The sequence below is a fragment of the Hemitrygon akajei genome, chromosome 13 (genome assembly GCF_048418815.1).
Source record: "Hemitrygon akajei chromosome 13, sHemAka1.3, whole genome shotgun sequence".
Classification (NCBI taxonomy): Eukaryota; Metazoa; Chordata; class Chondrichthyes; order Myliobatiformes; family Dasyatidae; genus Hemitrygon; species Hemitrygon akajei.
The window spans coordinates 62,277,451-62,421,629 of NC_133136.1; the positions used below are offsets into that span (position 1 = coordinate 62,277,451).

At 39.8% G+C, this 144,179-nt stretch overlaps 1 protein-coding gene across 4 annotated transcripts; it reads right to left on the reverse strand.

Annotated features, from left to right (window-relative positions):
* Positions 1-7,458: 7,458 nt before the first annotated feature.
* On the reverse strand, positions 7,459-101,824 carry slc30a9 (solute carrier family 30 member 9). 4 transcript variants are annotated; one of them, XM_073064750.1, is made up of 20 exons: positions 101,731-101,824; positions 98,447-98,517; positions 94,552-94,672; positions 88,007-88,186; positions 86,644-86,691; positions 83,644-83,743; positions 78,510-78,602; positions 53,573-53,655; positions 51,766-51,824; positions 41,453-41,520; positions 39,393-39,495; positions 38,272-38,327; positions 37,862-37,997; positions 26,677-26,716; positions 25,934-26,005; positions 17,147-17,254; positions 13,453-13,618; positions 11,158-11,287; positions 8,399-8,512; positions 7,459-7,996 (listed from the first exon to the last, which is right to left on the reverse strand). In XM_073064750.1, exons 3-20 carry the CDS (start codon positions 94,646-94,648, stop codon positions 7,952-7,954), a joined length of 1,698 nt encoding a protein of 565 aa, XP_072920851.1. In that variant the 5' UTR covers positions 94,649-94,672; positions 98,447-98,517; positions 101,731-101,824; the 3' UTR covers positions 7,459-7,951. The 4 variants fall into 4 exon arrangements, with proteins under 4 accessions (XP_072920851.1, XP_072920848.1, XP_072920850.1 ...); XM_073064747.1 differs by having other exon boundaries at positions 94,552-94,675; XM_073064749.1 differs by having other exon boundaries at positions 101,610-101,770.
* Between the last annotated feature and the right edge of the window lie 42,355 nt (positions 101,825-144,179).

The following is a 144,179-nucleotide window of genomic DNA, read 5'->3' on the forward strand; positions in this document are numbered from 1 at the left end:
TGTACCTTTACCACGCAGCTGATGTGTACAGACCACGTGAGGTCCTTGGTGATGTGGATGCCAAGGAACTTGAGACCCCAGATCCATTGATGTCAATAGGGGTTAGCCAATATTATTTTTTCAGCTCACTTAGGATCTGAGCACTATATTATTTTAGATTCTTACTGGAGACAATCTACTGTTGAAAAGCTCACACAAGATCAGTGAGCAGCTGCAACTCTAATCACAGCAGTATCATAGTTAAACTTGTCAGCAAAATCCACTGAAACTAGGGTCTACCCAGTCGTTCTCACCTAGAAGCTTGTGTTTCCGAACAGGATAGAAATGGTAGGTCCCTCTCCTACTAAAGAACAACAATCAAATAGGCATGTTTTGGACATGTTACCTGCCAGCTATACGAGATTTATTAAACTCACTTCTGCTGCCATTTTGCCCCCATTTCCAATATAGTGTGCATTGTGCTCTCAAGTACTGATGTCATTGGCGATCAAATTAATCCTGATTATAACCTCATCTGTGCACATGGATGTCAACTCCTCCATAAGGTCCTGTGTGAGTATACATGCACATGCATTGTATCAGGGGTGAAAAGGTTAAGGTAGCTAAATCACTTATCACAGTATCAAAGGCACACAGAAAATACAAATCAAAAGATGCTTTACTGCTCTTTGTAACTAGAAGGCTTCAAAGGTTTAGATGTTATATCAAAGCCATACACACCCAGGTTACACCTCAACTAACAATACAATGAATAATTCTGGAAACTACCTTAATTGCTATGTATTTGGAAGGTACACTCTGTAAATTCATTTACATAATACCAGGACCCCAAGTTTAAAAATATAAGAAAACAATTTGACTTCCTGGAATTTAAGACTAAGATTATTTTAGTGAAGTTTATTAAATTCACTAGAGACCTGCTGGGTTGAATGCAGATAATCTACTTCAGCTATTTGAGGAATCCAAGATCATGGGACATAGGCATAATGTCATACAGCACAGAAAGTCCTTTGACCCACCCTGCCCATGACAACCATCAAAGCCCTATCTAGATTAATCCCATTTACCAGCACTTGGACAATAGATTTCTAAATTGGCGATTCAAGTGCATACCTAGATACTATTTAAATCTATCCCTCAAGCAGTGCATTCTCAAGTCCAGTCTCCGATGAAGACATTTTTTCCTCAAATCCCCTTTAAACCTCCTATCCTATACCATTGTCTTCTAGTTGTAGATAACTCTGCTACATGCTGGTGGCCATATGGCAACATTCTGGTTAATCTCCTTCTGCATCCTCTACCAGGGCCATCACATCCTTCCCATAGTGCGCAGATCAGATGTGTACACAATACTCCAGCCGGCACCTCATACCCCAATGTTTTATAGTCGTACCAAAACCTCCCTATATTTATATTCTCTATCCCAACTAATGAAGGCATCAATCCCATACATCTCCTTACCTGCCACCTTCAGAGATCCTTGAACTCCTACACAAGATCCCTCTCCTTACCAATTATTCCTTTGCATCCTATTTACTGTGTCCTTGCAGCTGCATTTTCATTTACCATGCTTATCTTTCAGCAGCCAAGAAACTCCATCTTATCACCCACTCGTATAAAATGCTCCTTAAAAAGCCTTATGTTTTTGACATGTTATTTCCCTTTTACTAAAAAGTTTTTTTTTGTTTGTAATTAAAGATGTTGATGAGAATAGCAATTTACAGCTGCAACTAAACCTAGACTGAGATATCTCAATGCACCATTGATGCTGCCACCTTTCAGATCAGGCAATAAAGGATGTCCTTCCAAGAGACAAGAATGATCCCAATTTCAAAGGTAGGGGAGTTTGTCCTAAACTGATACTTATCAGTCAGTCAATAATACAATGAGGAAATAGATAATCTAAGGTTGTCACTAGACTGGTGCAAAAGCATCATGCAGGAGTTGGCTAGCATATCACAATAATGACAAAAGCAGTGTAGCATGCTTCAGAATAATCTGGGCCATGAAAGGTGCTTTATAAGTGCAAATGTTTCTTTTCTCTGTCAATTCATGTTAAATACATTGGCCCACTGTAACATAATTGCTGGTTCGGATTATTGCTATTCATTGTTACCCATTCCCAATTTTAAATTTTACGTTTTCAGATATTGCTAAATACATTTTGTATTCTATTTAAATGTAGAATCACTTAATCTTTTAAGTGTAATCAATTTCACCCCCCCCCCAGGATAATAGAATCATAAAGCCCAAAATAAAGTTTGCATATTGATTCTAGTTTGACTGTGGATGAAACTTTACCTCTGTTTAAGAATTTGCCCCAAGTCAATGAAATCTAAAATTTTCTGTTCTACATTGTTACTATGTATGCACTTAAAGAACTTGTTTGGCATGCAAATTTACTAGTTAATGGACTATTGGAGTGAAATTCAGATTCTACGTTAAGACAAGGAGCAGAATAGAAGGGATTACACTTAACAGAAATTCTATTAGACAAAAGCAAAAAGTTCAATTAAAAAAAATACTCAAGTTCAGAATTAAATCTTTAATAACTTTAGATTGCATATACAATTAAATATATTATTCTCTATTCTAACAATATTAACACAGCTATTGAAGAACTCTTCATAAAAGATTCATTCTTTAGATGAGTAAATAAGTACACCAGTTAGGAAATGCCCAAGAGCTGCACCTGCTCTGCCAGTACTTGGCAAGTTTCCACCCAAATGCGACCCCAGCAGAACAGAAGCAACTCCACGAATCTCCCTGCTATTGACATTTCCAATATCTATTGAGTCATAACTTAGTTTTCAATATGGTTTAAATTTAATATTTAAAACAGTTATTTTGCTCTATATTACATTATATTCAAAACCTCCTGCCATAAAATTGATACATATGCCATAAAAAGTGTCCAAAAACAAAAACTAATATTGAAAGAGTCTGTCATATGCAAGTAGTTGCATATAGAAAAAAATGTAAATAATTAAAGTTCATGAATCCAGTAACCATTGATAATAACAATTTATTTTAAGCTTCAAACCCAAAATTGTTGGACATTGATGTGTAAAAACACCCTTTTTTCCAGATAAATAAATGTTTGAACTGATCAATAAGTTTCAGGGATTGTTTTTGTATTCTTTCGAAGTTAAATAATGTTAGCAATGCATTTACATGGTAGCTTTAGCACCTGTTCAAAAAGATTTTTAGCTTTGCGCTTACAGCAAACTTATGGTGATAAAAAACCCAGCAAGTTTTGAAGTGAATTACAATTACATTCTCCTGCTTAGGGGTGATGAACCTTTCTGAGAGCATGTGCACAAATTGACAATAATCTTCTAAAAAAAATCCTCTTGCATGCAATGGTAATTTTGAGCAGCGATTACCACTGATTAATGAATAAATGCAGTAATTATGGAATTATTTAAGGAAAAGGATAATTCAGTTGCTTATTTACATGTATTGTTTTGCTATTAATAAAATTATAACAGATAGATTGAAATAAATGAAGCATTTTAGAAAACCTGCACAAATCTTTTGAAAAGAATTTGAAAAATAATTTCCAAATAATATTGTTATTGCAACTGTTTACTATCCAAATACAATGTGTACACTAGGTCTGCAAGGATTTCAAAATGTATCACTCAACTTCTCGTGTTCTTGCACCATCCAACTGGCGCCAAACTAGCATGAGACCTCTTCTGTGAAAACATATTACTGCTCTCAGGTTGTAAAAATCATTTGATGCATCATTTGGTAAGAAAGATAATTTGGCAAAAATGATTATATGTTTATTATGGATGCAGTTTAGAGAACTGAGGTATGACACAGCATGCCAACAAAATTTTTGCGCATGCCCATGGGTTCACTACCCCAGCAGCTTATTCATGGAATCATGCACCATTTTGGATCAGCACAAGTTCAAGCAACTATAATTATAGGGAAGTGCAATACCTACTGAAATGTAGATCAGCCTTGGAATAGTCTTACACTGTCTTAAATCTGAAAACCACCGAGGGCAATTTGCACATCCGACACTTTTAATGACCCATGCAAGGCTTCAGCAAAATTACAAGAAAATACAAAATCAACCAGGTACTCTCCAATATTTTCCGTTTCTTCAATAGCAGATTTTAATTTATCATAAACTTTTACTGAACTGCTTTGAATCCTAAACTAAAAGAAACAAATCAAGGAATGTATACTGAGAACAATTTTGAAGCAAAGAACAAGTGTATATAAAAAAAAGTATAAGATAAATTATTCACTATAAATTTCCATACAAAATGTTTTTTAAGGTACAGTATATCTGTCAATGAAAATCCTGCATGTATTTCAAAGGGAGGGGTAAGAGAGGAAAGAGAGGATGCACATTGTTGTTCCAGATAGAATTATGTACTAACTGCTTTTAAAGATTGTAACACTCCAAAAAAATGGTCAACTGATTTAAGATGAGATAAATGAGTGCCACAACAAAATGTATAAGCCAACTTTCTGGATAATTTTTTGGAAAGGGCAAAAGTGGGAGTGCGCAAGTTTGGATATCAGTACAACTTATACCAGTGTGTTTGTGTAATAATATTCGGATTGTTCGACTCCAACATTTTCAAAGCGCTACTTGTTTTAAAATGAGTCAAACTTCATTCATGCATAAAGGAACCGAATTGAATCAGAAATTGTAAGTAAATAGCTCACAGGTCTATTTCAATGAATCTGTATTTTGTTTTAAGATAAATTTAAAAGCCATGAATACATTCCTCTCATCACTTTGATGCTGAATACTAACTATAGTGATCTGGTTAATTAGCCCAATGGTTATTCATGGCAGCCCCTTATTTGGTACAAACCTTAAAGAACAAAGATCAACCAAGAAAATTGCCAGGATTCCGTTGTTTATTTGGGACACTATACTATCTAATTGGGACAAGAGACTGTAGCAAAATAGTTACTAATCAGAGTCAGTCTTGTGCACTTGCATGCCTGTTAAGACACTGTACTGTGCTTAGAGTGAACAGATTTTAAAGAGCGTCAGTTGTGCTTGTATTCAAAAGTAGTAATTTTTGTCACTAATAGTGGTAAGATCACTTGGAACTGTTTTGCTCACTGTGGTTTCAAGCATTCAGGTTTAAAGATGCCAGAAACAGCTTAAAGAAAACATATGAAACAGTTTCACTACTTCAACAAGTTAGAAACTACAAAGAATTTGGAGGTATCAACAATCATTTTGAATGTTACTATGAAAAAGAAGATTTTGAAGATCCAATCATCGAAAACAACTGGCACTAGGTACCAGTACTGACTTTGTTTATTTACAGTCTATCAAAGAACATGGCAGCATTCAGAGAGCAAATTCCTCTGTCAATGACTATTAGGAACCAATACGCAGTTTTATAGTACTGCAGTGACATCTGTAATGTTCGAATTTGTTCTGTATTTCATTTAAATACACAATTTGTTACTGAGTTAAATGGCGGTTTGTATTTTTTATACCAATTTAACTATTTCGATTGAATTTCTGCTATTTGGGGCAGCCACTTAATTAGGTCAAAATGTACTGGTCCAAATGTGTCCCAATTAACCAGAATCCACTGTATTCCTTTAACATTGAACATTTAAAATGTTTATCAACAAATTATTAAGGTATGGGCATAATTTAGATTGTTTCATCCTTAATACAAATAATAACCTATATTTATTAATACTTAATTTGCACATCAGGTTATTGATAGCCCATTAAAACTAGTGTTAACATTTCCATCAAGTGGTAACAGGCTTTTACAAGACCTGGTGGATTCCTTCATTAAGTAAGCAAAAGTTATATCTTTGATAGGGTAACAGAAGGGTTGCTATGGGGATAACCTATCAGAGACATTTCTTTTGTACTATTCATTTCTACCCACTGTCTCTGCAGAATAATACTTCCTTCTTTCCCAATTCTAACAAAGTCTGACATGAAACCTTAACTATATTTCTTTTTCATAGATGCTGCCTGACCTGCTGAGCTTTCAGTATTTTCTATTTTTAAAATCACAGTATTAACAAAACAGGAAAGAAACTGTCATAAATATTTCTATTGGATGAGCAGCATAACATGTTCAAAACAATTAGTATTTATGTTGTCTGCAGATGAACTATTTTGGCCAGTTTTAACATGCAAATCATTAATGCATTCTTTTATATCATTCAGGCTTTTTCACAATAAAAGCTAACCTAATACTAAAAGAAATTAAAAATTTAGAGTTCAATTATTTTGTACATGTAAAAATTGACGATGTACAGTAACTGAAAATATTACTAAGCAGTCAGAATCCACAATACCATTATTGAAAAATTTAACATTTTGGCATAGCAATAATATCTAATTCCATTCTCATTATTTGCCTTCCAATTCAAAAAGGTACATTTTAATTTTCTATACCAAATATCCTGAAATTACAGACAACCTGCATTACTGGATTTGGTAAGGGGGTGGGGATAGGGCGGATGTTGCATTCCTAGAAATTATTTGTATTATGATTTTCTGCAACATGAAGCTGCATGCAAAGAGAAAAATAAACACAACAAGTAAAAACAAATAGTGATTTGTTAATTTCGTAAGGCTAAATTTCTGTTACCTGAATGCACTGTTCGAACAAAATTTCAATAGTTTTAATTACAGGCATTTTGAACTACTGATTTTTCATTGAGTCCCTTATAAACGGCAGAGAGAGGAAATATTGAGATTTCCTTTACTTCCACCAAGTGTCAGAATCAAATGGATTAGGTTAATCATTGCATCATCTAGCACCCTTAAAAGAGGAACTACATATCTCAAGATTTTCTCAGCAGCTTTAGCCCTAACAGCTCAAACTCACATGCTGTCATGAAAGATATATAACTCCAGTATATTCTACTTACTGTTAAATTTCATAAATACACTTACATGGTTTATATCACTAAATTCAACTGCTAATTTTGTACCTGATTTCAGCTCATTTTCAATGTAAACAAAGTTGTAATTTTTAAGTTGAAAACTAAGTTGTCTGCTTTTCATGTCTTGATTGTCATTAATAAACAAACACTTATTTTGGTGGATCAATGTGAAAACTCCATGTACAACAAGGACAAATTCAGCTCTCAGTCTAAAGCAGTGTTGTTGAGTTTCCCAGATTACTGCTACACAATATACACTTTGGTTTGTTAAATATTTCATAAAGTAAAAGTCAATTTCTTGTTTTCTGTGCATGTAGATAATCAGATGACATACTACTCAATAAATTCACACAAAAAGAATACAAAAAATACACCCCTAATAATATGAACATGAAACTTCAAAATCTAAATACAAATAGCTTTCCTCACCTTCTAAAATGTTTCTCCAAATTTCAAAAGAAAATTAAGACAATGTGTATAAAATATACAACCCCCATACAATTTTAGTTTGAACCGATTGTACCAGTAAATTCAATGGACCAAGAATTTTAAATAAAGGGTTTATTTGAAGTTAGTTGTCATTTTGAGGGCTAGCATTATGTCAAAACTGAACAAGATGAAACAGAATAGAGTACTGTTTAAATCAGGGCGAATTTAGATTAGTAAAGCAGGAAAACTCTATTCAGGTTGGTCAATCTATCCAACCTGTGGACAGGTGGCAAAAGTTACCTATTTTAACCTCTTTCCTGCCTTCCTGTCACATGCTCGCACATTCACTTTGACAGCATTCTGATGAACAGTCAAGAGGAGATACAAAATTTTGTACAGCTAATGAACAATATTATAATTAATTCCTCAACAATTTAACACACTAGATCCCTTCACACCACTGCAACTTTGTCTGTCAATCCTACATAAATTATACCGTGAAATGTCTTAAAAACATTGAAAAGCAGCTTATAATGACCACAAAAGGGTTAATGGACTTTTTCCCCCTCCCTGTAGTTGCAATGATCTTCATTAGACGTTCCTGGCAGTTTTACAAGATCTCCAAATCCACATGACGTACATCTGGATGTTTTTGCTGTAAAGAAAATGTATTTACAATGATATATTTAGTTTTCTTTAAAGCAAAACAATTGTTATGCAATGTCAAAAATTAAGCCAACACCCACAGGTGTATTTGTGAAAAGATAGATAGATAATAAAACATTTGAAATACATGTTATTTCATATGTTTGCAGATAAAACTTATTATTTTAAAATAAGGGAATATTATGAATGTTAATTCCAGCACATTGGAATATTCAACTTGAAGTATTATTACTTTGTTAATGTAGTCATGTTACCAGATTCCTTGTCCCAGATTTGCCTGAAAAACTGAGCTGAGAAGCAAAGCTCAAAAATTCTATGACATCTCGTGGTTGTTAAGATTTTATAATGTACTTACACAAGAGAGATGGCAGAAAGGAAAAGTAGTATCTACCTTAAGTGCCTTTTCTAATCGGTCAACCTCAGCTCCCAATGTATCAATAATATTCTCTCCATGTTTCAGCATAAATGTTTCTAAGTCTTCAGGAGATTTTACCTGCTGAATTTCCTATAGAATAAAAAATGGGCAAGAGTTTCAAAGCAGTTCCAGTGGCAATAAACTTTTCTACTAAATATCTTCAGTGTTGTAAATAACAAAAATCTGCCAGAACTAAATTCCTAAGTAAGAAAATTCCACTTGTAGTATTAGACACTTCCTCCCCCAACCCCACTGGCGATAAAGAAACAAATGGCAGCACCCTAAAGAGTGCCTTTTAAGAGGTTAAACTCCCAAAGAGATTCACAACAGTAATTGTTACTGGAACTACAACTTTAAAAAAATGACATACATATTTATTGTAATCTGAAAGTTAGATTTTACACATAGAACCTCTAAGCATGTTCTGAAACTTAGTACATTTTAAAAATTGAGCTCCCCACCCCTCCCAATACACAAGACCCAAAAACAGAGAGCCACATCATGCTTACAGACGTTTCATCAGCTTTTGCCAATAATTTAAGAAATTAGGGCACGATTGTGTATTTATTGAAAGAATCTGTTAACAAGTGTTTCCTGATTTTGAATTTAGGTAATCTGTAATATCTTGCACTAAGTTTGAATGCAGTTCTGTAATACATCAACCAAACGTAATGTATAATTTTCAAGTGAAAATGGTTATTTGCTTCAGCATGATACTATTCATTTTCACTGAATTGTATAGTTACACTGTGAACCATCCAAATGGATATTAAAAACTATGCAGATTTGATTCACCCACTGTTAAATGTACAGAATCATAAAGAACAGAACAATGTTGTTGAGGAATATTCTCTATCAGTCCAGAAAAATCCCACAGTCACTCACACATTGTATTACTACAGCACACTACCTTCTTTAAAAAAAAATTGGCCCCCTGTCCTAATGACATTTTTATTTATTCAAGGTGACAGAAATTCAACTAGCAAAAACTTAAAAGGATGAAAGAATTACCGTAGATTCCGGATTATAAGCCGCTACTTTTTTCCCACATTTTGAACAGCTTTGAACTCTGCGGCCTTTAATCCAGAGCGGCTAATACATGGTTTTTTTTCATGCCGCCTCGTAAACATTTTGCCTCGTAACAGTAGACCAATAAAATTGATGAGTAGTTCACAGAGGTCCAATGAAATTGTACGATAAATCAAGCGCACTTTCACAATTAAATTATTGTAAATCAGTCATTTGTACTCACCCTCATCAACATGGAAAACACTCGAAGAAAAGCATTGTGCTGCCTTTATGGCAGTTACTTAGTTTATAATATTTTCGCTTAGTAATTCATTTGTTAGTTAAAGTTAGAAGTGTTTTAACTATATTTGTTTTCTGTACTACATCCCGGGATGCTATGACGTCACACCCGGTTTCGCCGCGTCTTGTGGGAAAAATACCGGTTTGCGATAAACGGGAAGGTGGGGGCATTACGCGAGCACATCAGACCCGAGCACATTAGACCCGATCGCGTTACGCGAGCTCATCAGACCCGAGCACATTAGCCGAGCTCATTAGACCCGATCACGTTACGCGAGCTCATCAGACCCGAGCACATTAGCCGAGCTCATTAGACCCGATTAGACCCGATCGCGTTACGCGAGCTCATCAGACCCGAGCACATTAGCCGAGCTCATTAGACCCGATTAGACCCAATCGCGTTACGCGAGCTCATCAGACCCGAGCACATTAGCCGAGCTCATTAGACCCGATCGCGTTACGCGAGCTCATCAGACCCGAGCACATTAGCCGAGCTCATTAGACCCGATCGCGTTACGCGAGCTCATTAGACCCGATTAGACCCGATCGCGTTACGCGAGCTCATTAGACCCGAGCACATCAGCCGAGCTCATTAGACCCGATCGCGTTACGCGAGCTCATTAGACCCGAGCTCATCAGACCCGAGCACATTAGCCGAGCTCATTAGACCCGATTAGACCCGATCGCGTTACGCGAGCTCATTAGACCCGAGCACATTAGCCGAGCTCATTAGACCCGATTAGACCCGATCGCGTTACGCGAGCTCATTAGACCCGATTAGACCCGATCGCGTTACGCGAGCTCATCAGACCCGAGCACATTAGCCGAGCTCATTAGACCCGAGCGAAAACGCTGCTTTTAAGTTAAAGGCGATCAATAACTTTTCTTGGTAGGCTGCAGTATATATATTTTTACCAGTCGCTAGGAGATATTGGAATGTTGTTCGTGCTGTTCAGTAAAAAAATATATGCAACGTAATTTGTGTTACCGATATGTATGTATATTTAAAAGTAGCCGTATTACAGGCACGGTTCGAAAAAAAGCATTTGCAATATATATTTGTTTGTTACCATATGGATTTAATTAAAAGTTAAAAAATCCTCACGTGTAATATCTTTCTGTGTAAATATCTCATATTACAACGTGGGACACCTGCGGCCGAAAATCCGGTGCGGCCTGTACAAGTAAAAAATTGATTTTATTTCTAAAATTAGAGCCAGCGGCTTTTAATCAGGTGCGCTCTGTAGTCCGGAATCTACGGTACATACAATTCATTTTTAACTGTGCAAAAAGAGATTAATTTACAACCATACTCATGGTACATTACATATCATGGCCTTTAATTTCTGAACTCTTACTAGATATTGCAATTTAAATAGGATAGCAGAATGACTCCTCCACAGCGCCAGTGCTTAAATTTTACATACATTTAAGATTGCATCAATGTCTTGCTTCTCCAGATAAGATCTTGTCACTATCCTTCCATCAAAATCAACTTCTGCTTTAAATCGAACTGTATTCATGCCCATGTCTGTGGCTTTTACATCGTGGACAGCCCTGAAAAATCAGAACCAGCATTAGTACATATTTACAGAATCAGAAATGCATTTTTAAGTATTAAATAAAATCAAAACAGAAATTAAGCATAATTTAACACCGCAACTGGTTATGCAAGGGTTTATATCACTGACTGCTAGGGTAGACTTGTCTTCAGAATTTCAGTTGCTCAAGTTATTCAGCTTGCTTAGGCAATATTATAAAACTCTACTGTGACACCAAGGAGCTTATTAATTCAACATTAATTCAGAAATATTTTACTATAGCCATATTTCACCTATGACTCCAACTTCCAGCTTTGTCTATTTCTTTTTCTCCTTAACATTTTCCCATCTCTTTTAAGCAGTACAGGCAGTCCCCAGGTGATGTACGAGTTCCGTTCCTGAGTCCGTTTTTAAGTCGGATTTGTACTTAAGTTGGAACAAGTACATCCGGTATTATTTAGCATCAGTTAGTCAAACGTTTGTCTTAGTATATAGTATATATTTTACCTTTCTATCCATATAAAACACTTATGAAACATATGTATTCCAATAATTAAACCACTGCATTGCTTAGTAATAATTGTAGCTTTCATCGGGGCAGGGCATTTCACATGTTCCATTATTCTCACTTTATCCTCTATCCCTTAAAATTGTTCCGATCATTGACCGACGTTTTTCCAATGACCGATGGCGTTTCACCTCAAAGCTTTATTATTTCCACTTTATTTTCAATCGTGATCGCTTCCCGTCAATGGAACAGAAACACTGCGGGTGGCAGGTCCCGACCTGCGCTGGCTCCCGAGGTCCACTGGGTCCTAAATACCACAGCACTGAATCCCCCAGGTCCTAAACTGCACTGAGACAGGTTAAATGGGACAAGTGGGGGCTGTGCTGGGTTTGGGTATTTGATCCTCCACAATATTCCGCGTGGGAATTTAAACTGGAGGCGGCAGTGTTTTTTTACGAGGTCGAGCTGCGAGCTCGACATCAACCCGGCACAGATGGTACGGGAGTCACTGGATCGACATCAACCTGGCACGGGAGCGGTCTGTCACTAAATCGAACTCGGGAACCTCCGTTCTCTAGCCCGGTGCTGATCTGACTGCGCCACAAGCCGACCGGAACCGGGGGCGGGTGCTGGGGGGGACAGGATCAGGGTGAATCTTACTAAGAAAAATTTAAGCCAAATACAAAGTTAAACACTGAACACAGTGTCAACGGCAATGACTTAAAATGGCAGACGGCGTTGTAATCCAATTTAAAATGGCGGACAGCGTTCTCCTTCCTCGGTTCATAAGCACAAGTTGTCCATAAGTCAGATGTTCATAACTCGGGGACTACCTATGAATATACAGTTTACTCCCTTAAATACATATACCCTAACACTCACCGTAATGAGGGAACACCATCATTAGTCATAGTAACTGTATTTACGTCTTAATAACAGCCACATTTTGCAAGAAATTATTTTATTCGGAAAGTTGATGTTGCTGGCTGCCCTTTCCATCTCCATCATTACTAGGGCTCTATACAGATATCTAATGAAGCTACCTTACCAATGCTTCATGTTGGATTTTCTTAAAAATGGAATAATGCCAACTGAATGTATGCTGGCTATCAGAGGAATCCCACCAATCCAATTCCATCATTTACTTCCCTGCAACCTATCTTCTCTCACATGCCCATCAAGTTCATTGATTCTCCTACAATCCTGGTGTAATTTACAACAGCTAATTAAATGCATCGCCTAACGTTGGAACAGCCAGGGGAAACCCAGGCAATCACAGGGAGAATGAGTAAACTCTACAGGGGGCTGAGTTGAACTACCACGATTGTGCATAGGTGCAAAACAAGTATCACATGCCAATGCAAATTTTCTATTCAATTCCAGGGCTGTGATTAGATCAAGGGAAAATTTATGCCAGTCTTGTGCCAATGATTCAGAAAGCTTAATATATTAAAGGTGTTATTATGTAGATATTATCAAAGCCTGTAATAGACCTTTACAGTTTTCATATCTATCATAAGGCAGGAAACACAGCAGACTATTAGGTACCCTATCAATCCTTTCTATTCAAGAAAACTCTCTTATACAGTCAACAATTTGCTAGATCCTTTTCCTGAAAGGATATTTAGCAGCACTGTAAATCTCCTGGTTGCAATTATTGTCTATTGAATTACCTTACTGAAGGGTCATTCTCTAAAAGTTCAGTAAGTCTTTGCACATTTTCTGGCTGGATAGACCTCCCAATCAGAGCCTCAGTATTTGTGTAGATCAAGAATGAAGAAATGGTACCCAGAAGTGCTCCAACACCAAGAGAGCCAATGCTGTCATAATAAGGATTACCTAAATCAAAATACAGAACATCAGTAACTGTTTGAATTGCCCAACTGAATCAGATACCAAAATACACATATTAAAAATCACACCTAAACTATGTATCTGCATGACCACAGAAGCAACATTCATACTGCAGGTGAGTATTTTGCATTTTCTGTGACTGCTGCAATGGACTCTACTTTGTAAAATGGATTTATGCCGTTTCGTACGAACACATAAGACAAGATGCATACAAATTATCCGATGAGAAGTTCTAACATGAAAGATACCAAAATAAAGGAGATGAGAAAATATGCAAAAACATACATGGAGACAGAAACCAAATAAGTTTCAGATTCATGACTTTTCATTAGAACTGGAAACAGTGCTTAAAATCTATTGCATCAGTAGCTAAGAGGTAGGCAAAAGGAGGAGAAAACAAAGAACAAAAAGAAAAAAGGTTCAAATTGAACCATTAAATGACAGAAGGAAATGACAACGCATCCTACTGAAAACTACCAAATTAACTTTAATGAAAAGTTAAAAGTAAAGTTACATTTTGTTTTAAATATTCACTGAATTTATTCTCTTGGATTTCTAACTTAGCTGAATTAAAATTGACTATCATCAGTTGCTAAGGCCCCAAAGTCTTGAGTTTTGCTCTTCTGCTCCACATTTGAAATGCTTCTTAACACCAACCTCTCAGCAAGCTTGTGCTCAAACAAGCTAGCATCTCCTTGTACAGGCAGATGAGAAATGCTACTTGTTAATGCCCTTTAGGAAGTATCCTTATGTTAATGCTACATCAACACGTTGTTTTTATTGTCTTTTCTATACAAAATGCTGAGACATTTTCTTTTCTGCAGCAGATGTGACGTATGCTAGGGTAACTAAAGAAGATAGTCTGATGAATGGAACATTAAAAAAAACACCTGCTCAAAGTTCACTCGCTCACAAAGATCCCTGAACTGAAATGTCAACTATTTCGCTTCCCACACTTAAGTGCTGACTGCTTAAGTATTTCTAGCACTTTCTGACTTTATTATTACAAATTAAATTTAAGTCCGGCTCTTCACAGTTTGGATATACAAAGCTATGTAGTGAGTTAAACACCTTCTGAAAAAACACCCAAGATGGAAGCTTCCTTCAGGGTTTTTAACAAGATCTTAGAAACTGCAGAATGTTAAGAAAAATACATATTAAATTCAATACAGAATCGCCACATGCCTGAATACGCTATCAATTATTCTCACAATCAGTGTTAACAAAGGTAACGTATACACAACAATCCATAACTACACCATGTAAACAAGAGTAAACTTGTGGCACAACAGTATCTTAACAACAGGCAATAAACTATACTTTTCAAAATATATCTACTAAATGTTAACAAAACTTAAGATTCACAGATATTGCTGTTTCAAGGGTAAATAAAAAGGGAATGGAGATGGATACCTTTCCTCCATGTGCTTCAAAACAAAAACCAAATTAAACCGCACAGGAAACGTAATAAAAAACAGCTTATGTACAATGATTTCCATACAAAATGATCTGCTCTTCTAGAGGCCAAATCAGTGGCATTCTGATAAAAAATGTGAAATATTTTTAACTGAACATATCTTGGATGATGATTGAATCACAGCTGAAGTACTGTGTCCAGTTTAGATCTCATTAAAGTTATTAACATTTTGGAGTGAGACAAATTAAAGTTATATGTTGACTGCCAATCCAAAAACTTGAAAGGAATTTTCATAACTTTAAAATTTTCCAGAAGCTGAAAAGATTATATTCTGTTTTACAAATAATCTGTGAACGATTTATTTAAATCCAGGAAAATACGAAGATGAAGCAGCTCTGATCAGAGGGCAGCAAAATTATGGAATATGCTACTTGTAAGGATGATAGAAAAGAAAATCAATAACAAGTTCAATTTCAAATTCAAGTGTAATTATCATTCAACCATTCATGAATATAGCCAAATGAAACAGTGTTCCTCTGGAGCCAAGGTGCAAAACACATTACTAACAGTGCAAAGCATAGAACATAGCACAAATAGCACATATGGTTAATTGCAGAAAAATAGTCACAAAGAAAGCCCTTGAGTGACAGATGCAAGTTGTCGTGCTCCAGCTTGTTCCTCCACCCAGCGAACACCAAGGGCAGCCCCAAAGGGAAGTGCCAACCTTTAACCTAGAACAGATTCCTGCATGCCCACAGAGGACTCTGCTCTCTTCCACACTACCTCTGGTGTCTCCTCCCATGGGTGACCCCACGGCAAGGGCCTAGTCCTCGCCACAACCAAGGCCACACAGTTCCCCCGCCGTTGGTCTTTCCGATGAATCAGTGAAGTGGACTTGCAGTATTCTATATTAGCAAACTCCACCAGGATCTTGCAATCACAATAAAAAATATTCAGAACAATCACAGCAAAAAGTCCAGGCGACAACACAACAATGGTACACATTAAGTCCTGCTCCATTGCTATTAAACAACTCGACGATGGGAGATTCCTGTGGTACTTGATGATCTTAGTATCCAGCAGTGAATTACAATTGTAAAAAAGATGTAAAGGACAAAGATGGGACTGGACCCGGAGTGGCCGCTGCATCTAAGCATGCTGCCATCTTACAGGAATAATGAACTGGACAAAAAGGAATGCAGAGATGTTAAGAATGGACAGCTCCAAAAGAAAGGCTCAACAAGAAAATGGTCTTTTCTCCTATTGCTGAGTTAATATCCTTCTGTAAAAAAAATAAACTGAGAGCATTCTACAGTTTTGGGCAAGTTGCTAGTTTTGCTAGTGACCTAATTGGTAAGTATACACTTATCTTTTGTAAATCCACTCAAGTCAAGCAGCCAATGTGCCTAAATAAAAGCTCCACGTGATATAACATATCATGAGGATGGATTTGGTGATGCCAAACTCACTAAACAGCTAAAAAAAAAATAATTCTGGCTATTGGCTTAGCCATGACCATGGACAACAAATTCTCAAAGATCAAGATTTTACAGTTTCCGAATGCCCTTGATTTTCAATTGTTTCAATGAAATTCAGATTTAAAAAAAAATTTAAATTCAAGCCATTTGGCTAGAGTTAATTAACTCAAATATGTTCACAATTATTCTTTTCCTCTTCTTATTGAAATGAATCAATCCTTTGTTCTTTCGCTGGATTGAACCTGGCATACGTTCAGTAGTCACATTCTCCGGCCTAAGTGCCAGGTCACTGCAGCAACCTCATGCTCAGCCCTGTATTACATGTGGGGTCAAAGATACAGAGCATTTAGAAAAACACCAGCAAAATACCAAGTGGCTTCAACACAGAAACCGCTGGCATTTATCAGCAAATTCCAGCCCATTTGGTCACTGAAAATGCAATAATCAACACCCAAAACATAGCTGTTTGAATGCAAATTAATACCGCTACTTCAGTAATTTCAAGGCCATTTAAAATAATCTTCTTTACATTTTTACCTTGTACACACAAATTAAACCATGTGCATTCCTAAGCAGGAAACTAAATTAATAAATCAGTGAATCAGTAACATGTCTTACCTGTAAGGGAAGTTAGCCCCATGCAGCCAGCTGCTAACAACACTCCCAGCACAGCAGCTGCATCTTCCAACAGTACAACATTGGTGGTTGGATCATGACTATGTACCACTAGGAAACAAACATATTCTACTTTAATAGAGGCACAATGACCATGTCACTGAAGAATTTATTACTTAATACATAATGAATCTTCACAACCCAACTACTACATGGTAGTCTTAAAGAGTACACTGATGAATATCTGGAGAAACATGAACAACAGCTGCCACATACGTGTACAGTAGAGACTGCATCATAAACAATACACAAGTGCATTAGGTATAATTTAGTTACAAAATATTTGCATCTGTATCAGAAGCAGAGTTCGAATGTCTTCCACAGAATTTGTAATATAGGCTGACATTTCAGAACACTTCAGGACTCCCTCAATTTATGAGATTCACAATTTCCTGGAATGTTTTTATTTACAAAATCTTGCTTTATGAAAAGGCTGATTTAAATGCTATTACACTTAAGTACAAGTTCAAGTCTAAATTCAACATACTGTCATTCAACTGTACACATGTATACCGCCAAATGAAATGATGTTCTGCTGGATCAAGGTGCACACACACACAAAATATTATGAATAAATTAACCAATGATAAAGTGCATTTATGACACAAGTGAAAAAGTAAACAATATAACACTACTGGTGGGTTATATGTGATAAGACCTGGGTGATGGCAGGGAGTTTGGTAATTTCACGGCCTGGGCGAAGAAGCTGTTTCCCCATCCTAACAGTCTTTGCCTTAATGCTATGGTACCTCTGCCTGATGGGTGGGGGGTCAAAGAAATTGCTGAACAGATGGGAAGGATCATTGACAATGCTAAGAGCTCTGCATATGCAGTGTGCTAAATAAACATCTGTTGGGTTGGAAGGAAGATCCCAATGATCCTCTCAGGAGTCTGCACAATCCTTTGTAGGGATTTGCAATCAGATGCCTTGCAACTCCTGTACCAAACAGTGAAGCAGCTAATCAGGACAATCTCCATAGTGCATCTGTATAAATTGGTTAGAATGGAGTGGGATGCCTCACTCGCCTCAATCCCCTCAGGAAGTAGAGACATTGCTGTGCTTTCTTGACCACAGAGGTGGTGTTGAGTGACCAGGTGAGATCGCCCGTTATGTGCTTTCCCAGAAATTTAGTGCTCCTAACTCTCTCAACAGAGGAGCCATTTATATGCAATGAGGAATGGTCAGCCTGCACTTTCCAAAGTCCACAATCATCTCTTTGGTGTTGACAATGCTGAGACTCAAGTTGTTTCGCTCGCATCATTCTACCAGCCACTCTACCTCCTCTCTATACGCCATCTCAACATCACTGGCCATGAGGCCAACTACTGCTGTGGCATGAGCAAACTTGATTCAGTGGGAACTGCATTTAGCAGTACAGTCACATGTCAGCAGCATGCAGCCCTGAGGGGCGCCCATGCTCAGTGTGATTGAGCAAGAGATGTTGCTGCCAACACAGACCAACTGTGGCTTTTCTGTCAAGGATTCCAAGATCCAGTTAAAGAGATGTTGAGAACCAACAAGGACAGCTTACCCACGGACTTCTGTGGATGATCGAATTAAATGCCAAGCTAATGTCAATAAACAGCTTCCTGGCATATGAAACACCATTTTCCAGGTGGGACAGGACGGAATAGAATGCAGAGGCTATGGCATCATCAGTGGACCGATCTGAACAATAAGCAAACTGGAAAGGGGCCAATGCAGTAGTAAGAGGGGATTTAATGTGATCCATAACTAGCTGCTCAAAGCATTTCACTATTGCTGAAGTCAATGCCATAGGTCATTAGTCATTGTGGCAGGTTACTGTTGCCATCTTGGGCACTGGGATGCTGGAGGCCACCTTGAAGCCTGTGAGGACAGTGGGCTGTTAAAAGATATCTATTAGAACCTTTTAATTAGGCTACACAGTCCCTCAGCACCTGACCACGTATGTTATCAGGGATATTATTAATTTTGAAATAATGCATTTCTGAAGTTGCTATTAACTACAGCAAAAGCATAAAAATACAAATATTAAAACTGTATACACAAAGAAACAATGACATTATAGCAATAATTCATAAATTGAACATGTGTAATTTAAAGAACTAACAGTGCTTTAAGTTGTCAGAGGTGTCTTTTTTGGATGTAGAAGTTAAACTGAGACTCCGCTTGGGTAGAATTAGAGGATTCTGTAATAATATATTTCAAATTTATACAGAAGTTTCCCTGAATATCTGCACTTTCAAATACATTACCAAATCATGGGAAATATTGCCAAATGTCCATTGCAAAATTTATATACATATAACATGCAGTGGAATTCAAGTGAATTTATTGAAACTGGTTCTTTCTTCTCTCAGCACCCAGGCTAAGCAGCAATATAGTGCACAGTAATCAATCATTCATAAGCTCAAATATTTATGAAAAGAGAAAGCACTCAATATTATACAAATATTTTGCATCAGCTGAACAATGGGTTTTGGCCATTAATAACAGAATTAAAATAGATAATATGACTTCAATAAGCTTGCATCAAAATAACAAAGGCACCATTGTGCTTTGCTTCCTCCCTCTGTAATTACTCAATTATTTATTTTAAATTATAATTGAAACATGACAAGCATACTGCATATATAATTATTTGATCCAGATTAGTAAAAAATAACTGGACCCGGTAGTATTCTATATCAGAGGATAATGAGATTCACCTTCAAAGATTACAAGTAACAACCCCATAAAATTTAAATACAGAATATGATTAACCACATTAATAAATCAGTTGTGCTCAAGCAATTGTTGTAAAATCTGACTAGTGGCACTCCTTTTCCAAGCAATTATCTATCTTGTAAAACTATTCAGACACTATTATTATAGAGAACAGTACAGCATGCGATCCCTCCCTTCAACCCACATTTCTGCACTGAACACAATACAGTTTAAACTAATCCTGTCTGCCTGAATGTAGTTCATATCCATCACATCTCTGCTTGTATATGTGCCTGTCTTGAACTCTTATTCATTACCGAGGCCTATCTAATCCTGACACAATATTTGTAACCTCTTAAAAGAACTATCAAGGTTATATCATCACAAAATTACTGACAAGATAAACTATTCAAATCATTTTAGTACAGTGTAGAGAAAAACCTCGACTTCCTACTTCATCATGGCTTTCAAATTTTTAATAATTTCACTGCTTTACATAGAGGCCATTTTATAATCTGTTAACTACTTCACTCTCTGACCCAGAAAATCCTTTTCGTATCACATAAAGTTATATAACTAATAGGCAAATACTTTAGGTGTGTTGCTCAAGGTTTCCAGATTCTGCAAAATCTCTTGTGCACTGATAGGCCACTTCCTTTAGTATCTGAGCATCACAAACACTCAAATGCCCTCCAGAACATCCTGCATTCTCGCCTAACATTGGATACAGGCAACTAATTACCAGTCAACACTGCAAAATATTCATTCTGCACATCTGGGTGTCTGCACTGAAATTAGCAGAGCTCATCAAAACAACAACCTAACACTTAAACATCACAGCCACAACAAGTAGTGGAGCTATTGCACAGGACCGAAAGAAACTGCAGAGGGTCATAAATTTAGTCGGCTCCATCTTGGGTACTAATCTACAAAATACCTAGGACATCTTCAAGGATCAGTATCTCAGAAAGGCATTATTCATTATTAAGGACCCTCATCATCCAGGGCATACCCTTTTCTCACTGTTACCATCACGTAGGAGGTACAGAAGCCTGAAGGCACACACTTAGCGAATCAGGAACAGCTTCTTCTCCCCTGCCATCCAATTCCTAAATGGACATTGAACTCTTGAACACCACCTCACTTTTTAAATATATATTATTTCTGCTTTTACATTATTATCAATCTATTCAATATAAATATACTGTAATTGATTTACTTACTTACTTATCTTTTTCCCTGCTATATTATGTATTGTATTGAACCGCTGCTGCTAAGTTAACAAATTTCATGACACATGCCAGTGATAATAAACCTGATTCTGAAACATTCTCTCCACATTTACTTTATCAAGGCCTTTCATCATTTGAAATATTTCAATGAGGTAACCCCTCATTCTTCTGAATTCTAGTGAATATAGGCCCAAAGCTATCAAACACTCTTATATGACAACCCATTCATTCCTGGAATCACTTTCATGAACCTCCTTTGAACCCTCTCCAGTTTTAGCACATCCTTTCGAAGATAAGGGGCCCAAACCTATTCACAATACTCTGAGGCCTCCCCAGTGCTTTATAAAGTTTCAACATTACATCCTTGCTTTTATATTCTAGTCCTCTTGAAATAAATGCTAACATTGCATTTGCCTTCCTCACCACAGACTCAACCCATTAATTAACCTTTAGGGAATCCTGCACAAGGACTCACAATCCCTTTGCACCGCAGCTTTTTGTATTTTCCCTCCATTTAGAAAATAGTCAACCCTTTCATTTCTCCTACCAAAGTGCATGCCCATACACTTCCTGACACTATTCCACTTGCCATTTCTTTGCCTGCTCTCCTAATCTGTCTAAGTCCTTCTGTAGCCTTTCTACTTCCCCAAAACTACCTCCCTCTCACCTATCTTCATATCATTTGCAAACTTTGCAACAAAACTATCAATTCCATCACCCAAATCATTGACATATGACGTAAAAAGAATCATTCCCAACACAGACCCCAATTAGCCACTGACTTATCTATGCTAGAATCTTTCCTGTAATACCATGGGTTTGTAGCTTGTTAAGTAGCCTCACATGTGGCACCTTGTCAAAGACCTCCTGAAAATCCAAGTACCTAACATCAGCTGACTCTCCTTTGTCTATCCTACTTGTTAATTCTTCCAAGAATTCTAACAGATTTGTCAAGCACAATTTTCCCTTGAGGAAACCATGCTGACTATGGCCTATTTTATCATGTGCCTCCAAGTACCTCGAGTCCTCATCCTTCATAATCAACTGCAACATCTTCCCAACTGCTGGGATCAGACTAATTGGCCGATAGTTTCCTTTCTTCTGTCTCTCTCCCTTCTTGAAGGGTGGAGTAACATTTATCCCTAGCCTAATCACAAGACAATTCACAATGACCAATTAACGTACCAAGCAGCAAGTCTTTGGACCGTGGGAGGAAACCTGAAAATCTGAAGGAAACCCCACAGGGAAGTGCATTCAAAAATCTTACAGATGGCACTGGAATTGAACTGTAAACTCCAATACTTTGAGCTATAATTTTGTTGTGCTAACGTGGTGCCTTAAAAACAACTTCCTGACTTTTGAATTCATTGCCTTGACTAATTAAGGCAAGCATGCCATATGCCTTCTGAACCTGTGCATCCACTTTCAGAGGGCTTGGACTTCAATATCCTTCTGCTCATCAACACTGGTCAAGGCCTTGCCCAAAACAGTGTACTATATTTTAACATCTGACCTACCAAGGTGCAAGACCACACATTTGGCTGGGTTAAACTCCATCAGCCAATATCCCAGTCAGCTATTTCTCTGCCCATATCAGCAATGGATCTATATACCACTGCATTCTCTGTCAGTCTTCTACGCCACCGATCTTCCTATCATCTGCAGACTCACTAACCCACCCATCTACATTTTCATTCAAGTCATTTGCATACATCACAAACAGCAGAGATCCCACTACAAAACCCTGCAGAACACCACTAATCACAGACCTCCAGCTTGAGTGAGTCCCTTCGATCACTACACTGTCCTCTAGGGGCAAGCCTGTTCTGAATCCAAATAGCCAATTCACCAAGGATCCCATGCATTTTAACCTTCTGGAAGATCCTCCCATGAGGGACCTTGTCAAACACACTTTACTAAAATCTATGTGGACAACATACACAGCTCTAAGCTTCAGCAATCACCCTCGTCACCTTGTTAAAAAAAAAACTCCATCAAGTTAATAAGACATAATTTGTCCCTCACAAAGCCATGCTGGCTCTCCCCAATTACAGCATGGCTTTCCAAATGCTCATAAATCCTATCCTTAAGAATTATCTCTAGTAACTTCCCTACCACTGACGTGAGACTCACTGGTCTATAGTTTCCAGGATTATCCCTGGTTCCCTTCTTGACTGGTGAGTAGCTAATATTGTTGCATTATTCCAGAAGGAAACCAGGGATAATCCTGTTTAATTCTAGCTTCTGAAACTTAACATACTTTTCCTTTTTCCTTCTTGACTAAATTCATCACCTCTGTCGAGGTCCAAGGTTCTCTTGGATCTCTTGACATCCTTCTTACTGTAACATACCTGTCCTGTACAGTTTGTCTTTAAAACACCCTCCACACGTTAATGTGTTCTTGCCTAAAAACAACTGTTCCCAATTTGTTCTCCCTTATTCCTGCCTAATGCTCTCGTAATTTGCCCTGCTTCAATGTAATACTCTCCTGCAAAATCCATACTTATCCTGATTTACAGCTATCTTAAAATGCTGTTTGCTGTTCCTTAACTGCTCATCTACTGAAAGGTCAGTCTCCTGGCCAGGCTCATAACCCAACACCAGGTCCGGTACACCCCTCCTCTTGTTGGACTATCGACATTTTGATTTTTAAAAAAACACCCTGGATGCACCTAATAAATTCTGCCTCACCCAAACCTCTTGCACTCAGAAGGTCCCAGTTTACATTAGGGAAATTGAAGTTCCCCATGATAAAAACCTAACGGCTTTTATACCTTTCCTTAATCTGCCTGTATATCTGTTCCTCAATGTCCCAGTGGCTATTGGGGGGGGAGTGGGGGCATCTGTAATACAATCCCACCAGTGTTTGAGATCTACCCATATAGACTCAGTTGATGAGTGCTCCATTATGTCCCCTGAGTACAGCTGTGATATTGTCCCTGATTAGTCGTGCAACTCCCCCACCTCTTTTACCTTTCACACCATTTTTTCTAAAATATTGAAATTCTAGGACATTAAACAGCCATTCCCATCCCTCGCTCTGTGATAACTACAACATCATAGTTCCATGTACTGATTCATGCTCGAAGTTCATCACCTTCACCCATAATGTTCCTTGCATTAAAAGGCACACACTTTAAACCGTATGTCCCATCATATTTATTGCTTTGCCTCTGCCCGTTTTTACTGGCTCTGTTACCTACCTTCCTCTCCATCCATCCAGGTTCTGGCCTACTACCATCCCCCTGCTGAACCAGTTTAAACCCTAGCGAACTCATAGATGACAACAAATGTATGCAACCTACACAGCCAATTATTTTAAAACTTGCAGACCAGGTATAGAGAAATTGCTTATCGAGCATTTTGCCTCAAACGCTATAAATTTTCAGTTGCTCTTTTCTTTTTAAACATCTCTGCTATTTTTGTATTTCCCAATAATAACAGCTGCCTCAGCTAAGGGACCTTTTTTATTTTTACTGTTCTTTTCTTCAAAACATAGAACATCTCAAACATTTTCATAAATGTTTGCTGCTACTGTGCAGCCAAATACAATTTCCTTCTACTTGATCAATTATTTACTAATTTCTAAAATTCTTCTAATTCTCAGGCAGCTTTACAATTTTATAATCAAGAAACTCTTATATAGGCACATGAAAGTGCAGAAAATAGAAGGACAGTGTTATCATGCAGCACATTTGATTACAGATTTAATTAGTTTAGCACAACATTGCAAACCAAAAGACCTATTCTTATATGCTGCTGTTCTAATCCTTATCTTCAAATCTGGTATCTCATGTTTTTTTTAGTCAGCCACAAATCGATGCAGCTTTTTTCCCCTTAATGAAATGTATACTTTTCCCTTGTATACATTTCATTACGAAAAAGACTTCTTGTTGAGAATTTGAAATAAGTCTTTCAAACTTTTTATGAATGTCTGATATTTTATTCCATCAATGTTTATTCTGAATACTGGTGCTCCATAAGGTAGCATTCTCAGTCCAATACTCTACTCCCTGTGCACTCATGACTGCAAGGCCAGATTCTGCTCTAACTCAGTCTACAAATATGCAGATGATACCACCATTGTATGCCTCATCTCAAATAATGATTAGTTAGAGTACAAGGAGATAGAAAGCTTAATAACACGGTGTCATGACAACAATCTTTTCCTCAGTGTCAGTTAAACAGAAGAGCTGGTCATTGATTTCAAGAAGGGGGCCCATGCACATGTTACTGTCTACATCAACAGTTTGAGGTTGAGAGCATCAAGTAGTGAATATCACCAGTGTCTGGTCTAACCACATAGATGCCTTAGCCAGGACAGTTCAATGCCTCTACTTCCTCAGGAGGTTAAAGAATTTAGCATATCCTCATCAATCCTATCAATTTTTATTGATGCATCATATCTGGATGCATAACAGCTTGGTATGACAACTACTCTGTGCTGCCAAATTAATTTGTCTCAACATTTGGTACCTAGCAATGAACTGATGGGCAGTGTATCCAACATGAAAACCTGCACGTGCTGGAAATCCAAGCAACACACACACACACAGAATACTGGACAACCTCAGCAGGCCAGGCAGCATCTATAGAAAAGAATAAACAGTTGATGTTTCAGTCCAATACTCTTCATCAAAACTGATGAAGGGTCTTGGCCCGAAACATCAACAGCTTTTCCCCTACATCCATGATGAATGCTAATGCAGGGTTGTGCTGTCTTTGTCTGCTTATGCACATATTCTCAACTGGTAGGACAACTGCATTTAAATAAAGTGTACTGGAATGTTAAATATAGAACTGACATACCATATTGATAAAATGTTATTCCTTTAGCTCGAGCACTCTTTCGGAGTTCATTTATTGCTACCAAAAGTGTTGCTATATTAAAAAAAATAAAGTAATTTGTCACAAGCAAAATAATATTACTTTAGAAACATACAAGCTTATGGCAACAATACTAGCTCCCAACAGCTAAATTATAAAGATTAGCCAAATATCAAATAAGTTTTAAAGAAACAGACCACTTAATATGGAATGAAATGTGAACTATATTGAATAATTGCTATAAAGCAAATCAGGGCAACAGTATGATTGTAAGCATTGTCGAATAAGAATTAAACCAGGTATTTAAAGGCCATAGGCTACAGCAAAACATGTATGACAAGAAATGAAATTCTGAGCAATTTTTTTAATTCTTAAATAGCTTTACTTTTTAAACAGCAATTAAAATTTTTACTTCAGCAGAGAAGTGATGTAAATTATTACAAAAAGTTTAGTTCTACCAAATTATAAGTTAGAAACCAGATGCGTTACTGATCACATTATAGAATGTGATTAAATAATAAACAGAAGGATAGTCAAGCAGAATTAGAATAAAACACAAGAAATAAATGAAAACAAAAATAGTATGCAGGCCAAATCATTTAGTGAAAAAGGTGGATGAAAACTAAAACAGAAGATCAAATAAGATTTATCTTATTAATTTTATTATGAAATTAGTTGGGGTACACAATATAGTAACTTTTTAAATTTTCATATGAATATCATACCTCCTTCCGACACTAATGAGCCAGCCAGAATAAAATAGGCCTGAATATAAATGGAACATTAAAGAAAATGTTTATTACTGCATTTAAGCATAACTAAAAATTCAAAAACACTATTGTATTAATTAACATTCTATATGCAAAATCACATTTTAACAAAACTCAACAGCCAGAAAATAATCCATACAAATAATACTACAGCTTGGTGAACATGTTTCAGCAAGAATATAGAAAGGATAGTTAAATTATTTCAACTTTGATCTACACGGAAGCTCTATTAGAAAGTTCCATTTTTGTCAGGTTGTATTTACTTCAAAGAGACCCAAAATATATATAGGGTTTTAGTATTGATGTATTAGTATTTTTAAAAAATGGTAATACAGTAAGATGATCATTATTATAAATGCCCATTTCCTAAGAAAATCACTAAGGGTACTTGAAATTTGTTATTTTGGGGAAGAACACAGAAAATAGCACATCTGTTTCCAGGCACCCTAATACCTCACACTTTGCTAATCAAAGATCAGGGATAACGCTCAAAATAACAATGCGTTCTTTCCTATACCATGAAAAGAAAAACTGCTTTGGTGATATTGGAGTATAAAAGTTGAAATTGTTCGCTGTGTAACCAAAACTATGTAGTCAGCTTTGAAACTTGCTATTTGCTATGCATGGACCCAATTTAGTAGGAGAATGAAATCTTAAGAATGTAGAAGACAATGGTGTGTTAATGAGAGGTAGCTAAGAGATGTAGATTAGAACATGATTAAGTCAATGGGTAGAAACAATAGAGGCGGATGTACGTGTAATACGCAACTATAGACCGATTGCATATGCTAATGCAACTAAACCAGGAGATTGCTATAAGAAATGCTATGTCCAAGGATCAGTGGGCAATCAGCGACTAGCTCAATGACTGTCTCAGCTTTGATTTGCAAATTAAAGTTTAACCCTTCTTGAAGAATCTTCTGCATCTCCTGGTCGTTTGTGGGGCAGGAAAAACCACGACAAAATTGGCGACCGCGGCAGGACCGGAAAGAGACCCGCAGAAAGGAAACGGCAGATTGGGGACGCTTTCCAGTCCTCTAGGGACCCCCACAAGGCTAACAGAATTAAGGGTGCACCCAAACAAAAGGTAAGCACTTATTGCGACAATTTGGACTAAGAATTCTGTTGGTCTTGGGGAGGTCTTGGAGTCTCAGAAGTGAGGAACCACTGCCGAAGGGTCTCTCCGGTCCAAAGAATCTGGCAGAATTGGGGGTTAACAGGAGGCTCAAAGGATTGATCAAGAACACTGCAGTGAGGGTAAGTACAAATAAGTTAATAAGAAGTTAAGAAAAATTCCACGAGGTGTTGGTATGAAACGAAGGGCTGAACGGGCAGGGAAAAGAAAATAGAGAAAATCCTCGTGGATACCGCCTTAACAGATAAGGGTCTGAATAGACAAGGTGCAAAGAGCAAGTTCTGTGGGTACCGCTATGAATAGAGGTCTGTACGGGCAGAACAGAATAGGAAACAAGGACAGTCCAATATATAGTTTAAAGCGCTAGTAGATAGACGATAGACTAGGCATAGAATTAGAGTAAATAATATTATCCAGTAAACGAACCGTGAATCTCTGAAATACCTTAAAAAGAGAGAATAACATGACAGGTAGAGGAACAGCAGTAGAGATTCTGAGCAAAAAATTCCCGATAAATAAATATGAGATCACAAAAACTTCAGAAAAATGGGAAAAAAGAACCAAAAACCTGGTCACAAAGTGGCCAAGAGAAGGAACCTTTGATGTAAGTTTGTGCGAAGAAATGGAGGGACTAATTAAAAATTACAAACCAAAAGATAAATCTAAGAAAAGAGGGCAAAAAAGAGAACGAGAAATGGAAGTGCTAAAACTCTTCAGAACGGAGGGAGAAAGGCTGAGGAGGACAGGTAGAATATTGATTACAAGCGAGGAAGACACTAAGGTGCTGGAGAAACAGCCTGTTAGAGAGAGAGGAAGGTACGGTGAGAAGCTGGCTTCAGCTCCGTACCCGGATGCGAAAGAAACAGAAAAGCCCCCTCCCTATAACGAGGAAGGAACCCCTAAGCAGTGCCCCCTGCTGACGGGAACAGTAAACATGCAGGGAGAAGTGCAAGTTTGGGATAATGAGGAGGAAAAAAAACAATACGAGAAGGAAAAAGTGGCGATATGGAAGGAGATACAGGCAGAAAGGATAAAGGTGGAACAGGCACAGAGAGAAATGGAAGAAGGGATTGAACGGATGAAATACTTGAGAGAGGAAAAGGAGTATGAGGAGTATCGGTTATACTATAGAAATAAACAGACTAGAAAAGAAAGTGGCTCATCAGGGCAGGAAGAGATGAGGCATTCAAGAAAAAGTGGAATAAAGATAGGAGATGAGAGTCTTGGAGAAACACAAGAGAGAAGGGAATCAAGCATGAGTAAGGATCATGAGGAGTCCCTGCCACAGGTGTACAGACACGGACAGGAAGAAAGAGAAGGTGACTCATTGGAGGAGCAAGAGTTAAGTGGAGAGAGAGAGAGGATGCGAGAATTTGTGGGGAAGAGGTAGGAGGCAGAAGCCTAGAAGAGCAGAAGGAGGCGGTCGGGGAGTGACTCGCAGAAGTAGAGAGAGAGCCAGATAAGTTACTGAGAGGGGATTGCCAGAGGAGATGCGAAAAATACTCCAGGGGCCAACCAAGTATTGAATCAAGACAGAAAGGAAGGACTCCAAAGGGAGACCGAGGGAAGAAGAGGACCACGAAAAAATTTGTGTGGGAGGCAGTAAAGACATACCCTGAGACAGATGGGGAGTCAGGTGAGGAGGAGAGCCAGGGCAGGTGGGAAGGAGGAAGAATGATGCCGTTGTTAGTTAAAGGATCAGGACAAGTGCAGTATATCCCTTGGGGATCCCAGGACCTAGAAGGGCTGAAAAACACTCTGCCCAATCTACATGAAGGAGCAGGGAAATGGATTAGAGCCTTTGAAGAAGAAACGGCGGGACGATTATTGGCTATGGGAGATTTGAAGGCACTATTGATAAGGTTGATGGTAACCTCCAAAATTAACGAACTAATGGAAATGGCTGGCATAGTAAACTCGAACGACCCAAGAACTGATGGAGACGGGTTTGACAGAGTGAGGCAGAGGGTATGGCAGGCCCTCAGAAAGCTTTATCCACTCAAAGTGGACCCCAAAACCTTAAAAGGGGATCCACTGGGAGACACTGAAAACCCAGCAGCCTACGTAGAAAACCAGTTGAAAAGGTGGAGACTGGAGACTGAGCAAGAGTGGAGAATAGCTTATTTATGATCTCACTGTTCCGACATAGCATTTTGGATGCAATGCCTCCACAAGTAAAATCCAAACTGGAGGCAGTGGTTGGGCTGACGTCAATGACCCCACAAGAATTTAGAGACCACGTAGTCCATGCGGTTGAGAAGTACCGGAAAGACAAATGAAGGTTGGCTGAGCAGCAGGAAGAGGTGCAAAGAAAGTTAATACAAATGCAGCTCGAAGAACTCAAAAAGAAGGAAAAAGAGAAAAACAAAAAGATGCTGCCAGCAACCACCGGTCCGAGTACAGCCATCGAACTGGACAAAGCACTGCTATATGGAGGGACCGATTATACTGTAAGACAAGGGCTGGAAAACCCCATGCCAATAATCGTCTTTGGAGGAGCATTCCCACAAATGCCCTATCAGGAACAGATAAATTCAAACAGCCCAGACAGGACTCAAAGTCCCAAGGAGGGGGACAGAGGAGCTATGGGCAGAGGGGACCAGTGAGGAAATAGGGGGAAAGAGAGGTAGAGAGGCTGTGCTGGGGATGTAATCAGCCAGGTCACATGAGAAGAGATTGTCTGTTTACACCATGGCCTGTCACACACCAGCAGGAACCGATAAGAAGGGAACTAAAGTTTAGCCAAGGACCAGCCCCCACAGGCCCAAGCGGACCTGTGAACCCCTATGCAAGGTATTAGGGGTGCCCCGAGAACTCGAGTGGGAAGGGACATTACCCAATGATAACAAGGGAGGCAGACGAGGAACCCATTGTTCAGGTTATGTTAGAAGGGCAACTGACACCAATGATGATAGATACTGGAGCCACGTACACTTGTGTACAGCCACAGTATGCCCTTCACCTTCCCATGTCAGGAAAGTTTATTAAGACGGTAGGGTTCTCGGGGAAAACACAGTTGACACAGTGCATGGCTCCAGTGCGGCTGAGAATGGGAAATAAAGGAATTGTTTTGCCGGTGCTAGTATTTAAAGGAACTCCGATTAATTTGTTAGGCAGAGATGCCTTATTGAAACTGGAATTAAAATTAGAATGCACCAGAAACGGGCTGAGTGTGGAAAGAGCAGGGGCTCAATTGATAGTGCGAGAAGACAAGAAGGTTAATGTCTTTTGGATAGGAGACATTGCAGATCAGATTCAGGAAACCTGGGAAAAATGGAAAAAGGGCGTGCAGGCTATATTACCCAGGGCTGTAAACCCAAATCTGAGCTACATTGTACAGTGATTTTTGACGAGACTCAGAACAGGGAGTTAGAGGAGAGATGGCACCTGGAGGCATGTACCCAACAGCACCTGGAAGGGGAGACTTTGATAATTGGAAAGCAAGAGGCAGCTTTACAAGTTAAGTGGAACACCTTTTTAGAAAAATGGTACAGGATACCGGAGGCTGCGCCCCACGTAACGTTGTTGGTAAACAAGGAATATCAGTCTAAAGACTTAGGACCCTTTGTTAAGAGTGCTGAAACCGTAACAGTGTGGAGGAAAATCACACCAGAGGTGTGGATATCAGAAGACAACAATTGCATTAAAATAATGATAAGTGTAGATATGGTAGGGACAGTGAGAGAGGTCGAAATAACTCCCCAACCACACCTGCCCTTGCTGGGAAAGGAAAGAGGCCAGCAGAAAGATAAAAGGTTAGATGAGTTGCCGTCTATTCTGTGGTCACAGCATGACACGGACGTAGGGAAAATAAAAACAGCTAGTCCGGTGGAAATAAGGCTGAAAAAAGGAGCAATTCCACCCAGGAGACCACAATACCCACTAAGTCCAGAAGCAGAAGAGGGAATAGCGTCGACAGTGCAGGGGTTGCTTGAAATAGGAGTGCTTAAAAGAACAAACAGTCCATGCAATACCCCGTTGTTGCCGGTCTTAAAAGCAGATAAATCTAAGTGGAGATTGGTGCATGATTTGCGAGCGGTAAACGATGTGGTAGAGGACTGGCCAGCGGTAGTCCCCAACCCACACACGCTTTTGACTAATGTTCCACCAGAAGCAAGTTACTTTTCAGTGATTGATTTGTGTTCGGCTTTCTTCAGCATTCCTCTAGCCGATCAGTGTCAGTATTTGTTTGCATTTACTTACAGAGGTGCTCAGTATACCTATACCAGAATGCCACAAGGATTTAAACATTCACCACACATTTTTAATCAGGTATTGAAGGCAGACCTAGAGAGCATGCCGTTGGAAAGTACATTGTTACAGTATGTGGATGACCTGTTGATTTGCTCCCACAGTAAGGAACAGTGTGAGCAGGACACTATAACTCTGTTAGAGAAATTAGCGCGCGGAGGACATAAAGTATCCAAAAAGAAACTGCAATTCTGCACGCAGCAAGTGGAGTACTTAGGCAGGGTAATATCCAAGGGAGTGAAGGCGATAGCACTAGATCAGATTGAGGCAATAACTAAGGCCCCAAAACCCCAGACTGTAGGGCAGATGATGACGTTTTTGGGAATGGCAGGGTACAGCTCAGATTGGATAGGAGAATATGCTGAGACTGTGGCACCTTTGAGAAAGATAATGAAAGAAGCAGGACATACAGATTTGAAGAACGGCTTACAGTGGAATGGAGAGGCGGAGATAGCTTTCAATACTATTAAGCAGGAATTGCAGTCAGCACCAGCATTAGCTTTGCCTGACTACGAGAAGGTTTTTTTATTTGTATGTATCCAACCGACAGGAGGGTTATGTCACAGCGGTTCTAACACAAGAGACAGGCACAGGAAAAGCAAAGCAGCCGATAGCATACTACAGTACGAGACTAGATGAGGTGGCTCAGGGGTATCAGGGATTGGCGGCGCTGTACTATGCACATGAAAAGGCATCATCTGTAACCCTGGGCTATCCTGTGACTCTGTACACACACCACAAAGTAGCAGAATTGCTGGAAAGAGGGAAATTTGTGCTGACACCAGCCAGGATAGCAACATATCAGATGCTATTGACATTTCCTGACATAACTATACAGAGATGCACTACCAGTAATATAGCCGATTTTGTCTCTTTAGACTATGAAGGAGAACCCCATGATTGTGTATGGAAGATGATGGCTTTTGCCAAATAGAGAGCAGATTTATGGTCAGAACCACTAGAGGATATAGATAAAAAGGTTCTGTTCGTAGATGGCTCTTGTTATAGGGATTATGATGGAAATCATGCAGGATTCTCAGTGGTGCAGCAGGATCAGTCGAGCTATAAGATTATTAGAATGGAGTCCTGCCCCCAACCGTGTTCTGCCCAACTAGCAGAAATCAAAGCCCTGACAGCTGCGTGTGAAATGATGGAAGGTGAGAAAGTAGACATCTATACTGATTCGGCATATGCTCATGGAGTATGCTATTTGTTCGGGGCAGTGTGGAAGCAGAGAGGTTTTAAAAAAAGTAGTGGAGATCCCATACAACATTGTCAGCAAATTCTAGACTTAATAAAAGCCATAATGAAACCTAAAGCATTGGCTATAGTAAAATGCCAGGCACATAAAAAGGGAAATGATGTAATAACAAAGGGCAATCAAGCTGCGGACGAGGCAGCCAGAAAAGCGTCTGGATGTACATCAGCTGTCATTGCCCCCCCAGGTAAGCCTAACTCCAGAACCTGACGTAGAGAACCTAATTGAAATACAAGGTAAGGCAACTTTGGCAGAACAGACAATGTGGAGAAAAAGGGGGGCCAAGCAGAACCCGGAAGGCTTGTGGAGCACGGAAGACGGTTTGTTGGTAGCGCCCACCCCTCTACTGACGATTCTGATTTCAGAAGCGCATGGGATGGACCATTGTGCAAGGGGGGAAGTGATAAGGAAAATAAAGAAGGATGGTTTTTGGTCACCTTATTTACAGGCTTCAGTGGACTTTGTTTTGTCACAGTGCGAGGTATGCGCACAAAATAATGTTCGGAAGGGAATTACAACCCCAATAGGTCACATTCCTGTACCTGAAGGACCATTTAAACATCTAGTGATCGATTACGTAGACATGATAAAGACAGTGAGAGAGAAAAGATACATGCTGGTAGTAATTGATCGATTTAGCAGATGGGTGGAGGCGGTACCTTCAAGAGATCAAGGGGCAAAGACAGTGGTAAAATTTCTGACAAATGAAGTGATCCCAAGGTTTGGAATACCTACAGAAGTTAGCTCAGACAATGGTTCAGCTTTTATCCAGAAAGTGGTCAAACTGGTACTACAGGCGCTGAGGATAAAGCAAAGGTTTGGATGTGTATACCACCCTCAGTCGCAGGGCATGGTAGAGAGAATTAATGGAACCCTGAAAGCCAAACTAAACAAAATTTGTGCAAACACTAAACTTAATTGGGTCGATGCTTTACCGTTAGCATTGATGAGTTACCGCATGCAAACTAATCGAATAACATGCCTGACACCGCATGAGATGCTCACTGGAAGGCCCATGCCAGTGCCCCAGTGGAGAGGACCATATAAGGGACCTAGCTTGGAACAATTGGAAATAGAATTGAAACAATACATGCAGCAGCTAACCATGATACATAGGTCCATTTATGCCCAGGAAAAACAGAAAGAGACGGAGACCATACAAGGGGAAGGACCGATCAAACCAGGAGACCAGGTTTACCTGCGAGTTTTTCGGAGAAAGTGGAACGAGCCAAGAAGGGAGGGATCCTTTACGGTGACTAAGGCATCACCCACCGCAGTTCAGGTAGAAAGACGCTCCACCTGGTACCACCTGAACCATTGCACGAGGGCAGTCCTGCAAGGGCAATCAGGTGAAGTGTCTGAGGTAAGTGATGCGGAAGAGCAATTAGCAGGAGACAGACGAGGGAACAAGAAGCTGACACTGCACCGCAGGAGTTTGATCAATTAGCAAGGGAAATTTTTGATTCTGAGGACGGGCCTCAAGACCCTCAGAATGTGGTGGTGGATAATAGGGCTTCTCCAGATAATGGGGATGAGCTGGGAACGACCAGTTGCCCCCCCGGGGACAAAGCACCCACATACTCTAGTGTAGACTTGGGAACCATTAGTGGGGCAGATATGGAATGGGACTGGTAACCTGCAGAAAAGAAGTAAGAGGAGCACAACACTTACCTCCTCGCCATGGTTAAAGACACGTACTAATCAGTGGTATCAAAGGGCAACTTACACGGCAGGAATGATGAAGAGATAAAATTGTTATCTGTGCTCAAGGGAAAGCCCCACTCAGCGTGTAGTTCCCATGCCTTATAACTCCTCCACCTGCACGCGGTGGCGAAGAGAGCACAGGGAGCGATGCGAACTACAGTGTCCAGGTCCGGTTAGGGCTTGTTTCATGAGGGTTTGCGTTAAAACAGATTCCTGTTATCAAAACTGTATGAACAATGCACCCATGTGCCCATATTGGTGTATGTTATATCAGGCGTCCTCGCAATTTGACCAAAACAAGCTTGCCTATCACTGTAATTATAGCAGACCCTGGGCTATAAATAAAAGAAGCCAGACACCTACACTGCAACAGCTTATAATGCAGGACCATCTGAATTATGAATGTTTCATGTGGGTGGGCACTCACCCGGTTGGCCACTTCCGAGGCAACTGCACTCAGACATGGGATGTAACCCCAGGTAAAAGACACTTGACGGGTTCCCCTCCTCCTGAGGGTGCAATGGACTCTCAGACTATCCCATTAGCAGACACTTGGTGGCTGTGTGGACAGGAAGGAGGTCTGAGATCTACGCTCCCCCTCAGGTGGGCAGGAACATGTATGCGTGTCATGCAGCTTCAGGAAGTTATAATGTCCCCTGAAGTACAGTCCAAAGCTAACTTCCCTGAGCAGCGGACTCTGCTACGACAGAACAGAAAATATGACCCAGACCCGACAATCCAGATTGACAGTATAGGGCAGCCGAGAGGTATACCTAACGAATTCAAGGCACGAAATGAGATTGCTGCAGGCTGGGAAGCTATCATACCTGTGATAGGGGTAAGCAAAAATGTTGAATGGATAAACTATATATACTACAATCAACAGAGGTTCATCAACTACACCGATGATGCACTGGAGGCCTTAGGGCAACAGCTAGATGCAACTAGCAGGATGGCGTGGCAAAACAGACAGGTACTGGATTGGCTTTTGGCAGAAAAAGGGGGTGTGTGTGTAATGTTTGGAGAACAATGCTGCACTTTCATACCGAACAATACTAGCCCAGAAGGGTCTTTCACCAGAGCAATGAATAAATTAAAGGATCTGCGGACGGAGGTCAAAGAGAATGCAGGATTTGAACATCAGTTCTTTGATTGGTTGGAAAGTAGACTCGGAGGATGGGGAGCATGGCTGACTAAAATGGCAATAACTGTCAATATTATATTGTTGAGCTGTGCGCTTGTGCTGTGCTGTTTTCTTCCTTGTCTCAAATCTCTTGTAGTGCGTGCTGCAACCAAACAATTTCCAATGCTCGTGGCAATTACTGAAGCAAGCTTAGTGGAAAAAGAAACACCGAAAATGTATTGTTACAGCCTACAACACCTGCAGGATGAACAAGAGCAAAATGACAGTGTGGGAGTAGATTGTAAGGGCTTCTGAGTCTTTTTCCCTCTCAGGTACAGAGGGACAGGTTTTTGGCTCAGCGGCCCAGGGTAACAGGGAGTGCATACTTTGAGGTCTTGGCGCAGAAAATTATAGTTTAACCCGAGATTTGGGAATAAGTGCTTGAGTTTATTGGGGCTTCTGTGCGCAGACTCTTAGTCTTCTTTCTCTGTGTGAGACCCTCTGGGTCTCAAAGGGGGGATATATTGGAGTATAAAAGTTGAAATTGTTTGCTGTGTAACCAAAACTATGTAGTCAGCTTTGAAACTTGCTATTTGCTATGCATGGACCCAATTTAGTAGGAGAATGAAATCTTAAGAATGTAGAAGACAATGGTGTGTTAATGAGAGGTAGCTAAGAGATGTAGATTAGAACATGATTAAGTCATGAAATCTTAAGAATGTAGAAGACAATGGTGTGTTAATAAGAGGAAGCTAAGAGATGTAAATTATGTAGTCTGAGTTTGCTATTTGCTATGCATGTACCCAATTTAGTAGGAGAATGAAATCTTAAGAATGTAGAAGACAATGGTGTGTTAATGAGAGGTAGCTAAGAGATGTAAATTAGAACATGATTAAGTCAATGGGTAGAAACAATAGTGGCGGATGTACGTGTAATAAGCAACTACAGACCGATTGCATATGCTAATACAACTAAACCAGGAGATTGCTATAAAAAATGCTATGTCCAAGGATCGGTGGGCAATCAGCGACTAGCTCAATGACTGTCTCAGCTTTGATTTGCAAATTAAAGTTTAACCCTTCTTGAAGAATCTTCTGCGTCTCCTGGTCGTATGTGGGGCACGAAAAACCACGACAGTGACAAATAATCTTGTGCTAATAAAAATTCAACCCTTTCATATTAAGCAGAACAATACTTGGATCCTGAAGACCTATTGTCTGGAAATGGCGTTAAGGCTGGAGGGGGCAGCTAAAATCATATGCTAGTTACCAGTTTGTGATTTAAACAATAGTTACTAATTACTTCTTTCATAGGAGCAAAAGCAGACTGCAGTTTCAAATTAAAGCTGAAATGCTAGCAAGGACTATGCCGAGTGGGAAAATATTTCAAGGGCAATGTAACATACCAACTAAAATTGTAGTTAACAAAATATACTCAGGATCATACTGCATTTCAGACAATATGTTTAGATTATGTAAAATAAAGGGTTTGGTGTACAATTTGTTATGCTTAGATTGAGCACCTGCAATAGGGAAAGCATTGTATTTTCTTGCAGAACCTTTTTTGTTTGTTTACAAAGTTCAAAGCAAATTTATTATCAAAGTATATGTATGTCACCATATCCAACCCTGAGATTCACTTCTAAAGCATTTGTTAATGCAGAACTTACCCACATTAAGGATTCTATATGATGGGGATGTAAAAGTCCACTAACTCCATGGTACACGGAAAGTCCTGCACCCATCATAAAAATTCCTACGCCACTAATGAGAGATGCAATGGAGCGCATATTTGTAAATCCATACCTTGATTTAAACAAAATCAGAATACAAAGACAATTAAACACACTACATCAGTTTGGATGATGGAAAGATTATGTTTTACTTTGCATGCAGCATTAAAATTAATCATTGGTCATCACAATCATTTTAAATGGTAAAAACTAACAAACTTTTGAATCTGCAACAGCAAAATAGCTGTTATAACTAATGGCTCCTTCTCCACCATTTTCCTGATGTGAGAGACAGATGCCAGACAGAGACACATTTCTGATTATAAAGAAAATTAAGTTTTTCTTACGGATGGCCAGCATCTGGAGTCCTAGAAGACTGAACGACACCCACTGCTAGTAATGCCTATGAAAAAATTATCTTTGTATCAATTTTATGGCAAAATTGTGAGAATTCGTCATTAATAGAACATTGCAAATACATCAGTTCTAGTTAGCCAAAAAGGTTAAATTCTGATGTCAGTGTCAAATGGCCAACAAACGCCATTCATTGCAGTGCTGTAATGATGATTTCGGTTTTCAATTATTTGTACTATTCACTGGCTGGACGTTTAAGTTGAGCAAAACTGTTTCAGTGCACCAAAAGCTTTTGATCCACACCTTGAAGCAGGTGGATGATGCTAATGCACATGACAATAGCATATCCATGACCAAATGTCATTTTATCAAATGAAATTCAAGGATTAAGCATAAAATAACTAAAGTAATTGGAATTAATCAAGTGGTGCTTAAAAACAAAAATGGGGAAAAATGATTGGATTGAGGGAAATGACAAGACAAAGGAAATGTAAGAACTTTCTTTTGACTTCAATATTATAACAACTTCTTACACAGAAATTAGACTGAACACAATAAATGCTCTTTTTGGGTTGATTTGTTGAAATTAGTAAGCAATTAACACACAAATCAAGTGAAGTTAACAAGATACATTAAAAAAAAACAGAAGAGCACCAGCTTTTGAAGATTCACTACTTTCCCAACCATTATCTTAACTTGCTGAACATTCTAGGCTACGTAGCATGTGTCATAAATTGGTCGTTAGTTCAGCAAAGACTAGCTATTATGATTAACTGCACCAATTATTAACCCAATTTTATTTTTAAAAAATTTGTTTTTAATTATTGTAAAATTAACTGCTGTATACAACTTTGATCTATAGCCATAAAGTAGCAGTAATTTATATTTGGAAAGGTTTTAACATCCTGAGGCTTTCCAATTTCCAACTGATAATAACTGAACAAACACTTTGTATGTCCTAATTTAAATCACATTTGGAGGTCAGCATGACATAGAATAAACTATTCAATACTGTGGCGGGGTAACTTCGAGAGAAAGTCCAAAATTCCAAAAGCATGTGTGGTAATTGAAGACATTCAGTTATTCCCACAGAATAAATTGAGACCTTCCCTACCTGGTTACAGGTGTCAGCCAGTGAGTGTATAGCTTCTGAGAACATTGATGCAGACCCTGTATAAACCCAGGCAAGTAGTTTGAAGATAAAATTCAGTCCATTTCTAGAGATGGAGTTAACAAAATTAACATATTGACAGCACAGAAATTGTTGAATTCAGGACCAACAATAAAACAATTTTTAACATTGCTTTAAGTTCAACTAAAATAACATGAAACCAACACTTAATTACAAAATCTCCCATATACAGTGGCATGCAAAAGTTTGGGCAACCCTGGTCAAAATCTCTGTTACTGTGAATAGTTAAGTGAGTAGAAGACGAAATATCTCCAAAAGTCATAAAGTTAATGATGAAACATTCTTTTCAACATTTTAGGCAACATTGGTGTATTAGTTTTGTTTTGTACAATTTTAGAATTTATTTAAAAAAAAAGGAAAGGAGCACCATGCAAGCGTTTGGGCACCCCAAGAGACTTGAGCTCTCAGATAACTTTTACCAAGGTCTCAGACCTTAATTAGCTTGTTAGGGCTATGGCTTGTTCACAGTCATCGTTAGGAAAGGCTAGGTTATGCAAATTTCAAAGCTTTATAAATACCCTGACTCCTCAAACTTTGTCCCAACAATCAGCAGCCATGGGCCCCTCTGAGCAGCTGCCTAGCACTCTGAAAATGACAATAATTGATGCCCACATAGCAGAAGGCTATAAGAAGATAGCAAAATGTTTCCTCAGTTCGTAATGTAATTAAGAAATGGCAGTTAACAGGAACAGTGGAGGCCAAGTTGAGGCCTTGAAGGCCAAGAAAACTTTCCGAGAGAACTGCTCGTAGGATTGCTAGAAAGGCAACTCAAAACCCCTGTTTGACTGCAAAAGACCTTCAGGAAGATTTAGCAGACTCTGGAGTGGTGGTGCACTGTTCTACTGTGCAGCAACACCTGCACAAATATGACCTTCATGGAAGAGTCATCAGAAGAAAACCTTTCCTGAGTCCTCACCACAAAATTCAGTGTCAGAAGTTTGCAAAGAAACATCTATACAAGCCTGATGCATTTTGGAAACAAGTCCTGTGGATTGATGAAGTTAAAACAGAACTTTGTGGCCACAATGAGGAAAAAAGGGTGCAGAATTTCATGAAAAGAACACCTCTCTGACTGTTAAGCACGGGGTGGATCGATCATACTTTAGGCCTGTGTTGCAGCCAGTGGCACTGAAAACATTTCACTGGTAAAGGGAAGAATTAATTCAATTAAATACCAGCAAACTCTGGAAGCAAACATCACACCGTCTGTAAAAAAGCTGAAGATGAAAAGAGGATGGCTTCTACAACAGGATAATGATCCTAAACACACCTCAAAATCCACAATGGACTACCTCAAGAGGCGCAAGCTGAAGGTTTTGCCATGGCCCTCACAGTCCCCCAACCTAAACATCATCGAAAATCTGTGGATAGACCTCAAAAGAGCAGTGTATGCAAGACGGCCCAAAAATCTCATAGAACTAGAAGTCTTTTGCAAGGAAGAATGGGCGAAAGTCCCCCAAACAAGAATTGAAAGACTCTTAGCTGGTTAAAAAAAAGCGTTTACAAACTGTGATACTTGCCAAAGGGGGTGTTACTAAGTACTAACCATGCAGGGTGCCCAAACTTCTGCTTCGGGCCTTTTTCCTTTTTTGTTATTTTGAAACTGTAAAAGATAGAAATAAAAAAGTAACCTTGCTTAAAATATTAAACAAATGTGTCATCTTTAACTTTATACCTTTTGGAAATCAGGTCATCTTTTACTCGCTTAGCTATTCATAGTAACAGAAATTTTGACCAGGGGTGCCCAAAGTTTTGCATGCCACTGTAGCTTAATCACAACCATACATTAGATTGCCAAATTGAGTGTGTTGATACCCTGTAGAACAAACTATGTAAATAAATAGTCATGCATGAAATTTTGCAAAATAACATTTTAACCATTAATATGTTTACCATTATCTTGTTCTTAATTTGTTTTTTCTAAATCCAATTCCATTACTAAAACAAAAAGAAGAAACAATAGATACAAAACAATAACTTACATACAGATAGCAACCAATACAACCTTTCCTGGTCCTTGTAAAAATGGTGTTGATTTAGTTGACCTAGGCTGAAAAGAGAAAAAAAATCAAAATCTGTAACACTAAACACGAGGAAATCTGCAGATGCTGGAAATTCAAACAACACACACAAAATGCTGGTGGAACACAGCAGGCCAGGCAGCATCTATAAGGAGAAGGGTCTCAGCCCGAAACGTCGACTGTGCAGGGATCTGTTCTGGAACACCTCCTCTTTGTGATTTTTATAAGTGACCCGGATGAAGAAGTAGAAGAGTGAGCAAGTTTGCTGATGACACAAAAGTTGGGGGTGTTGTGGATCATCTGGAGGGTTGTCAGAGGTTACAGCAGAACATTGATAGGTATGTTCTATGTTCTAAAAACTCACTCCATTGATTGATTGATGATGGAATTGACTTATGAGGAGAGGCCAAGCAGACCCAGGTCCACAGTCTTTAAGAATTGAGGAGATCGAGCATGTTTCTTTGAAAAATACAACTTAAGTTTCTCAAGGCAGATGCTTTTCTTATTGAAGTCCGGAATACGAGGGTGACAGCCTCAGAAAAATGAGAACTGTTTTAGATACAGGCAGAAGCTGTTTAGATATAGAGAAGAAGCTAATAGGATAGGAAACCAAAAGGATGAATTTTATAGAGATTTCTAAAAGGCCACCAATGAGAATAATCAAGAGGGTGGAAAAACACATCTTGGAACAGAAAGTTTAGATATACAGAAGAGCCAATTCATGCAAGAATTTAAAAACAGCTAAGAATTACTATTTGTACGCAAGCTTACATAGGTAGACACACACACACACACAGATAAAAGATGAAGAGGGTTTTCTTGCATATTTGGGCATAGCAGAATTTTTGAGAAATGCTAATGCACATTGTGGAAGAAGAGAGACTGACTAGGCAAACACCGGAATAGTTAAAATTGGTAAAACAAATCTCTTATAGCAACTGAGACTGAGATATAGGGATACAAGAACCCAAAGTCAACAAATGGGAGTAGATGAAAATATAGAGTGGATGATCAGCTTAGGATCAAATAGGACATAGCGCTTGGTCAGAATCAACTGATGGCCAGAGAGCAAATCAAAACAGTTAATCAGGAACAGGCCTTGAAAAAGGCCGGGAAAAAAAAAGGCCCTGTTCTTGTCGTGGTTGCTCATGCCCCACAAACGACCAGGAGACACAGAAGATTCTTCAAGAAGGGTTAAACTTTAATTTGCAAATCAAAGCTGAGACAGTCATTGAGCTAGTCGCTGATTGCCCACCGATCCTTGTACATAGCATTTTTTATAGCAATCTCCTGGTTTAGTTGCATTAGCATATCCAGTTGGTCTACAGTTGCGTATCACAAGTACATCAGCCACTATTGTTTCTACCCATTGACTTAATCATGTTCTAATCTGCATCTCTTAGCTACCTCTCATTAACACACCATTGTCTTCTACATTCTTAAGATTTCATTCCCCAACTAAATTGGATACATGCATAGCAAATAGCAAACACAAAGCTGACTACATAGTTTTGGTTACACAGCAAACAATGCAACTTTTATACTCCAATATATCCCCTCTTTATAGGGTCTCACACAGAGAAAGAAGACTAAGAGTCCGCGCACAAAAGCCCCAATAAACTCAAGCACTTATTCCCAAATTTCGGGTTAAACTATAATTTTCTGCGCCAAGACCTCAAAGTATTCTCTCCCTGTTACCCTGGGCCGCTGAGACAAAAACCTGTCCATTTGTACCTGAGACAGGGGGAAAAAACTCAGAAGCCCTTACAATCTACTCCCACACTGTCATTTTGCTCTTGTTCATCCTGCAGGTGTTGTAGGCTGTAACGATACATTTTCGGTGTTTCTTTCTCCACTAAGCTTTCTTCACTAATTGCCACGAGCATTGGAAATTGTTTGGTTGCAGCACGCACTACAAGAGACTTGAGACAAGGAAGAAAACAGCACAGCACAAGCGCACAGCTCAACAATACAATACTGACAGTTATGGCCATTTTAGTCAGCCATGCTCCTCATCCTCCGAGTCTATTTTCTAACCAGTCAAATAACTGATGTCCGAACCCTGCATTCTGTTTAACTTCCTTTCTTAGACTTTTCAACTTATACGTTGCCTTACTAAACGATCCTTCAGGACTAGTGTTATTTGGTATAAAGGTACAGCACTTCTCTCCAAACATCACACAAACTCCTCCTTTTTCTGCCAAAGTTGCCTTACCTTGTATTTCAATTAGGTCCTCTACCACAGATTCTGGAGCTAGGCTTACCTGGGGGGCAATGACAGCTGATGTACATCCAGACGCTTTTCTGGCTGCCTCGTCCGCAGCTTGATTCCCCTTTGTTATTACATCATTTCCCTTTTTATGTGCCTGGCATTTTACTATAGCCAATGCTTTAGGTTTCATTATGGCTTTTATTAAGTCTAGAATTTGCTAACAATGTTGTATGGGATCTCCATTACCTTTTTTAAAACCTCTCTGCTTCCACACTGCCCCGAACAAATGGCATACTCCATGAACATATGCCGAATCAGTATAGATGTCTACTTTCTCACCTTCCATCGTTTCACACGCAGCTGTCAGGGCTTTGATTTCCGCTAGTTGGGCAGAACACAGTTGGGGACAGGACTCCATCCTAATAATCTTTTAGCTCGACTGATCCTGCTGCACTACTGAGAACCCTGCATGATTTCCATCATAATCTCTATAACAAGAGCCATCTACGAACAGAACCTTTTTATCTGCATCCTCTAGTGATTCTGACCGTAAATCTGCTCTCTATTTGGCAAATGCCATCGTCTTCCCGACACAATCATGGGGTTCTCCTTCATACCCAAAGGGACAAAATCAGCTATATTACTGGTAGTGCATCTCTGTATAGTTATGTCTGGAAATGTCAATAGCATCTGATACGCTGCTATCCTGGCTGGCGTTATTGGAGAATAAAAGTTGCATTGTTTGCTGTGTAACCAAAACTATGTAGTCAGCTTTGAGTTTGCTATTTGCTATGCATGTATCCAATTTAGTAGGAGAATGAAATCTTAAGAATGTAGAAGATAATGGGGTGTTAATGAGAGGCAGCTAAGAGATGTAGATTAGAACATGATTAAGTCAATGGGTAGAAACAATAGTGGCGGATGTACTTGTGATACGCAACTGTAGATGACTGGATATGCTAATGCAACTAAACCAGGAGATTGCTATAAAAAATGCTATGTACAAGGATCGGTGGGCAATCAGCAAATAGCTCAATGACTGTCTCAGCTTTGATTTGCAAATTAAAGTTTAATACTTCTTGAAGAACCTTCTGCGTCTCCTGGTCGTTTGTGGGGCACGAGAAACCACGACAAAATTGGCGACCACGGCAGGACCGGAAAGAGACCCGCGGAAAGGAAACAGCAGATTGGGGACACTGCCCAGTCCTCTAGGGACCCCCACAAGGCTAACAGAATTAAGGGTGCACCCAAACAAAAGGTAAGCGCTTTTTGCAACCATTTGGACTAAGAATTCTGTTGGCTTTGGGGAGGTCTTGGAGTCTCAGAAGTGTGGAACCACTGCCGAAGGGTCTCTCCGGTCCAAAGAATCTGGCAGAATTGGGAGTTAACAGGAGGCTCAGAGGATTGATCAAGAACACTGCAGTGAGGGTAAGTACAAATAAGCTAATAAGAAGTTAAGTGAAGAAAAATTCCACCTGGTGTTGGTAAATCCCTGTGGATACCGCTTCGTATGAAACGAAGGTCTGAATGGGCAGGGAAAGGAAAAATAGAGAAAATCCCTGTGGATACCGCTTCGTATGAAACGAAGGTCTGAACTGGCAGGGAAAGGAAAATAGAGAAAATCCTCGTGGATACCGTCTTAAGAGATAAGGGTCTGAATAGACGAGGTGCAAAGAAAAAGTTCTGTGGATACCGCTCTGAATAGAGGTCTGTACGGGCAGAACAGAATAGGAAACAAGGACAGTCCAATATATAGTTTAAAGCGCTGGTAGATAGACGATAGACTAGGCATAGAATTAGAGTAAATAATATTATCCAGTAAACGAACTGTGAATCTCTGAAATACCTTAAAAAGAGAGAATAACATGACAGGTAAAGGAATGGCAGTAGAGATTACAAGCAAAAAAATCCCGGTAAATAAATATGTGATCACAAAAACTTCAGAAAAATGGGAAAAGAGAACCAAAAACCTGGTCACAAAATGGCCAAGAGAAGGAACGTTTGATGTAAGCTTGTGCGAAGAAATAGAGGCACTAATTAAAAATTACAAACCAAAAAATAAATCTAAGAGGGCAAAAAAGAGAACGAGAAATGGAAATGCTAAAACTCTTCAGAACGGAGGGAGAAAGGCTGAGGACAGGTAGAATATTGATTACAAGTGAGGAAGACACTAAGGTGCTGGAAAAACAGCCTGTTAGAGAGAGAGGAAGGTTCAGTGAGAAGCTGGCTTCAGCTCCGTACCCGGACGTGAAAGAAACAGAAAGGCCCCTTCCCTATAATGAGGAAGGAACCCCTAAGCAGTGCCCCTGCTGACGGGTACAGTAAAAATGCAGGGAGAAGTACAAGTTTGGGATAATGAGGAGGAAAAAAGACAATACGAGAAGGAAAAAGCGGCGATATGGTAGGAGATACAGGCAGAAAGGATAAAGGTGGAACAGGCAAAGAGAGAAAAGAGAGAAAACAGGCAGGCCCTCAGGAAGCTTTATCCACCCAAAGCCTTAAAGGGAGATCCACTGGGAGGCACTGAAAACCCAGCAGCCTACGTAGAAAACCAGTTGAAAAGGTGGAGACTGGAGACTGAGCAAGAGGTGGAAAATAGCTTATTTATCACCACACTGTTCCGACATAGCATTTTGGATGCAATGCCTCCGCAAGTAAAATCCAAACTGGAGGAAGTGGTTGGGCTGACGTCAATGACCCCACAAGAATTTAGAGACCACGTAGTCCATGCGGTTGAGAAATACCGGAAAGACAAACGAAGGTTGGCTGAGCAGCAGGAAGAGGTGCAAAGAAAGTTAATACAAATGCAGCTCGAAGAACTCAAAAAGAAGGAAAAAGAGAAAAGCAAAAAGATGCAGCCAGCAACCACCGGTCCGAGTACAGCCATCGAACTGGATGAAGCACTGCTATATGAAGGAACCGATCATACTGTAAGACAAGGGCCGGAAAACCCCATGCCAATAATCAACGTCTTTGGAGGAGCATTCCCACAAATGCCCTATCAGGAACAGACTAAATTCAAACAGCCTAGACAGGACTGGAAGTCCCAAGGAGTGGGACAGAGGAGCTATGGGCAAAGGGAACCAGTGAGGAAACAGGGGGAAAGAGAGGTAGAGAGACTGTGCTGGGGATGTAATCAGCCAGGTCACATGAGAAGAGATTGTCCGTTTACACCATGGCCTGTCAGACACCAGCAGGAACTGATAAGAAGGGAACTAAAGTTTAGCCAAGGACCAGCCCCCACAGGCCCAAGCGGACCTGTGAACCCCTATGCGAGATATTAGGGGTGCCTCGAGAACTCGAGTGGGAAGGGACATTACCCAATGATAACAAGGGAGGCAGACAAGGAACCCATTGTTCAGGTTATGTTAGAAGGGCAACTGACACCAATGATGATAGATACTGGAGCCACGCACACTTGTGTACAGCCACAGTATGCCCTTCACCTTCCCATGTCAGGAAAGTTTATTCAGACGGTAGGGTTCTCGGGGAAAACACAGTTGACACAGTGCATGGCTCCAGTGCAGTTGAGAATGGGAAATAAAGGAATTGTTTTGCCTGTGCTAGTATCTAAAGGAACTCCGATTAATTTGTTAGGCAGAGCTGCCTTATTGAAACTGAAATTAAAATTAGAATGCACCAGAAATGGGCTGAGTGTGGAAAGAGCAGGGGCTCAATTGATAGTGCAAGAAGACAAGAAGGCTAATGTCTTTTGGATAGGAGACATTGCAGATCAGATTCAGGAAACCTGGGAAAAATGGAAAAAGGGCGTACAGGCTATGTTACCCAGGGCTGCAATGCCCAAATCTGAGCTACATTGTACAGTGATTTTTGACGAGACTCAGAACAGGGAGTTAGAGGAGAGATGGCACCTGGAGGCATGTACCCAACAGCACCTGGAAGGGGAGGCTGTGATAATTGGAAAGCAAGAGGCAGCTTTACAAGTTAAGTGGAACACCTTTTTAGAAAAATGGTACAGGATACCGGAGGCTGCGCCCCACGTAACGTTGTTGGTAAACAAGGGATATCAGTCTAAAGACTTAGGACCCTTTGTTAAGAGTGCTGAAACCGTAACAGTGTGGAGGAAAATCACACCAGAAGTGTGGATATCAGAAGACAACAATTGCATTAAAATAATGATAAGTGTAGATATGGTAGGGACAGTGAGAGAGGTCGAAATAACTCCCCAACCACACCTGCCCTTGCTGGGAAAGGAAAGAGGCCAGCAGAAAGATAAAAGGTTAGATGAGTTGCCGTCTATTCTGTGGTCACAGCATGACACGGACGTAGGGAAAATAAAAACAGCTAGTCCGGTGGAAATAAGGCTGAAAAAAGGAGCAATTCCACCCAGGAGACCACAATACCCACTGACCAGAAGCAGAAGAGGAAATAGCATCGACAGTGCAGGGGTTGCTTGAAACAGGAGTGCTTAAAAGAACAAACAGTCCATGCAATACCCCGTTGCTGCCGGTCTTAAAAGCAGATAAATCTAAGTGGAGATTGGTGCATGATTTGCGAGCGGTAAATGATGTGGTAGAGGACTGGCCAGCGGTAGTCCCCAACTCACACACGCTTTTGACTACTGTTCCACCAGAAGCAAGTTACTTTTCAGTGATTGATTTGTGTTTGGCTTCCTTCAGCATTCCTCTAGCCGACCAGTGTCAGTATTTGTTTGCATTTACTTACAGAGGTGCTCAGTATACCTATACCAGACTGCCGCAAGGGTTTAAACATTCACCACATGTTTTTAATCAGGTGTTGAAGGCAAACCTAGAGGGCATACCATTGGAAAGTATATTGTTACAGTATGTGGATGACCTGTTGATTTGCTCCCACAGTAAGGAACAGCGTGAGCAGGACACTATAACTCTGTTAGAGAAGCTGGCGCACGGAGGACATAAAGTATCCAAAAAGAAACTGCAATTTTGCACGCAGCAAGTGGAATACTTAGGCAGGGTAATATCCAAGAGAGTGAAGGCGATAGCACCAGATCAGATTGAGGCAATAACTAAGGCCCCAAAACCCCAGACTGTAGGGCAGATGATGACGTTTTTGGGAATGGCAGGGTACAGCTCAGATTGGATAGGAGAATATGCTGAGATTGTGGCACCTTTGAGAAAGATTATCTTTCATTATGAAAGAAGCAGGACATACCAATTTGAAGAAGGCTTACAGTGGAATGGAGAGGCGGAGATAGCTTTCAATACTATTAAGCAGGAATTGCAGTCAGCACCAGCATTAGCTTTGCCTGACTATGAGAAGGTTTTTTAATTGTATCTATCCAACCGACAGGAGGGTTATGTCACAGCGGTTCTAACGCAAGAGACAGGCACAGGAAAAGCAAAGCAGCCGATAGCATACTACAGTACGAGACTAGATGAGGTGGCTCAGGGGTATCCACCCTGTTATCAGGGATTGGCGGCGCTATACTATGCACATGAAAAGGCATCATCTGTAACCCTGGGCTATCCTGTGACTCTGTACACACACCACAATGTAGCAGAATTGCTGGAAAAAGGGAAATTTGTGCTGACGCCAGCCAGGATAGCAGCGTATCAGATGCCAATTTTGTCGTGGTTTCTCGTTCCCCACAAACGACCAGGAGACACAGAAGATTCTTCAAGAAGTATTAATCTTTAATTTGCAAATCAAAGCTGAGACAGTCATTGAGCTAGTCGCTGATTGCCCACCGATCCTTGTACATAGCATTTTTTATAACAATCTCCTGGTTTAGTTGCATTAGCATATCCAATCGGTCTACAGTTGCGTATCACAAGTACATCAGCCACTACTGTTTCTACCCATTGACTTAATCATGTTCTAATCTACATCTCTTAGCTACCTCTCATTAACACACCATTATCTTCTACATTCTTAAGATTTCATTCTCCTACTAAATTGGGATACATGCATAGCAAATAGCAAACACAAAGCTGACTACATAGTTTTGGTTACACAGCAAACAATGCAACTTTTATACTCCAATATTCTCCACAATGTTTAATGAGAGGAAGCATGTCAAGGTTAGAGGTGGATGAACATTTGCAATAGTTAGGACCGAACTCAGATGGCTTGGGCAATTGGTGTTAAAAAAATCCAATACATTTCAGTGTGATCCAAACAATTATAATAGCAAAAAGATGGATAAACTTTGGAAGATCTAACTAGATCTAGGAACAAATTTAAGTTTGCTGATGACACCAGTCATTGGCTGAATAAAAGGTGGTGACAAATCAGCACAAAGGAGGGAGTTTGAAAATCTGGCTGAGTGATGTCACAACCTCTCACTCAATGTCAGCAAGACCAAGGAGCTGATCACTGACCTCCAGGATGAAACCCGAGATCCATGAGCCAGTTTTCATCAGGTGGAGGGGGTTGAAGGTACAATACCTTGTATTCCATTTGGGTAGCCTCCAACCTGATGGCATGAACATCGATTTCTCAAACTTCCAGTAATGCCTTCCCCCCTCCCCACCATTTCCCATCCCCTTGTCCTTCTCTCATGTTATCTCATTACCCACCCATTGCCTCCCACTGGTTCTCCTACCCCCCCACCCCCCACCATTTTTCTTCCTTCCGTGGCCTTCTGTCTTTTTTACCAATCAACTTCCTAGCTCTTTGCTTCATCCCACCCCCTCCAAGTTTCACCTATTGCCTGGTGTTTCTCTCTCCCCTCCCTCCCACCTTTTAAATCTACTCCTCAGCTTTTTTTCTACAGTCCTGCCGAAGGGTTTTGGCCCAAAACAGCGACTGTACTTTTTTCCATAAATGCTGCCTGGCCTGCTGCGTTCCTCCAGCATTGTGTGTGTTGCTTGGATTTCCAGCTTCTACAGATTTTTTTCTTGTTTGTGACAGAAAAGCAGCATCCATCATCAAGGTCCCTCATCACCCAAGCTATGCTCTTCTTAACGTTGCCACCAAGAAGGTGGTACAAGAGCCTCAGGACCCACACCATCAGGCTCAGGAACAGTTAGTACTCTCAACCATCAGGCTCTTGAACCAGAGGGAGTAACTACACTCACCCCATCGACTGAACTCTTTCCTGAACCAATGGAGTTACTTTTAAGGACTGTTCATCTCTTGTTCTTGATATTTACTGTTTTTTTCTCCTCTCTCTTTTGTATCTGCACAGCTTGCTGCCTTCTGTACATCGATTGTCTGTCTGTCCTGTTGGGTGCAGTCTTTCATTGATTCTATTGTGTTTTTCGGATTTACTGCTTATGCCCACAGAAATACAAATCTCAGGGTTGTATGAGGTGACATACAAGTACTTTGATAATAAATTTACTTTGTACTTTGTAAATTACTAAAACAGCTGTTTAATATAAATGTTCATTATCTGCATCCCTTGGACCATGGATGAGATCCTCTTCAGAGAACATAACATGAAAGAAAGAGATTAAGGAAGCCATAAGGGAGAAAAGGCACCAAAGGCAAAGACAGAGGTGAGAACCTGACTGAACAGATTGCCAACTGCAGAAGTATTATGCTGACTTGAGGAACAAAGCTAGATCTATTTAAATTCATAAATGCCTCCAAAATTTTTGTAGAGAACTTTAAGGGGAGCAGAACCGGAAGTAAAATGTACTTTGACAGGTTCTATTTAAATAGCTTGTGTATATTGGACCAAAAAATTGGTGCAAGGACAAATGATTGCTCAAATTTTACTTTTTATCTTATGACTATGCTTGCTCAAACATTATACTGGTCTACCTTTTCATATCTCTGCCATTCATGAATTCATCTGCATGGAGAAACAGCTGTCACAACTCAAGGTATAATTTATACAATAACCGGTATATATTTTTATATACCTTAAATAATTCTGTGCAAAAACTGCAAAGTATTTTAAATAAAGTAAATACTATTAACAATTTTACATAAACTAACCAATTTACATATGGATTTTGACAGACAGCAATGAACCTCAAATTGGCTAAAATACCATAAGTAAGTGCAAGTGTTTGTGCTTAAGTCATTTATTTTTTTAAACTGCTACACTAACTGGATGAGAAGCTGGATGAACTTTAAAAATGCACGTTATTCAATCATATGGTCTCACCATAGTGGTACCCAAAAAGTCCTTGTATTCCTTCATTAACTTCTGGTTCCTGAAAAGATCTACAAAAGTAAAAACATTTGTCAAATTAATTTCAGCTTGTAATAGAAAATATAAAAATAGAAAATATATTTAATGAATTAACCTCAAATGGTCTCCTGTGCAACTGAATAGGATTTGTAATGTAGAGCCAGGGAGAGATTACACTAATAAGATTAATAATTATGATTAAATAGGATGCAATACTTAACCAAATCACATCTCTGGGAAGGGTTCCACAGAGGACAGGAACTGAAGGTAAGGAAGAATGTTTGAGTCACCATGATAATCAATCAACAGACCAGCAATCAATAGCTGGAAACACTAGAGAATGCAGTTACTGAAATCTGGAACAAAACAAAACTGCTAGAGGAACTCAGCATGTCAGGCAGCATCTATAGAGAGAAATTAATAGTCGATGACTCATTTCACACTGATTTCCCCACAAATTGTTGCATTATTGACACCTCACTGATTCTTCAAACCACCAACTACACTAGAGAAAATTAAATTGACAAACAGCACAATCTTTGTGATATGAACTGAAACAGGAGTATCTGCAAAACTGGAGTATTGTAAGCAGTTATGGGTCCCTTATCAAAGAAAAGGATGTGCTGGCATTGGAGTGGGTCCAGCGTTCATAAGAATGATCCCAGAAATAAAGAGGTTAACATATGAGCGTTTGATGGCTCTGGATCTGTATTTGCTAGAATTTGGAAGTACAAGGTAGGATCTCATTGAAACGTATCGAATATGGAAAGATCTGGATAGTGGATGTGGACAGCATGTTTCTTATAGTTACAGTGGAGGAAACCTAGACAGACAGCACAACCTCAATAGCAGGTCCATTTAAAACAGAGAAAAGGAGGAATTTCTTTAGCCTAAGGGTGGAGAGTATCTGTGGAATTACTTGCCACAGACTTCATTGGGTATATTTAAAACAGAGGTTAATAGGTTTTTATTTAGTAAGGAAATCAAAGGTTATGGAAAGAAGACAGGAGAATGAAGTTGAGTGGGATTTAGAAAAAAAAATCAGCCATGATGAAATGGCGGAGCAGACTTAATGAGTTAAAAGAGCTAATTCTGCTCATATGTCTTAGTGTCTTAAGATCACTAGAAGAAAGTATAAATTCAACAGTAACAGCTGCACTACTTGCATCACCACTGTATTGTCCTCGATCAGAGGTGAACACCTGCGCCTGCAGCCTGCACAAAGCAGCTAGTTGGAGAATTGTTGTAAAATATTGCAATTGAAGAACCAGAACTACTGATGTGCTGGAAACTCTATTTTTCTGTACTTGAGAAGCTCTTCGGGGTAACTGAGACTGCCCATGAACCAGCATGAATAAAATTTTGTGTAAACTCTACAACCCATGAAGACTAACACAAAACATATTTGATTTGAAGATCAAATCTTCTTAGAAGTACAAACATAGTTATTTGCCAATTAAATTGATGTTTTTCCACTTCATGTACAGCATTGAAACAAATAAATTACGGAGATGTACAAGACTCAGGACTGTGCAAATACACTTTACATTTCAGGAGGCAGCCTTTGGCACCGTTGTGAGCTAAATCACCACCCTTCAACATTTAGACTTGCACAATGGGGAAAAAAAACAGGTACTGATTACAATTTGAGAAAGGGCAATGGGAATGAGTGGACAATCTGTCTTTGGGATAATAAATACACATTTTCAGGGTTTTGCCCCCTCAATTCTCCAAAAGTTAATGATATGGAATATATCTGAAATATTTCACACACACTTACTTTCTTTGTATGCAATTTCTTCTTCCTTACGTTGCTTCTTTGCCCTTGCAAGAGCTTCTAGACTTCCATGCACCTCAAGTGCCCTTAAAGAGATATTGAGCAATTATCAGAGATGCTATTACATCTATAATTAATAAATGTCATGTTATTTATGAAGAGGCATGCCATTCATAAATGTATTAATAAAATACTTAAATCAACCAGAATTCTTTTGCCAGTACATGTTTAATTATTTATCAGTGTTGACATGTTTTTTTCAAACAACATTCTCACTATAAGTAATTGTATGTTTATCACTGTTCATCATTATGTGCTGTATTGTATGACGGGGGTGACAACGGTCTGATCACCATAATTGTTCTTGGCAAATTTTTCTGCAGAAGTGACTTGCCATTGCCATCTTCTGGGCAGTGTCTTTACAAAATAGGTGACCCCAGCCACTGGCAGACAGTGATTACAAAATCAGGACTTGTGATATGCACCAACAGCTTATACCACAATCCACCACCTGCTACCACGATCTCAAAGGCTGTACAAGATGCTCCTTCCCTCCACTAGCCTGCAGGTCACCCTTGGGCAAGGAGTAGCACCTGGTTAGTCCCTGGGGGATTAAGCAGGTGCTACACCTTGCCCAAGGGGGATCTGCAAGCTAGCAGAAGGGAGCTTATACTGCCTTTGGTATAGATGCATCTCTATCCTGCCACCCAAGTGAGAATGTTAGTCAGATTTGGAAAACTTTTCTTCCATTTATTTACAAGCTTAGACAGCAGTCCTCTGAATAATGCAAATGTAAATGTTGCTGTTGGCAAAAATTAAAGAATGAATCATCTGTTGATATGAATAGAGAGGTATGCAACTCTGAAGAGAATGGTAAAAACCATACTTTTGGTCAGAAAACAGTGCGCTCCCAGAAACTATACAAATACATTTTCAGCAATATAAATGCTTTCAGGCAGAAGACAAATTACTAACTTTAATTAAAAGTTACTCATTGCTTTCCCATAATCATTTTTGTCAAATTATGAAAATGCACAAGTTAAATAAGTTGACGTACTGCAGCTTTATGTTCAATAAAAATGTGCATTTATATGTGTCTGTAGTTACAACATTCCGAGTTTCATAGCCAAAGTACTCAGACAGCAAAGTCAATACAGTAGTATAAAATATGTCAGTCCATTTGTACAAATTTACTTCTACTAACAATATAATAATGAAATAATCTGTCCTAATTGTGTAATTAATATTTCAATAACATTTGAGCAATATTGTAAATATATTGTCTGATTAAAGCATTTGCTGTTTCAACAATTTATTACAAGTTATATGCAAAAGTGAATGGCATATGTCAATATGCCACCATGTCAAATTTGCATGCCTCTCTAAAGAAGAACTAAGTAGACATGTTATCCCATTCTCCCAAGTTTTTCTATCAATCAGTTTATGGAGTTACAAAACAATACAGAGGCGACAAGGTAATTTTAAAATGAACCCAAAACAACTACCTAGCTGCTAAAGCACAGCAGGACATTCAAGTTACAAAAAAGGCAGAAAGCATATGGAATTCATGGGTTCATAAACAATGAGTTAGTTAGTTCCTTATGTGCTGTGCTGTACGACATGGACGATCATGGTCTTTCCATGATCATGATTGTTCTTGGCAAATTTTCTACAGAAGTGGTTTGCCATGGCCGCCTTCTAGGCAGGTATATTCCTGGTCATTATCAATACAGGGGAGTGAAGTAGGTGCTACAACTTGCCCCTCCTTTGGTTGAGACGCATCTCCACCCCGCCACCCGTAAAACAGCAAGTATAATGGTAATAATCAAATTTTAAAAAAGCAAAACTGGCTGGCTACACTGGAAAGACAGACGTGCTTGAATGAACAACAGATAACTGGGTGATGTATACAGAACAAATTAAGCAGTATTTTAAAGCAAATTGAATAGACGATGAGAAACGAGTTCCAGTTTCACTGACTGCTATTGGTGGAAGAGCTTACAGTTTGCTTAGAAATTTGACTGCTTCAACCAAACCAGCTGAAATGAACTTTGCTGATATCGTGAACATAATGCAGGAAGATTTAGAACAAAACCCATTGTTGATTGAAGAACACTTCAGATTTCATAAGCAAAATCAAAAGGCTGGGGAGTCCCTTTCAGCTTACTGAGCATCGCTAATTCAGAAACGGGCTTAATGATGCACCGTGAGATCATTTAGTTTGTGCAATGTAAGAAAGCATTCAAAAAGGGCTCCCAACTGAAGCACAACTCACTTTTAAAAGTAGATTAAAATTGCTGTATCAATGGAAACAGCAGGTGGAGGTGCAATTGAGTAGCAGTCAGGAATGAAAGACAGCGTGAATAAAATTGCAATGTCTAGACTAGTGGTCGCCAACCTGTCGATCCCGATCGACTGGTTGATCTTTGAGACTTTCCCAGTAGATCCCGAAAAAAAAGAAAAATAAATACACAAATACTGTTGCGAGATTGTTTCCTGGTTGCGGGGTTTTAGTTCCGTTCTTTCTGCCCAGTGCGCATGCACATAGCTCTCCCGCACTACACAGTGTACTTCAGTGGTCCCCAACCACCGGGCTGCAAGGAAAAAATATGAGCCAGTTGCACTTTTCCTCATTCCCTGTCACGGCCACTGTTGAACTTGAACCCACGCGAGGTCATCGATCGCCTAAGCGCAGTGATACCCTCACACCAGTGTTCGCCTCAGAGAACCGCCGATGCTACTGGCCTGGTGCGCGGCCGGCGGGAAGTGCCGATGCTACCGGCCCAGAGCACGGACAGATGGGTGCCACCTCTAAAACTGTTTAGCACACCAAGGTTTCATAAGTAGCAGAGCAGATACCTCGCTGCGATATACTGAAAGTGATCCCTCCAGCCAAACTTTTGTCGGCCGATAGATCCTACAAGGGGGGGCGGGCGCGGGCCTGTCGCACTCCTCGCTTGGTCGGTCATTCCCTCCGGACTGCGAACGCCGAGGCCCAGGCACGAGGACCTTCGGCCCTGACCTTGTCCTCTCACCCCACCCACGACCAGCCGCAGTTGGCCAGGGCATCTGGTGGTGGGCAGGCAGAGGCTGGAGTTCGGGCCGGGAGGCTGTCTAATGAGGCAATGAAGTCCTCAAAACTGCTTTGGTACCCTGAGTCCAAGCACCCTACTTAAAGATGAACCCGTGAGTTTTTCAGCGGAAAAAACTTGAGTAGCACAGGACAGCAGCTAAGTGCCAAGAGCCGCGAAAACTAAACTGCAGAATAGATTGGACATAAGGAACCTGCTTCAAGTATCGCTGTATTCCTGTCGTGTTTAACACCACCCCCCACCCCCATCAGCCGGTCCGTAAGAATATTGTCAATATTAAACCGGTCCGCAGTGCAAAAAAATGGTGGGTACCCCTGGTGTTTATGCATTATTTCTACTTCCAGGTTGTGGGGTTTTACTTCCGGTCTTCTTTGCCCCAGTGCACATGTGTGTAACTAATCGATCTGGGGTCGATCTCGCCTTTCACTAAGGCCGAGGTAGGGGATCTTGGGCTTAAAAACGTTGGTGACCACTAGTCTAGACCAACCTTTCTCGACCTTTTTGTCCTGGAGGAACCCTTGAAATAATTTTCAGGCCTCAAGGAACCGCTGAGTAAAAATTATTATATCTACTGCTCACAGTACGTTAGTGTGATCAGTAAGTTTATGGATATAATAATGCTAAAATAACCGTCAACACTCTTGAGTGGAGAGAGAAATCTTAGCCAACCTTTCTTGAAAAAAGCAGGTAGTTAAGTTTAACGCCTTTCTTGATATTAATCCCTTAAATTTTAAAAGCTCATAAGGCAAACATAATAAATCTGTTATTTAACTGGCTTAAACCAAAATGGGAGTTTAATTTTTCTAAAGGTAGGCTCAGTAGATTTAATTTAAATAAAGGATGTAAATCAATTTTAATTAATGTTAATTAATTTAAGATTTAATTGATTTTCACAACATGAAAATTTTTTGACGATGTTGAATAGTAAAGTTACTAAAAAACCATAAACCAAAGCAACACCATTACCAACACAGTTCCTCCAAGACAAACCTTTTGTTTCCAGATATGTTGACAACACGTTAAATATATCTTGGGCTTTGCTTGTTTCCGGCAACATAAAATGTTTTCTTGAATTTCACCATCATTTACAAATGCTACATGACATTTATTGGTGAAATCTGGTGACTCATCAACCTGGATAGAGAAGATGCTGTTTTTCAGTTTATCACACAAAACCTCTTCACGATCATGTGACTGTCATCAATACTTTGACTTATCATACTGCTTGACACTGAAACCGTTTCAATTTCTCGTACTGCATCTTGTCCTGACATCTTACCCACTATAATTTTACATGCTGGCATTAGATTCTCACCAATTGTGTTACTTTCCCTTTTCTGGGAAATTAAGTTCCGCTACTAAATAACTTGCTTCCTGAACCCTTTTACTGACAATGACTTTATTAACAAAAGCTTTACTCTGTTTTGAAATTCTAACAGCTGTTTAACATAATAAGCACTTTTACATGTCGTGTGGCTGTGATTTGTAATTAAATGTCTTTTCAATTTCATTACAGCCATTGCTGCATTTATAAGTTGCTCGCCACAGACGAGGCACAATGGAATAGAACAACTTGTCTCACCAGTCCATGTGAAACCCATTGATAAGTAGCTTTCATTGTAAGGACAGACTTATGTGTCTGTTGTTGCACTCGTGCAGTGAAATGACTCAGAAGACTGTACCATCAGACATGTCCGTAAAACACGGGTTAATAAAATATAGAAAAGAAAGGCATAACAAATAATTAAATGAGAAAACCACAAAAAAATAAAAACTTTACAATACAATTCACTTGTAACCCACACAATCCGGCTTTTGCAACATTTACAACAGCAAAGTAGCAGACCAGCAGCTGCGCCATGGTGCGTAAAAATTCTTTCTTTACAATGAAATTTCCCTCTAATTTTCTACTATACGAGCAGAGTTCTATTGTTCTCACAAGTCAGTCGACGACACAAGGAGAAGTTGGGAAGGCAATTTGGAAGGGAGTGGCTGGGTCACAGCCCAAGTTGGGTGAGTCCATTCATTGCTCAGAAAACGCACCACATGCTCATCAGCCTACCATCCTCCCCTCCATGCAATACAGCGCTCATTAACTATCAACAGCCTCCCCCTATCTTGCATCAAAAACTGAGAATGGACTCAACCAAATAAACATGGTCCTACTGCGCACTGCCATACTGGGCTGAGAGACCTCTAATGAGATTGCTAATGGGGCTCGATCACTGCACACTACTCACTGCAAGTGCTAGCATTGCACGGTTCAAAAAGCTGATTTTTGATTTAAATCATGGTCTCTCACAGAACCCTAGATGTCCAGTTGAGAAACCCTAGGCTAGAAGGAGGCCAACATGGCCAAATTGTGGTACCATAATAGCAGGGGCTCTTGTACACCAGACCAATGCAGGTTTAAAGGAGAAACTTGCAGAAAATACAACAAAGTAGGACACATAGAAAGTGCATGTTGGGCAGACATAAATAAATGGACTGCACAGAGAAGAGATAAATATAAAAGGTCAAGTTGCCGTTTAAAAAAGAGCACTAATCTGCACACTGTTGATGAAAAATCTGATAGCGATGGAAGTTACAGGATTGGAGAGCCTTCAGATTTACAATGTGGAAACTAACCAGAGACAAGCAATATGGCTTACAACAGAAACGTATGACAAATTAATAAAAACTGAGTTGGACACTGGCTTGGCCATTTCAATCATTCCACAAAATAAGTTTGAATGCAGTTTCAAAGATACTGAAGCCTGCAAATATGCAACTAAGAACTTATACTGGAGAAAAGATAACTCCTATGGGAAAGACATTCGTAACAGTGAAATACAACAATCAACAAATGATATTGGCTGATGGAGGGCCAGCATTATGGGGCCATGAGTGACTGAAACAACTACAACTTGACTGGAGATCCATCCAGCACTTGCATGCCACATCCACTGCAACAATCAACTGAAAGTGAATTAAGAAAGGTACTGGATGATGACACAATGTTCAAGGACAGCAGTGGAAAACTCAAAAACACATCAAGGGTAAAATAGTGTTAAATGAAAATACCACACCCAAGTTTTACAAAGCCCATCTGATTCCTTATATCATCTGTGATAAAGTAGCCAGTAGTGCATGGAGGCTGAAGGAATTCTTTCCAAAATGGTGCCAGTAACCAAGAAAAGTGGGTCTTTTGGGATCTGTGGTGATTTAAAGGTTACCCATTACCCAGTACTGAAAATAGATTAATATTCTCTATCCTGGACAGAGGATCTATTTGCAAACCTTTCTGGAGAGAATCATTGAATTGAATTGAATTGACTTTATTACTTATATCCTTCATATACATGGAGTAAAAATCTTTACATTACGTCTCTGTCTAAATGTGCAATTTATAGTAATTTATAGTAAATAGTATGTACAACAAGACAGACAATATAACATAAAAATACAGTTATGACAGCATGAATTAAGCAGTCTGATGGCCTGATGGAAGAAGCTGTCCTGGAGCCTGTTGGTCCTGACTTTTATGCTAAGTACCTGGTAGCAGCTGGAATCGATTGTGGTTGGGGTGACTCGGGTCCCCAATGATCATTCGGGCCCTTTTATCACACCTGTCTTTGTAAATGTCCTGAATAGTGGGAAGTTAACATCTACAGATGCATGGGCTGTCCGCACCACTCTCTGCAGAGTCCTGCGATTGAGGGAAGTACAGTTCCCATACCAGGCCGTGATGCAGCCAGTCGGGATGCTCTCAATTATGCCCCTGTAGAAAGTTCTTAGGATTTGGGGGCCCATACCAAATTTCTTCGACCATCTGATGTGAAAGAGGCGCTGTTGTGCCTTTTTCACCACACAGCCAGTATGTACAGACCAAATGAGATTTTTGGTGATGTTTATGCCTAAGAACTTAAAGCTGTTCACCCTCTCAACACCAGATCCATCGATGTCGATAGGGGTTAACCTGTCTCCATTCCTCTTAGTCCACAACCAGCTCTGCTGTTTTTGCGACAATGAGGAAGAGGTTGTTTTCTTGACACCACTGCATCAGGCTGATGACCTCTTCCCTGTAGGCTGCCTCATTATTATTTGAGATTAGGCCAATCAGTGTACAGTCGACCCTCCTTATTGGCGAGTTACGCATGCACGAATTCAACCAACTGCAAATCGAGAAAACCCGGAAGTGCTCTTCCAGCACTTGTTGTTCGAGCATGTACAGACTTTTTTCTTGTCATTATTCCCTAAACAATGCATTATAACAACAATTTTACATAGCATTTACATTGTATTAGGTATTATAAGCAATCTAGAGATGATTTAAAGTATACGGGACGACGTGCATGGGTTATCGGGATCGAAAAAAGTTGGAAGTTCTCTTACTAAGTAAGTCGGAACAGGTACATCCCGTATTATTTAGCGTCAGTTAGACAAACGTTTGTCTTAGCATATAAAATATTTTACCTTCCTATGCATATAACACACTTAGGATCAAAAACCTAAAACTCCAAAACCCAATAATTAAACCACTGCGTTGCTTAGTAATAACTGTAGCTTTCATTGGGGCAGGGCCTTTCTCACTTTATCCTTTAAAATTGTTCCGATCGTTGATCGACGTAGCCTAACGCTTTTCCAATAACCGCTGGTGTTTCACCTCTTTCCGATCACTTTATTATTTCCACTTTACTTTCAATCGTAATCATGATTATTTTCGTGAACAGAAACACTGTGGATTCAGAGGTCCTAATGTCCACCGCACTGAGAAGTTAAATAAGGTCTAGGGTTCCACTGGGTCCTAAGGTCCACTGCGTTGAGACAGGTTGAATAAGGGACTTGAGCATTCGCGTTTTTTGGTATCCGCAAGGGACCTCGAACCAATCCCTTATGGATAAGAAGGGTCGACTGTAGTGCTGTCAGCAAATTTAATTAGTAGATGTGGGCGGCGACATTGTCATGGGTATACAGAGAGTAAAGGAGGGTGCTTAGTACACAGCCTTGAGGGGCACCTGTGTTGAGCACCAGAGGGGCGGTGGTGAGGGAGCTCACTTTTACCACCTGCCAGCGACCTGACAGGAAGTCCAGGATCCAGCTACACAAGGCAAGATAAAAGCCGAGGTCTCTAAGCTTCTTGACGAGCCTGGAGGGAATTATGGTGTTGAATGCTGAACTGTAGTCCAAGAACAACATTCTCACATAAGCATCCTTCTTCTCCAGATGTGTAAGGATGGTGTGTAGAGCTGTGACTAATGCATCATCTGTTGATCAGTTGTGTTGGTAGGCAAATTGTAGAAGGGCCTCAGCAAAGTGGACAGCTGAGGCCCATCTGCAGATGGAGATAGAAAAAGAGTCCAGTGTTTCTCATCATAAATATTCACAATTATCATTGTAATAGGCTTTTTCTTGGAGTAGCGTCTGCACCTGCACTCTGGCAGAAAGCTATGAAGCAGATGCTACAAGGTTGCCCAGGCATTACCCTGATGACATCTTTGTTATCAGTGAGGATGACAAGAGACATCTCCAAAATATCAAAACAGGGTTAAAAAGATTAGAAGATAATGGGCTCAGAGCATGGTGCAACAAGTGTGAATTATTTAAAACAAGCATCACTTACTGTGGTCACATCATTGACACCCAAGTATTACACAAATGTGCTAAGAAAATTCAAGCAGCGGTGGATGCCCCAAGGCCAAAGGAAATGTCACATTTGCAGTCCTTTCTGGGATTTTTCAATTACCATAACAGGTTCTATCCAAACCTGGCTACTGTGCTCCACCCATTAAACTCATTACTGCAGATCGGGGAAGAAATGGCAATAAACAAAACAGTGTGAGGTGGCTTTCCAAAAGACAATGGTGACGTCAGACACTGTACTCACACATTATGTGCTACATTGTCCAGTGAAGCTTGCCTATGACACCTTGCCTTTTGGTACAAGGGCAGTCGCGTCATGTTATGAATGATAGAAGTGAATGCCCCATAGCCTTTGCATCATATTCCCTTACCACACCAGAGAAAAATTACGCAGAGATTGACAGAGAGGCACTCAGTAAGTCAAGAAACTTCTATGAAAATCAGAGTCTCAAGATGGCGCTTATGGAGTGAAGCGGTTTTAGGCTTTGCTCCAAACCTTTTACTTTTTTTTAACCTACAAACACCCCCTAATTGATGTTTTTATACCTAAAGGGGTTTAAAGGGGTTCTAAAGGGGTTTAAACATATGAAATTTTTTTCAACTGTTTGAATCATTTTCAACTCGCTGAAATGTCTAAAGCAAAGGAATCGAAACAGACGAAAGAACCAGTAACTTTAGAAGCAATTGCGAATCTTATGGACGACAGACCTGGAAAACTGGAGAGTAAATTAACCGCAAAGCTTTCTACGTTCGATGAAATTTTAAAGACATTTGACGCAAAACGTCAAGCACTTACACTGGAGTCACAAAAACAACAAGTATTTTAGTTCTTGAAGAAGCCGCTCGCCAGAGAGATCGTATAATTGAAACTGCAACAACAGCAAACTTCAACTTCTCAACAGATGGATCGTTATAAATCTAAAATTACTGATCTTGAAAACCACTCTCGAAGACAAAATCTTCGGTTAATTGGGATTCCGGAAAAATTTGAGAATGGCAATCTCAGTTTTTTCCTCCAAATTTTTAATGGATGTCTTTGGCTCAGAAGTACTGGATTCCCCTCTAATAATCGACCGTGCACATCGCATTTCTCGTTTTCATTCAGATTCAAGTTTGAAACCACAACAAGTAATTCTCCGGATCCATTATCCTCATACCAAAGAGCGTTTGATTTGGGCTGCACGGAAAAAGGGTATGATCAGCTTTCAAGATTTTAAATTCCGTATTCTGGAAGACTACAGTCCCAAAGTTTTAAGGGCAAGAATGGCTTTTAAATCAGTTATGTCAGAAATTCATCAGAAAGGCTACAAGCAAGCGCTGTTATTTCCAGCACATTTGAGAGTTACTCTCGAAGACGGAACTTATCGGCTGTTTAAATCTCCAGCGGATGCTCAAAGATTTCTGGAAGAATAACATTTTATCAGGTTGACTAATGTAATAATTAGTTTATAAGATTTGGATCTTTTATAAAATGATTTTTTTTATGTATGGCTTACATGTATTTTTTATACATGGTAAAAGTTCATTTTTGGTTTATTCTGAGTTTGTTATTTTTTCATATTATTAATCTGTTAGTTTTGAAAGTAATTTATTAGGGTTTTCTTTTAAGTTCGTACACACTTTTTTATATTTTTAACGTTTAAATATTAAGATTTTTAAAAAATAAAATGTCGTTTCTTCTCCCCGAAAGACTTTAGTGCTTGGAACGTCACATCCGTTTTGATGTGTTTGAATAAGTTTTAAACTCTTTTTTAAAACACTAATTCAGTATTATTCATTTATGGGTTTTATCATTTTAATTTTTTTAAATCCTTTTGTTTTATATATAATACTAATTTTATATTTTAATTTTTGTTATACCAACCCTTTCTTATAATATGGGTGGTTTGTATCTTTTATTCAGCTTTTTTTTGTTTGAGTTGCCGTCTTGAGACATGGGGGTAATTTTAGTGTTAGATTGCTTGCTTGCCTCTTTTTGGCTTTTTTCCTGGGGTTTTGAGGGTGGAGGGAGGGGGATTTTTCTTCTTTCTTTTCTTTTTGCTTGCTTTATGCTTAGTTTTACTTCATGGGCTCATATGAAACTATAAAAATGGTTGCAGTGTCGTGACTTCCGGTTTCTCCTTGAACTTACTTCCCTCTTCCGGATTCATGAGTTCATCTTTTTTTTTAACCTTATGTGTTAATTGTAATAAATATTGTCAATATGGATAGGGTTATTAATTTTGTTTCTTGGAATACTAATGGTTTAAATCATCCGATCAAACGGAAAAAAATATTCAAAGTATTCCATAGAATGAATGCTAATGTTATCTTTGTACAAGAGACTCATGTAAGGAAGGTGGATAGTCAACGCTTTTTCAGGTTTTGGAAAGCCCAACAATATCACTCGAATTCTCAAGCCAAAGTAAGAGGCGTTTCCATTTTTATAGATTCTTCAACCTCCTTTATACATCATGAAACAATTTCAGACCCACAAGGTAGATTTTTGCTTATTACTGGTCTACTTTTTAATCAAAAAGTTGTTTTAGTTAATGTTTATGCTCCAAACACTGATTGTCCTGAATTTTTTAAGTGTCTATTTACATCCTTTCCCAATTTGAATCAGTACAGACTGATAATGGGTGGGGATTTTAACTGTTGTTTAAACCCTTCGATGGATAGATCCAAGTCCACCCAAGTTCTTCCGAATAAATCGGCCTCTCTTATCAACTCCTTTATGACTGATTCAGCAATTTTTGAAATTTGGCATTTTTTACACCCCAATGACAAAGAGTTTTCATACTTTCCTCATGTTTATCATAATTATTCAAGAATTGATTACTTTTTCATTGATCAGCGTTTACTTACAGATGTTATCGATTGTAAATATGACTATTACCATTTCTGATCATGCACCTTTGAAGTTATCTATTAAGATAATGGATTCATCTATAAATGCTAAATCTTGGAGGTTCAACTCTATTTTATAGCAGGACTTAGACTTTGTTAATTTTATTAAACAATAAATTGATTTGTTTTTCTCAACAAATTCTACAGCAGAGATCTCTAGTGGAATTTTATGGGACACTTTTAAAGCATTTATTCGTGGACAGATTATTTCATACTCTGCTGGAGTTAGGAAACGAACTAATTCTAAAATATTAACATTGGTTGATAAAATCAAAGCAATTGATAAGATTTATTCAGTGACCCCCAGCAAAGAACTTTATAAAGAAAGAGTGGAACTTCAAATGGAGCATAGTTTGTTATTATCCTCTTCGATTGAAAATCAGTTAATTAAATCTAGAACCCAGTTTTATGTATATGGAGATAAGTCTGGTAAATTATTGGCTAATCAATTGAAAACTGCTTCGGTTAAACGACAGATTACTAGGATTCGTAAACAAGATGGCATTCTGACGATCGACCATAAAGAGATAAATAAAGCCTTTCAAGATTTTTATAATTCCTTATATCAATCAGAATTTGCTGAGGATTCTTCTATAATAAATGAATTTTTAAGGAAATTTAATATTCCAAAATTAACAGTAGAGGATAGTGTATTCTTAGATACACCTATCACGGAAACTGAAATAAAAAAGGCTATTTTTTCAATGAGGGGTCCAGATGGTTATTCTGCAGAATTTTTAAAATCTTTTTCCTCTATACTTTCTCCTTGGCTTTGTAAAATTTTTAAAGATGCGTTAATTATAGGCAAATTGCCACAATCTTTTTATGAAGCTTCTATTTCTTTAATTCTTAAAAAAGATAAAGACCCTATTGAATGTGCATCCTATCGGCCTATATCCTTGCTGAAAACGGATTTTAAGATTTTTAGTAAAATTTTGGTTACTAGATTAGAAAATATATTACCTCGAATCATTTCTGAAGATCAGACTGGATTTATTAAAAATCGCTACTCATCATTTAACATTAGAAAATTAATTAATATTATTTATACTCCTTCACCCAAAATACCAGAATGTGTCATTTCTTTAGATGCTGAAAAAGCATTTGATAGAGTTGAATGGCCATATTTATTTAATACAATGCAGCATTTTAATTTTAGTTCAAAATTTATATCATGGATTAAATTAATATACCATAAACCCTTGGCTTCGGTTTTTACCAATAATCAAAGATCTCCTTTTTTTCAGTTATTCCGTGGTACAAGGCAAGGTTGTCCTTTAAGTCCTTTACTATTTGACATCGCTTTGGAACCTTTGGCTATAGCCATTCGTGAATCACCTAATATTTTGGGTATTACTCGTGGGGAGGGGACGTATAAGTTATCATTATATGCTGATGATTTGTTACTATACATATCTGACCCTGAGAGATCTATTCCTGCTATTTCGTCCTTGCTTGCTCAGTTTAGTAACTTTTCTGGTTATAAATTGAATTTTAATATGAGCGAATTATTTCCATTAAATATGCAAGTTCCAATTTATAAACATTTACCATTTAAAGTTGTTACAGATTATTTTACTTATTTAGGTATTAAAATTACTAAAAAACATGAAGATTTATTTAAAGCTAACTTTTTACCCTTAATTGACCAAATTAAGCAACTTGCTATCAGGTGGTCTCCACTATCTTTGTCATTGGTTGGTAGAATTAATGCTATTAAGATGATGGTATTACCCAAATTCTTATATTTATTTCAAGCATTACCAATTTTTATTCCTAAATCTTTTTTTTGATATTATTGACTCCAAAATATCTTCTTATCTGTGGCAGAATAAAAATCCTAGACTAGGCAAAAAATATTTACAGAAGCCTAAGGAGGAGGGCGGTTTGGCTTTGCCAAACTTGAGATTTTACTATTGGGCAGTTAATATACGATATTTAATATTTTGGACACAAGAATTGACGACAGCTGCTTGCCCACAATGGGTAAATTTGGAATGTAAATCTGTACAAGACTTTTCATTGTTTTCAATCTTAGGATTTTCACTTCCTTTTTCTTTATCTAAATTGAATAAACAAATAACTAATCCTATAGTCAAATACACATTGCGAATTTGGTTTCAATTTCGTAAATTTTTTGGTTTGAATAAGTTTATTTTATCATGCCCTATAATATCTAACTATTTCTTTTGGCCCTCTTTTATGGATCAAGCTTTTCTTTTATGGAAAACAAAAGGTATAACATGTTTTCGTGATTTGTTTTTGGATGATAGCGTTATGTCCTTTGAACAGCTATCTAATAAATATAATTTACCTAAAACGCATTTTTTTAGATATTTGCAAGTTAGGAATTTTTTGTATAAGTTACCAGTCTTTTCCAAAACTATGTCCATTGGACATTACGGAAAGAATTTTAGCTCTGAATTCTTGTCAAAAGGGTTTAGTAGCTGTCATTTATAATATGATCATGAAAATACAGCCAGAAGTATCAGAAAAAATTAAGAAGGAATGGGAAGAAGAACTTCATTGTCTTATATCCACTGAGCAGTGGGAGAAAATTTTACTATTAGTCAATTCGTCCTCTATTTGTGCTAAACATGCCCTAATACAATTTAAGGTTGTACATAGAGCTCATATGTCTAAGGATAAACTTGCTCGATTTTATTCTCATGTTAATCCAACCTGTGACAGATGTCATTCTGATGTTGCTTCATTGACCCACATGTTTTGGTCTTGCCCCTGCTTGCAAAATTATTGGAAAGATATTTTCAGTATTATTTCAAGAGTTCTGAATATCAATTTCCAACCGCATCCTTTTACTGCAATTTTTGGTTTACCAATGGTGGATAATAGTTGTTTATCCTCTTCATCTCGACGAATGATTGCATTTGTTACATTAATGGCTAGAAGATCTATTTTATTGAATTGGAAAGAAATTAATCCTCCAACTACATTTCAGTGGTTTTCTCAAACTATCTCTTGTTTGAGCTTAGAAAAAATTAGAAGTGTTGTTTTTGATCCTTCAGTTAAATTTGAAGAAACTCGGAGACCATTTATTCAACATTTTCATATGAGTTAAATTGTCTTTTCCTAAACCTTACTTTTATTATCCTTAATTATTTGGATGGAGGTTCGGAGTTATTGGCACAACTGTATGTATTTAACATTATGCAACGGCCCATGTTGGTTAGTGGTTTTTCCCCCTCTTTTTTTGGATTTTTTTTTCTTTTTGTTTCTTTTGTTCATAAATACTAGAGTTTGGGAGGCTATATATATTGATCATTATATATTTGAATGTCTACTTAAACTATCAATTATGTACTCTCAAACACTTTGTATTCATGTTTCATTTATGTTTGTTTAAAAATTAAAAAGATTTAAAAAGAAACTTCTATGAAAATGAATAAATAGTCGGCATTTCAGGCTAAGATGCCTTTTCAGGACTGGAAAGAAAAGGGGAAAACGCCAGAAGAAAAAAGTGAGAGGAGGGAAAGGAAGATAGCTTGAAGATGATAGGTGAAGCCAGGTGAGTAGTAAAGATAACAGTCTGGGGATGAAGGAATCAGATAAGAGAGGGGAGCAGACCATAGGAGAAAGGGAAGGAGGGAACACAGGTGAGGTAAAGAGGCAAGAGGCCAGAGTGGATAATAGAAGAGGTGGGTGTGGGGGGGATATTTTGTTTCTCCGAAAGAGAAATCGATATTCATGCCATCAGGTTGGAGGCTACCCAGACAGAATACAAGGTGTTGCTCCTCTACCCCATAGGTCACCTAATCTTGGCACAATAGGAGGCTATGGACCAACATGTCAGAACTGAAATTATTGGAGTATAAAAGTTGCATTGTTTGCTGTGTAACCAAAACTATGTAGTCAGCTTTGAGCTTGCTATTTGCTATGCATGTATCCCATTTAGTAGGAGAATGAAATCTTAAGAATGTAGAAGATAATGGTGTGTTAATGAGAGGCTAGCTAAGAGATGTAGATTATGTAGTCAGCTTTGAGTTTGCTATTTGCTATACATATATCCAATTTAGTAGGAGAATGAAATCTTAAGAATGTAGAAGATAATGGGGTGTTAATGAGAGGCTAGCTAAGAGATGTAGATTATAATGGTGTGTTAATGAGAGGTAGCTAAGAGATGTAGATTGGAACATGATTAAGTCGATGGATAGAAACAATAGTGGCAGATGTACTTGTGATACGCAACTGTAGACCGATTGGATATGCAAATGCAACTAAACCAGGAGATTGCTATAAAAAATGCTATGTACAAGGATCGGTGGGCAATCAGCAACTAGCTCAATGACTGCCTTAGCTCTGATTTGCAAATTAAAGTTTAATACTTCTTGAAGAATCTTCTGCATCTCCTGGTTGTTTGTGGGGCACGAGAAACCACGACAAAATTGGCGACCACGGCAGGACCGGAAAGAGACCCGCGGAAAGGAAACAGCAGATTGGGGACACTGCCCAGTCCTCTAGGGATCCCCACAAGGCTATCAGAATTAAGGGTGCACCCAAACAAAAGGTAAGCGCTTTTTGCAACCATTTGGACTAAGAATTCTGTTGGTTTTGGGGAGGTCTTGGAGTCTCAGAAGTGTGGAACCACAGCCGAAGGGTCTCTCCGGTCCAAAGAATCTGGCAGAATTGGGGGTTAACAGGAGGCTCAGAGGATTTGATCAAGAACACTGCAGTGAGGGTAAGTACAAATAAGCTAATAAGAAGTTAAGTGAAGAAAAATTCCACGTGGTGCTGGTAAGTCCCTGTGGACACCGCTTCGTATAAAACGAAGGTCTGAACAGGCAGGGAAAGGGAAAATAGAGAAAATCCTCGTGGATACCGCCTTAAGAGATAAGGGTCTGAATAGACGAGGTGCATAGAGAAAATCCCTGTGGATACCGCTTCATATGAAATGATGGTCTGAACGGGCAGGGAAAGGAAAATAGAGAAAATCCTCGTGGATACCGCCTTAAGAGATAAGGGTCTGAATAGACGAGGTGCAAAGAGAAAGTTCTATGGATACCACTCTAAGTAGAGGTCTGTACGGGCAGAACAGAATAGGAAACAAGGACAGTCCAATATATAGTTTAAAGCGCTGGTAGATAGACGATAGACTAGGCATAGAATTAGAGTAAATAATATTATCCTGTAAACCAACTGTGAATCTCTGAAATACCTTAAAAAGAGAGAACATGACAGGTAAAGGAACAGCAGTAGAGATTACAAGCAAAAAAAATCCCGGTAAATAAATATGAGATCACAAAAACTTCAGAAAAATGGGAAAAGAGAACCAAAAACCTGGTCACAAAATGGCCAAGAGAAGGAATGTTTGTTGTAAGCTTGAGCAAAGAAATGGAGGCACTAATTAAAAATTACAAACCAAAAGATAAATCTAAGAAGAGGGTAAAAAAGAGAACGAGAAATGGAAGTGCTAAAACTCTTCACAACGGTGGGAGAAAGGCTGAGGAGGACAGGTAGAATATTGATTACAAACGAGGAAGACACTAAGGTGCTGGAAAAACAGCCTGTTAGAGAGAGAGGGAGGTACAGTGAGAAGCTGTCTTCAGCTCCGTACCCGGAAGCGAAAGAAACAGAAAAGCCCCCTCCCTATAATGAGGAAGGAACCCCTAAGCAGTGCCCCCTGCTGACGAGAACAGTAAACATGCAGGGAGAAGTGCAAGTTTGGGATAATGAGGAGGAAAAAAGACAATACGAGAAGGAAAAATGGAAGGAGATACAGGCAGAAAGGATAAAGGTGGAACAGGCAAAGAGAGAAATGAAAGAAGAGACTGAACGGATGAAATACTTGAGAGAGGAAAAAGAGTATGAGGAGTATCGGTTATACCATAGAAATAAACAGACTAGAAAAGAAAGTGGCTCATCAGGGCAGGAAGAGATGAGGCATTCAAGAGGAAGTGGAAAAAAGATAGGAGATGAGAGTCTTGGAGAAACACAAGAGAGAAGGGAATCAAGCACGAGTAAGGATTATGAGGAGTCCCTGCCACAGGTGTACAGACACAGACAGGAAGAAAGAGAAGGTGACTCATTGGAGGAGCAAGAGTTAAGTGGACAGAGAGAGGATGCGAGAATTTGTGGGGAAGAGGTAGGAGGCAGAAGCCTAGAAGAGCAGAAGGAGGCAGTCAGGGAGTGACTCGCAGAAGTAGAGAGAGAGCCAGATAAGTTACTGAGAGGGGATAGCCAGAGGAGATGCAAAAAATACTCCAGGGGCCAACCAAGTATTGAATCAAGACAGAAAGGAAGGACTCCACAGGGAGACCGAGGGAAGAAGAGGACCCTGGAGACATTTGTGTGGGAGGCAGTAAAGACATACACTGAGACAGATGGGGAGTCAGGTGAGGAGGAGAGCCAGGGCAGGTGGGAAGGAGGAGGAAGAATGATGCCGTTGTTAGTTAAAGGATCAGGACAAGTGCAGTACATCCCTTGGGGATCCCAGGACCTAGAAGGGCTGAAAAACACTCGGCCCAATCTACATGAAGGAGCAGGGAAATGGATTAGAGCCTTTGAAGAAGAAACGGCGGGACGATTATTGGCTATGGGAGATTTGAAGGCGCTATTGATAAGGTTGATGGGAACCTCCAAATTTAACGAATGGCTGGCATAGTAAACTCGAACGACCCGAGAACTGATGGAGACGGGTTTGACAGAGTGAGGCAGAGGGTATGGCAGGCCCTCAGGAAGCTTTACCCACCCAAAGTGGATCCCAAAGCCTTAAAAGGGGATCCACTGGGAGACACTGAAAACCCAGCAGCCTATGTAGAAAACCAGTTGAAAAGGTGGAGACTGGAGACTAAGCAAGAGGTGGAAAATAGCTTATTTATCACCACACTGTTCCGACATAGCATTCTGGATGCAATGCCTCCGCAAGTAAAATCCAAACTAGAGGAAGTGGTTGGGCTGACGTCAATGACCCCACAAAAATTTAGAGACCACGTAGTCCATGCGGTTGAGAAATACCGGAAAGACAAACGAAGGTTGGCTGAGCAGCAGGAAGAGGTGCAAAGAAAGTTAATACAAATACAGCTCGAAGAACTCAAAAAGAAGGAAAAAGAGAAAAGCAAAAAGATGCAGCCAGCAACCACCGGTCCGAGTACAGCCATCGAACTGGATGAAGCACTGCTATATGGAGGAACCGATCATACTGTAAGACAAGGGCCGGAAAACCCCATGCCAATAATCAACGTCTTTGGAGGAGCATTCCCACAAATGCCCTATCAGGAACAGACTAAATTCAAACAGCCCAGTCAGGACTGGACGTCCCAAGGAGGGGGACAGAGGAGCTATAGGCAGAGGGGACCAGTGAGGAAACAGGGGGAAAGAGAGGTAGAGAGACTGTGCTGGGGATGTAATCAGCCAGGTCACATGAGAAGAGATTGTCCGTTTACACCATGGCCTGTCAGACACCAGCAGGAACCGATAAGAAGGGAACTAAAGTTTAGCCAAGGACTATTGGAGTATAAAAGTTGAAATTGTTTGCTGTGTAACCAAAACTATGTAGTCAGCTTTGAAACTTGCTATTTGCTATGCATGGACCCAATTTAGTAGGAGAATGAAATCTTAAGAATGTAGAAGACAATGGTGTGTTAATGAGAGCTAAAGATGTAGATTAGAACATGGTTAAGTCACGAAATCTTAAGAATGTAGAAGACAATGGTGTGTTAATAAGAGGAAGCTAAGAGATGTAGATTATGTAGTCTGAGTTTGCTATTTGCTATGCATGTACCCAATTTAGTAGGAGAATGAAATCTTAAGAATGTAGAAGACAATGGTGTGTTAATGAGAGCTAAAGAGATGTAGATTAGAACATGATTAAGTCTTGAAATCTTAAGAATGTAGAAGACAATGGTGTGTTAATAAGAGGAAGCTAAGAGATGTAGATTATGTAGTCTGAGTTTGCTATTTGCTATGCATGTACCCAATTTAGTAGGAGAATGAAATCTTAAGAATGTAGAAGACAATGGTGTGTTAATAAGAAGAGATGTAGATTATGTAGTCTGAGTTTGCTATGAATGAAATCTTAAGAATGCTGAAGACAATGGCGTGTTAATGAGAGGTAGCTAAGAGATGTAAATTGGAACATGATTAAGTCAATGGGTAGAAACAATAGTGGCGGATGTACTTGTGATACGCAACTGTAGACCGATTGGATATGCTAATGCAACTAAACCAGGAGATTGCTATAAAAAATGCTATGTACAGGGATCGGTGGGCAGTCAGCGACTAGCTCAATGACTGTCTCAGCTTTGATTTGCAAATTAAAGTTTAACCCTTCTTGAGGAATCTTCTGCGTCTCCTGGTTGTTTGTGGGGCACTAGAAACCACGACAAAATCAGAATTAAAATGTTTGGCCACTTTTCACAGATGGAGCTGAGGTGCTCAATGAAGCGGTCCCCAATTTACGATGGGTCTCATCAATGTAGAGGAGGCTGCATCAGGAGCACCAGACACAATAGACATGATTCACAGGCGAAACATTGACTCACCTGTTTGGGGTCCAGAATGGAGGTGAGTAGGCAGGTATAGAACTTTGGCCACGTGGAGGGATAAGTGCCAGAAGGGAGATGAGTGGGGAGGGACAAATGGACAAGGGAATCACGGAGTGAGTGATCCCTACGAAATGCAGAGGGGGTGTGGTGTGGGAAGGTAAAGGTAAGGATAAGTTTAGTGGTAGGATCCCTTTGGAGATGGTGGCAGAAGTTGTGGAGGAAGATGTGTTGGATGCAGAGGCTCATGGGGTGCTAGGCCCATGAGGAACAGAAGGAACTCTATCACTAGTAAGGCAGTGGAAAGATGGGGCGAGCAGATGTTCAGGAAATGGAGGACATGTGGACAAGGACAACATTAATGGTGGAGGAAGGGAAGCCTTTTTTGAAGAAAGGGGACACTTCTGATGTCTTGGAAAGGAAAGCTGCAACCTGGACCAGATGCAGTGGAGACAAAGGAGCTGAGGAAAGGGAACAGCATTTTACAAGAGACAGGGTGGGAAGAGGTATAATCAAAGATTCAAAGTACATCATCGAGTATGTAAGCAGTGTACAACACAGAGATTCGTCTTCCCCACAGATAGCTACAAAGAAAACCATAGAACTCAAAGAAAAACATCAAACACCCCCACGCAAGAAAAAAAAACAAATCACACAAATGGCAACAACAACAAAAAAATCAAATGAGTCCAGGCATCTTCAGTTCAGTGTTTGTTACCTGTAGGCTGCCCCGATTCAAAGTCACTCAACGTACCAACAAAAAAAAACAGCAACCAGATGCAGAAAGACATCATAACGTGACATACAGAGTGCAAATCACAAGCCACATCAGTGAGACCTTGCCCAACACTCTGGACTCCAGCAGCATCAAGATGCAGGGACCTTCCTCCAGGAACAGTGAGCAAGAGGGGGAGGAAGAGAGACAGAGAGAGAGGGAGAGAAGAAAGATCATCACACGCTGACCACTTCCTCCGGCAGCAGCGAGCAAGAAGTTGGTATACAGCACTGAACACCAGCTCATCTTCTGCACTTGCCTCGATGATTTCAATCAGCCAGAAATGGGGTCAATCGTGGGGTCACGCCCCACCTTAGCTTCTTAGCATCAAGCCACACACTTCGCTCGAAGCCTCATGGAACACGCTCGGAAACAGCAACGGATCAGATCACTCAATTGGCCCAAAACCACACCACAAAAATGTTGACCACAGGCTCCAACAGAAACAGAAACTCATTTGAAAGAAAAAAAAGTAAAATTAAGTAGTTTTATGAACCATCTGGAAGACGTCTCCCTTGGTCCTGTTGTCCACTGGCACCATCTTCTTCCAGAGGTATAATCAAGAACATCTTGTATTCCTTTTGGGCAGCCTCCATCCTGATAGCACAAATATAGATTTCTCTAACTTCCAGTAATTGACCCCCCGACCTCCTCACCATTCCTGTTTCCCTCTTTCGCCTTACCTGCCCATCACCTCCCTCTGGTACTCTTTCCCCTTCCCTTTCTTCCATGGTCTTCTCTCCTCTATCAGATTCTTCTTCTCCAGACCTGTACCTCTTTCTCCTATCAACTTTCCAGCTCTTTACTTCATCCCACCCCCTCTCCCGGTTTCATCTATCACCTACCATCTTCCTCCCCTACTCCAACCTTCTTGTTCTAATTTCTCATCTTTTTTCCCAGTCCTGATGGAATCTTGGTCCAGAACATCAATTGTTCACTCTTCTTCATAGATGCTGCCAGGCCTACTGAGTTCATCCAGCATTTTGTGTGTGTAAATGTGGAAATCGGTAGGTTTATAAAAGATGTCAGTCGACAATTTGTTTCCAGAGATGGAGACAAAGAGATCAAGAAAGATGAGGTAGGTGTCAGAGATGGCCCAAGTGAATTTAAAGGTAGGGTAGAAGTGAGAGGCAAAGTTGATGAAATTGGTGACCCCAGCACGTCCAATGCAGTTGTCAATGCCGCGGAGGAAGAGTTGGGAAGCATTATCAGAGAAGGCTGGTACATGAGCTGTCTACATAGCCAAAGAGGAGCTAGGCATAGCTGGGGACCATGCAGGTGCCCTTGGCTACCTGTCATGTCTGGAGAAAGCAGGAGGAGCCAAATGGAAAAAACTGTTGAGGTGAGGATCAGTTCTGCCAGACGGAGGAGGGTAATAATGGAGGGGAACCAGTTGATTCTTTTACAGAAAAAGAAACAGAGCTTTAAGGCCTCCTTGATGGTGAATAGAAGTATATAGCGACTGGACATTAAAGCAGTCAGGGCCAGGAAACTGAAAGCTACTGAGATTGAGAGCATGAGAAGTGCCGTGGACATAGGTCGGAAAGGAATGAACCAAACAGAATAGAATGCAGTCGAGGCATGTTCAGTGGAGTAAGAGCAAGCAGAGACAATATGCCTACCCGAATAGTCTGGTTTGTGGGGGAGTCTGGGGTAGGGGAGGGGGGAAGGGAAGGGGAACCTAGGGGTCCAGCGGTTGCAAGGAGGGCCTCAGTCTGGAAGTGTTAGCGATGGAGGTCCAGGCTGGAGACGGAGCTACAGGCAATCTAAAGGCGCCTGGGGTCAAGGGAACTGGCGCTGACAGCAGTAGAATCCAGCATCAGGATCTTCTTGGAGTCAGTGGAACAGGGGTTGGCAACAATCGTATCACTGATCCAGAGGCATCCAGGACCGTCGGAAGCAGGGTTGGAGTCAGCAAGGTCCGTGGTCTGGGCTTGTCTAATTGAATGAAGTTCCAGGGCTGTCAGAACCAGAGTTGGAGGTGGCAGGATCCGCAGTCTTACAATCCTTCCTGGATGCAAGGAAGGCAAGGAAGGCAAAGAAGGCGTGGATCCGGCAGATGATGCAATGTCGGAGAGGTTCATGACAGGCAGAGGAGAGAGGGGCCCAGAGCGGTGGCACAGACTGACACAGGGCCATCTAATATCCCCGCATAGCTGAGGGGGTGGCACATAGAATTTGGAGGGAGAAGCTACATGAGAAGCAGTCAATCAGACATCAGTACCTGGGATCCATGTTGGATCTAAACCGCGAGTACTGAAAATGGATCTAGAAGCCAAGTGGAACAAGATGGCATCAAAGACAAGTTTGCAAGTCTGCATGAGTCATGGTCAAACAGTCAGAGGGCAGCAGAGATCACCGGGGGGGGGGGGGGAACCAACGCACATGAAATGCTGGAGGAACTCAGCAGGTCAGGCAGCATCTACAGACATAAATAAATTGTTGATGTTTCAAGCCAAGACACTTCTTCAGGACTGGAAAGAAAGGGGGAAGACTTTAGGCCTATTGCAAGTGTGTGTGATGACTTGAGAGCAATGAGTTACATTGAAGTTTACAGCTAAGCTATAGCTAAGCGGGGGGAGTGTATTTCAGTAATACTTGAGTAATATTGTTAATCTATTGTTTAAGCATTCTTTGCTTTTTACTTCCAGTCATCCATACTCCTCTGCCTTCTCCCCACACCCTTTGATGCCCTAGCTAATCAGGAACCTATCCATCTCTGCCTTAAATACACCCAATAACTTGGCCTCCACAGCCGCTCGTGGCAACAAATTCCACAGATTTACCACCCTTGACTAAAGTAATTTCTCCACATCTCTGTTCTAAATGGACATCCTTCAATCCTGAAGTCGTGCCCTCTTGTCCTTGACTCCCCTACCATGGGAAATAACTTTGACATATCTAATCTGTTCGGGCCTTTTAATTTTTTACATTATGAATTACAGGTTATGTGTAAAAGTATGTGACTGACATCCGTCATTATGCAACCATGTCATATTTGCGCACCTCACTAAAGTAAAACTAAGTAGGCACATTATCCCAGGCTCCAATGTTTTTCTTTCAATTAGTTTCTGGAATTACAAAACACAACACTAGTGATACTAGTTTAGGCATAAACATCAGCAAGACACTAATGGAAATGCAGTTGGATAACTTAAGAGTACATTCGGCAAGATGAAGATTCAAAGTTTTAAGTAATAAAACTTTGAATGCCAGGTCAAAAAACGTAGATACAAAAATATTCAAAGTACAGAAATACAGGCAGACAAGGTGGAATTCAGTGTTTCAAGACCAAGGAATGAAATACACAAACAGGAAATAATATTAACAAATAAGCTGAAAGCCCAGCACTCTTCTGAAAAAGCTAAATAACTTCCTAACTCCCACCATTCTTTGGATGAACAAGAATCAACTTCTCTAAATCTTTATATGTATACTCTTGAATTACACCTCCGTTAAGGGAAATAAATCTGTTCCACTGCTCCCACGTTTTTTTTTCGTAAGATGTACCTGACTCAGAGGCAAATTCAGAATGCTTGGGTAATTATAAATACAAACAAAATTTCAGTGAAACATAAAACTCAACAATTACACAAAAGCTGTTGGCTATAATTTCAAAACAATAATCTAATGAAAAGCACACCAAGTTATTTTATATTAAAGAATACACTGAACAATGTACAGTACTTGACAAAGAAAGCCAGATTTCATCAATAATTTTGTTTATTTCCAATTTGAAATGGCATTGTATACTAATATAGAAAAGATGAATGGGAAACCATATATTACAGGAAGTGAATGTTAGAAAGTGCTCAGGCAAAAAACATCTCACAGACAAACTGCAAAAGTTAACAGAATGGCAGGGAGTACTGGTGTATTGATAGTTGGAACAATTGATCTGGAAGCTGCATGCCGATTCATCATTCTACTTGTTTCCCAATCTCAGCTCCATTACTTTCTATGTTTTTACCTTAGCATCAGAAATTACAAAAGTAAATGTTAACAGATATCCATTTATGATTCATTTATCCATTAGAGCAGGATTAAATTTGATCAATACTCACTTGGCTTCTACGTCAGATCTCAAGTGTACAGTAAAAGCCTCTGAATCATCATGGGGACTTCGCCGTCTTATTTTCCTCAACTTCTCCAAGTCACTGTAGACAAAAGTAGGTGAGCAGTTATTAAAGAGGAACTGCCATGGACAGCATTACAATACAATATGTTCAGTATGCTGGAACTACACTGTCGCTCCTCGGCACAGTGAGCCTGCAAAGCTAAAGCTTAAAAATACATTGACTGATTAAAATCTTAGAACAGTCTTTATGTAAGCTATATATAAATGCTAACTTTGATTAAATAAAAGAATCTTACAGAATTTTCTATTACCAGTCTTTCTATATTAGCACCATACAGTTGGTTTCAACAATGCCATTCAATGCAATCATATCCTCAGTTCTCATCAACCAGCTCCAAAACCTGGGCTTCCGTAACTCCCTCTGCAACTGGATCCTTGTTTTCCTCACCAGACCACCACAGTCAGAGCGGATTGGAAATAACACCTCCTCCTTGCTAACAATCAACACTGGCACACCTCAAGGATGCGTCCTTAGCCCATTTCTCCAGGGTTAGGGTTAGGGTGCAAGTATGCAGGCAGTGGGCAAAATAGCCCTCTAGTGTTTTTGGATCTCGTAATGGAGATGCTGTTCACTTTACCCTGCCACTTTGTTTTGGCCCACATTGTCATCATCTCGGTCCCCGACTTGCCTTTATTGGGATCTTCCTCCTCGTTAACCTCCATTCTGGAGTTTAAGTTAAAGTGGCGGGGTTATTGTTTATGGACAGTGCTTTGGACTTAGATTTGGGGTTTTCTTGTAGGGACTAGGTGCTGTGATTTGGGGGTTGTGCAGTAGCTAATTGTGGGGCGGGACAGGCCTGGGGGAAGGTTTGGGTAATGGGGGTTGAGGACTCCAGGCCAAGGGAGCTGGGGTAGGGTGGCCAATGGTATTGTGGGTGGGAGCGGGTGTGGGGGTCCCACTGCAGTAGGGGGGGAAGAAGAACCAGACTAGGAGTGTAACTGCTGGTAATATTGGGTGGACCTGGCTCCTTGATGGCTTGGGTTTATGGGGGTGTGTAGCAGGGTTGAAGATGCTAGGTTTAGGGATAGGGTAAGGGCCATTATGTAAGCCCCTTTTGTGTGGTGTAGTTGGGGTGCGCAGTCCATTGGAAGTTAGGGTTAGGGTAAAGGGTAGGAGTGGGGATGTTTGTGTTGATGTGTGGTGAAATTGGCTTCCTGGTGGAAAGAGGGTTCAGGTTTATGGGGGAGTGTAGGTGGGTTACGGGTGTTAGGATTAGGGGTATGACTGGGAGGTGGGGCTGTCCTTTCTGGGGACTGGCTTGTGTTATTTGAGGTGCTACCTGATTTAATTGGGGTGTGTGTTCCGTAGGAAGTTAGGGTTAGGGTGAAGGCTGGGATTTGGGAATGTTTGTGGGGTGGTGTTGTACTGGTGATGTGAGGTGAACCTGGCTCCCTGGTGGGGAGAGGCGTAGGGTTTATGGGGGTGTAAAGGGTTGGAGGTGTTGGGCCGTGGTGTCACAGGATCTACCAGTGGTGGGGGGTTTTGGGCTGGACTACCCAAACCTATGGTGTAGTAGTTCTGTTTTGGGGCCTAGCTGTTAGGCAAAAAGTCCCTTTCCTAGTTAATGGCTCCCTGTCTTAATTCCGTTTCTGGGTGGGTGATTGAAAGTAATCCTCCTCTTCCTTTCTACTCTGATTTTCTCAATTTTAAAAAAATAAAAAAATGAATAAGTAAATTATTTTTTTGTGCTGGCTGTCTAGTGGGTGTATCGTATTCAGTTGGCCCAGCTTTTTAGGCCTCGTTTAGGTCGTACGGGGAATAAGTGTGTAATGTTTCAATCCATCTCCTTTCTGCTCTTTTTCTTTGGGTGTTTGACCAGTTTATGTTAGTTTCCAGGCCCAATATTTTTAAGGAGTGCGTTCCATACTCCTGGAAGTGACTGCTAACTGGTCTGTTTAGGTCTCCTCTTCTGATGTTACTGAGGTGTCCCATGAGTCTGGTTCTTAAGTTGTTGCCCGTCTCCCCTATGTATATAATATGGCATTGTGTGCACAGGATTGCATATACTACATTCTTTTGTTCACAAGTTATCCTCTGCTCTATCTCGGCCCACTTTCCTGTGGCTCTGTTGTGTACGCTTTTTGAAATTCTTAGGTATGTGCATGCTCTGCAGTTCCCCACCTCGCAGTTTGGTGCTGCTCGTACCCTAGTGCTGACTAGTATGTCTTTCAGATTTCTACCCCTTTTGAAGGCTGAGACAATGGTGTATTGTCCAAGTGTCCCCACTTCTGCTTTTAGTTCTTCAAATGTGTTCTGACTGCCCTGTGGATATTCACTGCCATCCCACTGTATCCTGTTATCAAGAGTAGTTTCCATGTTGTGTTGTTCCGTGGTTGGGGATTTGTGATACTTTTCAGAAAGTCAGATTTGATGTGTCTAAGTCTCCTTCTGCTGTAGCCCCTGTGTCTAAGTGCAGAGAAGAGGATGGTCGTGGCCTGGTGGAAGTCCTCCGCCCTGGTGCAAATGCGGTGAAACTGGGTCAGCTGTCCTTTTACAATGCCTCTGAAGGTGTGTTTGGGATGGTGGCTCCCTGTGTGTAGGAGGGTGTGTGTGTCCGTGGTTTTAAAGAATACCTTGGTAGCTAGTTTTTGGTTGCCGTTTTCTGGTGCTAGCTTAAATACTGTAGTGTCCAGGAAGTCAATCTTCTCTCTATCTGTTGTGGCTTTAACCTTTATGGATGGATGATGAGTGTTTAGGATTTGAATAAACTCCTCTAATTCCCCCTCTGAGTGTATCCACACCCCCCAGATGTCATCCAGGTATCTGTAGACACACATGGGTTTTTTGGGGCACTTTGGATAGACTGTTTCCTCCCACTTTGCCATGTATATATTGGCATAGGCTGGAGCAAACTTCTTTCCCATTGCTGTGCCCTTGACTTGTAGGTAGAATTCACCATCGAATTCAAAGCCATTTTTAGTCAGGCTGAGGTGAAGGAGTTCTAGCAAGTCCTCGTCTGGTCTCCCTTGCTGAGGGTTTTTCTGTAGGATATCCCTCACTGCCTCCATACCCCTGTCCGTTTCGATATTGGTGTACAGACTTTCAATGTCCATGGTGAAGAGTATGGCCTCAGAGGGTACTGACATGGAATTGACTATTCGGACAAAGTGATATGTGTCCTTGATGTAGCTGGAGTGTTTCTGTGATAGTGGATTAAGGCAGGCATCAATGAACTCCGCTATCCTGTATGACTCACTGCCGCAGTCTGACACGATGGGCCTGCCGGGTGGTATTTCCCCCGGAACAGTCCATGCGTCTGGGTTCTTGTGTATTTTGGGGAGGATATAAAACTTTCTAGCTCGTGGCTGTACCCGTCAGGTACTCTATTTGCTTCCCTATGAGGTATCCAGTCTTTTCCAGTTCATGCAAAATGTTCCTGATTTCTGTGTGTGTTTCCCAGTATATGGGTTCCTTTAGTTTAGCGTAGTGTTCCGTGTTGTTTAGTTGTCTGTGTGTCTCAAATAGGTATTGCTGTTTGTCCATGATAACTATGCTGCTCCCTTTATCTGCTGGTTTGATAACAATGTCCATGTTTTCCCTCAGTTCTTTCAGGGCTGCTCTCTCTTTCCTAGTTAGATTGGGCTTATCCTGTACTTCTCTCTCCCTCTCCCTTATTTCATCTAGTGTGCTCTCAAATTCTAAAATAGCTTCAGATCTATACCTTCGCTTGGGCATCCAGTCTGAGGGAGGGGTGATAGGGTAAGGGTTAGGGTTAGGTTGAGATTATGCGGGCAGTGGGCGAATCAGCCCTCTTGTGCTTTTTGATCTCGTCACTTAAGATTCAGTTTCACGCGACCCTGCCACTTTGATCTGGCCCACGCCTTCATTAACCAGGTCTAACACTTGCCTTTGTTGAATCTTGCCCCTCTTGACATAGGACATCGGGTTTGTGGGGGTTTAGCAAGGGTTAATCGGGGTGTGCCTAGGGTTTGTGGGGCTGAAGCCAGTGTTAATCGGGAAGTGCCTAGGGATTGTGGGGCTGAAGCCATTGTTAATCGGTAAGTGCCTAGGGTTTATGGGGGTGTGTGCCCCTTTTGGACTAGGGTTAGGGTTAGGGTTAGATTGTGTGGCTAGACTCAGTAACATGACATCTCTCAATTTACTGATAACACAACAATTATTGGCAGAATTTTAGATAGTGAAGACATGGTGTACAATAGTGAGACAGATCAGCTGGTTGAGTGGTGTTGCAGCAACAACAACCTTGCAGTGAGATCTTCAGGAAAAGGAACTTGAACAAACACACACCAGTCCTCATTGAAGGATCAGCAGTGGAAAGGGTGAAATACTTCAAGTTCCTGGGTGTCAACATCTCTGGACATCGATCCTGGGTCCAAAATATTGATTGTCATTACAAAGAAGGTACAACAGTGGGTATACTTCATTAGTTGTTTGAGGAGGCTTGGTATGTCACCAAAGACGTGCAAATTTCTACAGATTTAGCATGGAGAGCATTCCAACTGGTTGCATCACTGCCTAATATGGAAGGACCACTGCACAGATTTGGAAAAAGATGCAGAGAGTTATACACTCAGCAAGCTCCATTATAAGCACTAGCCGCCCCAGCACTGAGGACACTTTCAAAAGGCGATGCCTCAAGAAGGCAGCATCTATCATTAAGGACCCCCATCACCCAGGACGTGCCCTTTTTTCATCACTACCATCAATGGTGGTACAGGAATCTTACACTCAACATTTCAGGAACAGCTTCTTCCACTCCGCTATCAGATTTCTGAATGGACAATGAACCCATGACCACTACCTCACTATTTTCTTTTCCTATTTTTGGCACTACATTGCAGAATAAAATCAGATTTCACGACATTTGCCAGTGATGTTAAACCAGATTCTGAGTGTAGCATCCTAAATTAGTCATGTTATCTGTATACTTTCTTAATCTGATATCTGGGTTTGGCAGGATTCAGACCAAATTTTTGATTTGCATACTATAGGTTCTCTTTGCCACAAAAGAGGGTAGTTATCCAGCAGAAATATAGCAATTCGTGTTATTTTGTATTCTGCATTAATTTTAAACACTCTTAATAATACTACTGAATACCTGGGTTTTAGACAGAACTCATTCATTGCCCGCATAGCTGTGATGAAATTATTTTGAGTATATTTGGACCCATAATCTCGTTTCTTCAGAATAGCTTTAACTGGAAAAATGTAGAGAATTAACATTTAAATAATGAATTAATCATTTTTACACATTTTCTCTACTGAAACAGAACTAAAATTTATATTTTAGCCCAAGATCTTAAGGCACAAACTAACGGAGATGGGAGTAGACTCTCACATGGTGGATTGGATAGTGGACTACTTGACAGATAGACCTCAGTATGTGCGGTTGGGAGACTGTAGGTCTGACACGGTGGTCAGCAGCACAGGAGTGCCGCAGGGGACCGTGCTCTCTCCGGTCCTGTTCACCCTGTACACATCAGACTTCCAATATAACTCGGAGTCCTGCCATGTGCAGAAGTTCGCTGATGACACGGCCATAGTGGGGTGTGTCAGGAATGGACAGGAGGAAGAGTATAGGAAACTGATACAGGACTTTGTGATATGGTGCAACTCAAACTACCTGCGTCTCAATATCACCAAGACCAAGGAGATGCTGGTGGACTTTAGGAGATCTAGGCCTCATATGGAGCCAGTGATCATTAATGGAGAATGTGTGGAGCAGGTTAAGACCTACAAGTATCTGGGAGTACAGTTAGATGAGAAGCTAGACTGGACTGCCAACACAGATGCCTTGTGCAGGAAGGCACAGAGTCGACTGTACTTCCTTAGAAGGTTGGCGTCATTCAATGTTTGTAGTGAGATGCTGAAGATGTTCTATAGGTCAGTTGTGGAGAGCGCCCTCTTCTTTGTGGTGGCGTGTTGGGGAGGCAGCATTAAGAAGAGGGACGCCTCACGTCTTAATAAGCTGGTAAGGAAGGCGGGCTCTGTCATGGGCAAAGTACTGGAGAGTATAACATCGGTAGCAGAGCGAAGGGCGCTGAGTAGGCTACGGTCAATTATGGAAAACCCTGAACATCCTCTACATAGCACCATCCAGAGACAGAGAAGCAGTTTCAGCGACAGGTTGCTATCGATGCAATGCTCCTCAGACAGGATGAAGAGATCAATACTCCCCAATGCCATTCGGCTTTACAATTCAACCGCCAGGAGTAAGATATGTTAAAGTGCCGGGGTTAGGACTCAATGTATTTAAGTAAACTACTTAAGAACTTTTTAAAAACTATTATTAATGCTTTTTGAGAGTGTGATTTTAGATGCATATCATATTTTTACTGAGTTAAGTATTGTATGTAATTAGTTTTGCTACAATAAGTGTATGGGACATTGGAAAAAATGTTGAATTTCCCCATGGGGATGAATAAAGTATCTATCTATCTATCTATCTATTTTACACATTTCAATATAGAGACACTCAATGTCAATCAATATCAACAATATGTCTGGAAGTCTGAACTTCAGACAGAGTACACTACTTAACTAATACTTGGGCTCTTCAGTACCTCATAATTATTAGACCATTGGTTCCTAAGTGTTTCTGGCAGTTTTATACAGTACACCTTCTTTTAAGACAGTCAAAGCAGTTAAATTCTTCTGTCAATGCCTTATCCTGCATTTTGAGTTCCGTCATCTGTCTGTAAGGACCCTCATTGACCTGATGGTCCTTTCATTTACCAGAGACCAGGAAAGCTCAATTTAACATTCTTTAAAAATACCAATAGGAGATGAATATCTAGGCAAACAACATTTTGGACATGTAAATAATCTTAATTTATTTGTTCTTATTCCCTTTAAATTTTGAAGTATTTCCAATGTTGATTCCACTGCTAGTTTGAAATTAAAATTTATCACACTCCATCTACAAAGCAACCACATTCTATCATTCAAAAGGACCTGCTTATAAATTAATTCAAATATATTTTACAAAAATAAAAGACAATTAAAAGAAATCTGTCCAAAAACCTTTAGAAGCCTACTTTCATTAAAATATAAAACTACCATTCATCCAGATAACAAAGTAAGGCTTTAAGCTACTTCAGAAGGAGTATTATATTTTAAAAAATCAATGCCCATTAAGATATTAAAGTTAGAAATTATACTGAATCAGATAAGATGATAGAAAATATATATATTAGGTTTGGAGTGCAAAAAGTGTAAATGCATGAAGTGCAATGCAAGTAGAAATAGCACACTATGACATGGTGTCAATGGTAAGAAGATCTCATTCAAAAAGAAGATTGAATACATAGTTATTACTGTTTTAAAGAAAATTATCATAAGGCTAGAAGAAAGAACATCCTCCGGAGGATCATTGGTTGTGGGAGTTTGGGAGGTGGATGGGGTTCAACCCATTTGGTTGGAATTGAAAAATAATAGAGCAATAAATACACTATCTCATATATTTTACACACTACTGAATAAGGGCAAGAGTTAGCTATATGAAGAATTTACCAAGAAATACATGAACTAAGGAATATCATTGCAAAAATCAACATTAAATAGAGCAGATGAGCAAATTTTCAAAATGTGTTCATGAAAATAATTTTTTTTGGTATGTTTCCTGAAATAGAAACTGAAAATACTCTAATGGTTTTTGACCCAAAACATACACTATATCTCTTTCCAGACATGCTACCTGATCTACTGAGTGCTTCCAGCAGTTTTGCTCAAAGAAGGCAACATCAATGTATATAGCCTAGATGAATAGAGTTTTCAAAGTGGCCATCATTTCAAAAGCTTTAGCTTAGGTTCATCATGAGAAAAGGCACAAAGCAATCCAAAGTGAAACTACATAAGTGAGTAAGGGAAAATTTCACAAAATGAAAGACGTGATCCGGGTAAACTAGACTCAGAAAATTGGCCACTAAAACAAACATGAAACTCTGCACATTCTCAGCAAATTAATCAGCATCTGTAGATAGAGAACAACAGAGCTAATGTTTGGGTTTATAAGAACAATACAACCACCATAGGTATAAACCATGATAGTTGGCAAACTCCAACTGCTACTTAATTAACATAGAATAAAATTGCTTACCTTTCACTTGAATTTGCTCCAAAGTAGGTTGACTTAGAGAACTTGACCCTTGAGCAAGTAAGATAATTTTGCATTAAACAGAAATTAGAAAGTTGTACCTTAATTTTTTAATATAGGTAAAACCATGATATAGAAGGGAGTGATTAAATATTGCAACATTTGTTAAACCTTATAGTTAGGACTGACTGAAAACTTAAAAGGGATTAGTAGCAACAAAGAAAATAGATTTGAGAAAGGGTGGGCTGGACAGAGAATACATGAAAATTCTGCTTCAAAAGTTAGTTGGAAAGAAACAGACCTGTACACCTGATAAAACACATGCAAAATTCTGTTTTGTTAATTTAAAAGCTTGTTTTAAAGTTCATATCTTAATTTAACTTAATTTCAAGTATGCCTGTATTCGATTGACAATATAGATCTTGATAGTCTACAGTCAGTCCATAATAAGGGAAAATTTACATCACAGATATTCCTAGAATGTTGTGGCAGCTTTATTTGACATGTTGTAAATGTTATTGCTTTGCCATTGGCTAAAACCCTAACCCATTGAATTTTAAACTGAAGATTTTCAAAACTCAAGGAGAAATGGCTTGCAAACCATATTATTACAAGAATTTTAAATTTAAAAAATGGGTCAGATTGTGGCATCAAAGGGATAGTGAATGATGCAGTGACTTTGTAAAAAAAAAACTGCCTGCAAGGAATTAGCAGGCTGTGTGGGTGCAAACTTTCCCTGCTCTCAACATATCAAGCAACATGTATCGAAGACACCTGACAACCAGAAATAGCATAATAGTCAAACAAACTCTGCTGAATTAAGAATTTTAAAATACAGCAAATTACTAGTTTTATTCCCTTTATGGGAAAATACAACAATATTAAAATTAAGTGTGAATCTATATTTTTAAAAATTATAATATTTGGAGGTGGTACATTTATTAAATTAGTCAATCATGGTGAATGTGGTTAGTCAGCAGTATTACTACTAAGTACTCAAATTAAACACTGTTCCACATTCAGCAAGGCTTAAGAATGTTCTATTATTCTTACAGCCTAAATAGTTAACAAAGGATCCTGGGCTAATATATCAGACTAAACAAATTCATAGATCAGGGATGCAGGCTGAAGCTTACACAGGAACAAGCATCCTCTAAATGAGGGTGACGATGACAGTTTACCCCCTCACCTAGACAGAAACAATGCAGATCAGGCTCCCAGTTCCAAACAGCTTCCAATGTCATAAAAAGCTAAGTTCAAATTGGTCAGGAAATAGCATGCAATGGTCAAATATTAGTTGCTGTACAATACTAAGCTTGCCTTCTGGTTTGTAACAAAACTTGCAATATAAAGTAAGTAATATTACCAGCTCTTTTGGGATCTTGCTGAGAATTGGATTCTGTTGAGGTAGTGCTGTGACTATGCTCACTAATGCCATCCTTTTTGCCACTAGATGAACATAAACGCAGCTGGGCAACAGCGCTGATAGGAAGATTTAATCCTACATTATTGAAGAGATACCGATGGGCCACATTGCTCCTATATACTGAAAGTAAAACAAAATGAAAAATGCAACAGAATTAATTTTCTGACAAACTGCATTCTTAAAGATCACAGAGGAAAAAGTTACCTTAAGGATAGCAACCATAAATCATTTCCATTAAACCAAGCCATTTTAACAGTTTTAAGTCAAAATCCATAAAACAAGTTTTATTTCAATTCTATTGTTCTTAACAAATAGAATGACAGAAAGTAAAAGCAAACAATAAAGTGGAATTTTCTAGATTATTGTGTATATTAACCAGGACATATTGACAGATTTATGGAAAACCTATTAATTGACTAGCAGTGTCAATCAGCTTGCCATCGTGCTCTGATTCAACTTCTGATTTCAGCCTGTAATTCTCAGTTAAAAATATTACCCACATCATTCTCCCACAAACTCAATTTTTGGGCCTGAGATCTAAATGCAGCAGCTTTACTTCTCAATTATGCCTCCCATTTACTTGGGTGCAACATGACACAGTGGAGATGAATAAGACGTTGTTTATTGATTTAACTTCTCTCTCAATTGCTGCCCTCAATATCTCTACATTCTCCCAATAAAGTTCAACTTCAGCTCCAAAAATATTACCTTAATTTCCTCCTATCCATTCCAGTTTCTCTGATCTGAAGACTAACATTAGACCTCAACTAGTCTTCATCTTCGAAGATGCAGGGATTCATTACAGAACCATGAACATCTGGAAGGAGGGAAGGCATGTTCATGTTTCAGCCATTGATCTTTGTCAGAATGCACCTTTTGGAGTGTTGCTTGACCGCTTTCTCATATGTCAATAACAACAAACCTTCAGAAGTACTTCTTATATCAAATTCTTCCATAAGCAGGGAAAATACCAGGTGAAAAATTCATTTCTTGTTTTATTGATTTCCTCAGTATGATGGTTTTGTGTATCATTAACCTATTCTCAACTCTTTCAAAATTTATCTTTTTGTCCTAGCTTATTAATTGTGATGGTGTTCAGCATTCATAGTGCTTCATTTATAATATTTAATCCATTTGTTCTGTGCAATCCCTTTAAAAAACTCAGTCACCTTCCAGTTCCAAGAATTTAAAGAATGTATTTTTTCTCAACTTAAGTTTTTTTAAAATTATGTATTGCACTGTACTGCTGCCACAAATAAACCGCACAACATATCCCAGTGATATTAAACCTGATTCTGAATCTGCAACAAAATTATAACACCTCCCATATTTGACTAAAAGACAGACAGTGAGCAAAATTGGAACAGAAACTCTGGACGAATAGGAACCAGAAATTAAATATACAAATAGCATATGTTTAATCCATCCATAAATGCAAAGTAAGAGATGGCTGATCGTATACTTGAACCACTGATACAATTCATGAATTGTAACCAAAGGCCCAGTGCCACTTCAATTTCCTGATTCCTTTACCAATTTATATACTTGAATGACAGAACTGTTAAGAATACATTTGGTATATAACTCAAATCACATATAGGAGTAGTTTCAATCCCCAAAAGGTACTGGAGGATTGGAGGACAGCTGATGTTGTTCTACTGTTTAAGAAAGGCTCTAAAAATAAACCAGGAAATTATAAGCCAGTCAGCCAGACATCATAAGTGGGTAAGTTATTGGAAGGCATTCTAAAGGATTGCATATGAGAGCATTTGGATAGACAGGGACGGATTAGGATAGTCAGCATGGCTTTGTGTGTGGTAGGTGGTGTCCAACCAAACTTAAGAGTTTTTCCAAGGATGTCACCTGGAAAGTTACCGAAGGCCGTGGATGTTGGCGAAGTATTTAACAAGGTCCTGCATGGTCAGGAAAGTTCAGTAACTTGGCATTCAAGGCAAGGTAGTAAATTAGTTTAGACACTAACTGGAAGAAGCCAGAGAGTGGATGCCTCTCTGACTGGAGGCCTGTGACTAGTGGAGTGCCACAGGGATCAGGGCTGGATCCGTGTGCACACAAAATTGTGTGCAAGGCCAATTCTATCATGCATGATCTGGGTGCCATTCACAATTAACTGCTGGAGTTTTGGACTTTGATACATAACCTCCATGAAGTGCTATTTCTGGATATCCTTTCATGTGTTTAAAAAATATTCCAGATCAACATCTCCACGCTCCAATAATGCTTAAAATACCAGCTATGTTACCCATTTGATTACTGTAAGGAAAGTCTAAACCTACAACCTCTCTTTGCACTTGATTTCCTTACCAGGAGACCACAGTCAGTATGGATTGGTAATACCTCCTCACTGAATCAACCTTCAAGGATATGTGCTTAACCAACAGTTCGGCACTCTCTACATTTATGGCTGCTGGTGACTAGTTGTGTTCCACAGCAGTCTGTGTTGGCACCACTTCTTTTTATGTTATACGTCAATGACTTGGATGACAGAATTGATAGCATTTCTGCAAATTTGCAGATGACACGAAGTTAGGTAGAGGGGGCAGGTAGTTTTGAGGAAGTAGAGACTACAGAGGGACAGTTTAGGAGAATGGGCAAAGAAGTGGCAGATGGAATACAGCGTCGGGAAGTGCATGGTCATGCACTTTGGCAGAAGAAATAAAAGGGTAAACTATTTTCTAATTGATTGAGGAAAAAAAAACCTGAAGTGCAAAGGTTCTTGGTCATCCTTATAAAGGACTCCCTAAAGGTTAACTTGCAGATTGAGTCAGTGGTGAGGGAGGCAAATGCAATGTTAGCTTTCATTTCAAGAGGACTGGAATATAAAAGCAAGGATGCAATGTTGAGGCTTTGTATAGCACTGGTGAGGCCTCAACTGGAGTATTGTGAGAAGTTTTGGGCACCTTAACTAAGCAAGGATGTGCTACATTGGAAATGGTTCAAAGGAGTTTCACGAAAAAGATTCCAGGATTGAAAGGTTTGTTATATGAAGAGCATTTGATGACTCTGGGCCTGTACTCACTGGAATTCACATAAATGAGGGGTGACCTCATTGACAACTATCAAATGGTGAAAGGCCTTGATAGAGTGGATGTGGAGAGGATACTTCCTATGGCAGGAGAGTCTAAGGCCAGAGAACATAGTCTCAGAGTAGAGGGGTGTCCTTTTAGAATGGAGATGAGGAGTAATTTCTTTAACTAGAGTGGTGAATTTGTGGAATTTGTTGGCACCGGCAGCTGGAGAGGCCAAGTCACTGAGTATATAAAAGGCAGAGGTCGACTGATTCTTGATTAGTCAGGGCCTGAAGTGATAATGGGAAGAAGGTGGGAGATTGATGCTGAGAGGGAAAATGGATCAGCCATGATGAAACGGTGGAGAAGACTCGAATGGCCAAATGGCCTTACTCTGCTCCTATATCTTATGGAGTTATAGACTGCATGGCAAAGTACTACTTATATGCCATCTATAAATTTGCTGATGGCACTATTGTTGTTAGTAAAATCATAGATGTCAATGAGGCACAGTATAGAAGGGAGATAGATTAACTGGTTGAATTGCATTGCAACAACCTTGCATCGAATGCCAACAAGGCCAAGGAATTGATGGTGGACTTCAGGAAGGGAAAGTTGGAGAATATAAACAAATCCTCACTGAGCTGTCATCAGTGGAAATGTTGAGCACCTTCAAATTCCTTGATGTCAACAACTTGGAAGATTTATCTTGGGCCTAACACGTTAACAAAAGCTGCAGAAAAAAAGCATGAAGGAGGTGTGGGATGGGATGAAGATCATCACCGGATGCGGTGCAAAGCGGGGGGCAAACATAAGTGGAGATGTGGAGAAAGCGAACCAGCTGAACAACTTCTTCAACAGGTTCGACAGCTCAATCTCATCCTCACCGCAGAACTCCACACCAGGCTTACTTCCCTCACAGGAAAATAGCCACTCACAGGAGACCTTGCCCATGCCCAGGATTACGGCTGCACAGGTGGAAGGTCAACTGAGGAAGATCTGTACCAGCAAGGCGGCTGGACCGGATGGAGTCTCCCCACGATTACTGAGGGCCTGTGCGACTGAGCTGGGAGAACCACTACAGCGCATCTTCAACATGAGCCTGGAGCAGAGAAGAGTACCCAGACAGTGGAAAACATCCTGTATTGTCCCAGTACCGAAGAAACCACAACCAAAGGAGTTGAATGACTTCAGACCTGTTGCCTTGACGTCGCATGTGATGAAGACCATGGAGCGGCTGATAATACAGAATCTGAGGCCACAAACCAGGCACGCCCAGGATCCTCTTCAGTTTGCGTATAAGGAGAAGGTGGGAGTGGAGGATGCTATCACGTATTTGCTGCACAAATCACTCTCTCACCTAGATGGGGCCAGTTGTGCTGTGAGGATTACATTCCTTGACTTCTCTAGTGCCTTTAACACCATCCAGCCCAAGATCTTAAGGCACAAACTAACGGAGATGGGAGTAGACTCTCACATGGTGGATTGGATAGTGGACTACTTGACAGATAGACCTCAGTATGTGCGGTTGGGAGACTGTAGGTCTGACACGGTGGTCAGCAGCACAGGAGCGCCGCAGGGAACCGTACTCTCTCCAGTCCTGTTCACCCTGTACACATCAGACTTCCAATATAACTCGGAGTCCTGCCATGTGCAGAAGTTCGCTGATGACACGGCCATAGTGGGGTGTGTCAGGAATGGACAGGAGGAGGAGTATAGGAAACTGATACAGGACTTTGTGATATGGTGCAACTCAAACTACCTGCGTCTCAATATCACCAAGACCAAGGAGATGGTGGTGGACTTTAGGAGATCTAGGCCTCATATGGAGCCAGTGATCATTAATGGAGAATGTGTGGAGCAGGTTAAGACCTACAAGTATCTGGGAGTACAGTTAGACGAGAAGCTAGACTGGACTGCCAACACAGATGCCTTGTGCAGGAAGGCACAGAGTCGACTGTACTTCCTTAGAAGGTTGGCGTCATTCAATGTCTGTAGTGAGATGCTGAAGATGTTCTATAGGTCAGTGGTGGAGAGCGCCCTCTTCTTTGTGGTGGCGTGTTGGGGAGGAAGCATTAAGAAGAGGGACGCCTCACGTCTTAATAAGCTGGTAAGGAAGGCGGGCTCTGTCGTGGGCAAAGTACTGGAGAGTTTAACATCGGTAGCTGAGCGAAGGGCGCTGAGTAGGCTACGGTCAATTATGGAAAACTCTGAACATCCTCTACATAGCACCATCCAGAGACAGAGAAGTAGTTTCAGCGACAGGTTACTGTCGATGCAATGCTCCTCAGACAGGATGAAGAGGTCAATACTCCCCAATGCCATTAGGCTTTACAATTCAACCGCCAGGACTTAAGAACTTTTTAAAAGCTATTATTAATGCTTTTTGAGATAGTGATTTAGATGCATACCATATTTTTTACTGAGTTAAGTATTGTATGTTATTAGTTTTGCTACAACAAGTGTATGGGACATTGGAAAAAAAGTTGAATTTCCCCATGGGGATGAATAAAGTATCTATCTATCTATCTATCTTAATACAATCACAAAGGCAGCATGCTAGTGGCTCTACTTCATTAGGAGTTTATGGTGATTGGTATGTCAACAAAGACTCTTACAAGTTCCTACAGATATGCTGTAGAGAGCTTTCTGACTCATTGCATCATAGCCTGATATAGAAACATAGAAAACCTACAGCACAATACAGGCCCTTCGGCCCATAATGCTGTGCTGAACATGTACTTACTTAAAAATTACCTAAGGTTACCCATAGCCTCCATTGTTCCAAGCTCCATGTACCTATTCAGGAGTCTCTTAAAAGACCCTATCGTATCTGCCTCCACCACCGTTGCCAGCAGCCCATTCCACGCACTCACCATTCTCTGAGTAAAAAACTTACCCCTGATATGGAAACTTCATGCACAGCACCACAAGAGGTTGCAGAGGGCTGTAGACTCACCAACTCCATTATAGACACAACCCGACCCACTATGGTCTCGCTATCCAGGACATGTCCTCGTCTCATAACTGCCATTGGGGAGGGAAGATGAGCCTAAAATTCCACACTCAATGATTCAGAAAGATTTTGCTCTCTTGCATCAGATTCCTGGTGTGCATAAAATCATGAACGCTACTTTATTATTCCTTTTTTTTTTGCACCATTTCTTTTGATAATTTATAATTATTTCAGGTCTTTGCTCAGAATTGCTATAGCAGCAAAAAAGCCAACCACATCATCCAACTGTAAGGAGAACAATAACTTCTCCAGGTACTTTCAGGGCAGGATTTGAATAACATGGCATAAATTGTCATTACAGAGAGATAACAAAATGATTATAAATAACATCAGGCAACAAAACAAAACCTATCATCACAAGAAAAAAGACAAAAACAGCCAGTGAGATTAAGATTGATACAGAAATCTGATGTGGTCAAATTCTATTAGTACATCTTACTCACCATAATGAGCCACACCAGCTCTGATAGCATAATGTCGGAGATAAAACCTGCACATCGTGTGCCACGGCTTTTGCACGAGACCAACAAACATATTCATATAGGTTTCAGGAGACAATTTTTTCTGCTAAGAAAATAACATCAGTTTAGAAACAAGAATCTACGGTTTGAACATAAATAGGTTAAATAGCTGCCTGGAATTTGAAAGCTTCCTTCCTCCCTTCATTGGTTTCTCCACACTACCTCTTCAACAACTCGCAGCCTAGACTGCAATCTTCTTCCTGATTCTGCTTTACTATGCAGTTGCTTCACTCCAAATACCCCAAGACAGTTTTTGTCCGTCTGAACACTGCTATAGGGCATTACCTAAAATCTTCTGCTTTGTTACATCTATCCTGCCACATACATATCTAACATATTTACAGTGCCCATAGAAAGTATTCCCCCTCCCCGTAAGTTTTCATGATTTATTGTTTTGCAATTAAGATTGATACAGAATCTTAGAAGTAAGATCAGTGGATTTAATTTGGCTTTTTTGACACTGATCAACAGAAAAAAAAATCTTATGTCAAAGTGAAAACAGATCTCTTCAAAGAGATCTAAATTAATAACAAATATAAAACCATAATAATTGATTGTACATGGATTCACCCCCTTTAACATGATACACCAAATCATCACTGGAACAGCCAAATAGTTTTAGAAGTCACATAATTAAATGGAGATCACTAGTGTACAGTCAATGTGTTTCAATTGATTGTCGTAAATATACACCTGTACCTAGAAGGTCCAACTGCTGGTGAGTTTAGTATCCTGGCAAAAATCTACACAATGAAGCCAAAATAACACTCCAAGCAACTTCTCAAAAAGATTATTGAAAAGCACAAGGCAGGAGATGAATACAAGAAAATTTCCAAGTCACTGAATATCCATTGGACGAAATAGGAAGAATATGGCACAGCCATAAATCTGCTGAGAGCAAGCGATCTTCATAATTAAGTTACTGTGCAAGGAGGGGACTAGTGAGGGAGGCCACCAAGAGACCTATGACAACTCTGGAGAAGCTACAAGCTTCAGTGGTTGAGATGGGAGAGACTATGCGCAAAACAACTGTTCCCTAGGTGCTTGACCAGTTGCAGCTTTATGGGAAGAATAGCAAAGAGAAAACAACTGTTGGGAAAAAAAAATGAAATCTCAACTAGAGCTTGCCAGAAGGCACGTGGAAACTCTGAAGTCAGCTGGAAGGCTCTACGGTCTTTTTGAGCTTTTTGGCCACCAGACTGAACACACCATCCCTACCATGAATCCTGATGGTGGTTCCATCATGCTGTGGGGATGCTTCATTGCAGCAGGCCCTGGAAGGCCTGTGAAGGTAGAGGATAAAAAGAATACACAAAATACAGGGAAATCCTGGATGAATGCCTGATGCAGTCTACAATAGAACTACAACTTGGGAGAAGATTTGTTTTCCAGCAAGAAAATGACCTCCAAGCATAACGCCAAAGCTTCAGGGGAATGGCTTAAAACCATTAATGCCCTGGAGTGGCCAGGTCAGAGTTCAAACCTCAATACAATTAAGAATTTGGGGCTTGGCTTGAAAAGAGCTATTCACTCATTATCCCCATGCAATCTGGCAGTGCTTGAACTGTTCTGTAAAGAAGAATAGGGGAAAATTGCAGTGTCCAAATGTGTAAAGCTGATACCTATCCACATAGACTCAAGGCTGTAACTGATGCCAAAGGTGCAACTACTAAATACTGACTTGAAGTGTGAGTAATCATGTAATCAATTATTTTGTGTTTAATAACGGTAATAAATTTAGACCAATTCATAGAAATTTCTTTTCACTTTGACACAAGAGTCTTTTCTGTTGATCAGTATCAAAAAGTATTAAATCCACCGTGATTCAATGTTGTAAAACAATAAAACATGAAAACTTTCAAGGTGGTAATACTTTTATAGGCACTACAACCATATTCTTGGATTCTTCCCCAAGTCTTAGTTAACCAGCCTCTCTCCACCTATCTCTGTCTACATTTGTAAAGAACCTTAGCACATTTTAATACTATAAATGCAAAGAATTGTTCCTTACATTGACAACCTATAAAAGCTATTAGTTTACAAATGCAAACAAATTAAAATCTAAAACTACTTTACCACTATATCTGGAATAAATCAAATGACAGCCAAATCTGATGATAAATCACTAATCAGTAAAGTTATCTATTATTTTCTTTCCATAGACACTACTTAAAGTACTACATATTTTCAGTTTCATTTCAATTTTTTTTAGCATATGCAGTGTTTTGCTATCTCAGTTCCTTCTTAATCATTCTCCCTTAGCTGACACAACCACTACACCCAATCTCTCATGGTCATCACCCTATTAGGGGCATTCATTCTCTTCTTCCCTGTCCATCCCTTTTCTGCAACATAAAATATATTTGATTTTTTTTTTGAATCAGAAGAAAGGCTTGCCAGCCTGAAATGTCAACTTTTTGTTCTACTAACAATTTCCATCATTCTCTTTGAATTTATGGCACAATACTCCCAGTACTATAAGTAATAAACAGCACAAGCTCAGCATACATATATGCATACCATAATTCTGGCATTATTTTGCAAAATATATGGAAAACATTTTATAGTAAGGCAGAGTTAACCTATAGTAACCTATAGTAAAGCTAATCTATTATTGTACAGTCGAATATTACAAAAGGCTGAAATGCATCTGACAAGTTTATCAAAACTTTAAGTACTTGGAGGAATATGAAACATTTCAGTCCAATCCATGGAGGTATAGAACATCAAGAAAACATGAAAATAATGTACATCTCAAGGTTTGGATGATAAATAGTAAAATAAACTTTTCTGAAAGACAATTATTTAAAGTTTCAGATGACAAAGCTAACTACATTGAGCCTTTTTAACAGAAATCATGAGGAAGTCATTTAATGGTTTATTAGCAGCAAAGCCACAAGATTCAAATAAACCACTGTCTTTCACAAGCTATTAAACCACATGATATAAAATCTATGAAATAGCTCGCATGGTTTACAATAACAGATCCTGAAACTTGGGAAGAGCATTTTAGAACCGACATCCTACTGCTATCTGTACTTCAGATATGTCCAAGTTCACTTTAAAACTTCAATTTTTGACTTTATGTAATACCAGCCATGGGATAACAATTGTATTTCATGCTGATGCTCAACATCTCTCAAGGAACCAGTACATTTTCAAACTCTTCAAAATTCTTCAGAAACAAGCCAAATCTAATAATTCAAATCTAACCTGTAAAACTTCACAGCAGATGTCCTTTGAAAACTAATCAAAACATCTTATAACCAGGTAAAGGGACCTTAACTGAACAGACATCTCCTTTGAAATGAAAGTTACAAGGAGTTATTGAGGACAAACTGAGAAAAAAGAACTATCTCACTCACCAACCCGAAATTATTATTTCAAACTAATATGGAATGGACCAATAAAGGGCAGTGTATATAGTTCAGTATTATTCAGCATAAAAAAATGTAATATTGTTCACAGCCATGTTGAAATAAAATTAGGCACAAATTTCACTACCTATGGATCCCTCCAGCATTCCTGATTGTGATTACAGAATGTATCACTGTATGCATTAAATGTACACTATAATTTTCAACACCATGACACCCAGAGAAACTGTATAATGTCCATTATGCACATTTTCTTTAATTCAGCTCTTTCTCTTAGAACAAAAGATAACCATTTCAATTTCTCACATTTTAGGTAAGTACTGAAAAGGAATGAAAGCGATATGAAACTTATTTGCAATGGAGATTTGCAGTAACAATATATCTCTATTTCAACTGATGAGAATTTTTTAAATCCATTTAAAATAGAAAGTATTACTAACCCAATGGAAACATTAGACATAACTTTTTTTTGAATGATGAATTGTTAGGATCACTCAACCATACTTAAAGCCTGGTAAAAAAAAAAAAGAAACAAAGTTAGAAACATGTTTATGGGGTTGACAGAACAAACAAAAATTCATACTGAAGGACACAGCAGTGAGAATTAGAGAGTTTCTTAAAACAAATATTGAAAAGATTTAAGGAGCAAACAAATAAATATGTTTGAGATTAGGGGAGGGAAGACAAATCTGTCGGTACTCTTGATCAGGATTCTAGGCAAATATTTAACATGAAGAAATTGTAGATGACAAAACTGCATTCAAGCATGAAACAATCAATAAAAATGGCTGAGAGAATAAAAGATAATAGCAATGTTAGGATGGATGAAAATGCCCTGAATAAAAGAACATGATCAGAAGTTTAACTTAAAAAGGTTCTGACCAGAGTTTGTGAAGGAGTTCATTGCAGATTGAATTGTATCCTGAACACAATTGCTTCTCCTCAGTTTAACTAGAGCTCACTGATAATTGGATTATTTTAAAAAATAGATCAGTACAACACAGAATAGGCCCTTCAACCCACAATGTTGTGCTGAATGCTTCACCTACTCAAGGCCAATCTAAACCTTCCCTCCCATATAGCCCTCCAATTTTCTTTCATCTATTTGTCAACATAGCATGCCCACAACTTAATAACCCTACTCATACGTCTTTGGGATGCAGGAGGAAACCAGACTGCCGAAGGAAACTCACAAGGTCATGAAGAGAATGTACAAACTCCTATAGACAGTGGCAGGAATTCGACCTGGGTCACTGGTGCTGCAAAATGTTATGCCCACTTCTATGTTACTGTGCCACCCTTACAACAATGTCACAACACAATTATTCAGGACAGGATACTCCACCAACTAAGGCTGTGCTAAACCTTTGAAAACTGATATACATTTACACCTCTACCATGTGATATTTTCCTAAGCTTATTCTTTTCACTTCAAGCACAATTTCATATTAAAAGGTATTATGGTATCTTATGTTGCTCTTTCAGTGAGCTTCAGATTTTCTTCCAATTACTTTAAATGTGATACATTTTTGCATCATGATGAGGTAATCTGAGGTCTTTATGGCAATTCCTGAGATAACAGTATAGGGCTAAGGGTTAGAGAAGTAATTATTCAAGATGCTCTGGATATAACCAAGGTGATAGGTTTTGAATAAACCAAGAAGTAAGATCATCTGATGCAACAGCCAATGCTGCAGTAATTACAGAGGATATGGGTAAACAATGAAGGGAGGGTTGAGAGCTTCAAGTGCCCAGAAGTGATCATCCCCAATTGCCCATCCTTGTCCAACTATATTGACACTGTCACAGCCAAGAAAACTGATGAGTGCTTCTACTTCCTCAAGGGGCTAAAGAAATCTAGCATGTCCCTTTGCACCCCAACCAATTGATGCACCATCGTAAGCATCCTATCCAGGTGGCTCACAGCTTGCTTTGGCAACTGCTGTGTCTGAAACCACAAAAAAACTTCCAGAGTCACGGATGCAGCTCAACACACCACAGACACCAGACTCCCCTCCATGGATTCTGTCTACACTTCTCCCATTATCAAAAACCCCACTCACCCTGGCCATTCTCTCTTCTCCCCCTTCTTATCAGGCAGAAGATAAAAATTCCTGAAAGCACATACCAGCCAGGTCAAGGACAGCTTCTACCTGCCATTTAAGGCTATTGAAGGGTTCTTGGTATAAGATGGACTCTTGACCTCAATCTACCTTGGTACAACATTATTGTCTATCTGCAATGTACCTCTGTTGTCATTTTACATTGTATGACTTCAATACAGTTGTCTTGAATTGATCTGCATTGAAAGCAGGCAAGACAAGTGAACCTCAGTGAAACAATGAACCAATTTACTCTCTGTTCAATGACCAGAAAGGAAAGAGGGGTTAAAAACAATACCTGCCAAAGATGAACAAGGCAACTTTTCACAGGGCAGGAAAAATGAGAGGAGAGTGAAAAATTCAGGGTCAGAAGAAATGAAAATGGACATCTGAGTGAAGAAGCCCAGAATAGCAGGCGAGGTTTGAAGAGATAAATAGATTATCTGACTAGGTGCTAGAGAAGTCCAAGAGTTCACAAAGTTCTGCCCCTTTCCAATCCTGATGGCCCGAAACTTCAGCTGTTTATTCACTCAACAGGCACTGCTTGACTTGCTGAGTGCCTCCAACATTTTGTGAGTTGCTCAAGATTTGTAGCATCTGCAGAATCTCTTGTGTTTATTCAAAGTAGGATTGACCAGCAGTTCAAATAAACCTGCTGGGTGTGGGGGAACTGAGATTTTAATCGCATGGTGAACATTAGCAGGCTACAAAATTGTTAATATTCAGTGATGATATGAAAACTTCCACACACAATTACAGTATTACCATCGATTCATTTAAGAGGGTTTAAGCATTTTAGAGATTCCTACTGAAAAAGTTTTATGGTTAGATCGTCTCTTTGGTCATTTGCTCTTCTCTATCAACGGATGACTTATTAATTCCCCAAACTTCTTGCACAACTACTGCTGGCGTAAAATGATTACTCAGTACCTACTGTACACAAAAATGCCATTGGATTAAACCGGTCTATGCCAAGTTTTTTTTGCTGCAAAAAGACTCCTCCCACTCCCAATTTATGCCCCCCCCCCATTCCTTTCTCTCCCCACTAAAGTGAATCTACACTTCTTGCCTCACGTAGTGGCGAGTTTCAGTTTTGTCTTCCACACAAAGATGCTTCTCTAGGCTTCCTTATTAAGCTTAGAATTGTAAATATCAAATGAAGCATCACATGATCCATCTCGCAAGCAGCAAGGATATCAGCAGTGTCCAGAGAGGGTTGTTTTCGAGACAGGTTTAGAATCGGATGAGGAATAGGAAAGGCGTGGGTTAAGAAACCCCTCCAGAATACACAGCGGCCGACCAAAGCAAGGGCCGCCCGCCTGGTAACGGGATCACCATCTCCTCCCGGACAGAGTCGGCCCTGGCGCCGTGGGGTCCTCCGACAGCCTACCTTCCACCTTTTATTTCAACCCATGTCTCCCACCCGGATGACTGAGCCGGCAGTCCATGACTCGTGTCTCGCCTGCAACAACTCACAGCTGCGCCGAGCTTGGCCGCTCACCTGTGGGTGTGTTTTATGCCAGTGACCAGCGCCCTGCCGCCCCACCTTCATAACCCACGCCGCCTCCTTACTCCTCATTCATTCCCAGAGACCCCATCGCCGCCTCCACACTCTCACATACTCATCCTCCTCACGATCGAGACGCTGGGCATCGCGAGATCACGGCGAAGCGGCACGTCGGCTGGCCGAATGCGGCGGGTGACGTCATCCCTCCGCTGCGATGACGTACTCCTCGGGTCGTAACGGGGGGGGGGTCACGCCCTGGTGATTGTTGCCTGGCTGTGATGACGTCATGAAGTCAAAACGTCCAGTTGCCGCCAATGTTCGCGCTTTTGTTTATTATGGATCGGGGATATTATTAATGCCGGCTCAGAGTCAACGGAGACGGGACAGAAAGTGGTCGGAACTCGTGAACATGAATAGAGGGAAATCTGCAGAATTACTTGGAGACTCTCAGATTATCGAATCACAAATGAAACTAAAACTGACACGCCTTATTGCTAATACTGGAAATGACAAGTGTTTTTAGGGTGGGGAGATGCGGAGTGAGTTGTCATCCAGCACGTTGACAGGCCCTTAAACCAACCATGTCCATGTCGACCATTGCACCTCTCTACTAAACACATTTACCTGCATTTTGTCCCAAACATTATATGTCTTGCCAATTCAACTGCTTGCCGAGATGCTTTTTAAATGTTGTGAGAGTACCTGCCGTCACCACTTACTTAGGCAGTACGTTCTGTATTTCAATTAATCTTTGAACCCCCCCCCCCCCAAAGAATCACTCAGTACACTGATGCCCTGTCTTGTTCATCATGGGGAGGGGGGGGGTCGATTTTTAATATCCCCCCCCCCACGCGTATAACTCTATTCCATAGACTTCAAAGGTCAAAAGTTAAAGGTAAATTTATTATCTAAGTATGTCACCATATACAGCGCAGTGATTAATTTTCTTGTGGGCAGAGTCAATAAATCCATAGTAGAATAATAACCATAATAGGTGCCAGCCGGTGGTGTAGTGATGTCAGCACTGGACTTTGGGGCGGATGGTGCTGAGTCGCCATGAGTCATCGCCGACTTGACGGCATGCAACAACAACCATAATGGAATGAAAGACTGCGGTCATGCGGTCATAATGAAAGACCACACCAACCAGCATGTAAAAAACAATAAACTGCACAAACAAAAAGAAAGAAATAATAATAAATTCAGATTCAGATTCAGTTTATTGTCATTTAGAATCCACAATGCAATGCAGTTAAAAAATGAGACAACGTTCCTCCAGAATGATATCACAAAAGCATATGACAAAACAGACTACACTAGAAAATCCACATAACATTTGGCAATCCCCAATCCAGAGTCCGGAGAGGCTGCTGCGTATTAATATCACGCTACCATCTTAACGCGTTCCCCAGAAAGGAGTTCCAAATCGACCAGACAAACAAGACCAAAAACTAAAGCTACAAGACCTGCACAAAACCGCATAGTTACAACATATAGTTACAACAGTGCAAACAATAGCATAATTGATAAAAAAAACCAGACCATGGGCACAGTAAAAATAGTCCAAAGATGTTAAAGGACTATAAGTTCAAAAGAAATCACCACACAGTTTCCACAAGACCCCAGGGTCCCGACAGACTCACCATCCCATGCTGGCAGCAGAAGGGAATACCCCCGCTATGGACTTTCACGGCGCCGCCCGACTCAGCCTCGTAGACACAGCACACAATGAAAGCGACCTGACCGCAGCGGACTCCGAGTCAGTCGAACCTCCGAGCCGACAACCATCCCCTCCGGCACAGCTTCGCTGAGCATATTAAGACGCCCCCGCCAACGGCCATCGGCAACGCGACCCCGAGGACTGGGGGCCTGTTCTTCTCAGCAGTCCCAGAGCTCACAGCAGTAGCAGCAACGAAGAAGGTCTTCCTGGAGATTTCCCGATGTTCCTCCGTGCTCCCACATCCGTTTTCAACTGATTATGATTGTGCACAGCACCCCGCTTCACAAATAACAGATAATCAGCTCTGGAGTGGCCGCTGCAAGCTGCATCGCGCCGCCATCTTGGAAATAAAAATACATAAATAATACATAAAATACATGAATAAGCAAAATAAATAGAGAACATGATATAAAAAGTTCTTGAAAGCAAGCCCATAGGTTGTGGGAACATTTCAATGATGGGGACAAGTTCCCCTTTATTCCCTTTGGTTCAAGGTGTGAGTCCTAAGGCTCCTGTACCTTCTTCCTGATGGCAACAGTGAGAAAAAAAACATGTCCTGGGTAGTTGGGGTCCCTGATGATGAATACTGTTTTCCTGCAAAAATGCTCAATGGTGGGGAGGGTTTTACCCGTGATGGACTGGGGTTCTATTCACTATTTTTTGTTGGATTTCAAGAGCATTGGTGTTACCATACCAGGCTGTGATGCAGCCAGTCAATGTACTCTCCACTATACATCGATAAAAGTTTGTCAAGATTTTAGATGTCATGCCAAATTTCTGCAAAATCCTAAGAAAGTAGAGGCACTGCCATGCTTTCTTCATAACTGCACTTACATGCTGGGCCAAGAGAGGTCCTTTGAAATAATACAACCTGGGTTATAGACTTCAATACCTAGGAGATTCAAGTGTTCATCTGCACAACTCTTAAATGCTTAGTAGGATAGAAACTGTCCTTGAGCCTGTTAGTACCGTTCAGGCTTTTGTATATTTTGCCCGGAGTAAGATGAAGAAAAGATAGAATGTCTGGGATGGGAGGAGTCTTGAATTATGTTGGCTGCTTTTCCACAGAAGCAATTTTTTTGACAAGGATGAGGGACCAAAGAGAATGTCATTGATGAGATGCAGTCTTAAGTTGTCAGGGTAACTATTATTTTCAAAACTAACAGAGACAGAAAAGAAAACAATAATGAATTGAAGCAGAAGGATCTCATATATGGAAAATAAAAAAAGTAGTTAGCAGAAGTCGTACTTACTATCTGAAGAATTGCAATATACCCAAACAGTATTAATGGTGTTGCTCCTTAAACTTATTTAGGACATAAGTTTTATTAGGAAGGATATGATAGCATTGGTAAGGGTGCAGAGGAGATTTAGAGGATATTGCTTGGGATGAAGCATTTTGGTTATGAGAAGATAGGTCTGTTTTTCTAGAGAGGATGAGGTTAAGAGAGGACATATAGCATAAGCCTTACAGCATCAGAATAGGCCCTTCGACCCACAGTCCATGCCACATTAAATATGCTAATCTTTCTCCTTTCTGATCACACATGGTCCATATTCCTTCATTTTCTGACATGACTCAGGCATAGAAAATTATGAGGGGTGTAGAAAATAATCCATTATCAGAGAAAATAAAATCAGAGGGCAAAGATCTAGAGTAAGAGATTTGGAGGGGATTTTCTTTACCTGAAATGCACTGCCAGAGAAAGTGATGGAAGCAGAATCACTAAGCATTTAAGAGGTGTCCGGATAAACACTTGAACCTCCTAGGCATTGAAAGTACAGGATGATGGAATTTATATGGCTGGATGCTCATTGGTTGATACAGACATGATGTCCTGCTTCCACTCAGTATGATTCGATAATTCTCATTAATAGATAGACTTGTAGTTTACACTTCTACCAGAAATTGTAGATTATATTTCTTGGGCAAAGTGCCATTTCATGAACATATTAATTTCTAATGTCTAGATTTTTGAAGAATGTCTTTCTATCTGCAGATAAATAATATTTGTATTTTATACTCAATCTGAAAGTAAAAGATAGATGGGTTGTCACACCTGTTTCACATGTGAGCCACAGATACACCTGCTGACTTTCATCTTTAGATTTGCTCCACTATATTTTATGATAGTCCTTTGGATAGTTAGAGCAGGTTGCATCAACACACATTATTCTTTGTTTTAAGATGTAGCTCATTAAATATAAAAAAGAGAGAGTGATATAGAATTATGTGCTATGACCAAAACTAAAAGACAATAGAACCTTATGGAAGGAACTTTAAAAATATTGAGCAACACACACAAAATGCTGGAGGAACTCAGCATCTAAGGGAAAGAGTACAGTTGATGTTTTGGGCCGAGACCCTTATCAGGTGTGTGTTGCTTGGATTTCCAGCATCTGAAGATTTTTTCTTGTTTGTGATTAAAAAATGTTGATCTAACATTGCCAACAGAGTTAACATGCACTAAAATACACACATAAGTTGGTAGATAAGAGTGCCCATGTCCAAAGTTCAAGGTATATTTATTTTCCAAGTATGTATACATTATACAACCTTAAGATTTGCCTCCTTACAGGCAGCCACGAAACAACAAACCCTGAAAAACCCATCAAAACCCAACAAACACCCAAGGTGCAGAAAGAAAAAACAAAATCATGCAAAGTAAGTAAGTAGCATTTAGAATGGAAGTGAGGCAAAATAAATACCAAACTTGTAGATATCTCTTCCCTTGGTGGTGCTATCCACTTAATTCCACTCCCCTTCTCTTTCCTTATAACTATTTTCACATTCAGTAATTACCATCTTTTTTATATTGAATCTGCTATGAATCTGCCTTTGTTGTCCTCTTAGGTAATTCACAACTTAGTGTATGTATCTTTAAGAAACTTAGTTCTTTCATCAGTTTTCTCTGTACTTATATTTACCAGCTTATACTCCCAAGACTGAAAACTATGACTGGTTTTGGAAATGAAAGTATAACCAGTCTGCCATAGATTGCCTATTTCACAAATCTAGGTATTGCTGAGTTTTTTTTCACTGTTTAATTCTTTTCCCAGCTATCTCTCTAAACATGGAATTTCTGTCTTGTACACCCAAATCTATATTAATATTACATCAAGAAAACCTGAATAAAAATTCTATGGAGCATTGCTGACGACTTGAAAGGTGACCAATTCACATAATTATCTGCTTTATGTCCCTTAGTCCATCTTCTGTCTGTACTTTACTGTCCCTTTAGTCCCATAGAATACAATTTCACTGGCAGCTGCCATGTGGCAGTCTGTCAAATGAGCTTTGAAAGGCTAGATGCACAGCATGAGCCGCACTAATTTCATCAGCCATCTGGCTGTGATGAAGCACACACACCGATGAAGTTTGCCCCAACACATTTCCATTTAGGGAAATCCTCCAACTCTCTGCCCTTTTCATGGCCACTATCCCAATCCACGGTGAAATAATTGTTGTTCTCCCATTAGCCTTGCAGCTTTCTGAAACTGACCTGCGGATTTGCTTCTCTACTCCCTACCTGGAGGCCAGTAGGTTTGTAGCAGGGTTGAAGCTGTTCCTCAATTGATATTTAATGCAACCAGAAACTGCTTATGAACTGTTAACTACTTCATATGTCTCCAGTGCTTTAATATTGCTATCCCTAACACACACAAACTCCTTCAAACAACACTATTTAGCATTTACATGGAATTTGTCTCTGTTGGTCCATCTGTCTTCACTAAATCCTTAAGTTCTAAGAACCAAAGCCATTACCTGAGGAATGTAGGAGCAAGGTGTTAGCCCCTTGAGTTTATTCTAGTATTCAGTAAGATCAGTGATCTGTAATCTAATTCATGATCACAATAAATGGCAGGGCAGGTGTGATGAGCCCAATTGCCTACTCCTGCTAAATCACTACATAACTGTCATTGTCCTTTATCCATCTCCTTTACCTACAGTTAAGAATTTTTCAATTTACAATAAAACAATGGACAACTAAGCATTAGTTATTATTTGCAAAAGAGAGATGCAGATTTTCACCACCTAATGTGTGCAGAAATGTCTTTTTTTAAACATCCCTTCCGGCTGTACCAGCACCAGATGAAGACCCACTCTGGCCAGCAGAAATATTTCTTGATCTACCTGTCAGTTCTCTTTGTTATCTTGTGGACCTCAGTTAATTCACTTAAACTTTCTATCTTTCAGTGAATTCATCTCCACAATGTGTAATCTTCTAATTTAATCCTTGAAGACCAGATATGACTCTAGTAAATCACCGCTGCACTCAGTCCAATGCCAGTATCTCCTTTCTCGCTATCCCAGAACTGTTCAGAATACTCTACCTGTTATTTATCCAGTGCAATGTAAACTTCTACCCCTCTGCATTCCTGCTGTCTTGTTAAAAAGGTCTACATTCCATTAGCCTTGGTTACTTCCTGTTTCCTTTCCTTATATTTATTTATATGTATGGGCTGAGAAGTGGCTTCAAACGTTACTGCTTTCATCTTTTCACATTCCGTTTGATCCTTTTGGGTGGAAAATGGATGGGATTACCATTCCCTACACAGAAGTGTGTTTGAAACAGTCTTGTTGTTTGGCCTAATCTTTTAATATCCTTGGCAGGTTCATGGTTTTACACTATTTACAATAAATGCTTAACAAGCTGTCAAACACCACCAGTCAGGATGCAAGTTAAAACAAGCTCAATTGCTCATTCAGGCAAACATCATTTAACCAGTGGACTGAATGTGGCTTCTGATGCAGGGTATAAATGGTTGATACCTTTAGTTCACTGCTAACCATTAATTCCAGGCCAAGGTAAAATTTTTAATCTCTTAACAAGATACTTTGTGATTGTTTGGATGAAGTTTATTGCACCCTCTGCAGGTTATACCATTCACTACATGTGATAACATGGATAAATTGCTGCATCATAGGTTACAAGCTGTCTCTGGGTAATGAACAGGTTATGTTTTATGGTAGTCCTTAAGTCGAATTTGCCTATTTGTGAGAAAATACATAAAAATCATTCAATATAGTAACCATACGTTCATAGCATTATATTGAACGGCATTGGAAGAAGACAAGACTGATGAGAGAGAACAATTACTGAAAGTGGAAATTAGTTCTGCCATTCATATGAACAGATGCTTATCTGTACACTGGACCTTTGAGTATTATGGGAACTCACTCATATGTAGAGGTTTTTGTTAGTTAGGCATACATAATCCAAGCTTGATGTAGGAGGTAACGTTTTGCCGAAGACTGGCTGACTAACAGAGTAGGCATAAATAGGTATTTTTCTGGTTGTCAAGATGTGGCATGGGGATTGGTGCTGGAGCCTCAGGCTAGGCTGAGGGCATTGAGGTTGATAAATTTGCTTGTGGGACAAAGTTAGGCAGGAAAGTGTGAGAATCAAGAAATTTCAGATGATGGAAATCTGAAACTGCTGCAAATACACAATGGGTCGGACAGTATCTGTGGAAGGTCAAACAGTTAGTGATTTGGGTATGAGACCCTTTTTCAGAACTACCAAGTTCCCACAAAGTTCCCAGACTCAGATTGCTTCTCCTTAAACAAAGGTTGCCCAACCTGCTGAGTATTTCCAACATCTTCCATGTATGTAGGTAGGAAGGTGTGTTGTGAAGAGGATATGAAGGGGAGAGAAAGGGATGTGAATAAGTTACATGAAATGGCAAATGGAAGAAAATGTGGGGAAATGTAAAAATACCCATTTTGACAAGAGAACTGAAAATAAACTTTTCAGAAATGATGTGATTGTGTATAACCATGAGTTGTAGAGGGGTTTTGTTAACCTTGTGAAAGCCTTGAAAAAGGCTAATATACAGTTATCTCAATTAATCATTGTTACGAATGTGACACAACTCTGAGGGGCCGAAGGGTACAAAGTTGCCCCCTCCTTTTTGAGAATCGCAAGATTGCTATTAATTCGGGTCTGGGACCCAGGAAATGAGAGAGAGACGTCCAGAATACATAGGTTTGGAATGTGTCCTGGCCCCAGAAAGGCAGAACCATTGATAACGGCCATTGTCTCTTGGAGACGGAATTGTGTATTGAGTACTGCACTATTCATTGAAGCCCCTCAGTGGACAACCAAAGTGGTCTGGTTGAGGGATTGCATCATCCCAACCTGATTGACATCTGAGACCCCGTGAGTAAGGATAAAAAAGGGGTCTGGGGAACAACCCCTTTAGACGCACCAGGAGAAACGCTAGAAATCCCGCGACAGCGTTTGACAGCAAAAGCCGATGGGGGCTCGTGTGCGTCCTCCCTTGCCTGGGTGGCGGGCTCATCACGGAAGAACGGCTTAGCTAAAGGAGAGGCCACAAGTGAACAGCCACGACAACGAGACTCCTGACGGATCGAAATCATAAAAGGAAAGTCGGCAAGTTTTTCTCCAAATCTCTCTCTCTCTCCAACCATTGTAACACAGCAGTCCCCAATGGCTGCAGCCTGCATGAACTGAGTGAACTTTATATTTCCATCGGACAATACGTTATCCCCTAGACAACGATAGAGATTTCTTATTGATTATTATTATACCCGCACTTTTAGATTTAGTATTGATGACGTATATTATCTGTATATTTGCATTGATATTATTTTAGTGTATTTTTATTAATAAATACTGTTAAAAATAGTATCATCAGACTTCAACGGACGTCTCCATCTTTGCTGGTAAGTGACCCAGTTACGGGGTTCGTAACATCATAAAAAGAAGCAGAGTGATATCATTTACTGCCTGGGCAAATGAAAGCAAAAGTAGAGGGATTATATTACTCAGTTAAATGAGGTACTGGTGAGACCTTATCTGGAGCTCTAATATTGGTATCTTTATTTAGCGAAGAACATGGATGCCTTGGAGGCAGTTGAGAGAATATTGCTGGACTAACACCTGGAATTGGTGGATTGCTTGAAATGATCAGGTTGGACAGCTCAGCTCTGCATCTTCTGGAATTTGGAAAAGTGAGAGGTGACTTGATTGAAACATAAGATCCTGATGGGCCTGGACAGGATAGATACAGAGAGAACAGAAATCTAGAATTTAGGGTCACTGCTTCAAAATAAAGGGTTGCCCTTTTGAGATAGAGATGGTCATGAACCTTGAACCTCTCGTTCAGAAAGGATGCTGGCAGCAAAGTCTTTGTACATTTTACAGCTGCAGGTAGATAGGTTCTTGATAAGCAAGTGGGTGAAAGTTATAGTGGGTGGTCTGGAATGTGAAGGTGATATTCAATTTGATCAGCCATGATCTTATTCAATGGGAACACAGAATTTTAAGCAAACCAACTACTCGTGACACGATGACACAAAAATCAGTAGAGAGGTGGATAGCAACAATATTTGTCTAAGAATAAAGCAGGATATAGATCGCGTGTTGGCACGTGGCCAAGTGGTTAAGGCGTTGGTCTAATGATCTGAAGGTCACTAGTTCGAGCTTCAGCTAACGCAATGTGTTGTGTCCTTGAGCAAGGTACTTAACCACACATTGCTCTGCAACGACACCAGTGCTAAGCTGTATCGGCCCTTGCCCTTCCCTTGGACAACGTTGATGGTGTGGAGAGGGGAGACTTGCAACACGGGCAACTGCCAGTCTCCCATACAACCCTGCCCAGGCCTGTGCCCTGGAAACCTTCCAAGGCGCAAATCCATGGTCTCTCGAGACTAATGATGCCTATTTAGATCATGATAAAATAGGGAAAAGTTAGCACAGTTTCCTTAAGGGGAAATCTTGCCTGACAAATCTGTTGGAATTCTTTGAAGAAAACACAGGCTAGATAGACAACAGATAGTCAATGTCTGTTATCTGATGTTGTTTACTTGGATTTTTAGAAGGCCTTTGATAAGGTGCTGCATATGAGTGGATAGCTTGTGCCTCTTCCCCAGGGCACCACTGCTCAGTACAAGAGGACATGGCTTTAAGGTAAGGAAAGGGAAGTTCAAGGGGGATTTTAGAGGAAGGTTTTTTACTCAGGGTGGTTGGTGTGTGGAATGCACTGCCTGAGTCAGTGGTGGAGGAAGATACACTAGTGAAGTTTAAGAGACTACTAGACAGGTATATGGAGGAATTTAAGGTGGGGCATTATATGGGAGGCAGGGTTTGAGGGTCGGCACAACATTGTGGGCCGAAGGGTCTGTAATGTGCTGTACTGTTCTATGTTCTATGAGGCTATCTAACAATACAAGAGCCCATGGTATTACAGAAAAGGTACCAGCATGGACAGAAAATTGGCTGACTGGCAGGAGGCAAAGTGTGGGAATAAAGGGGGCCTTTGCTGGTTGGCTGCCAGTGACTAGCGGTGTTCCACAGAGGCCAGCGTTGAGACCTCTTCTTTTCACGTTGTATGATGGAATTGATGGCTTTGTGGCCAATTCTGAAACAATATAAATATAGTTGGAGGGGCAGGTAGTGTTGAGGAAGCAGGGAGGCATGAGAAGGGCTGAGAATTGGCAGATGGAACATAGTTTAGGAAAATGTACGGTCATGCACTTTGGTAGAAGGGATAAAGGCATAGAATATTTTCTAAACAAGGAGAAAATTCAGAAATCAGAGGTGCATAGGGACTTGGGAGTCCTCATGCAGAAATCCCTAAGGGTTAACTTGCAAGTTGAGTTGGTGGTAAGGAAGGTAAACACAATGTTGGCATTCATTCGAATATAACAGCAAGGATGTAATACTGAGGCTTTATAGGGCACTGGCGAGGCCTCACTTGGAATTTTGTGAGCAGTTTTGGGTCCCTTATTTAAGAAATTATGTGCTGGAATTGGAGAGGAGGTTCATGAGAATGATTTCAGAAATGAAAGGGTTAACATATAACAAGTATTTGATGGTTCAGGGCCTGTATTCTCTGGAATTTAAAAGAATGAGGGTGGGGGATCTCATTGAATCCTGTCAAATATTGAAAGGCCTAGATAGAGTCGATGTGGAAAGGATATTTCCAATAATGAGGGAATCTTGGACCAGAGGGCAACCCCTGAGAACTGAGATGAGGAGGAATTTCTTTAGCCAGGGGTGGTGAATGTGTGGAATTTATTGCCACAGACGGGTGTGGAGGCCAAGTTATTGGTATATGTAAACCAGAGTTTGATACGTTCTTAATTAGAAAGTGTGTAAAAGGCTATGGGGAGAAGACAGGAGAATGGAGTTGAGAGGGATTATAAATCAGCCATGATGGAATGGCAGAGTAGACTCACCGGGCCAAGAAGCCTAATTTTGCTCCCATATCATATAGTCTTATGGATCAGTTCGATTCTCTATGTACAGTGGTAAGCAAAAGTTTGGGTACCCCGGTCAAAATTTCTGTTACTGTGAATAGCTAAGCAAGTAAAAGATGACCTGATTTCCAAAAGGCATAAAGTTAAAGATGACATTTCTTTATAATATTTTAAGCAAGATTACTTTTTTATTTCCATCTTTTACAGTTTCAAAATAACAAAAAAGGAACAGGGCCTAAAGCAAAAGTTTGGGCACCCTGCATGGTCAGTACTTAATAATACCCCCCTTTGCAAGTATCAGAGCTTGTAAACGCTTTCTGTAGCTAGCTAAGAATCTTTCAATTCTTGTTTGGTGGATTTTCGTCTATTCTTCCTTGCAAAAGGCTACTAGTTCTGTGAGATTCTTGGGTTGTCTTGCATGCACTGCTCTTTTGAGGTCTATCCACAGATTGTCAATGATGTTTAGATTGGGGGACTGTGAAGGCCATGGCAAAACTTTCAGCTTGTGCCTCTTAAGGTAGCCCATTGTGGATTTTGAAGTGTGTTTAGGATCATTATCCTGTTGTAGAAATGTGGTGAACTACATATACCTGTCTGGACACGCCCCACTGCTGACTGCTCCTGTGGCTCCTCCCACTGACCCCGGTATAAAGGCGATTGGGGCCTGAGCCCTGCCCTCAGTATCCAGGATGTAGCATGGTGGTCAATTGCTGCTTGTTCTTTCTTCCAGTCAATAAAAGTCGATATCTCACCTCACGTCTCAGAGAGTTATTGATGGTGCATCAAGAAGCCATCCTCTTTTCATCTTCAGCTTTTTTTACAGACAGTGTGATGTTTGCTTCCAGAATTTGCTGGTATTTAATTGAATTTATTCTTCCTTCTACCAGTGAAATGTTCCCCATGCCACTGGCTGCAACACAAGCCTAAAGAATGATCGATCCACCCCTGTGCTTAACAGTTGGAGAGGTGTTCTTTTCATGAAACTCTGCACCCTTTTTTCTCCAAACATACCTTTGCTCATTGCAGTCAAAAAATTCTATTTTATCTTTATCAGTCCACAGGACTTGTTTCCAAAATGCATCAGGATTGTATAGATGTTCCTTGGCAAACTTCTGACGTTGAATTTTATGGTGAGGACGCAGGAAAGGTTTTCTTCTGATGACTCTTCCATGAAGGTCATATTTGTGCATGTGTTGCTGCACAGTAGAACAGTACACCACCACTCCAGAGCCTGAAGGTCTTTTACAGTCAAACGGGGGTTTTGATTTGCCTTTCTAGCAATCCTACGAGCAGTTCTCTTGGAAAGTTTTCTTGGTCTTCCAGACCTCATCTTGACCTCCACCGTTCCTGTTAACTGCCATTTCTTAATTACATTACAAACTGAGGAAATGGCTACCTGAAAACGCTTTGCTATCTCCTTATAGCCTTCTCCTGCTATATCCGGTATCAACTATTTTAATTTTCAGAGTGCTAGGCAGCTGCTTAGAGGAGCCCATGGCTGCTGATTGTTGCGACAAGGTTTGAGGAGTCAGGGTATTTATAAAGCTTTGAAATTAGCATCATCTGGCGATGACTGTGAACAAGCCATAGCCCTAACAAGCTAATTAAGGTCTGAGACCTTGGTAAAAGTTATCTGAGAGCTCAAATCTGTTGGGGTGCCCAAACTTTTGCATGGTGCTCCTTTCATTTTTTTCACTCTAAAATTGTACAAAACAAAAATATACACTCATCTTGCTTAAAATGTTGAAAAGAACGTTTCATCTTTAACTTTATGACCTTTGGAGATCAGTCCATCTTCTACTCACTTAACTATTCACAGTAACAGAGATTTTGACCAGGGTTGCCCAAACTTTTGCATGCCACTGTATCTAACAAGTTGATATTCTAGACCTAGGACTGAGGAAAATCCCATAGTAGGGTCTTTATAACTTGTGTCATTATATGATCTATATTCTAAGGAGCAAGCAGCTTTCTGCTAATAAGTAATATACTGTATTTATGTACTAATTTGCTAATACTGGTGAAAAGGTAATTACAACTGCTGAAGTTTTCATGGAAACAAACTTCTATTTTCTCTTACAAGAAAAAGTCTGCCAGAGCTGGAAATCCAAACAACACACACAAAATGCTAGAGTTCCTCCAGCATTCTGTGTGCGTTCCTTTTATTTTCTCTTTGCAGTTGTAAGTTGAGCAGGTTTTTGTTTTCAATATGAGAAAGATAATTGCAGTTTCTGCTATCCCTTGCCTTTCGGCACTTTATCATATCAGTGGAAAAGATTATTTTAATCAATGTTATGAGGCTAACTACAAAATACTTGGCAGCACTATTCCATTACACAAAGGGTATATGTGAGAAACATTAATAATGTATTTCTTTGGTTACTTATATCTCAGATTATTTTGGCAGAGAAGTTAGAACATAATATTTGTGGAAAGATTGCCTGGAAGTTTGAAAGCTTCCTGCTCCTATAACCACAGAACATTCTATAAAATGGTGCTAAAGTGCTGCTTGAACTGTAATGTAATATGCACCCATTGAAATGGTGTTCCTCTAAGGAGAAACTACATAAAAATTCTCAATCAGTGGTCAGTCCCACTACTGCTGGTTTGATCACTGCTGCGTTAGTGCATTTGGAAACACCTGACCTTTTCTTTTTTTAAAAAATTAAAATTTGCCACATTTTCAATATATATATAATGTAAATAATAGAACTTTGGATTGCTGTTGCACTGTCAATTATGTAGATTTGAACCTAATGGACTGATAAGGTGAAAGGTATCAGTATCTGATGACTGAAGTGATAGCGTGAGACATCTGTAGGTTTTGAATTTCACCAGCATTAAAATTAGTTTGATAAGGCAGTGCAGCAGTTAACCTCTGGTGCTGTCTGTGTGGAGTTTACATGATCTCACTGTGACAGTAGAGGTTCCCCCCCCCCCCCACCCCGGTGCCCTGCTTTCCTTTCCCAATCAAGAAGGTGGCTACTGTAGACTTACCCTGCTGCAGGAGAATTGGGGTAGGTTAAATGAGCATTTCAGAGAGAGTAAGTTGCAGGGAAATACGTAGATGAATTTGGACTGCTGGGTGTGCTTTAAGAGCTGGCATAAACTTGATAGGCCAAAGGGTCTTCCTCTATGTCAAAGGAAAAGATGGGAACAATATTTGGAAAAATGTTGTTAATTTTTGGGAGAATCATTCTGTCACATTCACTGCACAATACATTATCACTAATGTCACTTATTCATCTTTGCTGTTTTTGACAATGAATAAATGGGAAGGGCTTTTTTATAAAGCAAGGAAATTAATTGATATTCGTACTTCCAATGGAAATAAAAACTGAGGTAAATCAAGATGGATTTAGACAAACTGATGTGGATAACAACTTCTAGTGAAAAATGAGATGGAGCGCCTGTGTAGCAAACTTCACCTGTACATTGTGATTATGGATTTTACTTTTCAGGTTTTCAGAGCAGACCTATTATTTTATTTTTTCTGAATATGCAGGAATATGACCATTTTCTGAACTTGGCATATTCATTTTACATTGTAAAAATTAGACCAGGAAAACATAAACTATGCCAAAATGGACTGAATTATGCCTGAATTCAAGTTTATTTTGAGCAGGCAAACTGATATTGTCTTTCAGATCCATTAAGAAATGCATTCACTATCTTTTGGATGGCTTAATGCAAAATTGTGGTATTGGTCAGATAGCAAGCTATATGTAGTTATGTATGGGAACTTCTGGGATGTATAATGCATTTGTGCAGAACAAATAGGTAGATGGATTTCAGGGCTAATGGGATAATTTGAATAATAACTAAAATGGATAAGAAAATGGATCTTGCATAGGTCCCTCAGGACATCAAGCCGATGTCTGGCATATGTGAAAAAGCAAATGAGATGTTGCATTAAAAATGGAAAGTACTGTCAATCAAGGAAGCAATTCTACCACCATTTACATCATTGGTCAGACCCCAGAGCAATGAGCAATAGAGAGATGCAACTGACATGGAGAAAGTTCAAAATGGAGTAATTGAGGAATCAAAATATAAGGATATTATAACAATCTGGAGTTTTCAATTGGAAGGCACAAGACTAATGGTATTGTCACAATTTACAGCATGGATCATTCATATATCATTTCCCTGGCTTGAAAGTGCAGAACAAAGGACAGAGTTTGACCTAGAAGAGACCAGGATCCTGATCCACATAGGTAAATAAAGGCTCTGCAGGTGATTTCACTCCAAAAAAGAGCAGATTAAAATTAAAATCAATTTGAAGCCATTGAGATCGCTGACATTATTTCTGTAGCCATTTTAACTGCGGTTCCTGCAATATATGTAAATTGAAATTGCCCTTGTTGGAAAGCAAATGCATCTGATGAACAGGAGGGCAGACTAGATGCTTTCTTTAAACTCAATTTTCAGTGTCATGAGATGTTTACAGTGTTCAAAATAACTTGCCCTAATGATGACAAATATTCAGTCATAAGACTATGATCAGTTAAGATACAGAAATTAATACTATCAGATGTAAAATCAAATGGACGTCATTTCTGATGAAATATCACTGATCTGAAACATTGACTCTGTTACCTCTACATCTGCTGCCTGACTTGCTGAGTATTACTAGCATTTTCTGTTTTTATTACTAATCTCTTTTCTTTAAATAGGTAATCTCTGCCCTAGCAAGAAAAATAGGTCCAGCAACTCTCAAAAGATTATGATATTCCAATCAGCAACATGTTCCACTGTCCCACTATTCCCTTGAAAAATAATTATTTTTTAACACCTAATTTAACTCTGGCCCTGAATAATCAAAGACTACGCTTTGGGATCCACACAGACCTTTTCAGTGAAACAAGCTACCTACACCATCGTCTGCTTAATTTTAAATCTTGATTAGATTATCTCAAGAAAACATTTCTGTAAATATCTACATTATCCAACCTCTTTGTTCCTATCTTTGGAACCAAGCTATTTCGATTTGGAAATTGTTTTTGTAAGTTCTTCTTTGCATTCAATCCAAAATTTTCATCTGAGGATATTAAAACTAAAGCACAGTATTCCAAATGAGGCCTAGGCAAAATGGTTGTTATGGGGACAATATTATATATTTTGGCTTATGATTAATACTCTTATGTACATCCTGGAATCTAAGCTGTTATTCATAATGATGGAGTCTATGTTTAGAGATCAATAAACTGGAATGCCCAGATCTTTCTCCTTCTGTGCCAGACTTTATGTGGTCCCTGGAGATTTATCCTGCCCACATATATAACATTATACCTTTTTCAATTATATATCATTTCATAATCACAACATCAGTGCCTATGCACAGACTCCTTACATAATAGTAGAGAATCTTCAGTATTTGAGACAAATCTTATTATATCATACTCAATACTGACATGTAGATCGTTAATTAGAAATCATCATAACACTATTTTCTCCTGTCTGCTGGTCCTTTCTAGTTTGCTTGTTCAAATACATATCACATATAGTGTTTGTAGTTAATATCTGTTAAGAGACGTGATTCTCAGAACTCAGCTAACTTCATATATTCATAGTAACAACATTACCATTACTTTGCTAACCTTAAACACCAAGCTGTATTGCTAAATTTAAGAATATTACATAAATTCACTAAATCAGTTCTGTTAAGGAAACATCCCTACTACAGATAAAATATTTGCATTTCCTCCCTATTGATTGATAGCTTGGAAGACTGATCTCAGTTATATTGAAGCAAGCTCTCTTGGGCCTGTGTGTAGAGTTCAAATGACAGAATATCTTCTCTTACTAGGTATAGCAGAACTTACTATGATTTAGTTGCTTCTGGTAAACATTCCATAAGTTTGATGGGTCTGCAATTTGCATCTAATTGTGATATCAGTAATGGAAATCAACTAGTGTTCTTTAGGGAAAATGAGTTTTTAACCAACACAGTTTCTGCAGAAGTAAAATGCTGACTATACTCAAAATGTCACACTACCTTTGTAGAGGGAAACAGAGTTATTGTTTCAGGCCAACTGCATAGCCATTACAACTACAGAATTTGTTCCAAAGAATTGCCAGTGCATGTCAGGAAACTCTACATCCATCAGTCCTTATTTTTTTCTAATTAAAACAAATAGACCTTAAATGGCAAATTTTAGATGGATAAGTGCCCAGTGTGCTTTTTGGCACGCATTTGGAGTTACAAAGCCAAGTAATCCTGCCCATCCAAAAGATTATGAGCCTATGATGAGGACATTTTATAAATTTTTAAAATATTTGTCGTATTTTTAAGAGTGAATTTATTTTTCTAGGCTAAAACTTTTGTTGATCTCTGCATTTTTAAAGCAAAGGTAAATTTTAGATTTGTTTGCCTTCCTGCCATTTGTGTTGTTTAAGACAGATTGTGCAACAAAAGTAATTCGATGGGCACTCAAAGTAATTGTGCGGGCAGGCATGAGGTACCAAGCACCAAGAGCTATGTATCGTTGCAGAGACGTCAGCAGATAAAGGAGAGCATTTCATCAATTAGGTTAAAATTGTATTGTTAAAAGACTTTTAATGAACTGATATTCCCTCAGCCACACACGTCATCACATCTGCAAATGCAGATGATGCACAGATCACAGCAGTCGTCCTTTCATTTGCCGCTGGCATCTTATTACGTGATCCCGAGGTTCCCAGTAATCCATGAGCGGTATCCCCTTACTGGTAGAAAGGTACTCTGGCAGTGTCTTAACCGGTGGTGCAGTGCATTAATGCACTGGTCCATGCAGCAGGGGTATTGCAGAGTTTTAGTAGCTTCATTCTCCACATAGTACCCAGATGACCATCACAGCTTATGAGAATGTTTTATTACTGGTACGTTATTCAACCCATCAAGCCTGTATCAACTATTATTTGACACTTATCCTTGATAGCATCCCAGAAAATGCATTTTATACTTTCCCCTTTGTACTTACAGTATGTTATTCCTACAAGGACATTCCTAAAATAAAGGTATTAAAGATATGTGCACATTGTAAATATGTTGCCGTTTCGTTGCATTTGAGAGAGTAGTGACATAGGCTACTTGACATAAACTGCACTGCACATGGCTCTTTTAATCCGTCCTTTGCTTCTGCATCCAGACACCTAAACAGACTTTCCAGGTAAAGCAGCAGTTCACTTGTACTGCACCGCTGGTGTTCATGTCAGAGAAACCAAACAAATGTTGTGGAACATCTGTACCCAATCCACAAGATGAACCTGTGCTTTCTGATAGCTATCATTTTAATTCTCCATCCAATTCCCACTCTGGTGTATCTATCATGCTTGAAAGAACAACATCACTTCTCTCATGTAGGCATGTTGCAGTCTTCTGGCCTCAATACTGAATTCTCTATCCTTAGCTAATTCACTTTCTTTGCCCATATCAAAAATGGTTATTTCTGCTGCAAGTCATCTATCTGCGATATTAGCTCAGTTTTTTTGTTCTCTATTAGCAAGCTTAGCATGCTCCACAGCCCTGTCATTTGTGATACATAACAGGCAAATAACCACACTCACCATCTAGCTGACCAATAACCCATTTGACCTCGTGTCATACTATCCTGACTATCCTCTCATCACATTTTCTGTAACTAAAAATTAACTTGTTTTTCTCCTTTTCTCGGTTCTGATAAAAGGTCTTCAACCTGAAATATTCTATTTTCCTCCTTGTAGGTGCTACCTGACCTGTTGAATGCTTCTAGAATTTTTGTTTTAATTTCAGATCTTCAACATTTGCAGTTAATTTTCAATTTTTTTGATTGCTACAGAATATTTAACCAGCAGAGGGCAGCGCTTTTGACAGTGAGCTTCAGGACCTGTTGGTATGTCGGTTCTTCAGTATGAATTGTTTTTATTCTGTGTGATCACAAGATGGCATCAGCAGCCTCAAAAGGCCTAGCTGATTTTTGTTTGTTTAGACCTACAGATCAGAACTATCGTAATGGATGCGATTGAGCGAGTTATTGTGGCTTGTCGTTTTGAGGTTATTTATATCTTTCCAATAAATCTACATTGCACTTTCTTCATCTCTAATATTTCTTTCCAGTGACTAGAATACTGTAGTTTGTTTCAGTCTTTGGAAAGAAAGCAACCATCATTTCACTCGAGAGTTATCATTATCTTTAATTTTGTAACCAACATCTCCTAATATAAATAGAATATAGGATAGTTCAACATAGGAACAGGCCCCTTGGCTCTCAATGCTGCACTGAACTCACTGAATTAGTAATCAAATGACTAACTAACTAATTGACCAAGATGGTGCAAGCAAACAATGTGACCAACAAGGACTTCCTGCAGACGGTTCACAAAACTACTTCCATTATTTTTTTTTACTTCTTCTTCTTTCAAATATGATTCTACGACTAAGCCGCATGCAATTGGAACCTGTGATTTACATCTTGATGTTGTGTTTTTGGGCTGACTGAATAATCTGGCACTTCGCTGCCTCCCAGGGGGTTCGATGAGGTTGGGAGTGGAGTGTGCAGCCTGGTGGCCGGACATGATCGACTTCATTACTTCTCTCCGACAGAGGTGTCCGGCAAGATTGCAGTCGATGAAGACAGGAGTGTAATGTGGGCGGATGTTCGGTGCCATCGTCCTATGTTTGACTGGTCTTGCTCTCTCCCTCGCTGTCGGAGGAAAGTGCAGGAGTCTTGTGTTCCATGTTACAAGGTTTGATTGGCATGGCTCGTAGCTGTGGATTCCTTTTGGGGAACTTTGAGGATCATGTTGCATGTATTTCTGGGTTCTCGATTACTTTTTTTTTGCTGTTTTTGAGCAGTTTAATTGGGTGCAGATTGGGGCGCCTTGGCAAAGATTGGCTCTGTGGTCTGTAGTTGGCTGTCAGTGTGGAGCTGAACTGAACTAAACTGAGGACTCCTGGACTCCTGTTTTGATGTTTGACCTCCTATGTTTGTTTATTGTTTACACAATTCGCTCTTTTTCGTGCATCGGGTGTTTGATATTGTCTTTGAACAGGTTCCACAGTGCTTCTCTGTTTTGTGGCTGCCGCGGGAGGACAAATCTCAGAGTTGCATTGTGTGTACATACTTTGATAATAGATATACCTTGAATCTTTGAATTAAACTAATTGCTTCTGTCTTCATAACATCCATATCCTTCCATTTTCCTGACATTCATGTGCCCATCTAAAAATCTCTTAAAAGTCTCTAATTTCTAATCTAATTTCCTTCTCATTTTTCAGCTATCTCACAGATATTTAAAATCTTTCCTGCACACCTAGGTATCTTTGTTAATCATCTGCATTTAGAAATATGTTGCAAATTGTATTTATAAAGCACATTTAGCATAGAAACTTATTTTAAGAGGTTTAATAGGGGCATAATTAAAGAAGATTTGACAATGAGGCGCAAAGAGATACTAAAGTGTCCATTATGGTCTTATTCAGAAGTATGTTTTTAAAAGTGGCTTAAAGAAACAAAAGAAAGCTTAGAGAATCTTAGATATTTGCCGCTGAAGGGATTGTGTGATGATAAAGTTTAGGAATAACTGAGTGGCCCGAAATGAAGAATGCAGATAGCTTGGAGGGTTGTAAGCTGCAGGATATCAGAGAACCAGGCAAGATAAAGCCAGGGAAGGATTAGATAAAGAAAATAAGAAGAACTTTAAAATCAACACCTTGTTCAACTGGTAAATCAACTTAGGTCAGGAAGTATGAAAGTAATGAGTGAAATGTTTTATCGTTTTCACTGATTTCATCCCAGCGTATATTGTTTTCACTGAGCCTTCAAAGACACCTCAGGGTGAAACATTGAAGCCAAGGTCCTGAATATTCTGGTTGAATTTCATGCAGATGCCAAGCTAAGGGATGGAGTTGGTGGATAGGGAATAGTGCTTTTAATTATCAAAATCTATGACTCCCTGATCATACTGATGGCTGGATGAAATCTTTCCATCCTCAATCCAAAACTCTGCCATCTCACCTTTTGCTACATCAAAAGGTACTTCCTTAGAAGGTTGGTGTCATTCAATGTCTGTAGTGAGATGCTGAAGATGTTCTATAGGTCAGTTGTGGAGAGCGCCCTCTTCTTTGTGGTGGCGTGTTGGGGAGGAAGCATTAAGAAGAGGGACGCCTCACGTCTTAATAAGCTGGTAAGGAAGGCGGGCTCTGTCGTGGGCAAAGTACTGGAGAGTTTAACATCGGTAGCTGAGCGAAGGGCGCTGAGTAGGCTACAGTCAATTATGGAAAACTCTGAACATCCTCTACATAGCACCATCCAGAGACAGAGAAGCAGTTTCAGCGACAGGTTACTATCGATGCAATGCTCCTCAGACAGGATGAAGAGGTCAATACTCCCCAATGCCATTAGGCTTTACAATTCTACCGCCAGGACTTAAGAACTTTTTAAAAGCTATTATTAATGCTTTTTGAGATAGTGATTTAGATGCATATCATATTTTCTTACTGAGTTAAGTATTGTATGTAATTAGTTTTTGCTACAACAAGTGTATGGGACATTGGAAAAAAGTTGAATTTCCCCATGGGGATGAATAAAGTATCTATCTATCTATCTATCTATCAAAATGCACCTCATTTGTTTTCAAACTTTCTATCTCTCCATAGTTTCCTATGAAGGCAGAAGACATGGCACAGGAACTAAAGCTGTACTTTCACTGTGCTCAATAAAAAGCAACATGCTCTCACTGCTACAGTAAAGAAGGAAGGAGAAGTTCCAGAGGATTCCAGATTACTTTTATCAACATGTTTGGATTCTGAGGTGATTGGTGAGGTCACTGTGGGACCCATGGACTCTGTTGCAGGTGGAACAAAAAGTCTATGTTTGTTGAGGTGATGAACTTCTTGCAACATTTACATTGGAGTTCAATGCATTTCCAACATATGAATGAGGTTCGTTGCTGAATGAATGGTATTTCTCCATTTTGATTGATCATAGCCCAGGGATTCCCAGATGGGATGCCATGCTTTTTCAAAGGAGGTTTTGAGAATATCGTTCCACCGTTTCCTCTCTCAATTAGTAATCAAGTAACTTATTTATTTATTTGTTTGTTTGTTTGTTTGTTTGTTTATTTGGGATCTCTACATCCACATTCCTCAGTGTAAAGCTCTAATCTTTATTAACATCTCTATGTATTTCTGGTCAAAACAATTTGCTGCCTTCTCCCTACCTCCACCCCACCACTGAGCTTTAAACATGATTAACTTCTAAGTAGGTCTTTGTCTCTTGTGATGAGGTGGGGTCACTATCTCTGCCTCTCATGGTTTGCTCAAGTGAAAATCTTGCCTAACAAATCTGTTGGAATGCTTTGAAGAAGAACCTTCTCCCAGAGAGTTGTGGGGGTCTGGAATGCACTGCCTCAGAAGGCAGTGGAAGCCAGTTCACTGGATGCTTTCAAGAAGGAGCTAGATAGCTATCTTATGGATAGGGGAATCAAGGAATATGGGGACAAGGCAGGAACCGGGTATTGATAGTAGATGATCAGCCATGATCTCAGAATGGCGGTGCAGGCCCGAAGGGCCGAATGGTCTACTTCTGCACCTATTGTCTATTGTCTATTGTCTAAATAACAAGCAGGATAGACAAAGGAGAATCGGTTCATGTTGTGTACTAGGATTTTCAAAGGGCCTTTGACAAGGTGTCACACATGAGGCTGCTTAGCAAGCTATAAGCCCGTGATATTACAGGAAAGATTCTAACATGGATAAAGCAGTGGCTGATTTGCAGGAGGCAAAGAGTGGGAATAAAGGAAGTCTTTTCTGGTTGGCTGCTGGTGACTAATGGTTTTCCATGGGGTCAGTGTTGCTACTGATTCTTTTTACGTTATATGTCAATGATTTGGATGATGGAATTGATGGCTTTGTTCCAAAGTTTGCAGACAATATGAAGATGGGTGGAGGGGCAGGTAGTGTTGAGGAAGTAGAGAGGGTACAGAAGGAGCACACACAAAATGCTAGTGGAACACAGCAGGCCAGGCAGCATATTGATATAGGAAGAAATACTGTCCTGACAAAAGTTCTCGGCTCGAAACGTCGACAGTGCTTCTTCCTATAGATGCTGCCTGGCCTGCTGCATTCCACCAGCATTTTGTGTGTGTTGCTTGAATTTCCAGCATCTGCAGATTTTCTCATGTTTGGGTACAGAAGGACTTGGACAGATTAGCAGAATGAGCAAAGAAACGGTAGATGGAATACGGTGTCAGGAAGTGTATGGTCATGCACTTTGGTCGAAGAAATGAAAGGGTACACTAAATGGAGAGAAAATACAAAAAACTGAGGGACCAAGGAACTTGGGAGTCCATTTTCTCATTTCCTCTAATATCATTCACTCTTAAAATAGATCTTAGATTCAGAACATTATGAAATTCATTTTCTTCATCTCTAATCCTTTCCATCTGCTGAATCATTCCTATTTCAATTATTTTTGCCTAACATTAAGCTTATCAACTGAACTTCCTCAATCATAGGTCATTACACCACCATGCCATAAATGCTTGCCTCAATAGAGCTAAAACAGAACTAAGGCATGTATCTCCCGGCTCTGTGTCTTTTTTTCTAATCAGTTTTATGTTTTTGAGTTGCATATAATAACAAGTTATGAATTGGAAACAAGTGGCAAGTGGTTCCTGTTAGCTGGGAGGAGACTTGGAGGTTTCTGCCTGTGCATGCCTGACAGGATGACACCACCACCCATCCCCCCACCACTACCTGCGGCCAACACCGATGCCCCAGGGCAATCCGGATGGGTCCTATGGAACTCCTTAATCATTGATGGATTCAAAATGAAACTGGGCACATCCAAGACCTCTCCTCCAAGCTGTAGCCTTCCCAGTTGACCAGGTACTGCACATATGGTCCACGGCAACATGACCCCACCTACCAATGAACCTTGTACACTGGACCTCCTTCCACCGTCCTAGGTTCTGGAGGTGTAGGCTCAGGTGGTCTTGAGTGGTCCATGAACAATGGGCTTGAGGCAGGACATGTGGAAGGTAGGTGTGATCCTGAGGAATGGTGGCAGCTGGATACAATAAGTGACCTTGAAGGGACCAATAAATTGGGGCAAAAACTTCCGAAAGTAGGTATACAGGAGAAAATCCCCATTTCAGAATAATCTGACTAGGCACCAATGATGGTTGGTCTGGCGGCAGTAGGTGCAGTTGGTAGGTAGGATGGCCCTCTGTGCCCTCTTCCAAGCATTCCGGCAGTGGCAAACCAGGAGTCTGTGAACAGGATCTCCACTGTCAGCTCCTCTGTGAGGAGCAGCATTGGTTGGTAGCCATGAATCACTTCAAAGGGTGACATACCTGTGGCAGAGGGGGTGTGTAAATTGTAGGATTGCTTGGCCCAGACCAGTTACTTCTTCCACTTGGAAGGGTTAGAGAGGGAAAGCATCACAGAAATTTTTCCACTTGCTGATTGGCTCTTTCTGACTGACCATTGGTCTGTGGATGATAGTCAGAGGACAAACTTACTGAGGTGCGAAGAAGGGAACAGAAAGCTTGCCAGAAACAGGAGGTGAATTGTGGGCCCCGGTGCGACACAATATCCTGAGAGAAGCCGTGGAGGCAAGCTACATATTGGAGAACCTGTCCACCACTGTCATGATCACTGTGGCTCTATCGGAAAGTGGCAAACTTGTGATGAAATCCATGGTAATGTGAGACCACAGGCATCAAGGAGTCAGTATGGGCTGCAGGAGCCCAGAGGGCCACTGGTAGGAGGAATTCAACTGGGTATATTGAGGACATAGAGCGATCAACTGACATACATCAGAATTGGTGTTGCAAAAAACTCCAAGTACGTCGTGTGACTGGATGGCTGGAGTGGGGTAAGGAGTGGACCCACTAGAGTGCCTCAGGGCGCATGACCACTGTCACATGCATGTGATTGCCAGGAGTGTTGGGTAGAGGAGGTTCTTGCTGATCTGATTCTCAAGGTCCCAGATGATCGGGGTGAGGCCCTTGAGGATGGATTGATGGGCTGAGGGTCAGCTTCCATTTCATCTGGGTCAAACGGTGTTCTTGGAGCTGGGTTAGTAGGAGATGGTGAAGTTGAATTGGTTGAAGAAGAGGGCCCAGTGAGCCTTACGTGATTTGAGTTGGCAGACCTGTTGTATGGATATGAGGTTCTGATGGTCAGTATAGATCAGGAAGGGATCAGTGTTTCTCATCAATCAATGTCTCCATTCCTCCAAAGCCCATATAATGGTGAGTGGTTCTCTGTCTCCTACTCCAAAATGGCATTGTGTAGAGTTGATTTTGCACAAGAAGAAGGCACATGGATGTGTCTTCCCATCTGGTCCTCACTGGGAGAGGGTGGCCCCAGTGCCTATGTCAGATGCATCCACCTCTACCACAAAAGGTCCAGAGGGTTTCAGATGGTAGTAGTGGTGAAGCATGTCCTGAGCTCCACAGGTGTAGTCCATGGCAGCAGACCAGGTTGTCTGTGTGGTAGGTGACGGTGAGGGAGGTGAAAGCAATGGCAATTTGGCTATAGTTTCAGATGAACGGCAGAAGTTGGAGAAGCCCCAAGAAGTGCTGTAGTTGTTTGAGGGAATGCGGCTGGGGCCATTCAATGATCGCGCATACTTTCTCTGAGTCCATGGTTATGCCTTGGGGTGAAAGGACATCACCCAGGAAGGAATTAACTGGGATATGGAACTGGCAATTTCCTAACTTATGGTACACCTGGTTTTCGAGGAGATGCTGAAGGACTGAGAGGATATGACAGACATGGTCATGGACATCCTTGGAGAAGATGAGGATGTCGTCGAGGTAGACGAACACAAACCTGTGTGGCATGTCTCAGAAGATTTTGTTAATGAAGGCTTAGAAAATGGCTGGACTGCTGGAAGGTCTGAATGGCTAGTAGGTGTTATAAATGCATCCCCTGGTGAATGCAGATCAGATTGTGTGCACTGTGTAGATCCAGTCGGTGAAGATCTGGGCTCCCCAGAGTGTTTTGAATGACCTATCCATCAAGAGGAGAGGTTAGCAGTTCTTATTAGTGATTTTGTTGAGTCCACAGTAGTCAATGCAAGGCCGAAGACCCCTATCTCTCTTTTTGACAAAAAAGAATCCTGCAGCAGCTGGGGACTGGGATGGTCAACTGAAGCCATGCTGCAGTACTTCAGCAATGTAGAAATTCATGGCTAGGGTGTCAGGAGGGGAGAACAGGCCACCCTGGAGGGGGTGAGTGGCACCCAGAGGAGGTAAATGGCACAGTCATGTGGTCTGTGAGGTGGCAGGGTGCTGGCTTCCCTTTCACTGAAGGTGATTGCTCAGTCATGGTATTCCTTTGGGAGTTTGGTGGGGTAGAGAGTTTCCTCCGACTGCACGGATTTACAGGGTGAAGTCATCTGAGGTTGTAGGCATGTGGTCCAGCAGACGAGTCCCTAACTCAACAGCTCAACAGTGAACCAGACAAAGTGAGGGCTGTGAGTAGAAGGCCAGGGGTAAGCCAAGATTAGAGGAGTATTGGCTGAGTTGATAAGGAGAACTTGGATGGGCTTGTGGTGCTCTCTGATGCTCGTGCACAGAACATGTGTGCGCTCTGATCATTCCAGATCCCAAAGAAACGTCTGTCAATGGCTATGATGCAGAAGGGGTGAGTGATAGGCTAGGTAGGGAGTCCAGACTGCACACTCCGAGTCCGGTCCAGAAAGTAGTCAGCTGACCTGGAAACCACCATGTGTGTAGAGCGGCTGGGGTGTAGAGGAGGACAAAGAGAGTGAGTCGAGCTATGGTGCTGGATCTAAGGGCTAGGGAGCTAACTAGATAGAAGCCACCTGGTGGTGTCATTTCCTGGACCCTGTGGGCATTTGATGAGTGGGTAATCTGCGGCTCTGTTTTAAGTGTTGTCCACCAACACTCATGCACTTTTGAGGTTAAGGGAGCTCTCCCTAACTGTATGGGTTCCGGAGGTGTTGCTGATGGGGGTCCTGCAGCCTGAAGTGGTTCCGGGAATGGAACTACAGTTTTGGCTGATGATGTGGAGGGTCATTCCATAAGACGGCTGTCAATTCAGAGGGCCAGAGTTCCATTCCAGATGGGTCTCGGCCCGAAACTTCGACAGTGCTTCTCCCTATAGATGTTGCCTAGCTTGCTGTGTTCCACCAGCATTTTGTGTGTGTTGTTGTTTGAATTTCCATCATCTGCAGATTTCCTCGTGATTCCAGGGTTCTGTTGTTTTATATACCATAGAGGGGAAGTTCTAAAGGGGGGGAGGGGTGGCCTTACTAGTAAGTGAAAATTTCACAGCAGTGCTCAGACAGGACAGACTGGAGAAGTTGTCTACAGAAGCTATATGGGTGGAACTGAGTAATAGGAAAGGGTGACCAGGTCAATAGATTACATTATAGACAACCCAATAGTCAGGTGAATTTAGAATAGGAAATTTATCAAGAGATAACAGACTGTTGGAAGAAAAATAAGATTGTGATGGTACATGATTTTAACTTCCCACGTATTGACTGGGACTCCTGCATTATAAAAGGGTTGGGTGAGGTTCAGTTTGTCAAATGTGTTTAGAGAAGTTTTCTTAATATCAATATTATCAACATACAAAAGTCCCAACTAGAAATACTGCAATACTAGATCTCCTATTAGGGAACAAGATAGGGCAGGTGACAGAAGTGTGTCTAAGGGAACACTTTGGATCTAGTGATCATAATTCCATTAATTTTAAGATAATTATGGAGAGGACTAGTCCTTGGGTTGAGATTCTGAATTGGAGAAATGCCAATTTTGATGGCATCAGAAAGGTTTGTCAAGTGTGGAGTGGGATAGGTTGTTTTCTGTAAAAGTGACGGTAAGTGGAGGACTTCAAAAGTGAAATATTGAAAGTACAGAGTCTGTATATTTATGTTAAAGTAAAAGGCAAAGCTAACATGTTTAGGGAACCTTGGGTTTGGAAGAATATTGAGGCCATGGTTAAGAAGAAGAAGGAGGTACATAGCAGGTTTCGGCAGGTAGAAACAGATGAGGTACTTACAGAGTATAAGAAATGCAAGAGAACACTTAAGAGGGGTATCAGGAGGGCTAAAAGAAGGCATACAATTGTTCTGTCAGATAAGGTAAAGTAGAAACCCAAGGGCTTCAGCAAATATATTAAGAGTGAAAGGATAGCAAGGGACAAAATTGGTCCTTTTAAAGATCATGCATGCATGGAGCTGAAAGATCCATGGATTTTAAATGGATTTTTTGCACCTGTATTTAGAAAACAGACACAAAGTCTATAGAATTGAGACAAAACATGGACCATATCCAGATTACAGAAGACGAGGTGCTTTCCATCTTGAGGTAAATCCCCAGGGCATGACAAGGTGTCCCCTCCGATCTTGTAGGAGGCTAGTGCATAAATTGCAGGGGCTTGGTTGAGGTATTTGAAACGTCCTTAATCATGGGTGAGGTACTGGAGAACTGGAGGATAGCTAACATTGTTCCATTGTTCAAGAGCACGTCTACTTTCTGAGAAGGCCAAAGAGAGCTGGACAATGCACATCTACACTCACATCCTTCTCCAAGCGCACTGTAGAGAGCATCCTAACATGCTGCTTCACTGCTTGCTATACAATCTGCACTGTAGCAGACAGGAGAGCTCTATAACATATAATCAAAACAGCCCAATGCACTACCAGCACCAGCCTACCCACCATCAAGGACATCTAAACAGAAAGATGCCGGAAAATGGATCAGCATCATCACGAAGAATCCCACCCACTCCCACCAGGGAGGAGGCTAAACAACATCCACACCAGGACTACCAGAGTCAAAAACAGCTACGGTACTTTCCCAAAGCAGCAAGGCTGATCAACACCTCCAGCCACTAATCCACCACCACTACTTTATCATTTCCTCTCAGAGTCACCTCATGTACAGGCACTCCTGTGCCTAGCATTGCTTTACGGATGTACAATTAGTCTATGTATTTAAGGTATCTCATGTATTTACATTTATTGTGTTTTATTTATTATTGTATTATTTATCTTATAGGTTCTTTTGAGCTGCATCAGATCAGGAGTAACTACTGTTTTGTTCCCCATTACACTTGTGTACTGGAAATGACATTGAACAACCATGAAGAAAGGCTTGAAGAATAAATCAGGAAATTATAGGCCACTGAGCTTGACATCAGTAGTGTGTAAATTATTCTAAAGTACTCTAATGGGCAGGATATATTTGGATAGATTAGGCTGATTGGGTATAGTCAACATGGATTTGTGCATAGTAGGCCATATCCAACCAAACTTACAGAGGAAAGTTGATGCAGGAAAAGCAGTGGATGTTGTCTGCATGGACTTTGGCAAGGCCTTCATCAAGATCCTGCAAGGAAGGCTGATCCAGAAGGTTCAATCACTTAGCATTCAAGATGTAGTAAATTGGATTCAATGTTGGCTTTGTGACTGCAAGAGAATGGTAGTTGACGATTTCCTCTCTGAGTGGAAGCCTGTGGTTAGTGGTGTGCTGCAGGGATTGGTGCTGGATCCAGTGTTGTTTGACAATGATATTAATGATTTGGATGATAATGTGACAAACTGAATCACCAAATTTGCAGATGGCACCAAGATTGGAGGCTTAGTGGATCACAAGGAAGGCTATTAAGGAGGATTGCGAAGCTTTTAAAAACAATTTGAAGTCAACTAAAGAAGTCATTAAGAAGGTAAGATGAAATAGGAATGTAAACTAGCCAGTAATATTAAGGAGGGAGGATACCTCCTTATGTTCAGATACATAAAGTGTAAAAAAGAGGTGAGAGTCAATATCGGAACATTGTAAAACGATGCTGGAGAGGTAGTAATGGGGGACAATGAAATGGCAGATGAACTGAAAAAGTATTTTGCATCAGAGTTCACTGTGGAAGACACTAGCAGTATAGTGGAAGTTCCAGGTATCAGGGGAATTGAAGTGTGTGAAGTTATCATTACTAGAGAGAAGGATCTTGTGAAACTGAAAGGCCTAAAGTAGAGAAGACACCTGGAGCAGGTGGTGTACACCCCAGGGTTCTGAAAGTGGTAGCTGAAGAGATTGTGGAGGCATTAGTAATGGTCTTTCAAGAATCACTAGATCCTGGAATGGTTCCAGAGACTGGAGAATTGCAAACATCACTCCACTCTTTAAAAAAGGAGAGAGGCAGAAGAAAGGAAACTATAGGCCAGTTAATTTTACCTCAGTGGTGGGAAGATGTAAGAGTCGATTATTACGGATGAGGTCTCAGGGTACTTGTAGGCACATGGCAAAATAGGCCATAGTCAGCATGGTTTCCTCAAGGGAAAATCTTGCTTGGCAAATCTGTTAGAATTTTTTGAGGAAATAACAATCAGTTGATGTTGTGTATTTGGATTTTCAGAAGGCCTTTGACAAGGTGCCACACATGAGGCTACTTAACAAGCTACGAGCCCATCATATTACAGGAAAGATTCTAACATGGATAAAGCAGTGGCTGATCGGCAGAAGATTAGGAGTGGGAATAAAGGGAACCTTTTCTGGCTGGCTGCTGGTGATTAGTGGTGTTCCACAGGAGTCTGTGTTGGGACCGATTCTTTTTACGTTATATATCAATGATTTGGATGATGGAATTGATGGCTTTGTTGCAAATTTGCAGACGATATGAAGATAGCTGGAGGAGCAGATATTTTTGAGTAAGTAGAGAGGCTACAGAAGGACTTAAGACAGATTAGGAGAATGGGCAAAGAAATGGCAGATGAAATACAGTGTCATGAATTGTATGGTCATGCACTTTGGTAGAAGAAATGAAGGGGCTGATTATTTTCTAAATGGAGAGAAAATACAAAAAAAACTAAAGTGCAAGAGGATTTGGGAGTCCTAGTGCAGGATTCCCTAAAAATTCACTTGCAGGTTGAGTCTGTGGTGAGAAAGGCAAATGCAATGTTAGCATTCCATTTCAAGAGGATTTGAATATAAAAGCAAGGATATAGTCTTGAAACTTTATAAACCACTGGTGAGGCCACACTTGGAGCATTGTGAGCGGTTTTGGGACCCTTATCTTCGAAAGGACGTGCTGAAACTGAAGAGGGTTCAAAGGAGGTTCATGAAAATGATTCCAGGATTGATTTGCTTGTCATATAAAGCATGTTTGATAGCCCTGGTCCTGGATTCACTAGAATTCAGAAGAATGAGGGGTGATCTCATTGAAAACTATCGAATGGTGAAAGGCCTTGGTAAAGTGGATGTGGAGAGGATGTTTCCTAGGGTAGGAGAATCTCAGACCAGAGGACACAGACTCAGAATAGAAGGTGTCCTGTAAGAACGAGGATGAGGAGGAATTTCTTTAGCCAGAGAGTGGCGAATCTGTTGAAATTTTTCCCATTGGCAGCTGTAGAGGTCAAATCTTTATGTATATTTAAAGGAGAGGCTGATAGATTATTGATTGGTCAGGACATGAAGGGATACGAGGAGAAGGCGGGAGACTGGGACTGAGAGGAAAATTGGATCAGCCATGATGAAAAGGCACAGCAGACTCGATGGGCTAAATGGCCTGACTCTGCTCCTATATCTTGTGGTCTTATGGTCTAGCAAAGCTTGCAGCAGGTTCTGGACCTTCCGGAAAAATAGTCCGAAAAGTGGCAGATGGAACTTAATACAAACAAGAGGTGCTGCACTTTAGGAGGAGAGACCACGGTAGCACATACACGGTGAACAGTAGGTTACTGATGAGTGCGGTAGAACAAAACGACCTGGGAATGCAGATAAATAATTCCTTGAAATGGTGTCACAGGCAGATAGAGTCATAAAGAGAGCATTGGACAAATTGCCCTTCATAAATTAGTGTTCTGAGTACAGGAGTTAGGATGTTATGTTGATGTTGTATAAGACATTGAATGTCCGAATTTGTGGTGTTCTATGCAGCTCCGATCACTTAGCTCCAGGAAAGATATCAATGTGATTGAAAGAGAAAATTTGCAAGGCTGTTGCCGGGACTTCAGAATCTGAGTTAAAGTACATCAGGACTTTACTCATTGGAATCTAGGAAAATGAGAGGAGATTTGATAGAGGTATACAAATTTGAGTGGTATACATCAGGTATTTGTAAGCACATTTTTCCCTGAGGCTAGATGTGGCTAGAAATAGAGGTCATAGGTTAAGAGTGAAAGGCGAAATATTTAACGGGCACCTGAGGGGGAAATTCTTCATTTAGAAAGTGGTGCAAGTGGTGGACGTGAGTTCTATTGTAACATTTAAGAGAAGTTTGGATGGGAGGGGTACAGCCCAGGTGCGGGTCAATGAGACTAGGCAGAATAACAGATTGGCATGGACTAGGTGAACTGAAGGACCTGCTTTTGTACTCTGGCTTTTATGACTCTTGACTCTATGACCCCAACTTTCAAACTTTTTCCCAAACTAAATTCGGTACATTTGCAGTGTTATTGTTGGAGGCAGTCCAATATTTGTCAGCTGAATGCAGATACATTATAACAAGTGTCAGCCACCAAATGCAAAACTCTGTCAGAACATGTCACCTTAACTAAAGCTTTCCATTTTTAATTCAAACCACGCTAGAAAACACTATCCATTAGTGAACCTTATGATTAACACTCCCTCTGGTCCACTCTTCCTCTCCTAAATAGCGACATCATTGTTCAGTGTCTGGCTTTCACTTACTATAATCCCTCTGGACAGTCTGCAGCACTCTTAAGTGTCCTTTTAGACACTGTTTCTCAATTACCATATGTGTGGTGAAATGCAACCATCCCACTCTTTTGTTAATGGAAATAATGAAATCCATATATAAAATCAATGTTTTGAAATCACCCTGCTGGATAAAGCGGTGGGTGTTTAATATATTCATCCAGGCATTGTCTGTGCTTTTAATGCAAGTATTAACCAACTTGTCCTGAGTGGTTAAAATCTTTGCCAAAATATCAATGGAAGGAATTTCAGATAAGTATATCAATAATTTATCATTTAGCAAAATTAATAGAACTAGAGACCTCCCCCACACTCTTCAAATTAAATGCTACTAATGTGAATTGTAGAACACTGCATAATATAGTTTCTTTCTGAGACCCTACTTTAATGTCATTGTGTTAAAAATACAATAGCATTGATAAATCTACAATTTATGAATTTTGTTAAAATATATTTATTACTGCATCCTCCACCTAGATAGCCAGCAATAAGTTATCTTACAATCTTAAACTAGCTATAAAACTCAGGATATAAATTTAGCATTCTATTTGCCACTTACGTTTTATGATGAATAATTTACACCCAGGAAATATTTTAATAAATTATGATTAATATTTATTGACTTGGCTTAGTTTTTAGTACAATCAATTTGATTGCAAGAGCATATCGATATATTTGGACTGTTCTAGAATATGGTTAAAATATATACAGTGGGGGTCTAAAGAGATCTGGGAGCTGATTTAAATTAGGGATCAGAAGTAAATACAAAAGAATAGGTACAAGAATGTGTTACTCACGTAATCTGACATAAAATAATAAAAACCATTGAGAGGATCACTGGGGTCTCCCTCCCTCCCATTTGTGACATTTACAAGGAATGTTGCAGCCCAAAGGATCCTTACCACCCACCCACAGTCTCTTTGACCCACTACCGTCAGGAAGGAGGTATAGAAGCATCAGGACTAGGATTTCCAGATTGGATAATAGCTTCTTCCCTCAGGTTGTGAGACTAATGGAAACTCTGCCACCACCCAGGTCTGGTCACTAGGACAGCAAACTATTTACTGGTGACTGTCTACTTTTCACTTGTGTAGCGTACTACATGCATTTTGAATTATAGTTTATGAACTTACTCATGGTAATATTTTGATCTGTGTGTTGTGTGTAATCTATATTTTATGGGTACACCATGGTCCGAAGGAATGTTGTTTCACTTGGTTGTATATATGTACAGTCAGATGACAATAAACTTAAATTTTAACTTGAACTTGAACTTAAATAGCTCAACACCTAATTGAAATTCCAACTTTAATCATTTTGCTGTGTTGTTCTCTAATTCTCTGTTTTTGAGACAAAAATAATTTATTACAACTAAATCAGCTAAGATTGCAAATTTAAAGTAATACCTGAGCCACAGAATGTTTAGATCAAATATACTTTGGTGATTATACATAGATAAACAATTATAAGTTCAAGGAAAGCTAAGGAATTTCTTCACTGGAGATATGATTCAATTTAAAAATAAGTGGAGATCTGACTTTAGATTGATCACTAACTATAACTTATGTTAAATTTGTTCTCCACATTATACATCTACACTTAGTATAGCTAAAACTCATTGACTAGAAAGCAATCTCCTGTTGTTAACATGAACTGAACATAGGGCTGGGTTCATTAAAAAAAAACACTGGATAGGCAATCAGGGTGCATTGTGCCCAAATGCAATTGCATGTTTCATTTTCACATGGCAGGCTGTCTTAATTTTTAACTAGCAGCAGGATAATATGCCTGCCAATCTACATGATGTTGAAGATCTAAATTAAGCAAATAAAAGAATAGGTTTGATAGTGCTATTTTCATCCTAGAGCAGTTGGTAAATTTTAGATTTTATCCGTATTGGGTCTCGACTTTAAAGGCACATCAAAAACTGACCAAGAAATGGCAGTATATCCATTGTCATCCACCCTGTTCAATGCTTTCATGATCATTATAAATTATTATAAAATACCATGATTGCACATTTAGACGGAGATGTAACATAAAGATTTTTACTCCTCATGCATGTGAAGGATGTAAGAAGTAAAGTCAATTCAATTTATGTCAGATGGTATTGTAAGCTGTAGTGTCAGTGAGACTATTTCAACAACTTCACATATCATGCACCTGTTTTGAAATGGGGGGTCAAAATCACAGTTACTATTTTTTTTCTAGAACTTGTGGCCTTTCCAAGTTTGGGGTCATCCATTTGCATGAAATGCCAGATTAAAAGCCTGTGTAAGTTAAACAAAGAAGTTTCATTTGAACTTTGCCTTTCTTCCTCAATTTTGTGAAAACCTGTAACTCAAATCCTCACAAGCTTTGTATTATCTATTCATTACAATGATTTCAGCTTGATTGAGACTTTCTGGATGTATGACACCTACAGCGTATGGGGTGACATGGTGGTACAGTGATTAGTGTAACACTATTACAGCACCAGCAACCCAGGTTCAATTCCACCACTGTCTGTAAGCAGCTTGTACGTTCTCCCTATGACCAGGTGGGCTCCTGATTGTTGCTCTGGTTTCCTCCCACATTCCAAAAGATATACAGTTTATAAGGTTAATTGGTCCTTTAATGGGTGGTGCTGGTTCTTTGGACTGGAAGGGCCGTTACCATGCTATATCTCTAAGTAAATAAAATATGGGATCCTTGAAATGCCATGTTGAAATTCTAAGGCGATACGGAACAAGTTTTTCTGACGGTCCACTATAGTTACAACTGAAGATATATTGACATCTCACGGCATCTTATCACTGAGCATAATAAGGAGAAAATACTAACGTGAAGCACAGATCCTGCAATTCCCGAGCGATAGTGTGAATGGAGCAGAGCAGAAATCCTACCTACGTGGACAGCAGTCTGCTGATCCCATCCCAAATCCTAACTATAGGGTCAATTGCCTTGCCAAGATCTGCTCAGTGAGATTTTAATTAATTATAAGAATTAACATTTATTGCTGGGTTTAGCTTATGCCGCTGTGATTTTGATAGCAAGAGTTATCAATATTTGTGGACTGTGTGAGTATATCTGCTTAAAAATATACAGTGGGAGAGTTATAGAATTAGGTAATTGAAGTAAACAAAAAGGAAATAGATGTGGAAAATGTGCTACTCTCTCTTATGCATATCAGCTGATTGAAATTCTAACTTTAATAATTTTGTTTACCTTTCCCTAATTCTCTGCTTATCAGAGAAAAAAAAGTTTATTGTACAGATGAGTGTTGTTCAGAGCCAAACCACCTTCAACCAAAGTTATCCAAGTCATAGTTTGTTAGATTTCAAAAAAAAGTGCCTGAGCTGCAGGCAGAACAGATTCAACTGCAGGAAAGTAACACTTTATTAAGTGTAGTAATTTGCAAAACTCAGTTGATTTATTCATTTCTAAAGGCTGGTGGGGGTGTATGTACATGGGAAAGAGCTTAAACAACTCAAAACTGCCTTGTACATATGGCATTTCAATCACAATATAAATGAAATGTTTTACCTTTTATACAAAATCTTCAGTGACTTGGTCATCAGGCAGATGCTGGAAACCTGAAATGAAAACAGGTAAGTCTGGAAACACTCACCAGGTAAGGCAGCATTTTGTGAAAAAATGTATTGTTTTATATCAGAGATATACAATCTGAGTGTTTTCAATAAGAAGCTTTATTTCTTTTTCTTTTTTTTCCCACAGATTAAGCTTGGTCTTCTGAATACTTACAGCATTTTCTGTTTTAACCTAAGTTTACAGGTCTTCATTGTTCCAACCCATGGATGAATTTGATTTAGTTACCAGGACCTGCTGCAGAAATAGGTGAGTCTGGACTCTAGCGTCAAGCAGGTAGACTGAAAGCCCTGGGAATGGTCAACATGGAGATCAAAGACCCAGAGAGTAACCAAGAGGCTGGCAAGGGAAGTGGTTGAGAGGGAGCTTACAAACTTAAGAATGCAGTCATCTGTTGGACAGCGTGGTCTATTCTGGTAAAGGTCTGACAGATTATCCACAATTTCCACAGTGTGATCATTTAGATAGGGCCTTAATGAATTGTAAAATTAGTAATCTTTTTAAGTCACTATTTTGCCTCCATTTGCTTTCAGAGTTCTTAGAATTTTTGCACTTATGGTGTAAGGTGAACAGATTTCAAAAGGATTTCGAACAACAAACAATTGGCAAGAGGAAGTCAGTAAGTTCATCTGTTGGGGGAAGGAAATTGTCAATGTTGCAGGATTAATGTTGGTGTTGATCCAGAACATTGGCAATTCCTTCCACCTCCCCACACAACACACAGATGCTGCTCAAACTGTTAAATTCCTCCAGCAGATTGTTGCTTCAGATTCCAACATCTGCAGTCTCTTGCTTCTTCAACGTGATTTGCACTGATTAATTTGCTCTTGATACTCTTTCCTAGCAATACAAATAATCTAAAACACTACTCCAAGTCCTAATGAACATAGCTTTTATTATTTTCTTAAGCAGCTTAAAGAACAAGACCCTACGTACCAGACAGAAAATAAGCAATTGATAACTAGTTATATATTGTATGTTATCCAAATGTCTGTTACATTGTTTGTTGTGCTGGACAGAGCACTGTATTCCGCAGCAACTGTGAATGAATAACTATTAATGTACACTGATCACATTGGGTTCTGCATTGTGTTTCATATTGAGACGTACACTGTTGAACTATGCCAAGAGTCATGCATGCTTTGAGAGGGTCTTCCAGTAACGGAGCGAGAAACATATTGTTAACTTTCAGACTTGAAACCATCTTTAATTTACAATTTGGAGATTTAGTGCTTTATTTATTAATGCATTATTTTGTTCATTTAATTATCCGAGCAGATATTTTCAGAATTATCCAAGATGAAATCCAATTCTTGTTCAGTAATTTTCTGAGGAAGTGCTGAAAGATTGTACAAGCCTTCCCCAAAAGAGAAATAAACTGTTAAATAATACATGTATTTTCAAAGAAGAATATAAACAATGCGCAAATCAAGAATTGTGAAATAAAAATTATATAAAAATCTGACAGTGGTGACAGCAACAGAGACAAAATAATGAAAAGGATAATTTAATTTAAATTTAAACAAACATTGTCTCATATTTTGCAATAAAATGCATGTACAAAGATGGGTCACAATAAATTACAGCTGCCATTGCAGAATGCCCTTGACATTTCCAATTTTACACCATCAGATTTATCATTCTTGCTGATTTAAGCAGAACCTAAAACAAATATGGATCCAAAGGCTCACATTCACAGGTAATGGCAAGTCTAATTCACTGTGCTGATCCGATTTGGAAATCTATAGGGACCTGTAATTGCTGCATAAAAGAAACAGCAAATAAAGTCCTTTTTCTTTAGTGTCAGCAGACTGTGATTATTGCATTTATTGGATTTTACTGAATGGGTTTCACATTTTGTCAAATGAGCAAGGGAAATATACCTGCCCTCTAAGGTCTGCATTAGCATTTCTGCACCATAACAGTAGATAAACCAAAGTAATTTTTCAATTCCAGGTTGAATGTAATGGGATATCTGAAATCCCAAGCCATAGTTATTTTATGAAGTCTGACTCCTTTGATTTAAAAGAGCAGTGTTCTATTTTCTGAATCCACTTCTAAGTGTTTTGTTTTCCACTGGTGGTACAGGGACTATTTATTTACAAATGCTTATCAAAAGATGGGCATGAGCCATATGTTCCCTTCACAACCAGAATGGGCAAATTATACATGTAGACAGAGATCAGTTATTGTTCATCAACTGTGGATTTTTGGACTAATTACAGTAACCTAATGTCATGGGAAATAGTTCAGGAGGGAGTTGAGATCTAGCATTTCGTATGGAGAAATTGCATTTCCCTCATGCGAATATATAGACATTGACTCACTGAACCCATATTCCAGAGTTATTCATTTTTAATAAAAATGAGTTATAGAATAAAAAAATCGATTCAAATCACTGACTGTAATTGTTACCATATTTGTTTCTTTTTTATTGGACAAATTGTAAATTACTTTCTGATTATGTCTCAGAGCTCGATCATTTCTAGATACCAGGAATTTTTGTGCTGTAGATTTTTCAGCATTTTCAAGAACATGAAAAAGCAAAATGCAAAATTTTTAAAAGAACTGCTGGTTCAATTTTGTATCTTCCTTCCATGCAGCATGTAGAGTCCACTTTACTCCGGGCTTCACAACTCCCCAATCTCTGCTAAACTCCCAAAAGCAAGTCCAGAAAGTCAATCAGTATCTTATCCTGTCTTATTCACTTGTAACCATTGACAACTATTGTGTCTACATGTGCTTGGTTGGACCATTTGTTGCCATTCAGACAGAAAGCTGGTGCTCAAGCTGAATAATGAAAGAATGCCAAATTGTTAGACTACTTGTTTCAAACTGAATATATTCAGTACTAAAGAAAGCAGAGAGTCTTGTTCCTCAACATGCTCTAAAGTTGGATTTTATATTATTGGTTTTGGGACAAAATGGATCCGAATTGGTCCCAATAATGGTCCCAATTGCCATACTTTGTTTGCATAACGGTCATTGATCCCCAAAGTAACAAATTTCCAAATTTTCTGAGATGTATGGACTTAATAAAGAGTCATATAAATGCACGGAGCTTATTATTTTCATAGGTCCAACAATCTCAGGATTAATTCAAGCCTTATGTAGAAAGCTGTAAAAAATCCTATAATTTAAACGCTGGCCCAGATAGACTGGAAAGGCAAGGTGTCGGGACAGGAGGCAAGGATCCGGCCAATTTCGCTCGCTCTCCTATGATGTTCACTCCTCTCCTCGCAGCACGGAGGCTGTGAGACTGCCTGGCTGCTGTACCTTGTGTCTGTGAACTTCGTGCTGATTTGCCCCGCTAATATGATGAAGTGAGATCAAGGCTTTAGGCCTACTCTAGCTACTCAGGGTTCAGATGTATGGACTAAGTTTTGTTGCTTGCTTCTACTGTTTGCATGATTAGTTTTTTTTTTCTCTATGCATTGGGAGTTGGTCGTTTTTTCAGTTGGGTTCTTTTGGGTTTCTTGCTTTGTGGCTGTCTGTAAGCAGACAAATCTCCAGGTTGTATAACTTACACATACTTTGAATCCTTAATGCTTGGTCCTGTCCTCTCAGATGTTAATTTGGAAACTATTAAGAGATCATACAGCAAAGCTGCATAACTTTGTGTAAAAGAAAATCATGATTTCAAACCTGGCTCAATTCTTTTTACTGTTATAAGCTTAAAGATTAGCTTTATTTGAAACATCGACGTGTACAATGAGGTGTGGTTGTTTGTGTTGCAAGTGTCACCATGCTTCTGGCACTGGCACAGCATGCCCACAGCTCACTAACCCTAACTGCATATCTTTAGAATAGGTGAGGAAACCCAGGCAGTCACAGGGAGAATGTACAAACTCTTTACAGTGGGAAGTGAACCCCAATCAGTGATTGCTGGCGCTAGAAAGTGACACGCTTACCGCTACACTACCATGCCGCCTCTTTTAGCCCTTTATGCTGCACTCATAATGAAAGTTATGTAACGTTTTCTCAGTTTTAAAAAATAGTAAATTATTTGCCTTCTTAATCCATACGTCCCTGTACAGAAGAAAACAAGGACAATCCTTAGAACACTTTTTTGAGCTTTTTCTACCCATGTTATCTTTGGATATAGGATTAGGGTGTACTAGATTAGCAGCTGATGTCAAAAGATAGATCAAGCATCTGTGAATAATTACAAGGATTAAAAGGAAATTGTTAGGGAGTAATAGCAGAAAATGCTGGAAAATCTCAAAACATCATTATCTGTGTAAAGAAAAACTGATTTAACCTTTCAAGTTGAAGACCTTTTTATTTATTTTAAAGACCCTTTTTATTTTTACTTCAGACTTCCAGCATCTATAATTTTTTGATTTTCTTTACAAGTTGTAAGAAAATGTTGTTAAGATGACAGAATGGCCAAGAAGGTGACATTAAACTTTCAATGTAAGTATGAGGTATATATATTTCAACAAAAGATGAAAGGAGCTAAATCTATTTGAATCCGTAAAGGTGGAGGGTATGAAAAAGCAGACAAACTTTGAGGTTTTGATATACAAAATAGGGAAAATCCTCTTCATGGATTTTATGTCAAGAGATTTATAATGTAAAAATATAATGAAAACTCATATAGTTTTTTTGTGTGTTCACATTTAAATAATTCTGCGTTATCAATGAAATAGAGAAAGTACAACGCAGATTCTGTAGGATACTACCTAACATCAGCAATGATAGTAAAAGAACTTAAAGATTTGGAAATGTATTCATTAGAACAGTGGAAGATCATGAAGTTGTCCAAATAAAAGTTGTGAAGGAATTGGAGAGGTTAGGTGGAAGCAGACTGTTTCTAGTGAATGTACAATCCAGGATGAGGGCACTTAGCATACATACAGTTAATTGAAGCACATAAAAAGATAATAAATTGAAGTTGAAACAGACCAATGACATGGCATGTAAGAACAGCACCTTGATAAGCCAAATTGCCTGTTTTCATTTGGGTTTCAATACAATTTCATGTCCTGTGCTATTTACACAATTAATTTAATCCAGATAATTGAACTGTACTCAGATTATGTACAGTATGTCATTGGATTTGTACACCTGTGATCCAAGCAGTCTAAAAGCACAAGTTGTGTCAAAGAAAATAATCACCTCCAGATTATTGTGTGGAATGTTAATATCAAGCTATTCATCTGACACCATGACAGATGGACAATTTGATATTATCGTGCCACACAGCTATCTGTAATAACCTAATTTCAAGAGTGAAACATAAACAGAAGTTCTAATGAATGGTATTTCTAGTTATCTTTTTAAAAAATGCATCCTGTCTACTTTGTCTTTCAGATTAGTTTTAAATATATTTTTATAATTAATTTCTTGGTCATAGTGCCTCATTGTAAATTTGGATTCTGCAATTTATCACAGAAAACTCTCAGTCTGTTGTTTATATATCTGAAATTATAATCAATAATATGGAGAAATAATAAATTAAGATATTTATTAAATATCTCATTAAGGACTGATCATGCTAACTTTTGCTGAAGTTTGCATTGAGAATTCTTGAAGCTGATGGAGTGTCAAACTTCCATCAATACACTGAAATCTGGAAGTCTGGCATTTACTGGTAGATCCAGAAGATGGAATCTGTCAGTCTCCTCCAGGGCAGAACGTGGGGGTGGTGGGGTTGGCCTTGCATATAGTGGTAAGCCACCTCTTGGATCATTTACAAGGGTCTGAGATCATATTGATTTCCATGGAATTTTTAGGTCAAAAGTGAAGGTACAGTATGTTAATTTTATAAAACTATTTTGTTTTGAGTAATGTCTTAATGATTTGTAAGTAGAGTTTGAATTTTTCAGTTTTTATTTTTGGTTTACTTGGAAATGGGGATTTCAGTTTCATTAACTTTCAGCAAGTTTGGATATTTCAATCGTTGTAAAATACCACTCAACATGTCAAACTTTAGTGTCAATAAGCCATAATTAAATCAGAATTGGTAATAATGTAATTCGAAATACTAAAAGATCTTTGCCCAATATCCATCCACTTTTTTTTATTCTTCCAAAGTTCAAAGTAAATTTATAATCAAAGTACGTAGTATGTATTACCAAATACCACCCTGAGATTCATTTTCTTGCAGGGATTCAAAACACAACAAAGAGGCACAATGGAACCAATGAAAGTCTACACACAAACAAAGACTGACAAGCAACCAATCTGCAAAAGAAGATAAACTGAGCAAATACAAAAAGAAACCAATAATAATAATGATAATAAAACTAGTAAATGAATAATACTGAGAACGTGAGTTGTAGGTTCCTTAAAAGTGAGTCAATAGGTTATATTCAATGATCCGTTCAGTGTTGTGGTAAGTGAAGATGGTCACGCTGGTTTG

Excerpts from the sequence above, each read along its gene's own strand:
- slc30a9 (XM_073064750.1), bottom strand. The coding sequence starts at position 94,648 with ATGAATATGTTTGTTGGTCTCGTGCAAAAGCCGTGGCACACGATGTGC. Across the intron at positions 38,328-39,392 it reads TGGCTGACACCTGTAACCAG|GCATTACTAGCAGTGGGTGT; the intron begins GTAGGGAAGGTC and ends ATTTTTTCATAG. Across the intron at positions 13,619-17,146 it reads GGGGCTAACTTCCCTTACAG|GTAATCCTTATTATGACAGC; the intron begins GTAAGACATGTT and ends ATTTTGATTTAG.